A 144,179-nucleotide genomic window follows, 5' to 3' on the forward strand; every position below is an offset into this window, starting at 1 on the left:
TGTCCTATTGCAACAGGCCCTGCTAAAAAGTTTGTCCCCATCTTTCCTGTAGGCCCCCTTTAAGTACTCAAAGGCTGCAATAAGGTGTCTCCGGAGCCTTCTCTTCTCCAGGCTGAACAACCCCAACCCTCTCAGCCTGTCTTCATAAGAGAGGTGCTCCAGCCCTCTCACCACTTTTGTGGCCCCTCCTCTGGACCCATTCCGACAAGTCCCAACGTCAGGGATTCACAGGATCCTCTCCCCAAAACAGATTCTGTGCTCTCCTCTTTTATTTTGACCACCTTTAGGAGAGTGTTAGCTCCAAAAGCTGGATTTCAAATTGGCGAGTGACAAGGGTCAAGATAGAGCTCTCTGAGCAACTCTCCAATGGGGACAACCGTGACAGGAGGACCCGACACCCCTCAGAGCACAGCAGCCATTAACAGCAGTTCCCAAGGAGCCATGGCAGGGGAACAGCAAACGCTGCTCCTGAAACCGAATGCATCAATGTCAGTGTCGTCCTTGCTTGCTCAGATGCGTAGCTTTCAGCTGGGATATTTATTATTAATTATTATTACATTTATTTATTTAAGTGTGCTTTGCATAGATAGACACATTGTCAGTCACCAAGGACTTAATATCTAAATTAGTTAGGACAAACAAACACAAGATGAAACAACACTGTAGCAAAGAGTGTGTGAGGGGATTACTAATGAAGAGAGAAAGAGAGAGGTAATTGTTTGAAGTGGTGGGTTATTTAAGTGAGGCTTTAAAGAAGAAGCCATGGATTTTAAATTAAGCCAATATGATCATTACAATAGTCTAGGCCGACCATTTTATATGATGCAAAAAAGCAGGCTGTGATGTCAAAATGGACATTCACTGAAATATTTCAACCTAGGTCCTGAATGCACCTCATAGGTGGGATTCAATTCCAAGTCTTAACACCTATTTCCCAAATATTATTTTTTTTGCTTCCTGATGAATGGAAAAAAAACATTCATAAAATGAGGACAAAGAGGTTTTCCTGATACAGGAGAAGAAGGGATGCAGGTAGTGAAGCACAGCAGGGAGAAGGGAGAAGGCAAGGGAATAAACAGAGAAAGAAGGGGATAGCCCAAATGGGCCATTCAGAGGGAATCAGAGTATGCACACTTGGGAGAGAAACATGCAAGTTGTTCCTAGGGTATATAGGCTTACAGGATTTTAGTGAGCTCACTATTAAAAGGGCTGGAGGTAGAAAGCCAGTTGCAGAATTAATAATATATGTTTAGAGTAGCTGAAAAGGATAATAACTGTATCAGCAAAGCACCACTAGATAAAGAGAGGAGGAATGAGTAGGGCATGAAGGCCAAATGAGATCTAAAATGTCTTTGGCTCTTTAATAAAGAAAGGCTTTTATCTGAGGTCTTTTTCATTTCTTTTGTCCAGATAGAACAGACCAGCAATTTATATCATTTATTAGATAAACCAGAATCCATTCTTCACTTGGTGACTAGAATATATGTTTGAATTCTTCCAAAAAAATTATAAAGCAGTAGAAGAGGAAAGTACACGGACTCCCAAGCTTTGAGGGTCACCTACTTCACCCTAGAGCATCATGTAGATATACCTGGCAAAAACAGCCGACAAAGAAATTACAGGGGAATAAAAGACTTTCCAAAGGTCATTTTCTTGGATCTATTACCTCTTAAGTGCATTCTTAAAAGATTTCTTACAATCCTGATCCTGCAGTCCCCTTTGGTGGCCATCTCAAACTGACGACCCTTAGTTTTCTTTATGTAATACCGAAGCTGTGCTTAAGCAGAGGTTCCCTAAAGTCCAAAATCACTCATAAACCACTGGGGTTTCAGGTTGCTTTATGTCAGAGTCTGCAGATGTTTCAGAGTGCGTGTGAGCTAAGTCTGGCCTGTGAAGGGATGCGTCCAGCTTAACAGTTTTCCTAGGCTTCAGAGAAGGTGCATTTAGGAACAGAAACCAAAGCTGGAAGCCCACAGGGCAAATATTTTCAGTGTCTGCCACTCTTTGTGGGATATTCCTCTGCTTTCAGAAGTACGATTCTTAAAATTGTCTTGTATGGCTTCATTTCAGCCTCTGAAGTGCAATTTTATAATAAAGAAATACTGTTACTGGGATCCAGTGTCATGGGAAACAAGATTCCCAGTTTAAAGGGCATACGCACACCTCCCTTTCCTGCTTGTAGCTACGTAGCTCACTTTTCCCCCTGCAAAGATGACTTGTGGTACCGACAGCAAATTCTGACATGGAAAAATGATGTTGGAGAAGCGTTTAATCTCTTTTCACCTGTTTTTTATGAACTCTAAGTCCTGAAAACAAGAACCATACCCATGTTACTAAATATCCCTACCAGCAATCCTATCTATGTACTACCGGCAAACCACTTCAGTGTGATTCCTTCAAGCGTATTTCTCCCATCCTTCAGTCTCAAGAGCCTGCCTAAGACACACGCTTATTCTTCTTTGTTAGATCTCATTCAAACCCATTTGAGACATTGCTCCCAGTTCCAGAACACCTTCCCAGGGCATTAGATATAAATTTCTCTCATATAGAATTAATATTCTTAATTATCTCCATCAAGAAAAAACAGAAATGTAAAAGAACCCACAAAAAGTGTTATTATAAGCATGCGCATTTGCAGGAAAATCCCAAGATTCACGGGACTTCTTTGTAATGGGGGAAAACAGTAGGAAGAAGGAAGTCTTTATCAACAATAGTAGACGGAGACTGTCCAAAAGCAGAGCCAAAAGCTGAAGATGCTGTTAGGTCATTTTCCAGGTAGGGTGTACAGGTAGACCTTAAATTTATGCCTTGAAAAAATATAATCAGAGAGAAATTCTCTGCTTGAGATCCGATGCCCAAAGAAAGGGTTCCTATTTGTAGAGTTTACAGAATGTCTGAGTAGAAGTGTCCTCTGTAGCTCTTCCTATCCCGATCTCATGTTACCTCCAGCATAAAAATACGACCATAATATTGACAACAGAACCCAGTGATCTGCTTTGCAAGCATTACATGCCAGTGGACTAATGGCCCTTCAGTTCTTCTTTTAGCCTCTATCTGCTGTTCCCATGCTTCCCACTTCCTCATCTCAGTGTTGGGATGTCACATCTTCCTAAAAAGAGGAGTATTTTCTGTCCTGTTTTCACCTCAGCAGGACCAGCTCTACCCTCTGATCTAGAGATCATGAAGGGCAGGCTGTGGACCTTGGCAAACAAGGCCTGCTAGAAGCTTGTGGACTCAAGGAATTCACTCTGCCTCAATAAAGGACTGTATGGTGCCACATGGATGCACCCCCTTAATTCGGGACCTGCCTGGGGTCTCTATCACTTACCTGAAGCATGGTTTAGTCCCTGGCCTGCCATGAAGCACAAGAACCTGGAGTGGGATGCTATCTGAAAGGAAGGTTTGAAAGATAATAGCCACACTCATTCTCAAATGTATTTCCTCCACTCATGAAGAAAATACAGAAAACCTATAGACAACTAAATAACTTATTTTTGAAAAAACTATTAGATATCACTAAATAAGGCATAGATCACTGTTTTCCAATGTATTATTTTTAAATAACAGTCAAATGTGAGCCTCTAAATGCATTAAAAAGCTTAATTTTACATAACTGGACCCCATTTTGATGTGTGTGTCCCCCACTTTTAACTATAGATTGTGCATACGCTTCTTACCTTGTATGACCAGTATCTGTAGAGTAACTGCTTTTTCAAGGTATCTGTGCTGTATCCATGCACATTAGGCAAATAGAAACGGACCACACAGAAAAATAATGGATTTAAAAACTAGATCATAAAAGCAGGAGTTCACATTTCTAAAACTGAGCAGCCCTAAACCTGCCTGAGTGCACGCTTAGCTTGGAGCACAAGTATGAGTCAGTGGGTCCTGGTGACTACATCGATACTGGTGAGTAAAGTGGACCGGGACCAGTCCTCTGGTCTTGACACCAATAATCACTGCACGGCACATATCAGTACAGCTTAACTCTCTTCCTCGTAAACCACAGGCTGTTATGGTTAAACCCTGATAATCTCTGACTAGGGGAGTACTTGGTGTCCTGGGCCGATGCCCTGCCAAGGACTATGCTGACCATTTAACTGCATGCAGCCCCCTAGACTAGCGCTTAGGCCTCTACCCTAGCCTTATTCCATTTTCTAAAATAAGCTATAAACTACAGTAATGTAGTAGTATAGACACGACCACAGAAATTATGCAAGTTCTCAAATGCAATGGTGGGTGTGCAAACACATGGAGTTGTTCGCAATAGATCTTACAGACCTCTGCAGGCAACTGGAAGAACCCCATGTATTGCCACAGAGGTGGTTTAAGCAATTATTTCTGTCTTGTTTCTGTGCTTGATAGTGGTTAGGTCTGTTTTCAGAATAAAAAATGCATTCTCCTGAATATTTAATTTTTTAATTTATTTTCATGTATGTAATTAATTTTAGATGCCTCTTTACTTACATGTAACTAAAGGGAAAAAAAAAAGATATGAATTTCTGAATAAACTTACAAGACCTATTGTTTTAGTTTGAAAAACAAGGGAGTCTGAAATAGACTGATTAATTAAAAAAATTTAATAAAAGTGAGAAAGTCCAAACAGGAATAACGGAGTTTTTCTGACAATCTCAACTTCCAATAAATCTATTTTTAATGAGACAAAAAGTTAGGAAAAGAAAGCACACCAAGAAAGAGACTTAGGACCATTCTGCTAAGAAATTTGATTCCAACGCTGAAACTGTCTTCTTCTCAGACAAAAATCTGCAGAAGGGTTACAGAAATAAATGAACTATAGCCAAAACGAGAGTTCTATAGTCAGTACCACAGTACCACCTTGTGGAGAAATAAAAACGGCCTCAGTAATGACTTCCACTGAACAGTTTCAGGAAATACCCATCATATAAACATAAAATTCTAACTAAGACAAATGAAACAGACTCAGGTACCAGCAACGTATGCGCTGCATGATTTCTCCCAGTGTCAAATTACTTTTTTTGAAGAATCCATGTTCCATTCAAAATCTTTCAGAAGTCTAATGTAAAAACTTCCTGGAAGAAAAATGTCTCCTTTTACATTTGCTTGCATTCCTTTCTTGACTTCCATTTGCTGCAAATTTATTTCTCTATTAACACTGAATCAAGAGAACAATTGCAGCAGACATGTCAAATTCCACCCCCATAAAATGCTTCATAAAATTAAAGGCTATGACACAAACAAACTAATGTCAGGATCTTTGAGACAACTTTTTTTTATTGCCTTTCTGAAACTGATGTAGAGATTAGAGACAGTAATATTCCTGAGTACCTTTGAAGAAATAAGGTTATCAAATCCTCAGATGCCCAAAGGGAACTATCACCTGCTTTTCTCCATTTCTTTCACATCATGAAAGAAATTTGTATGATTAAGTAATTGCTGGCTGTCAGAAGAAGCAGTCTCCCAGTCGTCATATTTTAAGAGCTCTACTAAATGTAATTTTCACGCTTTCAAATATAACTTCTTAGAGGCATCTCTGAATTTAATGCCCCTAATAAAGCAGAGCAACTAGTTCTTTCTTTCCTAAGTGGTTTGAGTGTTGGCCAAACCAACAGGCAGGCTTCCTGCTGCATTTTACCAACGGGCAGCACTCAACATCAGCTTTTCCTGACATTTTGGGGTATTTTTTGCTGGAGACCAAAGTTGGGGCAAATTAGAACAAACTGTGCCAGAGCATGTATAAGAGTCTTTAATACAATGTTGGGGGGGGGGGGGGGGGGGGGGAGAAGTATTCTTTTGGGAGATTTTTGGTTGGTTGGGTTTTATTTTTTTCCAATATAAAAATAAAGCTTAAACCTGGTTGCATTCATGCTTTGGAAAACTTCCCATTAATGGAAAAGGCACAGGACCAAATCCACAAAACAAAATTCTATTCAGGTTTACGTTTCACACAAAGCTAGTCTGTGAATTTAGATGTCTAGAGTTTGGGGGCTGATCCACCTGCAACTATAATCTACTGAGACTAACACCAGGTTGGTGTCAGATCCCGATGGTGGGATTCCTCTCACCTCACTTGAAGTAACCAGAAAGTAGGCAATCTCTCCAGTTGCCCATAAATACCTATCTAATGTCATCTTAGATTGCCCTGGACCTTCCTCTCATGACCTATGTCACATTTGCCAGCCCCATGCACAGGTCTCAGAAATCTTTGGGGGCCTCCAAAGTCTCTAGAAGGCAATGGGTGGGAAGATGAATCAAGCCCTATGTCTAATTATCACATAGGCTCAATCTACAGTCAGTAAAGAAGGAGACATCTCCAAACAATATTTCACTACATCCTAACATATATGTCTATGACAGATGCGAAGAAATACCCTCTGAAGATGCCTATCTCTTCTTACTGATCAAAGAGGCACCTGGAAACCAGATGTCTAACTTTCAGCTGATCACATTCTGCTGAGGTGAATCCGAAACCTAATGTACAACAGATTATAGACTTACTCCCTATTTTTGCATCCTGATAATACATTCCAGGTTGCACATTGTACATATGATTTGGATAATGCGATCTGAACTAATGTACATATTGTGCCATAAGCCGCAGAGGAAGGATACAAAACAGTCGGCTCAGGTCCCATCATTAGTGGTGGCAGTGAGTGTGGCCTTAATTAGCATATAAGTCACAGCAACTATGGTCGATTGCCAGGTAGTGTTCATATGCAGGAGCAATGCCTTTGCACCCACCTGCTCTTTTAGGAACCCATGCTCTGCAGACCCACTTTCCCTGCTCTCTTCCCAACATAGGCAGCACCTCTCATCTCCAAACACACATTCTAGTTGGCAGAAGGACTTAAAACCAATGCCTGCTGTGTGTCTCCCTTCCCCTGTGCTCTCCAGGTCCACAAACCAACACCTCAAAGTCATGGCCTCTCCCCCCAGTCCCCCTGGTTCAGTCCCCAGTTTCCATCAGGGTGGACCTGTCACACATGTTGGGAGTAGATATCATTACAAAGCGCAGAGCTATGGCTGCTGCCATCACACACCACATTTACCTTGAGTGCCTGCTGTGCCACTAGCCATATATGCTCAACGGTCTGGGAGGTCAAGAGACTTTCTCAGAGAAAAAATACGCAAGTCTCAAAGCTATCACTTCAGGCTGGTTATGAATCTAGACATCAGCTAGGTTTGGAGTTTTCTCCCCCAGTTATGAGATCTACGTATGTAATTTTTTTACAAAAGTTTGCATTTCTTCCTCTTCACAAGCAGGGGCCAACTGACACAGATTTAGATTTCCAAGAGGGCACAGGCCTCCAGGTCTCACCAAGGTAAATGAATTAGACAATGAAATGTTTTTGAGAATTCGATGTCTGACCCAGAGGGAAGGCAGTGGTATCTCTTTGCATTTCAGTGCAGGCTCTTCCTAGATGCAAGAAAAGAACAGCTGCAGAGCACCATGGAGCCACAGCAGTGGGGAAAGGGCTCTGCAGCTGCGCCTCCACTCCATCACACAACACGAGGCAGTACAAGCTTCTCAACTTGACAAATTAGCCGCTGATCTGAAACATTTGTGTGCTGTGTTATTTTCAGCCTTTTAATTGCTCATCTTTAACATTCTCATTAAGGACATTTTCAAGAAAATCAAATGAAATTCTGTGCTGGACTGATAAGGTGACCCACTTAGTGCATGAGGGAAAGGCTGTGGATATTGTTTACCTGGACTTTAGTAAAGCCTTTGACATCATTTCCTACAGCATTCTCCTGGAGAAACTGGCTGCCCATAGCATGGATGGGTGTACTCTTTGCTGGGTAAAAAAATGGCTGGAAAGCCAGGCCCAAAGACTTGTGGTAAATGGAGTTAAATCCAGTTGGCAGCTGGTCATCAGTGGTGTTCTCCAGGGCCGTTCTGTTTAATATCTTTATCAATGACTTGGATGAGGGGATCAAGTGCACCCTCAGTAAGTTCGCAAATGACACCAAGTTGGGTAGGAGTGTAGACCTGCTTGAGGGTAGGAAGGCCATACAGAGGAATCTGGACAGGCTGTATGGATGGGTTGAGGCCAATGGTATGAGGTTCAACAAGGCCAAGTGCCGGGTCCTGCACTTGGGTCACAACCCCATGCAGCACTACAGGCTTGGGGAAGAATAGCTGGAAAGCTGCCTGGTGGAAAAGGACCCGGAGGTGTTGGTCAACAGTCAGCTGAATATGAGCCAGCAGTGTGCACAGGTGGCGAAGAAGGCCAACAGCATCCTGGCCTGTATCAGGAATAGTGTGGCCTGCAGGACTAGGGAAGTGATTGTCCCCTTATACTCAGCACTGGTGATGCCCCACCTCAAATATCATGTTCGGGTTTGTGCCCTTCACTACAAGAAAGATATCGAGGTGCTGAAGCATGTCCAGAGAAGGGGAACAAAGCTGGTGAGGGGTCTAGAGCATAAGTCTTACAAGGAGTGGCTGAGGGAACTGGGGTTGTTTAGTCTGGAGAAAAGGAGGCTGAGGGGAGACCTTATCACTGTGTACAACTACCTGAAAGGAGGTTGTAGAGAGGTGGGGGTCGGTCTCTTCTCCCAAGTAACAAGCGATAGGACAAGAGGAAACAGCCTCAAGTTACACCAGGGAAGGTTTAGATTGGATATTATGAAAAAATTCTTCACAGAAAGGGTTATCAAACATTGGAACAGGCTGCCCAGGGGAGTGGTGGAATCACCATCCCTGGAGGTATTCAAAAGATGGGTAGACATGGCGCTTAGGGACATGGTTTAGTGATGGTTTTGACAATGTTAGGTTAACGGTTGGGCTTGATGATCTCAAAGGTCCCTTCCAACCTAGACAATTCTATGATTCTGTAACCAATAGGAGATGGAAGATAAGCAAGTATCACTGTTATGAGCCTTTCTTATCTAATAGTTCAGTCATTATGCAACAGATCACCATTCAAATTCTTCTTCTGCCTAAGGGGATTCAACCATTCATCAAACATTCATCTCCCAAAGAGGTGATTAAATATCAATTTTAGGGCATTATGAATTGAGTATTCTTCATCTTGTCTTGTTCCACTTTGTGAAAAATACCTAAAAATCAATCGAATTAGGGAGTAACAACACATTCTTTAGGCTCCTTCCCTTGCTCCAGTAAATGGCGAATAACATGGAGTTGAAGAGCATCAAGGGGAATGACCGAGAGCACTTCCCACATAAAACATTCACTGTCTTTGGGGCTGGATTCTCCCCTAGAAGATGGCAGCTGTAGGTTAAAATTCTCTAAAATTTTAAAGAAATTGAGCCTTGTTGCAGGGAGTAAATTTATGAACTACTAGGTATAAAAGAGAATAATGATTTTACACTCAGCACCTTGACCTTCACCAAGAAGAAATTCTCTCCAGTGTCATTAACATCTAACCTACTGGTCTGATACCAATAGATAGATACATTCGTGCTCACTGAAAAATGATATGCTTAGATGCTAGAACTTGTTGAGGTTATGACAAAAAGTAGGCCTTACCAAGTTAATTGGCTCAGCACTTCTATTACATTGATCTGGCTGTTGAAGTAATGGCTTATAGTAATGGCCTGAAGAACCATTGCCTTTATGAAACACTCAATTACTGACAGTGGTCAAGTACCACCTGACTGGAAATTTCTAGGGGTGACAGGAAAAATTCTGGTGATTTGTCACTTTCAGTTTTACTGTGACTTTTGCTCCTATCTGATCTCATTTAATTGGGAACATCGTAGGTCTTGTGCTCCCAGTAAATCAGAAGACAATGTCCATATTTCATTACCAAACAAGTGGTACAGTGATATAAACTGCTTACTTCTTTCTTCTGTGATTGTATTTGCTTTATTCTTCTACTGGTGTGAACATGTTATCTTGATTACAGATGATTTTGACTGACCATTTTTTAAGATATCTTCTAGAAAGATATACCAACCTAATGATGTATGGCAAAGCACGTTAACAAGTACCTCTTTAAAAGAGCCAGGTCTTTGTGATTTTTATTGCCCATTACAAAACAGTGACTTTCAGCATATTGCTTATATAACATGTGAATCAGACATCAATTAGAAATATGACTCTTTAGTGGCATCGTTGAGTCCTCCATGTGCATACACAGGCTGTTAGCCAAACACACATCCACAATCGACCAGAAGCCAGAGCCATGCACAAGGCACTCCTGCACACGGAACCAGGCTGGAGCTGCAGGTCTGTGTTTGGCATGCACATCGTTGGCTGTTGTGAACCACACAAGAATCAGGCTGCCTTCTGCAGAGATGTTTCTAGCCTGCTAGCATACTTCCTAGAAACATACAACAGCCCAGGTTGGAAGGGACCTCGAAAGATCATCTCATCCAACCTTGTGTGGGAAAGGGAGGCTAAATGAGATTATCTAGCACCGTGTCCAGTTGCATCTTGAAAACCTCCAATGATGAGGACTCCACCACACCTCTGGGGAGGTTGTTCCAGTCAATGATTGTTCTCACTGTAAAAAATTTCTTTCTCTTATCAAGCTGAAACCTCTCCCAGTACAACTTGTACCCGTTGCCCCTTGTCTTCTCCATGTGACTCTTTATGAAGAGAGAGCCTCCATCCTCTTTGTATCTGTCCTTCAAGCACTGGAATACTGCGACAAGGTCCTCTCCTGAGCCTTCTCCAAGGAGAAAAGACCTAATCTTTCAGACTTTCTTCATAGACCAGGTTCTCCATTTGACTTACAGCTCTACATGTTCCTTGTTTCTGTCAGATCTAGTGGTGTGAAACCAGAAACTAAGCACACAGAGCATCTATTTGTGTTTCTCATGTAAACAGCAGAATAGATCTTCTAGAATGGAAAGATTTTGAAAACAAGTTTCTCATCCCCATAAGCTTCAGTGGATGTGCACTCAGGCTACATTAGTCTTTAGCCATTACATGATGAAAGCCATGAACAGTCTCCCTGCCTATTTCCAGTCCACTGCTCCAGCGCTTTGTGGTACTCCACCGCTTGTGTCTTACATAAAACATATCAGGCTATCATCTCCCTTTTCTAATATTGCTTAAAAACCATACCTGCAAGAATTCCCTCCACTGGCTCTGATTCATGAGTGTGATGCTTCTCCAAGAAATAAGAAAATAAAAATCTCCCCTCCATCCAAACTTCACCTCGTACTTCAGAACAAGGCCTTACTCATGTACTTCTGTCAATATAATTTTTAGTTCATCTTGAGAACATAACAGTTCATTTCAACATATACTCAGCTAAAGAAAGACCATGATGAAAATTAATTATATTATTTACACTTTTAATAGCACTTGCTAGGCCAACATATGATTGGAAGAGACCTCCTTAGGTAATGAATACAGTACTCTGCTCTCACAGATAGTTATAACAAATAAATGATTTCACCGATCAGGCGCTATCTAGTGAAACGACTTTTGCCCTGATGGCAAGAAACCTTTTTCAGGTTTCCAATCTACATGCATTAACAGGATTCTTTGGCCAAAAGAAGTTTTCTTTTGCTTGAAATGAACTGTTATGTTCACCTTTCCATCAGTACTGTTGACCTCCGCAATATCTTTATCTTTCCAATCTCTTTAAAAGAGGCAACATATATCCTCTCTGTTTTTGTTTTGCAGGATTAAACACGTCAAGTTGTTTTATTTTCCCTTCTGTGGTAAGCCCTCTCTTATCTTGACCATCTTTGTAGCTATTCTCTGTAACTAGTTAGGTCTCAATTCATTTTTCTTGGAAAGCAGATAACCAACACTGTAAAGTCTTTCAGATGAGGTCTGCATAACCTTGTATTGGAGATATACAGGATATATAAGCTTGCACTTTTTTCTAGGTGCATTATCTACAAGAATCATAGTCTTCCTAAAACCAGTTAAAACATGCAAGTTGTATCCTTCTTCACCTCTTCCCAATCAGTTATAGGTTAACAAGATGTTATGAGTTCTCAAATTAATTCATGAACTTGCACTCTAATATTTTAAATATTAGCCACTTTATTTCCCTTGTCCTTGGAGTCATCTAATTTTTCCCTTTTGATATTCTTTTCCTCCTCTCCATTAACTATGCTGTCTAAACTTCTGTCACCAGAATCACTGTCACTCTCCTAATTCTCTTATCAACATCATTAATGAAATTATTAACAAGGTTGTTCTCAAAATCGAATCTTAAAAAAAAAAAAATCTATTAGTAACTTCATTCCAGTACTTCCCTTTTGATAGTCCCCATTGTCTTCTGACTACTCCCCTACCCTCCTTACCCACTTTCAGTCCTTTTAATGACTCTTATCATGTCCAACTTAATTAATAAATTCCCACAAGGCAATATATCAAATACAATCAAGACAGAATAGTTCTATCCATTCCCTTTGCCTAAAAATATCACAGAATTTATCAAAACTGATCTTTTGTTAATCTGAGATAATCTACCTTTGATTAAAAAGATATGACATTTCATTCCATTTACCTCCATGCTTTTTCATTATTCTCTCCTCCACATTTTATTTTAAAGCCTACTGAGAGCAGACCAACACAAACTTAGATGCCTGGATCAGTTTTTGCACCTTTGTAAACTTTGAGAGATGTGCAAAATAAGGTTCAGAAACAGTTGTGACCATTTGAGTTCCTGTAACATTCATACAATCATAGGATGGTTGGGGTTGGAAGGAACCTCAAAGATCATCAAGTTCCAACCCCCCTGCCACAGGCGAGGGCACGTTCCACTAGACCAGGTTCCTCAAAGCCCCATCCAACCTGGCCTTGAACACTTCCAGGGGTTGGGCCTCCACAACTTCCCTGGGCAACCTATTCCAGTGTCTTACCACCCTCACAGTAAAGAATCTATTTCTCATATCTAATCTCAATCTACCCTCTTTGAGAGAACTTTTTTCTTTTTGCCAAAGTGAATACAGTTCCCTGCATACAGTTGTGTTTGGTATTTAGCAAAGCAGCACATGCATTTATTTTGCAAGGCTTTTATTATATTTTTTTAATATATGTATTTTATTACAAATGATAAGGCACACTGCAACTGAAAGAATTCATAGCGTTTTAGAAGACGTTATGTAGTGTGGAAAGTCTTCCCAGAAAGAGAAAGAATAAGAAAGCATGAAGAGTGTCAGGGCTGCTATCTCAGTGTATTTGGCAGAAGACACCCTTGTGCTGCTTTGCAAGAGCTGGCAAACCGGTAATGGAAGACAGAATTGGTGAAATCATTGAGATTCACAGTGAAATCTGACACTCAAAATATTGCAACCTGCTCTTGGGAAATCTTAACACAAGAGCCAAAGGAGCTACATGAGAAGACTGGATTAGGCAACAACTCTGCCATGCTGAGCAACAGAAAACTTACAACACCATCATGGTGATTTGTAAGACATTTTCACTCTACCTGCATTGGAACAAAAAGTGGGCTTCTCTGGGGTACCTCCTAGCTGGGACCTGAATCCGTACGGCACATATCTTTCTTGGTGTGCTCCACACTACTGGTCACCAGAGGCCTGCTCTGGCCTCACACTTGCAAGGCAGTGCACAAGACAGTTCATGTGCTAGTTCTCGTCACCTAGTCATCCAGGCTAATTCCTCTCCTTTCAATTCCTGTACGTTTCCTATGAATAGCGTACATCCAGATACTTTGCAACACACAGACTGATAACTTGAAATCAGTTCTACAACTGGTGTCAAGGACTTTAATCACACAGGGTTGCCATGAACTGAAATGTCATAGTCATAACTTCATATTTACAAGACAATATTTAACAAGAAAAATATAGAGTCACTCTTGTTAGAAACCTGAACTATTCCTGTGCTTAGAGCTAGAAGGAACCTTTCTTGTTCTAGGTATGCCAGTTGTTGAGACCATCCACCACTGCTTTCTAGTATCATTCTTCCATTGCTTAAAATATTTTAACCAAATGGAAAAAAAAAAATGCGTATACTCAAAATATGACACAATTTGAAATCTTTTGAAAGAAGAAATCACTTGGCTTTTTTTTTAATTAATGAAAAATAATGCTTGTTTACTCTTCTTAAACTCCCACAACAGTTACATGGAGTAACTTTAAGGGAGCTGGACAGAAGGTAGCAAGGATAATATGTCTGCACATTTGTCTGTACTCAAGAAAACGTGCCCAAATTCTAAGCTCTAAGATTCTGTACATGTTGGATACATTTTAGCTAAGATATCCAGATGTTCGGGCTAAGTCTCAGGTCCATTAAGCTGGCCCTGTAGACTTACTTTACATTTTGCATAAGACCTACTGCCTAATCTCTTGAAAAAAACATAGCTCTTAAACCTGCTCCATGATAGGAGCTACAAACAGCTCGGCAACAGTTACCTCAGGTTTGAGCATTTGTGGATGCTCTGGCTGTGGTATCCTGAGACTTCCGACAATTTTTAAGTGGTCACCTTCCCAGCAGAAAAACCTCTTTCCAATGTTAGAGACAGGAGACTGAGATCCAGAACGGGGGCTTCCAAGGTTCTAGGTTTTTCTTCTAAACAGAAGAGCACCTTTTCTCCAAGATAAATACAGCTTGTGGAGGGTGCAGCTTTTCTTTTCCTTCACCCTTCAAATGTGTTTGTTGGATAAATATTTAAAATACTCTGTTTTGGGGACGTACAAGTTATACTCAGTCCCCAACACAGCTAATTACAACTGTCAGTCAAGAAAAAAAGAAGTAACATCAAAATTTCCACATCCTTAAAACCCCACCTGATCTTCACAACAGTGACATTTTGATAATGATGATGACTCTGCCTTCACAAAAGGAGAACTCATTATTTTTGAGATACATATTTCTACATCAATTTCTGAAAGGAAATTAATCTTACAAGCAACTGTAATTGAAATGCTCTCCTCTATGCTCCTATTCTCATCAACAACAAAAAAAAAGAAAGGTAACAGAAAAATTTCACCACTAAAATATAAAAGACGGCAACTGTCACTCATATATATCCACAAGAGAGGTCTGTGAAACATAACAAAAAGCAAAATATTCAGTTACTTTTACTAGAGATCACCAACTGCCACCTAAAGTACCATGACCCACCTGGCCATCTTTCAACAAAGCACTGATGTAGTTCACCTTCCCCAATGCATAGCATACGTGTCCAAAAAAAAGAAAACGAGAAGTTTTAAGTTCAGAATTCTACCTGACATGACACTCAAGATTGCAACTAGGTATCAAAAACAGCAGTGATAGATTTTTGCATGTCTTTTTTTTTCTTTCACAGCTGTTCCTTGGCTTCAGTTGACTTTATGTGTTGGCTGCCTTGAACCTCAGTCTTAAAGGTGTTTAGAGAACTGAAGCAGTTCACCCAGCACTATGAATTTACCTATGAAAACCTATGAGTCTGGTTTTGATCTGATCTGCATTCTCTGAATACCTTAGAAACCCATATTCTTCATCTTTCAAAAAACAATATATTGCACACTCAGCAGCTGAGACAGTAGTGGCTGCTTATACAACAGTGATACACTTTCCTTTAAGAAGTCGCCAGGTCCAGGTACACACATGGAACTTTGTGAGTCCATGTCACAGTACGATCAAGATGTGCACTAACATAACCTTGATGAAAACAAAAATCAAATACACCTCTGAGTATAAGCTGGTGCTAGATCCAAATCATCCAGAGACTACACACCTGGAGAGCACCAGGGTCAATATGAACATCCAAACCTATATATAACCTCTGAGAAACTAGAGGCTCCAAATAATCCCATTGCTGGATGAAGGACATATTAGCCAAATTTTGTGGTACCTGGAACCTTCCCACATCTAACAGAAGTCTCTTTAGATCACAGAATGGTTTGGGTTGGGAGGGACCTTAAAGATCATCTAGTTCCAACCCCCCTGCCACGGGCAGGGACACCTCCCACTAGACCTGGTTCCTCAAAGCCCCATCCAGCCTGGCCTTGAACACTTCCAGGGATGGGGCCTCCATAATTTCCCTGGGCAATTCGTTCCAGTGCCTCACCACCTTCACAGTAAATAATTTCTTCCTAATATCTCATCTAAATCTACCCTCTTCCAATTTAAAACCCCTCATCCTATCACTACATGCCCTTGTAAAAAGTCCCTCTCCAGCTTTCTTGTAGGCCCCCTTCAGATACTGGAAAGCTGCTATAAGGTCTTCCTGGAGTCTTCTCTTCCTCAGGCTGAACAACCCCAACTCTCTCAGCCTGTCTTTTAGAAGAGGTGCTCTAACCCTCTGCTCTGATCACCTTCCTGGCCCTCCTCCGGACCCACTCCAACAGGCCCATGTCCTTCTTATGTTGGAGGCTCCAGAGCTGGATGCAGTATTCCAGGTGGGGTCTCACGAATCTTTCTAGATCCTTCTAGATCAAATCATATCAGAAAATCAAAAAGCAACAGGAACTCAACACATTCAGGATATGAGTCCGCTCCCCACACGCACACAGATCATTTGTGCAATGTAATTGCACAGACCCAACCTGTTCTGGAGACTAGTTTCATCTTGCATGCAACACAGTCAACCGGTATGGGCATCGTGACTGCTTGTCTGGGATTTCTGGATTGCTAGGCATCTGGACAAATTACTACAGCTGACAGAAAAAGGCAAGAGGGGAGCAAACAACCCAAAATGATAGTCTGTCCTTGATCTTCTCTTTCCTAGCTAATTGCTTAAGCAGCTTTCTCAGGCTAGCTCTGTAAACCGGCTCTACCTCCCATTCTCAAGACTTCACTGTGAGGTACAGACATTCACTAGCATTTTAGCAGAGGAAGATCTAGGAAAGCTTACTAGATCTACTAAAATCACATACTATTAATAGCATTGTACAATAACATAACTTTTTATATATAGCCCTGAGGCTAAACATATCAAAACGAAGCACAGCTGTTTCGGCGAAACACCGAAGCTACATCCACTCATCCCAGCACTGATTTCACACTGTCCGTTGCCCTGAAGCCTCGGCATGGGCAATTTACCATCAAAACACTGATGCGTTGCAAGTCAAATCTGTTGGAAGAGCGGGCTGAGATTCCCATTAGCTGGGGACTGGCGAGGGAGCAGTTAAGGTATACGTTCATTCCCAAATCCTATTCCCTTATTGCTACATGTTTACATCATTTGCTTAATTACCCTCCGCTCCCCAGCTGCCTTCCTACACGCGCTTCCCCCTGAGAAAGAGCTACTCAAGAGCACACGCCAACGCTGTGTGTGCTTCTGCCTTCAGTGAAAACACGTCCCAAGACACACATCCCCCATACGTACACCTCCTTCCCTGGGGAAACACATACATATATATATACACACACACACACATTAGGAAAAGGCACTTTCAGCACTCCAGGCGCGCTGCCCTGCTCTCGCACGACGCTAACGCGGCCTCCTCAGCGCCGCCGGGTCCCTCTACCCCCCGCCGGCCTCCCGAGGTGCGCCGAGCCGGGCCGAGCCCGGCAGCTGCCCGCAGCCCGGGGAGACCCGCCTGCCTCCGCCCCTCCAGCCCCGGCCGAGACAGCGGCGTCCTTCCTGCTTCGGGGGCAGCCAGCGCTGCCCGCCGCTACCGGCGCTTCTCCGGCGGCCACTACCGCCCCGCCAGCGCCGGCGGAGGCGGCAGGAAGAGGAAGCGAGGCCGAGGCCGGGGCTGGGGCGGCGGCGGCGGCTGCTCCCCCTGGCGGAGGCGGGCGGTGGGGCGGGGCGGGGCGCGGCGGGGGCGGGGTCGCCGCCGCCGCCGCCGCCGCCAGGCCGTGGCCCCGCCGCGGCCGCCTGAGTAGCAGCCGCTGCCGGCGCGTTTTCCCTTCCCGCCCCCTCCCGCGGCGCTCCCTTCCCCGCCTCCCCGGCCGGGGCAGCAGGAAGCGGCTCTGATGTCAGCGGCGGCGGTGGCCGCGGCGCGGATCTGAGCGGCTCCCCCACCACCGCCGCGGCCCCCTCGCCCCGCTGTTTGCTGGGGCCGGCGGAGGCGGCCAGCTTCGGCCCCGGGGACGCCCCCTTCTCTCCGCCGGGGACGTGCGGCCCAGGCAGCTCCTGGGCTCCGCAAAGGCCGCGGCCTAGGGCAGCCGGCGCGGCGCTCCGCGGGGGTGCGGGAGGGCGCGGGATGCGGAGCGGCGGCGCCGCCGCCGCCGGCGTGGCCTCCTCCGCCCGCCGCCACTGAGGCCCGCGGCCGCTGCGGATGCGGCCTCGCCCCGCGCGGCGGCCCAGGCGGCGCCTCGGCGGGGCCCTCCCCGACCTGCGCCCGCGCGGAGGGCAGAAGCCGCCGCCGCGCCCCGCGTAGCCCCGGCCGCGGCCCAGGCCCCCGGCTGCCCGGCGCCCAGTCCTCCGCCCCCGGCCGGCCCTGGCCTCTCCTCCCCCAGGTGAAAGAGGAGGGATGTCCGCTGCCGCCTCCGCTGAAATGATTGAAACCCCCCCGGTCCTCAACTTCGAAGAAATAGACTACAAAGAGATCGAGGTGGAAGAGGTGAGCGAGGGCCCCGCCGCCGGGCGGCCTCCCCACACGCAACCTCCCTCAATCACCCCTCCCCGGTTCCCCGGGCGCGGCCTGCGGGACGGCGGGAGGGGAGAGCCGGGCCCCCGCCGCGGCGCCCGCCCTGACGCACCCCCCGAGGGGCCCCGGGGTTGCCCTCCCCGGCGCCGTCCCCCCGCTGGCGGGAGGAGCGGCGGGGGCTTCCTGGGTGCTGGGGGCTGTCGGGACACCCCCCGAGCGCACCTGCCTGGGGGAGGGGGTGGGGGTGTCCCTTCCCCTCTGGATGCTGCAGCGGTTGGCACCAGAGAACAAAGGCGGCGTGGCTGGAAGCGGGGGTGCCAGATGACTTCTCCCAAGCCTGGTGCTGGGTGCTGTACCGTGGGGTTTTGTTGAAGCGGGATAGATCTGTTCAGGACTTTAAAAGTTTCACCGTCCATTTTGCCACCCACTTTTGTACGGGTGGCAAACACAGTTGTCAAACGCTGTCACAAGAGGGAACTGTTAGTTCTGATGTTTCTTTTGGATCTCTATTTCTGTATGCTCCTGCTTTCTCCTTCTGCCCCCTAACTGAACCATTGTGTATATAATTATCATACCAGTGTTAATTATTTGCTACATTTACAGCTCTGTTAACTGTAAGGATGTACAGATATTTTTGTGTTATTTTTTCTTAACACAGGCTAGTGATGTTGCACTCCTGGATCTGTAACATTTCACTTGTGACCTGTGCATGCTACCCAGGAAATGACATTCAGTTATCATATAACATAGTTGGAAGCAAGTATTTCTTCTTCTTCTGTAGAAAGTTTCATAGTAAAATTATTGCCTTAAATTCTTTGAGGCTGGAATGGGATGGACAAAGTACAGGATTTCATATGTACCTTTCGTCTGTCTGGATTTCCTGCGAAAGTAGGATGGGTGTGATCTAGGATAGCTTACATGCTTTACTAAAGAGCTCAGTAGTATGTATATACCACAGTGTTGTTGAAGTCTCAGAAGCACACAAAAATATTGCTGCTGTTGGATACTTTTCTTCCTCCCCTGCTAGTGTCTCTACAGGAATGAAGTTGCTTCATGCAAATCCATGCTAAATTTGATGAGGCCTACTTGTAGAATCTGGACCTACCAGACACCCAAGACTGCTGAAACAATCTTTGTGCTTTTATTTGTAGATTAACATCTTTCCCTTTCAGTAATGTTTGCCCTCTTTTTCTTAAAAAAGTTTATGTGGAAGTGAATTTAGTTTTGTGTAGTAGCTTTCACAGATATGACAACCAGCATCTCAAGTTTTTAAAGTGGTTTGCTAGATAGTGGTTTGTTTGTAATTATTATGATGGACTTGTGTTGCCTGGGAGAGTTCACAGAACATAAAATCTGCAATATTTTCATAGAACACCTGGGCACTTTTTGCTGTTTTCAAGTATTGTTGTGATAACTTTAGCTTTTACCCTAGCAGACACTGGGAATTCTCAGAAGGTAATATATTCCAAAAGATTGCATTTTACCCTTTCTATGAATATGGCAATCATGAAGATTTTTGACTTTGTAACTCTAATAGGTCCTCTTCCCTTTATGCATTTAACTGTTCTGAAGTGAGAAAACTCTATGGTGTTTGGAAAATTGAAGTATTTTTGCATTGGATAATATACTGACATTTTTGCAACACTTGCTAATGGACAGGGATCAAATCACATGCTTTGGGAGAAATAGATTTTCTCACCCAGAGAAGAAAATAAAGTTGATAGGAACTTAACCATCATAAAAAGGTGCCCTGTGATGGCTCAAGAAGTGAGTAGCACACCTGATATGTTAAACATAGCACTTTGAATGAATAAAACGCTATACAAATCTTTAATCCTCATTACACCCTTGGGAAGGCTGTTACCAAGGATTGTATTGCTATTTTACATGTAGGAAGTATGGAGCTGCATAGTGTGTAATTGGTGTATTTAGAATTTATCATTCTAAGGTTTAGTGTTAGGAGCTTGTCTGTGTCCTACATACCTGCCTAGCACCCACTGAGAGAGGATTATGTGCGCGAAAATGTATGTGGAGACGATGCTTAAGCAGTAATTTGTGCTTTATTTAGTGTGATTGTTGCATTATCCTCAAAGTAGTATCTCTGTTGGAGATGAAAAAACTCACATGGTATAAATAAGGGAGCTCTGATAAAGTGTTCTCTTCATGAGAAAATCTGATGACAGCTGGTACAGCATTTTGAGTTACACTTGGTGTACCTGTCCTACCAGAAACTCTTTTAGGCAACAGGGATACCATAGTGCTGAACGGTCTAAACATCATTGCACGGAGAAAGAAATAAGAGCTACTTTACAATAAAACAGGTGAATTAGAGACCATAGTTAGGTTGGACCTTGCTTTTTTCAACTGTGAGTGTTCACCTCTTACTCATGATGCAGTTTCAGTGCAAATAGTCAACTTTGTAGTCATAACAAAACGTACATCATTACTAAGGATTTTCTGTGCTCTCACTTCAGGCTCTGAAGTTTTCAAGGATTTTTAAATGGCTGTAAGGGCTCAAAATGGACAGATTTTAATATGCTTGGCAAACTTCAGATGTTTCAAAATGGAGTGTCAACAGATCTACACTGGAAACTCAAATGAATGCTTGTATAATCATAGCTTTGCTGTTGTATTATCAAGGCTTGTTTTGTCAGCAGATAGCAGTCCCACTCTGCCACTGGTTTATTAATAGATATTGAAGTTCTGGAATACTTGCAGGCCCTGAGTCCTTGCTAATAAATGTGGGATCTATAAGTGCGCTTTCATTTAGATTTGGCTGAACTCTACTGGATAATATCAAGAATATACCACATTTTGTTTTAGCTACCATGCGCATGACTATAATCTAAGTGTACTGTAGTGTTACTGCCCACCAGTCAAACACGTCTCCAAGCTGCCTTTTCATTATTTGAAGTGTTTAGATTGAAGTAAAATGTAGAGATTACTATTCTAAATGAGTTGGAGTCAAATCAAAATTGATGTGACATAGTGGGAGCATCTTCAAAACTAGGAGAGGATAACCAACGCAAAAATTTGGATTCAACAGAAATGTTCCCTACTTTATCATGCACATTTCTGACTCTGAGAATTCCCTCTCTTAAGTTTTCAGGTATTAGATAGACAAATCATTAGAAACTGAATAAATAAAACTACAGAATTTATCTGAAAACTTAATATAATTGAAATCAAATTAACAATAAAAAGCCTAACAGCCCTATCCTAAAGTCTCATATTTAAATCTAGCCTAAATACTGCTGTATCTTCTTCCCAGAGGAGCTTTCCCATCTAACCCATGAACAGACTTTGATTTTGAGTTGTTCTGGCAACCTGCTCCCTGCCAGTCTTTCCTGAAAATCCCCCAGCCCTTCCTCCGTCATGTAACTCGATAACAGTCCCATACATGACCAAAAGGCAGACCTCTTCATCACAGGACGTATGTATGCCTTGGATCCCACAGACAAAAGCTGTGTGTCAGGTCGTGTATGCTGTTGCCCTTCCCAGTCTCTGTCTGATGTAGCCAGATTGAAAAACATTGCCATGTTTGTGTAGTTGCAAGTTGCTTTTGAACAGTCTGAAAGCATAAATTATTTTGGAAGCTGTTGTTTAACGCTCTGCTGATATAGTGTAGTATACGCTGAAGTTTATTTTCAGCAGTCTGTTTGGGCAACAGTAGCAAATTCTAAGGGGATTTAGGGTAATATTTTCTTAAAGATGAACAGGTAAGCTTTCTAAATATTTATTTTAGAAAACCTACTTAAGGTGCCAGCAACTAAGGAGCTACAATTTATGGCATGTTCACCTACCTTAGACATTTTTGAAACCGATGAATAATTTCATTAACTGCCTGAGAAGTGTGCTAAGAAGTGCATGTGTTCCTTGCAATTATGGAGTAGAGCAGTTCAGAGACAAGAGAATGAGGAATACAACGTGACAACTGGTTTTTACTCCCTTTTATAGTAGTTAATTTTTTTAAAGTTAATGAGATGAGGTAACTGATTATGTTTGTTACACTACAAGGTAAAGCAGGTTTGTGCAAACTACTGCTGAACATGGAATTGTTACTGCCTCCGTATGTAAAACTTCATTGTTTTTACGTCCTGGGAGATTGTGTCCAGTTGTAGAATACCCATTCTAAAAAAACTGCAAAATTGGAAGGTGTTTGGATGAAAGCTGCAGGTGTGACTTGAGATCTGAAAAATATTCTTGGATGTCTGATGTGAGTACCAAAGGCTTGACTCACAGGAGCCAAGGGTGGTAGTTAGAAATCCATTTGAAGTCAGTTGCATCTACAATTTCTCAGCCTTTTTCAGAAAGTCAGCCTTCAAGGTACAAAGTTGGGCAGCCAGAAGCGAAGGCAAAAAATGACTACATAGTAAAAACATAAGCCAGAATTTCTGTGATTTTACTTTAAATACATTCCTGATTTAATTGAAATCACTATTTTAATTTCGTTTAGTTATACCAGTGGAAGATTCCCTCCATTCATCTACATAAGAAAATAGCTGAAGTGTCAGCTGGAGTGTGAATTTATAACGGAAGTTACATAACACTGATTTCATGCGGATGAAATTTAGTGTGCAATAAGTGTTAGAAAATGGCTAATAAGCTACTTAAACTGTTAATGTAAGACTTTACACTTATTCTACACATGCAAATTTATTCAATGAATCAATTTGTGTCCTGTAAAATAAACTTATATTTTACTCTTGTAAAGAATGCGCGGGAAAGAAACCTCACAGGCTCTTCTATTCCAGTGATGAAAGCAAGATGCATATTTATGAGGTAATAAGAAAGTTCCAGGTGTAATGCAGCAGCTAAGGTCACAGCTGAGTGACAGCGTAACAGCTATCAGAAATTGGGGTGTGAGGATGGGGAGGAAGGAACCCGAAACAACAGAACAAGCTTCACGTGGCTCTTACTTGTTCCACCCAGTGGATTCTAGCAGTATTTTACTGACTGTAGAATGATTATGTGTTTTTCGAAGACAGTAATGTTAGACTGTGCTAGCCCAACAAGCCCAACTCATGTTGGAGTCCTTCACCCTGAGTGCCTCGTTACCCAGCATTTTGTGTCTAAAACTAGAATCGCCTGTTTGGGCTGCGGTAACAGAACAGATTGATTTATGCTAGAACATCAGACAAATGTTTTGTTAATGTTTTTAAATTACTGGTATTTAAAATGCTTTCAGTTCTTGAGACAGATCTGTAAAAGGCTATCAGTATGTAAAAGGCTGGAATGAAAGTACAACCTGATAAACTGTTATCTTTGCTTGAGATGCACGCATTTCTTAGAAGGACTGAGCTATCGAAATGCAAAGAGGGTTTGGTTGTGTGTTTAGAGCAAAGGAAGAATTTCTGGAAACACCCATAGTTTTAGGAACATATATGATGGTACTGTGATTCTTCATAAGCCTGTGCTGAAGGAGTTGAAAAGTGAATGATTCCCTAAAACAGAACTAAATTCAGATAGCCAAGTCACTAACTAATATCTGTACAGTGTTGTGTTGCTCTAACAGATGATGCCCTAAATATGGATCAACTGTATTAGTTTGTGTCAAGCTGAAGTTACGTATATTTAATAGGAAGTTGATTTTTAATAACTGATTATTTTTTTGGTTAAGAAATCTTTTTTCTTATGGTGTTTTGCATAACTTTAAATTGAAGTTGAAACTTGGAAACTAAATCTAAACTAAATTACTTAGTTTACTTAAAATTAGTGGGATTGCTTATGCGGGTGTTTTGGGGGACGTTGAGGTTTGGGTGTTTTTCATTGCTGTATGGATCCCAGAAAGGGAAAGCAACATTTAGAATTGGGTTGAGCACTAATACAAATAAACTTAACCAGTCAAAGTGCGTAGCTGTAAGATTGGCAGATCTGAACTCCTTCCTAAAAGTGCTGCCAGGGTATTGGCCACAGTCATTTGTGGCATGGGGCTGATTTGCTTCAACCTGCTTAATAAAGCATAGCACACACAGAGAAACCAAAGTTGGAATTTGAGACTGGTTAAATGAATGATAGAAAATGTAGGCATATATTTTTTTAGGGGCTGTAAGCTGTTGTTCGTGGCTTCTCTTGGCCATTCATTTTTTAATCTATGTGCTTTCCATGTGTTGATGTGTGAAAAACTGAAAATATTAGTATGCTTTATTGGTAGTGCTGGAACTCTGGTAGATAGAAAGAATAGAAGCAAATAAATTTTAAAATGTGTTTCTGTTTTTACAAAGCATTGTAGAACTCCCCTCTCGCCCCCTGCCCCCAGCATTGTGTCTGAAGCTTGAGAGATCCAAAAGTTCAGTTTGCATCAACCTTTCATTTGCAAATACGCCAGTAACCAAAGGGACATAGATAGTAAAGATAATTTAGAGACTGCTGTCTGTTTAGAAGCACAGGTTTCCTTGGTTTTGTGTTGTTTTGTTTTTTAACTGCTTGTCTTGCTTCCCAAAATTGTAAACAAATGTGTCATGTAGACACTGCAAATTATGAAGACATTTCTCCAAGGAATACTACATCTGCTAACCAGGGAGCTATTACATTTTATTGCTGTCTTATATATCCAGCAAGGTTTTTTTAGAAGGAAAAGCACTAGATATCCAGCATGCAGAGCTAACTAACATGGAAACTTCACAGACAGAAATGAAAACTTTGTGTCTTTATATTTTTGAGCAAATAGAAAACCTGTGCAGTGAATGCAAAGATGAAATTAATTCTTCCAAAGTTTTGATGTTTGATAGGGGTATAGGGTGCATCTGAATAAACAGCGACATTTTTCTTGTTTTACTGGGGGGGACATTATTGGTCATGCCCCTTAGGACAAAATACATCCTTTAGGCCTTAACATATCTGCAGTCTCTATTTCCTGCATGATTTCTAGTCTACATACTTACCAGTCAGTATCTTTGTTTATGTACAGCATTTGATACTATTTGTACGCAGAGGCAGAGGTGATGTTTTTTCCAGGGCTCTTCTATGGTTCATATTCTTTAAATAAGACTCTAAATGCATTATCTCGAAAACATGCAAATGGCACTACCTTTAGTCATGTCACTTTGCCACACAGTAAAATGTAACTTTTTACTGGTTTGAATTTTATAAGGAGAGTAATAAGTTCATAGAAACTTTTCAATCTTTAAAGCTCTTTAAGCATTTCTGCCAGTTTAAAATGCTTCTGTGTCACTGTATTAACCGAGTGATACTTGACAAACTTAATTCTATTCTGTGGAAAAGTAGAAGCCCTGGTTTTCTATTTCTAAACATGTCCTCTGCCCTGTATTTTCCTTTTTTCTCCTAGAAGCTATTTAGACGGCCAAAATCTTTTACCAAAATAATGTGTTTATTTTTAGATCATTTTCCAAACATACACAGTGCTACAACTGCTGTTTATTGATTTGTTGTGTCAATAGTTCCATTACCTGTGCTTCATATAATTCAGAATATGCACTACTGCCCAAACATATGGTGTGGCACCAACAGCAGGGGACAAGAAGGAATGAGCGTGAAGAAACTAAAGTTCAGGCAGTGCCTCCCTCCTGTGCTATTAAGTTACTTAGTTCCAGCACACGGTGTTGAAGGAAACTACATAGTGTTTAAACCGTTCTAACAAATTCTAAGACTCAATCCTTTAATGAATAAATTCAGTGGAAACTTACAGGAAGAAAATGGAATGTAAGTGGAATCCTCCACCACAAGCTCCATTCTGTTGATTGTGAAGGATGTTTTTACAATGAGTAAGATACTTTTTCCATATTAAGTAGGAAAGGCGTACTGGGCTTTTACATACGATAAACTTCAAGTTTGTATCAGATCTGTCATTGCTTCTGAGGGTTGTTCCTTTCATATGCTGTCCAAGAGGCTGAGCTGCTGTAACAGAGGATCAGCTCTTCTCTGTTTTCCCCTGTATCCTAGGTAAATATTCAGTGCATTCGTGTCCTCTTCTCAAGTTCAACCCTCTGCCTAAGCAGGCACCAAGTCACTGGTAAATTGTTATGAAACCTTGACTGCATAGTCATTTATCAAACTCTTTTCACCAACCGTAAAATGTATATATCTGATGGTCTCTCACAGCTCTCTATTATGTAATTATTATTTAGATTGCCTGGTAAACTCTTCCTGTTGATGCCTGACACTGATTTTTTTTTTTTTTTTGTACTTTTTTTTTTTCCCCCCAGTCATCAGCAGGACTTTATAAAGTGCATCTGGTTCTTGGAATTTATTCCAGTTTTCAACTAGAGCCCAAGTATTGTGACATTTGTGGCTCAATGTAAAACATCCCATTGGGTGATACACTCATTTATCTTAGTTTCTTCATTGAATAGAAATGTTATTTAAAAATATGGCAAAATTGAAAAATAATGGTTTCTCTGCTACGTGAACTGGAAATAAATGTACCAATTGGTACTTGGTATTAAACTTGCAAATACTCATGGATTTATCTTCAGGGGAACAGGATATAATTGTATTGGCTTACGGGCTGCATTTGACCATGTAGAATCAAATGCAAGAGATACCTGGGCTTTCTTTTTTTGTTCTACATGTGATTATATTTTTATATACATGCAAAAAGTAAATATAATTTGTATTAAAAAAAGTAGTATTTATTACATAGTCATAATATTAAAACTATATTCATAACACATAATTTGTACATATGGACATACACAAGTCTTTTCAGCAAGGAAAGATATGACTAGCCAAAAAAGTAACCCTGATCCATCACAAATTGTTGTAAATGATTCAGGCTAAGTAAAAAAAAAAAAAAAAAAAAAAAAAAGTCACATTGCTTCATTAAATTTTATCAGATGTATCTGAGACCAGTCTTTTAACTGACATATATGCACTGTTTTCAAATAGCAATTTTTTTTCTGTGACTGGATTAAATGTGACAGCCGTAGTCAATAACTGTGAAAGAGTGTGATAAAAGAGGTACATTGAGAAAAGGAGCCTTCTAAAAGGAGTCTCACTCAGCCTAGCACGATAAGGCCAATTGTATCCAGCTGGGAAAAATCATTACATGCACACCTTTTCCCTAAGTGGAAGGAAGAGTTCTTCCCAGTTACCTGACCAGTTTGGGTTTCTCCACATCACAGAGGAGCAGCAGACCTTGAATTGTTGCTGCCAGCGCAGTTAGTCCTGCCCGAGTTGTTCTGTGGCAGCCCTGTCTCCTTCAGTGTCTGTCCTTAGCACTTCTCAGGTGTGAGCAGGCTGCTATCTGAGTTCCACGTGCTCAGTAAATCGGGACTCCTGTGAGATGCAGACTCATGGCACAGACTAATGAGATTTTTCATAAATTGTAGGTCTGGTCATGCACTGTGCGTGGTGGGTAGAGGGATTGTAATGGACAGCTCTCTTGTGCCAGTAGAAGAAGGTAGAGGGCCTGCTAATCCCAGGAAATAAGACAATTTTATTCAAAACGTGGTCTGAGAGAGAAGAGGAAATACCAAGCGATACTATTTGGGACTTTAGGTCTTCTGGTGACTCACTGTTTCCAGTTTGTTTATATGTACTACTTTCGTAGGCTGCTTGACTATCATTTGTATGGCTTGGTGTTTCCAATCTCAGTGTGTGGAAGAAAATATTTGGTGTGTTTTGTATGAAGGGAAGAGTCAAGGCCCTATGCTGTAGCTGGGGGAAGAGGTTACAATCAACAGGTCCCTTTTTACACGGGGCAGATTGGGGCATGTTCTATGGATCTGCTGTGGAGACCTTGTGGTGGATTCAGTCTATGAACCACTGTTGTGGAGGGTGAGAAGCCAGGAGATCCTGGAATGCTAAGTGCATGCTGCAATGTAAAAGAGAAATTTGTGTGTATTAAGGAAACCAGAAGAGGAAAATGCCATTGGTCACCATTCCTGGGCAGCCATCCCTCATATCCATATGTAACCTTACAAAAATATTGAGCGTACTTCCCCTTTTCTCATCTTTCTTCTTTTTTTTAATTTATATTTTTCCCCTTTTCAAATTTGGCCCTTGATTGCAAACTTTCTCATATTCAGCGCGAAAGTTTAGCAGGCCATATCTACCCCATTCTCGGGAAATCAATTAGCTTCGCTATTTATTTATTGGAAAAGTATCTAGCGAGAACCTAACCCAAGCGTGTTTACACACGATAGTCAGTTTGCATTGACATGGAGTCTTGACAAGTACAGTCTGGTGCTTGTACATTCCTGGTTATCGAGTTGACTTCTCTGGGTCAGCACTCTTAATTTACATTCTGGATTATTACTCTATTGGGGGCCATCTCAAAAAGGAGGTAAAATTATTAAATACTACTTCCTCAAAGGGCGAGCATTCAGGCAGCAGGCAGTTTGCATTGTTTCGGCATGGAGAACGCGTGGTTATTCACTGATCTCCCACAAATCACACTTTTCTTTTAAGAAACCATTCTGTTAAGGAGTGAATTCACTAGCGAACCTATAAGAATCGGTGTACTGTTTTTTATAATATGCATGCAATATTATGTTTCAACATTTTGTGGATCCTTTAATTATGTTGCATGTCTAGATTTTAATTTTGAATATTCCTTCCTGCCCCTCCCCCCAAGAATATTTTCCCTTTTTTATTGGAGAAACTCATAAATAACTGTGTCCTTCCAGTGAAGAGCTTTGTAATTTTGAGAAGTGTGGGTTTCCATCCAAAATAAGTTCATGTTGTGTGCATTACTCATTTAAGGAAGATAGTAAAATTAAATTCTGCCATAATAAACTGCTGTGATAATCACATTTGTAAATGCTTCCACTCCGCTCTCTCCCTACTCCGCTTCCTTTCCGTTCTCTTCTTGTTCACCTCCCCAAAAAGTGTTTATTTCATTAGAAGCATCTGCTTTGTTCTTCAGGATACATATGATACTACTTGAAATCAAGAACTAAGACTGCGAGCACAGAATGTTGTTAAAACCAACAGTGAAGAAGAGCTGCTAGGGCCAAACAGAATCCGAGACCAGCCCACCAACACCCTGGTCCATTTCTCCCTCCCCAGCCCCATCCTTCTCATCCGCCCTGCCTTGTGTTTTTTGGAGTTGGAGGAGCTCTTGTCCCTTAGCTTCTTCTGTGCTCTTGTGCACCTTCCATTTCCTCCTCCTCTCCACCTTTCTTTTTGGGCATATGTGTAACAACTTGTTTGTGCTTTCCTGTGGCAGCTAGACTCACTGTTTTGGTGACTCTCTAGTTTCAACTTCTCATTCCATATGTGTGTTTTGTTGTTATTTCTGTATGTTGCCATTTTCTCCCTGAAGAAGGCACTTAAAAGAAGCAACATTTCCATTTACCATTGTTTATAACTCACTAGTAACTGAAAGTGACCTCACAGAAAAGGGACACTTCTCTCTGTCCTGCTTTCATTTTTGTGCTTAGTTTCAAAGAACTACTCCAAATAATGGTGGTGGCTGAGCTTCTACACAGCAAATGTTAAAGGATTCTTGAATTCTATACTATGCAGGAGCTGCTACTACTGCTTCTGTGAAGTTACAGTGAAGAGTTATGACTCTTCTCTGGTTTTGTATATTTTTAGGCAATGTTAATTCCAAATAAACTAGAAATTGGACTTCAACAAAAATAGAGAAAGCATAGTTTATACAGATGCTTTGCTTTATTTGGAGGACTCTCAGGAGAATTTACTCTTCTCACACTATTGAGGCATCTGTGAGAAAATTAAGGATAACTTTGAGCACATTGAACACCTCATCCAAACTTCAGCATAGTTTAGTGCAATTGTTTGCATATGCATTTAAATTTCAGAAGTTTTATTTGAGCCTAGAGCAGGGCCATGAAGATGATGAGAGGGCTGGAACACCTCTCAGGTTGAGAGAGTTGGGGCTGTTCAGCCTGGAGAAGAGAAGGCTCCGGGGAGACCTTATAGCAGCTTTCCAGTACCTGAAGGGGGCCGACAGGAAGGATGGGGAGGGACTCTTTATCAGGGAGTGTAGTGATAGGACAAGGGGTAACAGTTTTAAACTGAGAGTAGATTTCGATTAGACATTAGGAAGTAATTCTTTGCTGTGAGGGTGGTGAGACACTGGAACAGGTTGCCCAGGGAAGCTGTGGATGCCCCATCCCTGGAGGTGTTCAAGGCCAGGCTGGAGGGAGCAACCAGGTCTAGTGCCCTGCCCATAGCAGAGGGGTTGGAACTAGATGATCTTTAAGGTCCTTTCCAACCCAAACCATTCTATGAATTCCTGTTACTAGCAAGCATAAATGAATACAGCAGATAGATAAAATCTATAAAAATAAATTTGCCATCATTCCGCTAATTTTCTTCTGCGCAAATCTTGTTTGAAATAATTAAGATCATATTTTTCTGAAATACTGTTACTGCATGTTAAGAATGAAATGTTTTGTACGTGTGTTTTCCAGTTCTTCTGCAAATGATCTCTGGAAGCTAAGCACCAGTTATGCTTTGATGGTATAATATTAAATTGCTGCAGCAAAACTCGATTCTATGTCTTCAGTTTTTGAAGTTAAATTTCTTTTATGTTTGTGAAGTCCTGCACAGCAAATTAAGCCAATTCATATTTTAACTCAAGTGTTTCATATTATCTTCTTCTAGGTTGTTGGAAGAGGAGCCTTTGGTGTGGTCTGCAAGGCAAAATGGCGAGCTAAAGATGTAGCCATTAAACAAATAGAAAGTGAATCTGAAAGAAAAGCCTTCATTGTAGAGGTACAGTAAGTTTGCTGGAAAACGTGGGATTTGGTAGAGATTGTTTTCTTCAATTTGTGGGTGTATTTAGTGTACTAAAAACTGTATTACAAGGTAAATGCAGCCTGTGGTACCCAGTACAGGCCTGAACCCCTTGTTTTGCAGAACAGGACACCTGTCAGAGCATATTGCAGCTCCTTTAGTTCCCTTCCCATAGAAACTGGAAGGCAAAGAGGGGAGAGAGGAGGGCACACAGGTCGGGGAATTCCTGGATTCTGTTGCAGTGTGGAGTCAGGGTGCAGCTCAAATAGCCACCAAAATCCTGGAGCTGATTAACACTTCCAGGGTTTGCAGCGTAGGTTCTTAATACAAGCAGGTCCATACTTGAAACTGTTTCCCAGTTTTTTCAGCAGTTCTAATAATTTCGTTATTTTTTCTTACGTATAAAGTTTTCTTTTCTTACATATAAGTTTTCTTTATATTTTCTTTCTTACATATAAAGTTTTCGATGTTATTAATCTGAGACTGATTTAATACTGAGTAGATCTGATCAGTCTCTCACCGTTTTTGTGTTCAGAAGAGATCTGAGAAGATAAGCCCAGAAATACTTCAGTAATGACAGGGATAAAGGAGACCCTACACAGTGCAAGCATCAGTTGTGATACTCCATTCTGTTTTTTTAAAACTTCTGAAGCGTACAGAAAAAATCACACTAACTCCCTAGACAATGAACAGCATAAACTGCCTGAGAAGTCTTGTGTAAAGGGGAAAAAAAATCCTTCTTCCTTCTACTACCTACTGGTAAAGAAAAATTCAGGGCAAAATAGCCTGATTGTCAAGTAGTACAAGCAGCAGCTCTTGGAATTATGTCACATTAATGTTAAATTGGCTGGCTTATTTTATAGTTTTGTGGGGTTTGGTTATGGTTTTTCTTTTTTTCTTTTTTTTTTTTTTTTAAGAACAGTATTTTTCTGTATTGTGAATAAAGCAAATATGATTCAGATTGTTTATGAAGTCAGAAAATCATGATTCCAAAATTGGAGGCTCCAGGAAGAACACCGAACCTGTAGAGGTCATACTTGCACAGTGTTTATGACTTGAGTGATTTTACTACACCATGAAAAAAATGCTTTCTTTAAATTTAAGTTCTTTAGAATTTATTTTAAATATGGTTCCAGTTAGACACAAGCCTAATTACATAAATTAAAATGCAAACAGGGTTATCAGTCTTGTAATTCCTAAAATCACCATCTAGGGTTATGCAGAACTGTAATTGCTGGTTTGGTGTATGAATTATAGATGTGAAAATAAAACATTAGCCTTTTTTTCCCATGTTTTGAAATGAACTGTGATTTGTATTGCAGCTTCGACAACTGTCACGGGTAAACCATCCCAATATTGTCAAGTTATATGGGGCCTGTCTAAACCCAGTAAGTTATAGCTTTGTCAGTATGACAAAAGATGACTAGCTTAACATATGCAAGCATCAATGCGTAAAATATGTATTTTACATTCAAAATGTATATTTCATATATATTTTATATGTTTTAGCCATAATAAGGAAATATACAGATATGTAGGTTGGTTGATATTTTCAGGTTTTTGGTTTTTACTTTCCCCTGCTATGATAAATTCTTGCAAGAAAACGCCAAATGCTGTTTCAAACACCAATTATAATTCAGTTTGTCAGCATCTGGTGTATTACATATGCAGTGTCATTCATATCTACAGTCCTATTAATTTCAAATCGGCAATATGAAAAAGAAAATACATTAGCAACACATGATTCATAGCTTGTAAATCATTTCCTATTGTCATATATGCGATTTTCAGGATTTTGTTTCTTTCTCCCACAGCTGCTAACAGTCCCAAAAATTCTTAAAGCAGAAAACCAAGGACTGTGACAGGACAGATGTATTCTTAGCTAATTCTAGTTTGAGCCATTTAATTGGTTAAAATAATGCTTCATCCCTTTTTCCCTAGTACTAATGAAATTCTTTTGGCATGGTACTTAAATTTTTTTGTAAGCCACTGAAAAAAAAAAAAAGGTAAAGGCAAATGACCAGTTTGACGACAGGATTTGCTTTTCAAGATGGGGAGGGGCAGGTCATTCTCTCCTTTCCTAACTTACAGTGGGAGCTAAGTATAAAACTGATTTCTGTTTCATATATGTAAATATGTACTGTTCAAACTGACTCTACGTCATAGATAAATTTGGAGTTCCTCTCAAAGAACTTTCCTTTCAGTTTACAAAAGCTGTTTCCTGCCGCTGCATTTAAAACATCCCTATTTTTTGTCCCCTCCTCCCCCAAAGGTGTGTCTTGTTATGGAGTATGCTGAAGGAGGTTCTCTGTACAATGGTGAGTATCTTTTCAACATAGTGTCTTCCTGGAGCTGAAGTGCTAGTGTTACGGCAAACGTGATCTAAAATAAAAATTTGTTTCATATGTATGTCTCCATCCTTGGAGATATTCAGAAGCCACCTGGACACAGTCCTGGGCAACTGGCTGTAGGTGGCCTGCATGACAAATGTGTGTCATTTAAGGTTTTCCAGTGGAATACCTGAAAAGATTCTTCCTTAACTTGTAAATTCCCTGAGCATTTGTTTAACATAGACTTTACCAGGGATAGCTGAGAACAAGCAACACCTTCCGTATTGAATTTTAATGTGAGCAAATTATGAAAAATGTATTTAAAATGGAAAATATTTTGACATTTCCATTATTTTAACAGTCTACAGAAGGACATTTTCAGTTGCAGTGATGAGACATTGATAATTACTTAGATTTTGTAGAGCTTTCTGACTGGTATGTTGTTAACTCCATTGTATCTGTTGTAATATGCAATAAAGTTCTTTTTAGTTTGTGCCTTTGTCTTGCAGTGCTGCATGGTGCTGAACCTCTGCCTCATTATACTGCTGCACATGCCATGAGTTGGTGTTTACAGTGTTCCCAAGGAGTGGCGTATCTCCACAGTATGAAACCAAAGGCTCTAATCCACAGAGACCTGAAACCACCGAAGTAGGTTTACGGCTTGTGTTTTGTATTTTCTTACAATGGGAATTTAAGATCATTTATGATCATTTCATTGCATTTGAAAGAAATACCTTTAATTGATACTAACTTTATTGGATGGACTATATTCTAAATGAAAGCTGTGCATTTGAAACTTTAGTTACAGAATGATGGTGCATGGTACAGGAAATGGCCTGTACTCAGTTACTTTCTGTTAAACTGGAAAAACATCCTGCTCCTGCCCTGCATCGTGGAAGAGGATTTTGATAGGGATAGGGCTTCTAATCAGAAGCGTTTGAAATGGCCCAGTTTTACAATGGGTTGTGGTGTTAGGTGGGAGGGGTTGTTTGCTGGGTTTTAACATCATATTTAATCTGATATATTAGAGCTCGTTCCCCACATGACCGTCCTCCTCTATCCCTTCCTTCTGCCTGTTCCACTACCCCTGCCAGAATCTCCCATCACTTCCCACTGAAACAAAAATGAATAGTTTTCTGCCCAGTCAGTTTGTTGATCTGATTAATTTTGCAGCTTCAGATCTGGCTCCACAGATTAGGTGGCAACAGAGATTTGGGGTTCAGCAAGAACACCTGCTTTTAGTGGTAGCCATATTTTTTACTACCAGATAAAATTATAATGTGAATCCAAGCTTTAAATCTTGAATTCTTTCTTGTATCCCTAGTTTTGATTTAGAGAGCTGTTAGTGTGTAACTTTGAGTGCTTTCATTTAAATAGCTATGTTGACTGACGTTAATGGGGGTCTTGATCGTTCTTCTTTGGGTAAAATTGTTACAGCGCTTGTTTTTCGGCCTCTGGCATCTGAAAGACTAATTTTATCAATGTATGATTTGTGGTTTACTTTGGTTAAATATATTTATGTAAAATCTAGCATGTAGAAATACTGATAAATTACAATATAAATGCATTTTTAAATATTTCATATGTTCAGAATAGGCACAAGTGACCTTACTTATTTCTCAAATTATAAAGCTGAAGCACTGAGAAGCAGAGCCTTAGATACTCAACTGTATTAGAATAATAGTTGTTGGCATACAAAAAAAAAAAAAAATCAGTGGTTTATTTCCAGATGATTTCGTCCTACAATTTTAATTTGTTTGTGTTTGTTTGTTTGTTTGTTTTTACAGTTTGCTCTTGGTAGCTGGGGGGACAGTTCTAAAAATCTGTGATTTTGGTACAGCTTGTGATATTCAAACACACATGACCAACAATAAGGGAAGTGCTGCTTGGATGGCACCTGAGGTTTTTGAAGGTAACAATAATTTACAGTGTCAATATTATATGTTCCTTCTAGGGATGCAACCGTGAATGAACTTGGTATAGGAAAAAGAGCATAATATAATCTTACTTTTATTTCAATCAGTGTAATAAAGTTTGAGGTAACAGCTGAAAGAGTCTTGGTGAAAGTCAAACATTCATTTAAAAATCTGTGTGGTTGCTTATGCAGAGTTTCAAAGAGCAGCACTGAATTGTCTCTATCATGTTAGTATTAGTTAATTACATGAAGATGTGGAACCTTTATTTGTGTCATTGCTGAGGTTTACATAAGAAGTACCTTTAGACAGCAGCTGTTTCTTATTTTATAAGCAAGTAAAACATAGCCAGAGGGCTATTCCCTCAGGATTGTGCCATTTCCAAGATTCTTAAGTCATTTCAAACTCTTCTGACATTTAAATACGCTGTCATTACTTTCACTCCCTATTGTGATCAGCTTTTATCTTTAGAATTTCTCTGTGTTTCTAAATTGAACATAATTGCTTTCATTTTCAGTCCCCCACTTTCTTGTAACTCCATCTTTGTCTGCTTTTTGTGTAATCTAGAAATTTGATGTGCTTCCTCTTTCCTACATACTGAGGAACTTGTTATTAACAGTTAATTTAGTTAAGTAGGAAAACAAGCTATTTCTTGGAGTGTAGCTGGGGAAGACTGATGACACTTGATAATTAGATAGGTATAATTGCTGCATCATTATCAGAAATAATCCAGTCAATATTAGATTGCAAATTGAAAACCTTTTAGCGAGTCAGTACCTTATATTGTCATTGCGATTAGCAGAGTGGTCTGGAGAAGTCCTCTTCCTGCTTTAGGAAGCAAGCGTCCTGGTTTTGATAGATTTGGCAAGTGCCTGTGTGCAGCAGTGGTTTCCCAGATTCTGGATCCGAGAGGCCTCTCTTACTGTCCTTATTCCAGAGAGAAGTAGCAAATTATATATATCCATGTACGTTTTCAGGAGCCACCTATGGAGCTTTTGTTTTGAAGGTACCTTTTCTTCTGCATATTGCTTAGAGTACTCACCCGAGGATGATCTGTTTCATTCTGGTACCTAAAAATTTTCCATTCTGTCACTTTATACTGAGGCATCTACTCTCTTTCTTTAACTCTAGCTAGGAATGCTTCTTTTCTTAACATTGGCTTACTGTTAAAATTGTAGAAATAAGAGACAATTATTTCTTTTAGAAATAATCAATTGGACAGTCTGTGTTAAAGCTGCATTTTTGAGTGAAAAATCTTAATCGAAACCAGATTCTGAAGTAAGTATATTTATAGTAGGGATATACAGTGTATAGCCTAATTCCTCTGGTGTATGAATTCAGCAAGGCAGAACAAAGAAACCTTGCATTGCAAATTTATTGTTGGACAGCAGCAAAAGCCTTCAGTTTACAGTTGGTTTTATGCACTTTTGTCTGAAAGCATTTACTGATAATGACACAAATCTTTGTACAAGTACCAAGGAAGGAAAGGAATCTAGTAGCTTCTATGATGCAGCATATCAAGTTACTCTTTGAACAGTTATTAAACTACTAAAATTATCATGTCAAATGTCAAAATTGTTAAAAATTTGTTTGCTTATGCTACTGCATCAGAATTCAACAATAGATTAAATGCTAATCTTATTTTAGTACTATTCTGGTACTAACATTTTTTAATGAAATGATACAGAACACTCACTTCTTTTGGACTCCCAGTTTTTGGAATTAGTCCAAGACTTCTCAGCCACAAAACAGAATTTCCTTGCTCAAACAGGAGAATAACACTACTTCCCTGTCATAGGCTGTGTTTCAGAGAAGTGCTGTGGCTGCATAGATAAAAGGGACTGTTTTGCTTCCCTTTGCAGTCTGCCATTGTTAACAGATACATTTTTGTCCAGCACCTTTGAAAAAAAGCTGACTGATAAAGCTGACTTTGCTATTCCCCTTCAGTAACTTTTAAACTCATTAGCCACATTCAGCTACTTTGATACAGGTGCAAAGAATCATAGAATCATTTAGATTGGAAAAGAAGTTTAAGATCAACTCCAACCGTTAGCCTAGCATTGCCAAGTCCGCCACTAAACCATGCCCCGAAGCACCGCATCCACATCTTTTAAATACCTCCAGGGATGGTGACTCAACCACTTCGAGTTTTGGAGATGCCATGTTCTTCACAAGTTTTGTAAAATCAGGAGCTGGGAAAAGTCCAGATTAGTGCCTTCACTTAGGACTCGTGGTTTGTGCTGCAGACAGTCTCTCTCTCTGCCTTGCAAACTGGCTGGTCTGCAAGAACCAGCCTGAGAACATGGTGCTTTCCTTGCACAGTTTGTCAGAGATATGGGGGCAGAGGGAGATGGCTTATAGGTAAAGCCTTTTGCCATTGGATGCTGTATGACGTGTATCCACATGAAACTAGACTTCTTTAATTCCACTGTTTATGAAATGATTTGTCTCAATTATGCTTTTTGATTATTCATTAACAAAAAAACCTCTTGGCCACTCGATGCCAATTTTGACCCTAGTTTGAAGACAGATGAGCAAATCTCTATGATTTATATTCCCACATTTGTTATGTCATTAGCCATTCACACTTCTTTTTAGTATTTGCATGAGTTGTGGTTACAGAGCATACATTCTTTGTTTGCAGTCTCTGAACATTCATTATTCTGTATCACCTACGTGTCTTCTGCACCTTTAACAGGCATCTTAGAAATATTGAACTTATGGTCAAAAAACTTTAAATAATGACATGACAAAGAGTAAGAATAATAAAGAGGGAGGAAATAAGATGGTGAGGAATTGAGGAATCTGCTGATTTGTTCATATGGTAACTAGTTCTGCTAAAGACCTGCAATTAATAAAGACCAATGGACGTGACAGAGATGTTATTGGCTGGCATATTGTGACTAACATGGAAGAAGTGAGTTGCAGAAGAATATCTAGAGGAAACAAGCATAGGCAGTTAAATCCTGAATGCAAGAGATCTTTGAAACTGAATAAATTGAGTTTTATATTATATAAGAAAACTGATGCATTTTGTCATTCCAGGATGACTCCAAGTGAAAAGGATTGATTTCCAGAGAAAGGCGATCTTAACGATCCTACTGTCAAATGGTTTCAGACTTAAGTTAGCGTGAATCAGCCAGCTTTGGAAAACTGGTTTTTCTCTGCAAAACAAATGTGAAGTGAAAGGAAGCATATAGAGCTATTTCTCAGCTAAAACTGTACTTCTTTTTAATGTGTTATATAGAAAAGAGACAAATTATATTGATGGCTTTCTTCCAGGTAGCAATTACAGTGAAAAATGTGACGTTTTCAGTTGGGGTATTATTCTCTGGGAGGTAATCACCCGTAGGAAACCTTTTGATGAGATTGGTGGTCCAGCTTTCCGCATAATGTGGGCAGTTCACAATGGTGAGTTAAAAATACTTTATTGCATTTGAAGTTGTGTATTTGACCTTTAAATTTGCTAAACACTCTTAACTGTGCAGCTTTAAATTACTACTTTTTTCCATTTTCTACTTCATTAAATATGCATTTTTGTCATAAAGACTTAAAAGTTAGACACTGCCACTTTGTGTCAGTGTTGGTTTTGTGTTACTTGGCTGGTACAGTGCTTGCATTTTCTGCTACATGTAACTACCACATGAACAAACAAGGGGAAAAAGGCATGTTCTTTTTGGTTTGACACTCCATTTTAAAAGTGATCTGAATCATGTGCTACAAAAAAAAAAACCAACCCCTCTGTCTGGAGGAATGACAATTTTGTTAGCCAAGTTGTATGTCTTTTTTTTTTTTTTTTTCTTTTTTTCTTTTCTCTAATTGGGCATCTACATTAAACGTGTGAGTTGAAGTAACTTGACCTGTCTTTAGAAATGTTAGAAACTATCAAACTCCTGCAGAAGCATTAAGACTTAAGAATGTTACTTTCGTTTTCATCTGTTTGGGGGTTTTTTGTTCTGCTGTTTGAATTGGTTTACCTTTATATCTAGGTACCTGCAGTCAAGGAGCTGAACTCTACTGTGCTAGGTATTATGCAGAACAGATTCACAGGAGCTTAGAATACAAACAGGAGACAATGGTTGGATTCAAATGGACAAAAGAAAGCAGTGGTACAACATAGGTCAGAATAATAGACTGTAGTATCTTCATGCTAGTGGTGTAACTTAATTTTAACAGTGTGTTTTTAGGTACCACCGCAAAGCACATTTTTAAGAAGAATAAAGTAATGATAGTGAAGTAGTTCAGTGAATGTCTGCAAAGAGTTTCTGCCATTTGTGAAAGACAGCATCAAAGAAAGCACAAACTTGTTTGGAAGACGTAATTAACAAACAAGCAATGAAAGCGGGTACTCGGCCTGAGTGTCATTGCTTCAGTACTAAATGATAAAAGCTTAAGGTGAGCACAGGCATCCTGTTCAATGAAGAAGAGAAAGGGGCAGACAGTGATAGGAAGGATGAGCATGATAGTCATAATAATGCACAAAGATGGACGTTTGCAAATGGCATCTTTGAAAGAAGAAAGAGATTCTCCATTTCATTTTTTCAAGGACACAAGTCATTGAGATTAGGAGTGATGAGTGCCTTGCATAAAAGCATTAACTGTAAAAGTAAGCGTTAATGTAATAGTCATAAATCAGAAAGCCTTGGTAAGGTGTGGGGGTATCCTTTAGGGGAAGACAAATTCCCTATCTGTCCCTACTTTTGCTTTATAAACTTCTCTCTTTTTTCTTTTTTTTTCCCCTCTTCTTGTCCTTTTTAGGAAGGAAGTGTTAGTGCGCTTCATGTCACTTGAAACCACTGTGAGATGGTTCATGTATTACTTGTTATGGTTGATGTGTTTTTAAATACTTTCTGCTTTCTATGCAAAATGTCACTACATCTCCTGTATGAAACACAAATGGATGTCCATTAATTGTACTCATTGTTGAAATAGTAAAAAGAGTAGAAACTTGAACCAAAACCAGCTGAATAGTTATACAACAGTTGAAGTACATACATAACTAAAAATGCATATAGGCCATGAAAAATTCACCCAAAATCGTACAGCATTAGGAATCAAAGGCTGTTACTACTTGCTTCCTAGTTTGATCTAGGGCATTATTCTTCCGAAAGTGGAAGCATATTCATTAGCCACTGTAATATGTTGTGTTTAGTCAGTGAGTGAATTTATTCAAACCACTACTGAAGGAAAAATTTAATTTTCTTTCTACTTGTTTATCTGTAATGTAACTGGTCTGTAGTGCAAAGGAACTTTTTTGGACAGTTTTTTGCTGGTAAGGGAGGAAATTAAGTACAGGCCAGTTCTTTCAAACTACAATTAACTATACATTTTCCTGTACTTATTTAGCAAAATACTGGAGATATTTCAGTTGCTGTGAGTCATCTTATAGTCTGTTTAACAAATTAAGGGTTTTTTCTAATTTCAATTGTAGGTACTCGGCCACCACTGATCAAAAACTTACCTAAACCAATTGAGAGTTTAATGACCCGTTGTTGGTCCAAGGATCCCTCACAACGACCATCCATGGAGGAAATTGTTAAAATAATGACACACTTGATGCGGGTATAGAATTTTATTTTAGTATCTTAACCATTTCTTAAGTTGGGAAATTGGATTATAAAAGGTACGCCTTTTATCACACTCTGAAGGCGGGCTTGCATGTTTTCTCTCTCCTCTCTTTATAAAAAATAATTAAATTATTACAGTAGAGAAGGGAAATAATTCCTCTCCTTATGGGAGAGGTATACTAACTCATAACAAGTTTGGGGAAATTAATAAAAATAGTCGTAGATGTATTTTAATGTGTTCTTAAAAATAGTATTTATTTATCTTCGAAATAAATTATTATAAACATTATGGTTTATACATTTATATTTATAAATATAAAATATTTTATGAGTTACTATTTAAATAATTTTAAAACAATTGTTGATTACTTTTTTAATCAAATCATTGCTGTTTTTTTCACAGTACTTTCCTGGAGCTGATGAACCTCTACAGTATCCTTGCCAGTATTCAGATGAAGGCCAAAGCAACTCTGCCACTAGTACAGGTACAGTTGTATAAATAAGAGAAAAGAACAGCAACATGAAATGGTGCAGATGGATTATAAAGCATGTTCTCGTATTGATTTTTGAACTCAAATTGGGAAAGGTAACCTTTCCAAAAATCTTAAGCATTGGCAGGAATCTACTTTTTTTCTCGAGACCTCATACCACATCACATTCAGTATTCTCAGCCAAATGGTTTTGCCTAAGTGTGCCTTTAATGGAGAACAAGTATATAATAAAGCTGTCTCCAAATGTCTAGGTTTAAGGTCTTCTCCTTTTTTCCCCATAATATTGCTAGCAATTGGCACTCTTTCACTTATATGTAATGTTTAGGAGATGGCATTTTTCAGTTTTTGACTATTCTTGAAATGTGCACCTGCTTTCAGTTATGACTCCGCAATTCAAGCGTGTAGTTGTTTTATGTTAAGATGCAGTAAATACAGTAATCTAAGTTAAGTGCAAGGAAACCACTAGAAAGGTGAATGGAGCAAAATGTGGGCTAGGGCTTCAGGTAGTCTTGCCCTCAGAGAAATCATTTTAATAATAGAAAATAAAGATCATTCAGTCTTCTCGCTTTTTAGAACACAGTTTTCCCACTTCAGTTGTTTTTAATCTTAGGTGTCTTCACTTTCCACTGCTTGGTTAGTTTGTTTTCTGTCTCCAATCAAATTGCGGTTGTTTGGGATAAAGTTTCCTTGGCTACTTTGCAACTTAGTGACCTGTATATTACAAAATCTTTTCAGCTGTAGCATTGTACTGACTTTACTAGCTGCTCTCCACCCCTTAGCTCGTGATTTTAAGATAAGATTTATCACTTTAAACTGTCAATATGTAGTCTGTTATTTTTCAGGTATTTGTGCTCCTCTATGCTTAAATGATGGACTTTGTGAATGAGGTTGCTGGTTGTGTTGTTAATGTAACATCTACCCCAACAATTTCAGGGCAACCTAAAGATTGCCTATCATCATAGTACTTACTTGTGTATTCTGTATTTTTCACTGCTTTTACTTTTTACACTAGTGGATCTTTTGCAATCTTGCAGCTTGCCTTTCATTAAAAGTTTTTTTAAGTGTTGCTTTAAAGCAAAGTTAGGCTTCTCAGAATGTTCAAGGGAGGAGATGCGCTTCAGTATTTTTGGTGGAAATTCTCAAATGTTTTTCCTTGTTATTGATTTCTAGGTTCGTTCATGGACATCACTTCTACAAACACAAGTAACAAGAGTGATGCTAACATGGAACCAAGTGACTTCCAAGGAGCTTCTACCAATGACACTATTAAACGTTTAGAGTCAAAATTGGCGCAGCAAATGAAAAATGCAGCCAAGCAGCCGGTAAGCCAATGCCTACAATTTTGAACCATAAATGGACAAAGCTGAAAAAAAGTGTTGTAACTGCTACAAAACATTAGTGTCTTCTTTCAAAATTAGTACAAATTTGAAGCAAGTTAGTTAGAGGAAAAGAACATGAAAGAGAATAGAAAAATATTGAATCATTCCAAAAAGGTAAACTGGAAGGCTCTAATAAGATCTCCAATGAATTAAAAAATTAGTTTATTTTATGTAAAGGGATTCATTAGGTTAAAAGAAATTTATATTTGAAAATTGCTGCCTTAATTTAGAACCAAAATATTAGTGTCACATGAAAGGATTAAACATTTATGTGAATTTTGAAAATACTATGTTTTATTTCAAGTAGGATTTATAAGATTCTCTTGTGACAATATTGGCCTAATTCAATTTTTTTTTATCTGCATAAAATCAGATTCTTTTGAAAGTTACAGATATCTGGTTCTTGTATGCCAATAATAGCTAAGTTATTACCATTTATTGAATTATAAATTTTAAATCTTGTCACTTTTTAAATGCACATTATAGAAATATATTTTAACCTACATATGGTGCATATCATGGAGGGGCTTCTGCAGAAGTTTTTCTTTTTCTTTTTAAAAATGTGACTGTTGAAACAGGGTGATCCTGGCCGTTTGAGTTTACCCCCATCTCGTGGGAGCAGTGTGGAGAGCTTGTCAGATGTTCGCGCACGACCACAGTCAGCCCTTGTTTCAGGAGAAGCCAAAAGGATGAGTGCTGACATGTCTGAAATTGAAGCAAGAATAGCTTCCATCACAGGTAAAATTAAAGGATGTTTGGGGGATAGGCTAAGGAATTTAAAGGAAGGAAAGGAGGAAGGAAGATGTAAAACATGCATAGTCTTACAAAAGGTTAATAGCATTAGCCATATGAAAATCCTTTAACTTTTCATGTAGTCTTTATTGTCCTTTATTAATTGTGGGGAGAAAATGGCTTCATTTGCAGTTGAGTATTTTAATTAGGTACTTTTTCAGTTGTGGAAGAGATTACTTTTGTTTAATTAGATTTTTACCTTTTTAAAAAATCATTGAGACTTGTAAGTATCAGTCCTATTCCAAATGCATAACTTTCTCCTTTGCATCTGAAATAATGTTATTCCATCTCCACTAGCATAATTATTTCTAAAATAACATTTCCTTCAAGGTTATTCCTATAATATTTTGAAATTAAGATGTGGGTTTAAAGTTCAGCATGTTCTCAAATAAGTTTTAAAATCCACTTCGACATATTTCAGAAAGAGAAACAAATTTTAATCATTGGATTAACAAAGCATTGGTATCTTTTGTTTAAGAAAAAAAAAAAATGCTGCAGGTGTTTTGCCAGGTTTGCTTCAGGTAGCTATAAATTGTTGCGTCTAAACATTGAATCCTTGAGTGAATTGGAATTTATGTGTAAGTATAAATACATAATTTTATCGTGAAAGCTATCTTTATTCTTCCCAGAAGAGTGAATTAATAAAAATGTCTGTACTTAGCAAACACTTTCTTGTCTCTTTTCTTCATCAAAGATATTGTTTGTTAATCCATGCAAACTTCAAGTGTTGTTTCATATGTAAAGCTTTTTTTGTTATGGTATATAACCACAGATTTAAATAATCAGACAAAATTACTTTGATTAGTCCAGGGCTATTTAGCTGTTCTAGTATTTTTCTATCAATCTGAAAATTAGGATAATCAACTAGGTGTAATTAACAAGCAAATATGCATCATATTCTGGCTTTCTTGTGCACCATGAGTATTTTATTTTCGTTTGTCTTTGTATTATGATTACTACAGGATCTTGTTTTACTAAATATTGAAGCCTTATTTCAAGATTTGTCTTTTGTATTGTCAGTCTTTGACTGGATGATTGTGTAGCACATCTCACTCTGAATATCTCTAAAGGTTTCCTAACACAGAAGGCAGCTGTGTACTTACCTGATAATAACAACATGCTGGTTTTATTTTAAAATATGTCAGGACTCACTTTGGTCACTGACACTCTGAAGTCAATGTAAGTTTTTGACATTAGTGGAGATAACCTGGCCCTCCTTTGTGTGAGTTTTTAATTTTCCTGGTTTGTCTTCCTTACGTACATTGCTCTGAATAGCAATTATTATTTCAGAATATTCCAAGATTTTTTTTCTCGTTGTTATGACTATAGGGTTTCTTTTTCTTGAAACAAAAGTATGTATTGAACATACTAGTTCTTTTGTGGGTTTGGGGTTTTTTTTAAGAAATCAGTTCAGGCAGTAGTGACCTACAAGAAATCAGGTCAAACCCATCTGACCATAACTTTTTCAAAAATAACTGAAACAGCACTGTATTGGTTTTGCTTTGTTGGGGTTTTTTTTTGATCTTGTTAACTGTGTGACAGAAATAATATGCTGTAAACCTGAAAAAAAAAATGTGTGGCTGGGTGAGAATTGGGCTGTTGTTAAGAGTAAATCAGGTCAAGAATTATTTAATTTTCTTGTTCCATCTATCGCTAGATTAAGTGTAAGAGTAAATCACATAACGCACATCACCATTACTTATTAAGTTTGAGATGGCTACGTTACAGTGTTTTACCTTTGGGAGATACATTCAGAATTTTCTTTAAATGGGAACTATTTATCTTAAACTACGCAAGTAGGAAAATAAAAATAAAAAAATTAGGATTAGATTTTATTCCAAAGTATATAATATTTCTTGAACACTGTTCAAAAATGAAACAGTTGGTAGTGATATCCAGTTTGCAAGACAAAAAATCTTCACTAATAGAACAAAAAAAAGGAAGGCAGGAATGATAATCAAATGTAGTAAGAGTAAGCATTTTTTCAGAGGCAGATGAGATTTCCTTTAAAAGGATGTGATTTAAAGAAACAGAAGTACCCAACTATTAATCTTGTTTATAAAATAATTTGTACCCAATGCTAAAGAGAAAATGTTATTCTAAGTTCAGGCAATCAAGAATTTATTCTGAATATATAGGTGATCTGAAATAGTTTAGTTTGTTCTTTGTTTGGATAATTACATTTGGTTTTCCCTTCCTTACTGCCATGCTGCTTTCTGTGTTTGACTTTTGTGTTGCTAACGATAACTAATTACACAGTGTTGTAATGACGGCTAGTTCTGCATTTTTTGCTTTTTAACAGTTGCTTTACTATGTGTAAGCATGAGTGGAAGGCAATGCAGTTTATTCTGCATGACACATTTTTGCATGAACTATAGTTTAACCAAGTTTATAAAAAATGCAATATTAGGAATTTAATAATTTTGCTATTGCCATTTTAGTGTTTTGCATGTGTATTGTATATGTGTATTTTTTCAGCCTATTCCAAGCCTAAACGAGGCCATCGTAAAACTGCTTCATTTGGCAACATTCTGGATGTCCCTGAGATCATCATACCAGGTATCGCAGACCAGGTGAACGGGTCAATTGGTTAAGATGCCGGAATAATGATCAGACTGCTAAAAATACTTCTTGCTCCAGTTGCTCTAGGACAGAACTAGAAATTATCCCCATAATGTCTCTGTGAAGAGGAGCATGATATTTTAGGACAAGCTTACTTTTATCAGTAAAGGATTCAATCTTCTAGTTCGATTTTCCTTTTATTGTTAAAGGATTTTTTCCTTTATGGTCTTGACGTTAAGAGTTGTCTTACAGAGCAAAACTGTATATGCAGTCTTTTATTACAATACCTCATTTGGTGAAAAACGGACCTAAGTTGAAAAATTCCTATCTAAGTAACTATCTTGCCCTGATCTTTGTTGTGTTTGAGCACCCATTTTTAATCTAATCAAATATCAGTACAACAAAAAAATTACATTATGTACAGAACTTCAAATCCGTGTGATACTTGTGATTAAAAACAATTAACGCGTAATCTATGTAATTCTTATATTTGACTACACTTTTCTAGACTTAAAATGTGTCTGCATGAGGTATTTCTGTTGTGTTTAAATTAATGCAAACTAAAATTATTAGGAGAGGCTTCTGACAGGAAGAAAATCAGTATAATCAGGCACCATAGCTGGTAATTTCAGTTGGGACTTCAATGGATAATTCTCATCTATCCCAAATCTATATTTAGTTAGCAGCATATCATTTTCCTTTCCCATTCCTTTTTTTGCGATCAAAGTGGATTTCTCTCTTTCATTTCATACTTAAAGCCTAAAAATAAGTATAATCAATCCCCAAACTGTGATAGGTATACCATTAGCGGTATGCAAGTTACTTCAGAATGAGTTGTCAGAGGCCGGAGATGTAAGTAACGGTATCTACTGCTAATCCAGAGATCCGTTAAAGACTGTGGACCCCCTACTCTAAATTTGTGTCATTTGAGGAAGTTTCCTTGTAAATCTTGACATTGTTTGGTTACTTTAAAATTGAATGCAAAAGATAACTGTGTACAAAAGTTTCTTTCAAATAACTTTATTGAGGTTTACATATAAAAATACAGGCTGTCAAAAAGTAGATTCCAAAGAACAATAGCACTACCCATGAAAAGAAAACCTATTTGGCATTGAGGCTAACAAATCAGCAAGGAAGTTTACTAGTGTAGCTTTCCACTGTGATTTTTCGAATGGTCCTGGCCTGCCATGATGTAAATGAAACCCTGAGAGAGCAAGGAAAGAGAAGGTGAAGAGATCTGTCAAGTTTTGCAGCGTCAGCATGTGATGAGAGCCTGGTAAATAAGATCTAGAAGCTAACTGAGTGTCTGTGCACACTGTCTGCATGTAACAGCACTGAGGCTTCCAAGAATCCAAGAATGAAGTTTTTAGAGAATAATTTAAAAGTCAGTGAAATAGAATGCCATGTCGTTTGCACCAAATAGATTGTACAGGTCTATTACTTTTACTTATTTAGGCAGAGGAAGTCAATTAGATATTTTTCACCTGGACTATTTTAATTGAACTTGACAGCGTGGGAACTCCAAGGTGAATTTGGAATAGATATGAGAGAAATAGCAACCTGTAGAAATGAAAGAAAGTATAAGATTGGAGTAAGCACATTAAAGAATTTTCTGAAAATTTACTCTTAAGGTATTTAGGTCATAAATAAGGGATAATGAAATTCACTGTTAATACTTTATCAGAAGTGACTATTCGTAAAGAGGAGGATTAGAGTATCCCATAGGGTGAATTTTGTGACTCCGGAAAAAAAAATTAGAAATAGGGTAAAATCCAGGGTCATGCACTGTTGGTCATAAACTAGCAACAATTTCTTTTAATAAGATGACAAAGGACCAGAGTAGATACATGCAGATTAATCCCAGGGAGTATAAGCCACAAATGTAATGCAGTTGTGAAAAGCTATGTGAAATCTTAGGGTTCATTTTCAGGAAAGATAAGGAAGCACTAACAGTATTTTACTGGCCCTTGCCGAGGTTTAATCGTGAATTCAACATACTATTCCAGGCAGCCATATAAAAGCAACATACGTGCACTCTGAAATAATAGCAGGAAGAGCTACGAGGATGCTATGGAGAGTATAAAGAAGAATCTGAAATCATGGCTTTCTTAGCCTGTAAAATAAAAGCTGAGAAATTAATAATTATTTTCTATAGAACGAATCTACAGCCAAAGACTAGGATGAGAGAACTACTTAAGCTAAAAGACAGTATTGGCATGCAGGGAAAGAGATACAAATTGTCTACAAATAAAAGTTTTGTATATTAAAAGTTTTCTAGTTGTCAGAATAGTTTTCCTGTAAGGATCACAAAGCCAGAAAAAGGTACATTAATCGTTACATGATAAGGATGTGACCATCTGCCCAGTAAAATTATATCCCTCTGTATACTAAAGCAGTTATTCAAAAGTACCTTGCTCAAGTTACTCTTTTAAAGACAATGTAACGGGACCTATTTCTTACCTTTTTCCTTTCCTTACTCTCTCAACAGAAGGCTTTCAGTTCTGGCCTCTTACCACTCTTTTCCTCTTCTTAGTTACACTTCCAAGACCCCCCAAAGTGGCACCTCCGTCTCGATCCCACGCCATTACATTCCTTAGCACTTCTGCCCCGTACCCAGCTCCTCCGAACTTCCCTGGGCACGTCCGTCGGTGGGGCGAGCAGCCCGTCTCCGTCCTCGGGGCAGCGCGGGTGCTGACCTGCTCTGCGCGGCTGCCTGAAGTTCTGCTGAGCACATGGTAAAGCAGCTGCTTCCCGGAGAGGGGAGGCACCACGCAGGCACGTTACCATGAGTCAGCTGCTTTGGGGCAGGGCTATTTTTGAATTATGAGTACTACAGCTGCTATCATTGGGGGTTTTCGTAATGTCTTGCCTCTGCTGCTTTTCATCCACGAACTGATTATGCTACCGAGGTGGTAAAATACAAATTTTTATCAGTTGAAGGCAAAATGCTGGCAGAAGTGGAAGCTCTTAATATATATCTGCTCTTATTTCTACATAAGTTTAAATAAGGGTGAATAGAACTTTTTCATGTAAGGTGCTATTTTGTGTTACTAGCTTACAAAAACTTAGAAACTGAAAAGTGGATGAACTGATTCCTTTTTTGTGTAACAACTTGGCAAATGAGTTTTCTGTGGTGGTATCCTGCAACCAGATAGTCAAGTGAAGTATCAATTTTTTTTTTTTTCCATTTATACTATATATAACATATAGTACAGATAATAAGCACCGACATTTTATTTATGTTTATGTATGAAAACAAAAACCCTAGTAAGTACAAAAAGCTTAAGTAGCTATATGTTTAAAGAAACAAACAAAAAAAAAATCTAAGTATAGTTTTTAATGTGATCAAGAAAAATAATCAGAACACCCTTTCAATACAAACCAGCATCTAGCAAATAAACCTTCAAGTACAGCCTTTTCTTCACTGGCAACGTTAGACATCTCATGCATATAGCGTAAGTGCATTTGGCTTTGTAATTTTGTAATCTGAAACTGTGCTACAGCGTTAAGATTTTTGTAGCATTGACACTGCATACATGATTACTCAGGATAGACACATTTGGTTGAGTGTCTTTAGAAAGTGGATAGGAATTATAGATGCTTTAGGTCTGTAATTTTTCCATCTACTTTTAAAACCAATATAAGCCAGAAATCCCACCCTTGTCACCCCGCATCACTTCATTCTTCTGGAGTACAGACCAATGTTTTAACGTCTTTAAAATGTCTTCTAGCACTGTGATGCTCACTGATCAGCCTGCACTGTGAGAGAGGTCTGGGTCTAGTAAGTGTGTAAGGAAGAGAGACTGCTGTATGCAAGTAAGAAAGTGTAAAAGGAGACGCAAGTATGTGCTAAAGGGCAGGGAGAAGAGTTCATAGCTGGTCTGGATATTTGAGGGGGCGGGGGTGGTGGTGATCAAAAGCCTTAATAAGATGTAGAACTTGTTTTTGCTGAAGTATGTGTGGCAGCACATGACGAAAGTTTCCTGTTCCTTTAATATGTCATTTTAGAAAATAAACAACAGTATGTGAAACTTTTTTTTTTTTAAGGTCAGGAAGTATGTTTGTGAGGTTTGATTATTTTTTTTAAATCCTAGAATCCTGTAAACCACTGAAATCCTGATGTAGTGCATCAAGTTCCTGTATATTAACTTCTGTGCATTTACAAATCTCTTAGTTTTTATAATGAGAAAAAAATAGTTTTAAATGGATGTAGAGGTAAGAACAAGATCAAAACTGTAAGAGGAAAGCATAGAGAAATAGCAGTGATCATTTCAAAAAGAGATTATATGCCGTATACTATATTTTTCTATTGAAATTTGTCTTGAATCTGGAGCAATAAGTATTTGTTGATTTGTAGTCTGTTTCTGCTTTGTCTAAGCTACTTGCCAGATGTCTGCAGTAGTTACACTAATTAAAATGGCATTGCCTGGTAGAGCTTGCTCTTCCCTCATGCTACTAACTTGAAGATATTTCATTTAAAGGTGTTCACTTATTACAACACAGTAGTTTTGGCCCCTCTTTCTCCCCCAAAGGCGTTTTCTTTTCTTTCTTGCACCCCACCCTGATTATTTTAACATTTTGGCAGCCATGTTCTAATATTTCAGCAACACATGTGCCGGGTTCTTTAAATTCACAAATGTTGCTAATCTGAAATGAGAATTTCAGATATTTTTGCAAGCCTATTTCAGCTGAGCTAATTTTACAACAGTGCTGTTGAATGAAATGTGCACATAATTTTGTATCGGTCGTGGGTGGATCACCCATATCTTGAATATTGAGATGAGCTGTGTCAGCCAGATGAAGTATCCACAGCACAGAATTCTATGAAATGTATAATCGGGTTTGTTAAATGATTAGGTAGTGAAAAAGTTCACTGCAAATGAACAAGTTCAGAAATTTTGATGAAGATTTGTCATTCACACGGTCTCTAATATTGAAGTATTAAGTATAATGTAGCCATTGTTGCTTAGGTATGTATATACTTTCCCTGAATTTCAGAAGCAAAAGATCAAGACCACAGAAAAGTTGCAATTCAAATTCGTTTGTAGTCAGAGCAAAGAATATGTTCCCATTCTAGAATCCTTCTTGATTTTCTTATACGCTTTTTTTCTCATAGTACTTTTTATAAATTTTAGACTACAAAATGTCATGACAAAGTGGTAAAGTGACATTGACAAGTTTGTATTGCTGTATTGTGATAGTGTGTTCCTACATGTCATAGTACCTACATTTAAAAATTTGAAGACTGATAGCATTAAATGTATTGATTACTATTAAATAGTCTTACAGTTTTGTAGTAACTGTTGCAAATCAAACCACCTGTCAAGACAGGCTGTGGAGTCATATGGAAATGACACCGAAAGAGAAGTATCTAAAAGGTTAAAAATGTGACGGCTGCCTGTTGCAGGGCTCTGAGCGCGCTGGGCTGGCTGTTGGGCGCAGGGCCGGTGGGCGAGGGGCTGCGGCGGCTGCGGGACGTGTTTCGGATGCTCCCCTCCAGTCGAAAAGTTGCGTAACGCGGAGCGAAGAGCAAGAATTTTGAGCATTGTCAGCTGTTACGCGGGACGTTTTGGTGTTTCCTTTTGGACAGCTGACCTGCTCTCCAGAGACAATATAAACAATCGCCGTAATAAAAATCAAAGTAGGCAGGGAGATTCCGTTGCATAATCTCCTTTTATTTTTAAGGAGACTTCGTTTCCTGGAAATGCCTTTGATTGCGTGTCAGTGTTAAAATTTAAACTGTTTTATGTAGCTGTCACTGGTGGATAATTGCTAACAGGTGGAAGGAGAAGAGGAAAAGATTACAGCATTGTGCTCAGTAGGTTGATGGGGAGATGCGATTTAGCTGAACCGTCCCCTTTTCACACTTCTCAGAGCATGAGAATAGGACATAGTTTCGGTCATCTGAAGGAGACAAAGGCTAGAAGAAGCGCTCTCGCTTCTTAATTTTTGCGAGGGGAGCGGCAGGCGGGCAGAAGTCCTTGCTGTGTTCCTTGAGGACGCCAAAGAGCAACAGGTTAAAGCTGGCAGCCTGTTATCTTCGCGGTCTAGCTTTTAGAAATCCCCATAACGTAACGCACTTGAAATAGATGTCGTCATCAGCTCCTGCCCCGAGTACTAAGCCTGATCAAATACATGTGACAGAAGATGGTGGAGTAGAGTGCAGCAGCTATTCATGTGGTAGGAGTGGTTATTGTATTAGGGTATACTTTTTGTTGACAGGCCAGCATGTTTTGAGTTAAAATTCTGCAGCTGTCTCTCTCTCCCCCTCTCTCACTTTCTCTCTGTGGATTTGTACAAATTCCAAGCTCCTCTGCAACAGTTGCACCCTTCTTATTTTGTTCTGAATAGATTTCACTCCTTTGTTTTTGTTTTGTTTTTTTCCCAGCAGGAAACGGACAGCAGAGGCGCAGATCCATTCAAGATCTTAGTGTTGCTGGGACAGAGTCCAGTCAGGTAACGTCTTTCTCGTCTCATCTTTGTGTTTCAGTAAAGTCAACACCGAATCGGTACAGGGAAACTGGTCTGGAAATCTTCACCTTTGATGCTTTCGTAGAAGTGATGTGGAAGCTTGTGTCGTTTGTATCGCATTTAAATGAGATTCCATGAGGGTAATCTATGAATGAGCTCTAGATGAGAAGTGTTTTCTGTATAGCTCATGCAGCATTTATCGTTCTTATGTACACATAGTTTTTGTGTACCACTTAATTTGGCCGAGGGAAGATGTTATGCAGGAAAGCCTTTTCACCTCTCTATATGTAGAAAACAATAGTAATTACTACTTGTGATTGTCTGAAGCAATTATACATGCATTAGGCTCACTTTTTGCATAAAAATAAAAAACGTGCATCAGTATTATAAGTGTATTTAGTATCAGTCTCTGAACCCTGAATAGTAACTTACAGTAGTATCTCTCCATTTCTTGTGAAAGGTTTACAGGAGGGTGCTGTCACAAAGAATTGTTTCAAAAATACTATTTCAATAAAATATTTTATAACATAACTTCTTATCTGGTATTGTAAGTGCCATGGTAACAGACACAGTGATATGCTACATAAAATTGAAATTAAACTAAGAATCTGTTAGATGTGACAAGTACGGCAAATGCTTCATTCCGACGTGTGTGTTCGTATTTTTAATTGCATCGTTGTCTGTTTCAGTAATTCACAGAGGTTATTTGATTATTAGTGTGAATTGGCAATTTTGAGATCCCTGCTATTATTTAGATGTAGGAAACTGGAGGCTAGCATATTTCTCAGGTTAATCAGGTTTCCATATTAAACAACCTACTGCAGTAATCTAAAATAGGTGGTAATTTTGGGAGTGTGTAGTTATCAGGGAGGTCAATATTTGGTCCTTCTTTAATTCCATGGTGTGTGATAGCCACAGAAACCTCATCAATCCCCCAGGTATTATTAGTAGAATTTACTATGTACATCTATCAGAAAATAACAAATTAATCTTAAAGACATTTTACTGTCTCCAGATAACACAAGTCTGTTAGGAAGAAACGAATCTGCAAAATTTAGTGAAGAAATAGATTAGCCTATTCAGTTAATTGTAGGGCTAAAATTATGCAAGACTTGGGGAAAAAAAGTTAAGGGCCCGTACATCAGTTACACCAAATTGCACTGACTGATGTATGAATATATTTAATTATAGCTTTTTTTATTTAAAATTTTTCATTCTCTTCATTTTAATGAATGGTCAATATTTAAAAGTATAACATTTCAGCATTTACTTCATATCTTAATAACTATTATAATAATCTTTCTTTGAAAGCTGTTCAACTGCTTGTATGGGTGTTCTAGCTAAACCATCCTTGTGACCAGGAGGATACAGAAGTCTTTTTTGTTTACCTCACCAGTTTCTGATGACTGTCTGTAGAAGTACCAGAATCACATTTTACTTTCTTGCTTATTGGAAATCTAAGTGGAAGAATTATAATTCTCTGCTGCTATCTTGCACTTTTTGGAAACGTTATGATAAAATCTGGAAAACATAGTATTTTAACAGGCATGAAAAATGCACTGTGGAAGAAATTTTTGCACTGTCCATATAAATGAATAATGAATTTTCTTCCCGTTTTTGATGTGAGAAGCGATTGAAAGGTCTGCTGAAACTAATGGTAACTTTTGACACACATATGTTTGTATATTTAAAAAAAAAAACTCAGAAAGCGATGAAGAAAGCAATCACAATGTAATTATGGCAAAAGACTTAAGATTACTCTTTATGGGTTTCTGTAGCTCTGGACCTCACTGTCTTGAATTTTTATTAAAAATTTTGAGCTGTTATCCGTACAAGCAATCTGCCTGCCAAAGCAGAAAAAAAACATCTGTAACTAGCATAGCTCTGGTCAGTTTATGATACCTCCCCTTATGCACTATACCATATATAGGTTATCCTTTCTAATGTGAAAATCCCCTTCCCCCGCCTCTCTTCATTGCAAACATCCTTCTTCCCCACATTCCATTCTCTCTTACACCCACCCTGCGGCGCAGCCTTCTTCACCGAGCCGCCACGGCACTGCGTGCCTCCACTCCCACACCCAGCCCTTGTAAGTCCTTATCCCACTCAAAATTGAAGGATTGCCACGGTGCTGCCTTTTTTTTTTTTTTTTTTAAGTGTTTGACTGGCACACTAAAACTGATCAGAAATCTTTTTATTAAACATGTTTTTCTTGAAAATTGCCGCCATGTCAACAGAAAACGATTGTTATGACTTTTTTTAATCATGTTTTTCCAATTCAGAATGGCATTTTTGTTAGGGTGGAGAAAAGCACTGGACTTGATGATAATAATAAATACCCCAAAGTTTGAGATGCCTACCTGAAAGGGTAGACAAGACTCTCTTCTCCCTGCTTAACTGCTGGTCTGTTTTAGTTGGACCTTCTTGTATTTTTTATGATTGTATATTTTATTTCTGTGTACTGTTAGAAGAGTTTTTTTGTGCGGTTTGTATGGCCGATAATTACTATTTTTGTGTTGTGAAGACACTTAAGGCATTTTCCAGTATCGCTCTTGCTGATGTTATCAACAGCAGACAATAATAGTGCTGTGCAGATGATTTTACTACTCTACTGACCCTTTTACATCAGCAGTTTAGATAGGAGAATATGCTAAGCCAAAAGTTTTCCGTCATTGGATCAGTTGTTGGAGTGGTTTGGTGTTGAGAACATGTGTTTAGTCCAATTTTTCAGATTTCTCTAGTGCCTGGTGACCTTAGACTGGACCATACTCCGAGTGACATGAGCAGCACTGATGCAACCCTCTTTCTACGGCCAAATGCGGCATTTTCATTTGTTTCCATCCATATACTGTGATGCTCTATTCATTTTTCCACATGCATTTTTTTTTTTTTGCACCGAGTTGTTTCTTCTGCCTTTCCATTTCCCTGTACATGCATTTTAAAATATGTATTGTGCCATCTGTCCAGCACTACTGCTCTTGCCTAAACACCTTTGTACCACAAAAACAGATGTGCAGGCTCTGATCTGCAGCTGTAAAAACTTTCAGGGGCTTGAAGGAACACAGGGAACCTGCTACTTACACTGGATAGAGTCTTTACAGAATTTGGTATTTTAAACAGATACTGAGAAACATGTTTGGCATAATCATTCAAGAACTGCAGGTTGTTATCAGTTGCCTAATAAGGTATCCATGTCCTTGCCTGTGTGTCTTTTATTGCGTTGGTTGTTTTGGTACATCATCTTTCACAGTGCTAATGTAATATCAAAACTACCTCTTTTAAACCTTTTTTTTTTTTTTTTTTTTTTAAATAACTGTTGCTGGGCCTTCGTAGCTCTTGAAGTTTACTTTGAAGTGGAAAAAAATTAATATATTAAAGAAAACCATTTGCTGTATTGAGCAGTCGGGGAGCAAGGTCAGAATGTACGTGCCCACACGCATGCAAGCTAAGTGTGATAATTTGAGGGATCTGATATTACACAGTTGAATCATTCTGTCCATGAGATTGTGAAATTTGTCACAGATACACATTATTTTTTTTCTCCCATTTCACAGTGAGATAAAATCCACAGATGAGGAAACAGGGCTAGTAATGATGACTTCTTTAAATTGGGTTGACCATTTAAATCAGACTTGAGGGGGACATTATTCCTTGGAGCATGCCAGCTTTTCAAGACTGCAAGTCTTTGAGACACGGAAGCTAAGAAGCTAACAATGCCGTGTGGGTTTGGCCACCTGGCAAAGATGATTTGAGAGTAACCTGATAACAAGTCTGTTGCATGTACTGAGCTACCTGGAGGAACCAAGGATGAAAGGATACCTGTGAGAGGGTAGCAGAAATTGATGGCTGAAGAACAGTCACTGGCTTACCTCTCAGAGGGGCTGGTGTCCAGGAGGCCTAAAGCATCTCACTCAATACTCAAACGCTGTAATCTAACAGGTGTTCAGTTTTGGGAACTTCCCTTGGGCTTTGCAACGCCTTTTAGACATGCTTCAGATAAGAATCCCTCATTTCTAACTCTAGCAATTTTTTCTAAAGAATGTTATCAAGGAAATGCGGGTTTTTCCTGTTTTCCTGATAGATCAAAACAATCTGGTACAGCAAGCAACCTAGTACAGCATTGAGAAGTTGCTGTAGCTAGAGTACTTCTCAGGTGCCCTTTGCTGTCAGCTGTAGATGCTCAACAAATCTCTCTTTGTTTAAAGGACTTACACGCTGTGAAAAGTGCTTGCTCCGTCTTCTGACCTTTCACAGCAGCAAAGTGTATTTATCATTCATGTCTGAGGACGCTGGCAGTACGCAGTACACTGGGCAACTTAACGTTGCTTAATGTCAACAAAGATTCCAACACAAAAGCTTGTTCAAAGTGTCTGGTGCCATCATCCTGAGAATACCATCCATTGGATTATTTCTACAATAGTTTATTGCCATGTTTCTGGCTACTAACACAAAACACTAAATGGTTAATAAAAAATACAGGAAATACAGGAGAAATGTAGTGCAGTTGAAATGATGGATATTTCAGTGTATAGAATCTTGTTACTCTTTGTATTGTTACTTGACTGAAATCTTGACTTTTAAAAATTTAATTAAGGTAGGATATTTGGAAATTAGAGTCATAAAGAAATACAGCTTCCAGGTAATGTATATTTAACTGCTTCTTTTGAAAAATAGGGACATTTAATTAGTCATTTCATGATGAATACATCATATTGAAAATAGTTGTATTTTAATAACATCTTTTCTTTTTACTTCATTTTCTTCCTGTGAAACTCGCTGAGGTTTAGTCTTAAGTCCTTTACTGAGTTAATTTTATGTCAGTGAGGGGGTATATGAAATACAACCATATCTATTGTACATAATAATTCTGAAAAAGAAGCTCAGTAGAATACTGAAGTCTGTATTATGTTTGTGTGCTTTGGTAAACAAAAGGATTGGAGAAGTCAAGCTGTATATAAAGAAACTTCCTACAGAATTTTGTTTAAGTTCTTAATTTGCTTTGTGAGAGAGAATGTACTCATTTTCTAATTGCTTTGCTTTGATTGATTGATCCTTTTTGATTAAACACTTTTTTCATGTTTTCTGAAGATGAATCACATAACCTCTGAGTTAACATAAGAACCATAAGAAAATTGTAGATTAATACACCACAGTCTAGTGCAGTTACTAAGATGCGTTCCTTTAGCTGAATGTGGTTCCACTCAGTGATTAAACATTGGAAGCAAACTTTACTTCTTCCTTATGTTATGGAGCTGCTAGATTTCACTGAATGGTGATGTGAAAATTACTAGACATAGTGTTGCGCTTTTATATAAAAGATCTTGAACGCATTGTTCAGCACTGCTTTTTATTATGCTGAATAGCCAAATTACATACATTTCTCTTTATACGGTAAGGATGGAGTAGAAATGGAGATGAAATTATCCCTGCAATGCATGTAAAGTTTATCAAACTATCTGGAGGGCTTTCAGGGCAAAAGCTTGAGGAGGAGAGTATTTGGGAGGATTATAAGTTCAGATTGCTTCACGTTTATTTTCCTTTTTAATAATGTTTTTTTAAATGAACCTTCAGAAAATCTTCTGTAAACTTTTCTTGTCATTTTATTTTGTTTTCTTTTATAATTTCAGGAGAGTAGAAACAGCAGTAGATCATCTAGTCCTAGTGTGAGAATGATCACTACCTCGGGACCAACCTCTGAAAAGCCAACTCGGAATCCATGGACACCTGATGATGCAGGTAATCCTTTGTTCATTAGTTTACTTTTTGCCTGTAAAACATGTAAAATATTTATTTGCTTAAGGTGTGGGGTGTGTGCCTAGACGTTAAAAAAATTAGGCAGTGAAAGTCACAGTCTGTTTTAGTTCTGCTTAAATTAAATCGTTACATTACTGCGTTGTTTTGCACACTGGCTTTAAGAACTTTTTTATAAAGACTATATTAAGTTACATAAACTTGTAAACGTTTTGCTTGTAAGAAAGTACCGCGCATATGCAGTGATAGTAGTATTTCATACAGATCTTTTAGCACCAGTTTTTGACTGTAGTGTGGTTTGGGGGAATTAGGGGAATAGACACTTTAGAGCATTTTAGTCTTGTGCATTTGTATTATAATGCACAGTTTAAAGCTTTCATTGCTCTGACTTCTGGAATGAAATGCTTGTAGGTGAGTATCCGCTGGAATATGTTAATTCTATTTTTTAGCCGTGTTGTAATTTTGCTTACGCAGAATGTACCCGTGCACAAAATCTTACTGTTTTAAAATGAACTAACGTAAGTGTATCTGCAGAAGTGTTGTAAATACTTGTACTGTAACATCACTGTTCTTTTGTTATGAAATAGGATTAAGAATGAACATAATTTAATAGTTTAATTCAATTTTAAAAGTCATAATGCACTCCATTATGAAAAGAACCAGTACTGGACTGTGTGAAAACAAGGAATCCCCACAAATTCCTTTTTAGAATATAAACAAGAATTACATTTTTGTTACCAAAATGTACGTGTTGAATCTTAAACTTAGTCTCAAGCTGGTACCTCATAGTGCCTCAAATTCTTAAACCTTTTTCTTGTGATCTGTTTCATCTTTGGCTGATCAGAATCTTTCATTCTTCTTGTAACCAACTGCAAAGTGGAAACTCACATGTGGACTGACTCTTGCACAAACATACATATATGCACACTTGTATTTTACCCAATATAAGGTGATTATGTAGGATGTGTACTTTTTTTTTTTTCCCCCCTGTTTTAGTGGGAGGGCAACATACTCTTAATATTTTGCTTCTGTGCTTTTTTTTCGTTCTGTCCATTGTCACTTTGCCTGATGACAGTCTGCACCTTGTCACTCATAATTTCCCAAAGCCTTTGCCCACTGCCACAGCCCACCCTGTGCCCTCTTTTGTGTGGTGTGGGTCCTGAGTTGCTTTAGGCAGCGGGCACTTACAGGAATTGCCACCTCACACAGAAGCAAGCTCTTACCCAATCAGTAGTTCATTGGGAACTGAAAGTTGCTGGTTATATACCAGTGCAAAGGCAGTTTGTCCTAAGTCTCTGGCCTTGAATGCAGCGCAGCACTAAAGCTAAAAATCTGGCCCGCAGAAATCCCTCACCTTATACTCAGGTAAATACAGAATATACCACATGTATGTTTTTTCTTCTTAGGTTTATGCAGTTCATGAACAAAAATTGTTTTAATTTCTAAAGATAAATAATTTCAGTTTCCTGTAAAAGAGGGTATGTTTTTAAGGTAATGAGGAAAAATGATAAAATGAGGACACAGATGAATCTGGTCAATCACAGGAGAAGTTACAGTTCTGTGACACAGTGATGAAATGCTCAGGAATGTAATCTGAAGTGTTTTGCATGTATTGTTGTATTTGAAACATTGCAATAATTCCTTTGCTTTAGCAGTATTCCATATATGGCAATAGTCTAATGTAGGAAAGGACTTTTTATATTGTTCTCATTTATACTGTGGTGATTAAGTCTCTGGTTTTAGGGTTGTCTTCTTTTTCTTTTTTTTTTTTTTTTTTTTTTTTACCACCTTCCAGTTTCCTTACAAGCATACACTTAACCACTTTTTCTCCATTCCCACTCTCTTATTTCTGTTTCCTTTTGAAGCTGCTCTTGGAGATAGCATAGTCTTTGAGGGCAACACCTTAGTTTCTCTACCACGACTACTCTGTGGCAGGTGCTTTTGGGGTATGGGTAAGCAGCCCCTTTTTTTTCCCACCTACCCTCCTCCATATAATCCTCTAGTAGCAATAATGCAGCTATAAAATCAGTAGTTTCTCCATGTGTCTTTACTCCTATGTCTCTTAAAGCTTAACAGTTACCTTGTGATCCCCAGATTGTGGGCTACCAAAAGATAGGATCCATAAGCATTCAGAAACATGTTAATCTGGAATGAAAGCACTAGAGAAATCCAGAGTAACTGCAGTTGTAAGAAGAGAGCAGCCAGGCCCAGGAGACAGATTGGTTATTGGGTTCCTTGCAAAGTATCTCTGCAGAGCAAAGAAGATTCCCTAGAGCATGTTGTGAGGAAGATACTTACAGACCTCACTGGGAGTAGGTTTCAAAACTGAGCAGGAGGCTGTGCTTATTTTATTTTGGCCCAGCTGGTTTGCACAGCTTCTAATTTTAAAATCATTAGATGCATGGGCTGGCTGATCCTTCATAAACAAGAATGAAATGGCAATTTTTTTATAAACAGAGAACATAACTGCAAACTGTATAAAAAGAGTACTTTTTAAATCTGTATGCTGTTACATGGCTTCTAGAAGTGTAGGATGATAACCTTAATCTTTATTTCTTCTTGGTGTGATAGACCATACTTTTGAAGTTCTTAACTTTATCAGAAAAACAAAATGATTCATCTGCCTTGGGATTGGAACGCTGCTATTTCCATTTGCCTTTCCACATTCAGATTGTGTATTGTGAAATTATTTAGTATTCTTGTTTTTGTCCTATAAGACTAGAATTAACTCTGAAAATACATTAGAATTTTCTTGGTGTTGTTACAGAGACCAATGGGTCAGATAACTCCATCCCAATGGCATATCTTACATTAGATCATCAGTTACAGGTAATAAATATAAGCTTTATTGGATACTTTATCATGCATTTCGTTCTAATGTGTTAATTTGGGGCTGCAAAATATAGTGCCGCATATCTACCTGCGTTTGTATTCTGTCTAACTTTTGACCAAGGCTAAAAAAATATGTTATGTAATCCGAGATTGGTTGACTGAGATTTGATCAAGCTATTAAAAACAGGCCCTGGGAAACATGATCCTTAAAACCAAATGTAAGCTGAGTTTGACTGTCAAAATAAGACATTATTTGCTTGAGTGTTACTGAATTAAATTGTTGTATTCACTTTATTTGTTGGGGTTGGGGGTTAAACACTACCCTGATTTTTGTTCCTTGTCACAAAGACAGTATCAGATTAATAGCTGCAGATTTGAGGTTTGAGTCAACTTTGACATCAGTGCAGTAACATTTTCCAGGGCATGGTTTAACGCTTATTTTTAAAACCTTACTGGTTTTTAAAAGACGTTATAAATACTGCAGAGACATTCTAACACACTGTATAATAAGATATCAGTTCATTAGTTTTTAACATGTCTGATTTATTTTCAGCCTCTCGCACCATGCCCAAACTCCAAAGAATCTATGGCTGTGTTTGAACAGCACTGCAAAATGGCACAAGAATATATGAAAGTTCAGACAGAAATTGCATTGCTGTTGCAGAGGAAGTAAGTGAAACATGTTTAACCTTTTCTGTTCTTCTGTACGCTTCTTTTACCCTAGGTCTATTGTCTGTGACTGTTATTTCTGCCTTTATGAAGTAACATTTTATGAGGCATAATTATTTTCCAGACTTAATCTCAAAAACACTGAACTGCTCAATATAGGTGAGAGATTCGGAGCAGGTTATTGAAAGTTTTAATCGATCTCAAGACTCTTCTTCTGGACAAGTCCCACTTTAAAGTGTGTAGCACACCTGTGTATGTAGCGTAGTTGTAATGTTTGTTTGTATCATCTCAAATGAAAGACCTGGACTTTTGAGGAACCTTGGAATTTTATTTCACACGCTGTCCACTAAAAGGTTTCAAATTGTAATATGTAGTTAATCATTTTTATAATGCATTATAGAATTTTGAGTATATATCACTTATTCATTTTGCAGTTAGTTTTTATCTTACATATCTGACTTTGTCATTCATCGCATTGTCTTAACCGTCTTACCAACACACATCTTGTATTTTTCTACCAGGGGTTTAGGACCTGATACTTAAAAGCCATTATGTACCTTCTTATCCTTGTGCACTAGAAGTAATCTCTTTCCTCTTATATCGTGTACAAATATAAGGGAAGCAACTGTATGTATTGTTGGATTAGGGCCAAAGTTATTGCTGATTCAGAACTTTGGTTTGCAGTACGTTCTGTTGTGTTCTGCTTCTCCTCATTGCTGTTTCCTGACACTGGGGAGCACTTCTGAGAGGTCATTATATACTCCCATGCTAGACCAAGGAACCAGCTTGTTACCCGCCACTGTCTGAGCCACTGCAGGCAAGCGGTTGTTAATGAGGAGTTTGCCTTGTTGTTTGGGGAATAGCTAATGAGAAAAATGTGTGTATAAACCTCTTGCACGTTAGAAATAGCATACAAAGCGAGGGAAAAAGCTACTGCAAGATCAACTTTCTATCATCTATTCGCTTTCGGCTTAGCATCCTGAGAACATTTTTTATTTTTTTTTTTCCAAATGCAACTAGTTATTTGAGACTTTGTGAGGAGATACTGAAGCTAGCATGAAGGTCTTCATTTTGGTTTTATTTCTGTTGTCCCAAAGGGTCAATAAATTATATAAAAATGTCTTTCTGATTTACAACTGTTAATTCTGTACCTTTAGATTCCTAATTTATTTTTTTTTCTGGAAGGTCTGCATATACATTTCTCCCAAACTGTTTTTTCTTAGACAGAACAACAAATAGTATTGTGATTATTTAATGCTGGGTAAGGTAGTTATTAGTTCAACCTTTACAGAATAATTAAGTTTTCTTTAACTGTAATTATAAACCATATGGCAACAATTAATTAACATGAACGGTCTCCTCTACTATTTTGTTGCTAAAATATTACTGGCAGCTTGCCTTCTTGTCACCTCATAAACAAATAATAAAACAAACTGCTACATCAGTTTTGCAGGATAACTAATAGCAAGTTTATCAGTGTGTTTGTTCCTCTAAAATTGTTGCTAAAAAACATATTGAACACTTATGGCGTAAATTAAGTGAAATGACAGTTACAAAAACAATTTGCTTGATTCTGCTTTTCCACTGCTTAAGAAGTCAAAATCCAAATAGAAAACAGCGCTTCGCTAAAAAGTTAACAAAATTATTGCAATTTTGCTTTTGAAGTTGCATTTTTGAATTTTTAAGTGTACATATTGTTAAGCAAAATTAGAGTTGAATATATTTCTGAAATTCTGTGTGGATCCTTAGATGTTTTTCTGTGACCTGTAGAATTACGCCTGAAAGTCATTATATAAAGGACAATTTGGGGGATTGAGGCTATGGCTTGCGACTATTTTAAAGTTTAAATGTGGATTTGATTTGGAAGAGATTTTTTTCCCAGGCTACAGTAAAGAATGTGATTTTATTTTTTTTCTTTTGGTCAACATTTTTCTTTTTTTTTCCCCCACAAAATATCACCAGCCATCAGTTCAGACAAATAATCAAATGCTGATTTGAAATATGTGAAGTCATCTACACACAAATAGAAGTAGATTATAAATGACAATTACTTTCTTTTTTTTATTTTAGACAAGAACTAATAGCAGAACTGGACCAGGATGAAAAAGACCAGCAAAACACATCCCGTCTGGTACAAGAACATAAAAAGCTGTTGGATGAAAACAAAAGTCTCTCAACTTACTATCAGCAATGCAAAAAACAATTAGAGGTCATCAGAAATCAGCAACAGAAACGGCCAGGCACATCATGATTTCCTGGGACCTTTCAAATGAAAAATATGCACAGAAAAGACTGGGGTTTTTTTATTATTATTATTATTATTATCCCTTATTATGACAACTCATGAGTGTTAGCTTCTTGGTGTGATCTGTATTTGTCTGCTACACTTAAGATCATTTATTTTTCTTTTTCCTATGGTGGACATCCATCCAGTTCAACAGGTTAATCGAATAAGGTGAGAAAACAGTGACTTGAATTAACCAACAGCCCTCAGTTTAAAGCAAGAACAGTGGCTGTATGCATGCTCCTTGTGTGAAGGCTAGCCTAACAAGTGTTAAAGTGGCTGCTCAATTGTAAGATCTTGGGTTTAGTTTTTGGTGTTACCTCGATAAGAGCAAAACAAAATCTTTCCTGTTTAAGAATGGTTTTGTTCCAGTGTCTCATCTCAAACTATTAATATGACAATTTTTTTCAGGACTTAAACATGTACCAAGCTGCAGAGGTGATGCTGGCTGACCAGAGTAATTCATGATGCGTTAGTGATGCCTCTTACCTGTAGACATAGTGTATTTTTTCCACATGCAGAATGGTAGGCAAACTGATGCCAGCATCTTTGGTTCAGTGCTTTGATAGCCCTGCATTTTGACTAATACGTTTCTTGTAATCTTGCATTCATAAAATATTTGAAGTAAAAGGCTGTATTTTCTTTACTTTCTTGGGGGGAATGACATGCAGTTTCATCTAGTTACTGGGCAAAAGTTATGCAGGTGATTCGCTGGGCAAAGCAGGTCCCTTGTATAAAAGAAGGAAAGAATCAAAAATGTGCGAAAGTGTGTTTTAAACCTTTAAAGCTTTTGTCCCTGTAGCATCTTTGGAAGGAAATTCAGAAAGCAAATTAATACAGAATTTCAAATACTTACCCCCATCGTACCCCTTCTTGGATTACTTTTTTTTTTTTCTTACAACTTATTTGCTAAGAAGCATTTACCATAAATGTAAATAAGTTTGTTTTGGATAGGGAGAGAAGGGTTTGGGGAAATGAATTTATTTAAAATAGCAAATTATGAAATGGAGTTGAGTATGCAAATAGCGGAAGCTATTAAGAAAATGAGAGAAATGGCTTAGATCTCCATCAGGAATCTCAGTTATTCCACTCATTCGAACATAGTTCAAAGGAAGTCCATCACAGAATGCCTGCTGCCTTTGCGACTGAAGAATTGCATTTAATGAACTCAAGCAGAATATGTAATGATCAGTGTCATTATTTACCATTATTACATGGGAGAAAATGACTACTTGTTTACATTGCAGATTGATTATTTGGATTATGAATTATCTTTTAACTGGTACAAAAATGAGGCGCTTCTAGATATAATGAGAAATTATTCCTCGCATAAGCTCTTGGCATACTCAGTTGTGGGCAGGGTTTTAAGAACACCCTTTTGCAAAAGGAAACTAGAAAATTGAAGTTCAGCTGCTGAGCCCTCAAAATATAAGAGAATTAATCTGAAATTTGACTTATGCCTATTTCAAATGAATAATTATTCATAAAAGACCATGAGCAGAACTTGGAAAAACATTAAGGGTAAAAACCTCACGGTAGCTTCTGTCTCCCTTCCTGCCTACCTGGTAACAGACACTAATACTATTGTACTTATCTGTGAACAACAAAGGTGACGAACAGTTTGCTGAACAGTGTCATCCTGTCCTCAAACTCAATCTATTGTTGGCAAACCTTTGGGAGTTAGAAACCCTTCCCTCATTTTATTTAAATAAAGGAAGGGTTATCATTCCCAAAACCTTAGCAGATAATTTGATTAGTTAGCTGAAACTGATATTGGGATCAACTTAAGGGCACACATATTTATAGCAAAATGTAATTGGCAGAGAAAATAACTGTAGTATTAGGAATAGCACAAGTTATCCAGAGCATTGCTGTTCGCATACATCTGTCCATCTACCAAAATGGACACACTGGGTCATCAGCAGCTTGATTAACGTTGCTGAAGCCCGAAGTAGAGCAGCATAAATACAAATGCTCAACTTCAGATGCATGGTTGATTATTACATACACAAAATCATTTCCCAGGAGACTTTTTACAGTTTGCCTCATCATAAAAGACACATGCTTAAGGTAAATCAATATTGTACGTGAAAAGTCACTTTATGGCAAAGTCTGAATCATGAAAGTGAACGCAATGCTAACTTAATGGTACATAATACAAAAGTCTGTTATAACGGTCGCTTATGACTTTTCAGGGTTTACATTAAAAAGGGTCTCAGATGGTACAATAAGTACTATGCTTCCCTGCACTGTTGAACTCTGCTCCATTCAATAGTTAGGTTATATTGCTCTTGTAACTTAAAAAGGGAATTTGGAGTTTGACCTTTTGCCTTCAAATTGCCCCTTTCTTAATTCCACCAAAAATTTAAAAAGTATTTGCCCAGATTTCTCAGTGAAGTGTTCTGTGTGGCAAAATCTGTGTGTCATAAAAAAAAAACTGTAAGGGTAGGATATAGCAGTTTGGGCTAAGATGAGTTTAACAGCTTAAATTTCAGTGACTTTTGTTATTTTCATAAGGCTCTTGTTTTAACGTTGTTTACAAATGTACTTTTATTTTTCTGTTAAACTATCTGGAGTGTTCAGGAGTTTTTTCATGTACTCTTTTGTCCAGTTAAAGCTGTTCCTCTGATAACGGAGGTGAAACATCTAGTTTTGTCTGGGCACTGCCTTCTCAGAAAAGGTAACAGGCTCTGCTTTTTGTTACAGTATGTGTTCTGTAAGATATTGTGTAATTGAAAGTATACTTCTGTACACTGTGCAGTTCTGCCAAAAATGCTTTTTTTAGGCTTTTTGGTTTTTTTTCTGATGAGAAGTTGAAGATTGTAATTCAAAACTTGTACATAAAATGGTGAATGATTTCATATGATTCAGGAATGAGCAGTGTGGCTTTCTGCTACAGGGTTTTCTTGCGTTGTCAGGAATCTAATTAATAAAAGCTGAGAGACTTCCACAAACATGTAGTAATGCCCCAACGCGTGCCAGGGCATCCTTGATCTCCAATGGAATCCCACGCGGGGTGGGGGATAATCATCATGCAGTTGTTCCCACCGCCAAAAGAAAATTCTTCTGCTATTAGCTCTTCCCTTCCTGTGTGCAGAAGCAGAGGGCAGGATGAATAGTCCTGCTCATAACTGAGTATCAAGATATTTTGAGAATGCCACGACTTTCAGACGGATGTTCCACGAAAAGATGAGCGCTCATCTTTCGTTGTTCCGTTCGGACAAATTCCATTCCTGGGAACTTCTCTATTTTGTTCATAATGGATTTTACTACTTGAAAGTTTCCATTGCCGTACCACAGACAGAGACAACCCCTTAACTGTCTCCTTGCCTGTGAGGAACACAAAATCGTGCTTCAGATTGGTTCTGAGCTGCTTTGAACAACTCAGCCGTTTCAGGTGCCCTGCTCAAACCTGGAGGAAAGTTTGAAAGGATAAGGGTGAAAAAAACGTGAGGCATAGTCGACCCCTCAAAATACGGATTTCCCTGTGGTGAACTAGTTGAAGAGGAGGATCTTAAAAAAGTAAGCCTTGTGTACGTGTACACGCAGATGTATACACGTTGTTGTGTACATATGTGTATAGGTGTAGAGAGCCGCATATATCAAATTAGAATTGGTAGATGTCTTTATTTCCAAAATCTGAGCTTTCTGCAGTTAGCTCTTACTTACTTTAAAGATGTCACTAGAGGAGTGGTGCTCTAAGCCTGTGAGGATCGAGTTCTTTAGAGACGGATAAGTACAGGTGTGCGCATGTGTGTGTGCATCGGTTATTTTCTGTGCCCGTGTAACCCTTTTCTGCTTCTTGCAGGGACAGTTCAGCTCTCCCACCGCACTTGGAGAGATTTGCTGCAAATGTTTTGACTTTGAACCTACATCCTGACTCTGGTTGTGGAGGGGTACTTCATGAATGAGCAAAACTGAGTTTAGACCAAATACTTTAATTTTTTTAATTATTAATAAAATGCAGTCTTAAAATACTTGCAGAGCACTGGTCGTCCTAGGGCTTTAACCTAAACAAGCGTTAATGACAAAAAAAGGGTTTTATTCATAGCTGTGTGCTTTACACTAAGTAGCTAAAAATTTGAGGTAACTCCAAAGGAGAAAGTAGGCTTGTGTTCACATAATTGCACACGCTTTGTCAGTACACCCCTTCTACCTTGGATAAAAGCAGCCCAGCTACTCTTGTGCTTGGGAACCGTTGCCTTTTATGGATGGAAAGAGAGGCGCAGATCGTGGCATTACAAGAAGTTAAAAGCATATCCAACCTTGTGAAGCAAAAGGCAGCGGGAGAGGGGAGACCTGGCAGCGGGTGGAACAGAGCTCCTGCCTCCTTGGTAGGGAGACCACAGCTCTTTGCCGGTGCTGGGGGATGTAGGGGGGTGACACTGTGCACCCCGACTGTGGCTCCCTAGCGGCACGCAGACTGCAGCTGTGAGTTTCAGCTTCCCTCGGACCTCTGTCCCTGTCCTTGAGCAGTGGGTCCTCCCTGTGTAAATATGGATCCGCTAGCGCTGACCTGCAGACTGGTGGAAATGCAATGGTCTTCCCTTTTTCCCTGCCACGCTTTTCCCTCCCCCTGGTGTTGAAGGGGAGAGGCTGTGGAGCAGCTGCATGTAGGCTGCTCTTCTGTGGTATTTGGGCAGAGGACCAAGGAGTGACTTGCATTCATATAACCTGTGGGCTCAGCACGTGGGATGGGACAAGATTTTTAGCTTATAGCAGAAAATTAAAAAAAAAAAAAAAATTCCTAGTTGTGGGAGACTTGAAGACCATATGATGAGGTGGATATGTCTAAGAGCTCCATCTGGGTGTGCTCCTCTGCTTTCTCATGAGGAGCAGCAAGGTGGACTTCGCCTGCTGGGCCTCCGTTGAGCAACGTGCAAGGCCACTGTGGCTGTCCTGGTAGTTTCTGTAGTGTGAAAAGAGGGGTGACCAAAAAGCTGCTTAAGAAAAGGAGGAGAGGTGTTTGCACTCAGCCTTTTAAGCAGCATTGGTGGTGTCAACACAGCATATGTTTAAGGCTACTCAGACTCCTTCCCAAAAACGGGCAAAGTTACAAAGATTAGGCTAAGAGAGAGAACAAATTGTCCTATCATCTGAGCATGTCCATATTTGCCAAGCTGCTGCTGCAGAAGTGTTCCTGTGAACGTCTTTGTTCTCGAAGGCCCCAGAAGAGCCTGCCTTTGCCCCACACCAGAGGGCTCCTCAGCCGTCTCCAAAAAGTTAAACCTGGTATGTGCAAATCAGACTCTTATTAAAGTTTCTTACATCATCGTTAGCAACGCGGCTAGAGCATAGCCGGGAATTGTTCGTGAGGTAGGAGGTGAAGCTAATTTAGCTTGTCCTCTGAGGACTGCCGGGCACAAACTGCTTCTGTCAGTAAAGTGCTCGGGTAGGACCGAAGGGGCAGGAGCGGCACAGGGGGCCGTTTTGGTCAGTGCAGCTGTGGTTTACATCAGAGCCCAGTGCAGTGGCTGACTGGTGGCAGTCCTGCTGGTGACAGCCGTGCTGCTGGTTCTCATTAGAGGTCTTCAGCCACTGCTCCAGGTGTCCTTGAGTGCTGGCAGACACCGCAGCTGTAGCCAAGTGTGAGGTTCAGGGTGATCTTACGCTCATTAAAAACACTAGGTACCAGGGGATGGCTGAGGAAGGATTTATTTGGTTTGGGGAAAAAAAAAAAACAACAACAAAAAAATTGTGAGTGAGGGTCATTGAGCACATTGTATCCTATGTCTCTGGATCGTGGAAACACACTGGTAGCTTTGGCACAAGCCCTCCTCTGAGGGCACTACCAAAGGAACCACGTGGTGAAACAAGTGGCGTGGTGGCTTTCATGGTTGCCTTCCTGAGTGCTCTGACTTGAAAGCGCAGACCCTGAAAGGAAAAAAGAGGAAAGAGCCCTACCGACACAGCTGGGGGTCTGAGTTGGGCTGGCTTATTGTTTACGTTGCATATTATGGCTTGTCCCCCAAAAAAGTGCTGTAGGTCAAACTGAGTTTTCAATCTCAGCTGCTTCAATTCTATGATTTTAGGACCACGTAACCTGCACCTCCTGGGTAAATCCTCAGCCTTCACTGGCTTTGAGCAGGTACAGCTGAAAGGGCTGTTCCTTTCCAAGAGTGGCAGGAGCCAGTGTACCCATTGTGAGGGCCACCAGCACCAGCAACTTCTTTTCTCCAAGTCAGTGACTTGAGCGAGATAGAGGGGCAGATAAATTTTCCCCTCTATAATGCATAACTTTTTATCTCACTATTTGTGGAGCGGGACCTCAGGTTAAGAACTTGATCTCTTTCTAATATAATCCTATTGTGATAAGTCATGAAAGGGATGAACATTAAGAGTCTAAATTGGTTTTAATGGTCTGAGAGCTTTGATTTAGGGGATTTTTTTCCTTCCCTGGCACCCAGTCTCTAACAGGCGCTAGAAGAGGAGCTAGCTGATATGACCAGTTGCACACAGCTTTTCTGTATTCTATTCAGCTCCTACAAATTTAGTCTCTGCCAACGGGGCTCATGTACAGAGATTAGAGAGACAGAGATGATTCTTGCTAAAGAAAGTCATAAAATCTAATTACAAAGAAGATGGCTCTAGAGAAGTTTAGCCTTTACTTGATTTATTTGGGAGCAGATTTTGTAACGGTGAAGTGAGTCATTTTCATAATATCTTTAGTAGAGAGAACATCAGTCTAATGGCAGGTGTTGATGTTACAAGTTTTTAAGCAGCCCTGTGTCTTCATTTGCCCGAGTGGTTACTTGTAGTCTGGGTATTGAAGTTGCTGGGGGAAGGCAGAGCTTTGGGTTCAGAGAAAGTGAACCTGTAAAGTCCCTTCCTGAAATCAAACAAAATACTGACATCCCAAAAATTTGCAAGAAAAACGAGGGAGAATGCCAGTGAGGAGAATGAATTTGCAGTCAATTTGGCATGTTAATCCTGATGTCTGAAACTGTCTGGTCAGGGAAGGGGGCATGGTGTTCCTAAAAATTTGAGTTTTCCAACTCTCAGTCTGAGAGATTGTTACTCTTCCAGCAAACCGTGCCTGCCTGAGACCCTTTTGCTGTCACGACTACAGACGGTATCATGCAACTACCCGCTCGTTGCAAGGCTCTTTAGCAAATACTGGACTCCCAAGACAGTACAGTCCTTGATCGGTAACAGCGCGCGCAGGGGTAGGAAGAAGGTATGTTCTTCCACATTTCCCAGGAAAGTCTCACTATTATCACAGCAGCAGCAGCTGCAATGGCAGAGCTTCTTACAAAGGGTTTATAGCGACAAGCAACTTGCTGCTTAACGCTTCTTCATTTAAATTGGCTTCTTGCACCAAAAGACAGCATTTATTGTAATTACTTATCCCCCCCCCAAAGAAAACATATTAGAATCAATTAAAAGGTAATCTATAAATTAATATTTAAGACATCTGAAGTTTAGATTACTCATTAAAACAAAAGAGCCATCCATGCTGGCAGTGTAATATAAAATTATCTCCAGTAGCTGTCTGTCAGCTGGTGCTGCCAGGTCCCAAGAGCCCTTTTTGCTTTCAGGATGAATGAGCTGAATGTTTTAAAAAGTGCTTAAAAGAAGCTTAAAAATGCTGACTGATTATGTTCTGGTTCAGTGTCTCTCCTGCTGCGTAATGGACAAGTGTGCAGTAGCTCCGAAATACGCTTTAAATACAGAAGCGTTCAGGCGAGGCATTTGTTCATCTGCATTCAAACCACCCCAGCAGCACTCTGCGCTGTGATTTTTGCAGGATCATCACAACAGATTTCTCAAGTCTCAATGCTATCAACTCCATCGTCTGCGCTTGCAGTCCAGCCTGAGCGTGTCAAGAGAAGGAAAGTGGGCACCTCCACGAGCCAGTCAAAAACTGAACGCAACGCCAGTGTTACTGCAGTCGGTTGCATAAAAATTTTGCTGTACAGTACGGCAATGAATCACAGGCTGTGCGGTTCACTTATTAACTTGGCATAAATACAAATCCCTTAAGAATCAGATGATGAACACTAAGCACTTTGAGCTCTCCTGAACCTTTATGATCCGGCGTCTGGTATTTATTTGGACTAATGTTCCCCATGGTATCTGCTCAGACCTAATCGTTGCTGTGTGAGTGATGATAATGCACTAATGTCGGTTCCCCTTTCTTTCGGGCACAGCAGAGTTCAAAAAGTTTCAACGTGATTATAAGTAAGCCCTGACTCTGGGGATCTTTCCTGTTTTGTTCTGAAGAGAGGAGGAAGAGAAAACTACAGGGTTTTCTTTATTTTCAAGAGCTGAGTGTGCTTGTCAGGGTTTGGAAAGCCTCCCCAGTGTATCGGCTAGGGCAGCAGCGAATGGAAGAAGTTGCTGTTGCTGTGAGCTTGAGGATACACAGCCTTCTCTGTAACAAGGGTCAGGGTTATAGAGGGATGATGCTGTCTCTACTCAGCATATTCTTCCCATACTGACCATTTTCTCAGAGCTCGGCCTCGGAGCAGGTAACTGGAAGGGTAGCAGAAGTATTCACAAAGACGCTTTCTCCCACTTGCTTTGCAACCAAGAGAGGTGTGTTCCTCCACAGTAAGTCGAGCTGTGAGCTTGAATTTAGGCTCCTGAAGTGGTTGATGCAGAACATATATTTCTGCCTCACGAGTCAGCGTCCCCATAGGCTACATAGGTGTATCTGGGAGAGATTACTCTCAGATGCCTGAAGTTTAGCACTTGCGAATACCTCAGTAACTCCCCATTTGTCAGCATCTGCCAACGAGGAAAACCAGAGATGATACCTACGCCCATTTTGAGCCATCTGTTGGGTTTGTGCTGTTGAAAAGCCAAGGATATATTTGACCTGCAGTTTTCAGTGTAAGAGTGCGTAGCATAACTTGCCCTGTTATTTGGACCAAGGCTAATGCTTGACATTATAATAATCAGGTTTATCCAATTATCCCCGGAATTAGTAGTACCAAGAGCAGCACCGGCCATGTGTGTGTCTGCAGACAGGCTGCAGGAGGACCTGGGATACAAAGAGAAGTCTTGTAGCCACCACAACTTTTCACCTCAAAGAGCAGCAGGGGTGTTAAGTTATGGCAGTAGTTTTGCAAGGTGAACGGCTATAATCCAGGCTAACGTCGCCCATTCGCTCTCTGTTTGCCACCCAGCAGGAAAATTAATGGCATGAGTCATTGTCAACTCCTACTAAATAAACCAGTGACCTAGAGATGAAAGGCTCTGTATCCAAATTGTTTTCATTAATTGCACTGTGGGGCAAGGATAGATTTAATTTCAAGGACAGGAATATTAACCTCAATTCCTTTCCTTAATTGAGTGTGGAGAAACAAGCGGCATAAGCAAGGGAAGCAAAGAACAAGGACATGGGTCATTAGCACTGTCATCTGGTCTCACAGGCAGCAGCGTCTTGTAAAAAATGTCATTGCAGCAACCAGGAGGCAAAAGCTTATTTGGCAACGTACAGAGTAATAAGAAAATTTACAGCAGTGATTGGATTTTCACCGGTATTTAGATGCATATGTCTCAGCACAGGCTTATAATGGTAAACCAGTAACTGGAGCCCATATTGCAACAATTCACAGGGTAAAAACGCCAGTGAAATCCTGCAGAACGGTCTCCTCCGTGGACGGTGCTTGCCCCATGGGAAGCCTGTGTGGGAAAAAGATGTAGTCATTTGGCCTACTTTTATTACTGACATAAAACACTTGCAGAGTATTTCTTATCCAAAGGCTTCAAATCACTTTCCAAAAGCATGATTACAGCGAAACAGAGGCCCGAGGTAGTGTAGCTGACCTTCCAGAAGGTCCATACCTGATTTGGATATAAAGTTCGAGTTTCCTGCCGGTCCATCCAGTAACACATCTGGTGGGCTCCAATGATTCTGTCCCTGAATCAGCTGAGCAGCAACAATTCAGGAAAGGTTTCCGTGTATCTAGCTTGGCTAGAAAGAGTCCATCCTTTTTGTTAGCAAGTTTTTTCATTTTTTTTACTGCTGTTTGCAGCTAAGTTGATCAGACTGATACAAGTGGAAGTAAACCAACTACAAACCAGGTCAGCTGTCGTTGCGAAAGTGGGATAGCAATGAATGAATGGGTGCATCTCTTGGATACGCATAACAGGGTGATGAAATTACATCTTAATATGAGATAATGTGTCTCCTATGCATAAAAGGCTTTAATAAAAGACCATGAGTTTTAGGCTTGCTACAAACTAGCTGACTGCTTAATCTTGCTCAGGGTCGTAACTATGAATGCAATAAAACAATCCCGGAGACAACTTTATGGTAAGGCTCTAAAAAACTGTATATTTCAGAGAGACAGTAAAATATTCCAAAACAAACACATCGTTACTTGTTAAAAATTCTGTAAAAGCATTTAAAAATTATGGTATCTTTTTTTGTTGTTGTTGAATTAAGTGGTTGACAGAGATCTGTTTATGTTACACACTTCAAGATCTTCCTTACAAGTGACTGTGCTTAATTATATTAAAATGCTGTGGGGTTAGGAAAGAATGTGCCTAAAGCTGTATCTCCACATGCAGTGCTCATAAGAAGCAAGAATTTCTCACCAAGCTCAGATTCTTTCTTTTTTACTATTTAGAGCACAGGAAATGCAAGATCATCCTCCTTTTACAAATCCAGCAGTGACTGCAAAGCCGTAAATAAAAATACATTACTTTGTTGTGACATCAGTGAAAGGGCAAACAAAACTTAAATAATGCACGTTTCACTTATATCTGGAGAAAACCTTTAAGGCTCTACAAAATAATACATTTTGCCAGTCTCTTGACTTAGCACAGTTACTCGTGGCTCCCTGGAGGCCCATCATTTTGAGAGAACTGTGGCCTACTTGGCTTGCGAAACCAGGCCAAACCCTCTTTGCTGTAAAAAAAAAAAAAAAAAAAAAAAAAAAAAAAAAAATTAACGCCAGAATTTCTTGCAACGATCCAGAAAATACGGCTGAATTCAGGAGGGTACAGCCAAAACCCAGCACGCCACCGAATGGCACTGCGATCCGTGTCTGCCCTCGGTGTACCATTGCTGCGTTAGTGAGGATCTGACCTGTCGCCTCTTGCTGGGAGAGTCGCCTTTTGGGGTTTTGCAGACATTTCTCTACATGCTTAGCTTGGGGTGCTGTTACCCCCCCTGGGGACTCTCGCCCAGCCCCAGCCAGGGAGCCAGACAAGGCCAACACCAGTCCAGCAGAGCGTGCCCGAGTTCTGTGCCACCAATACCCTAAATCATGATTAAAATGATCAGTCAATTTTTTTTGATCAATGGCCTCTTCATGCCCAGCCCAGTTTGGGCTTTTTTCCCCATATTCTTCTTCACTGAAGTTTAGGCTGGTACAGAGGTCTTACACTGTCATCCTCTACTGTTTTAAGACTGGACGTGTGCACAGATGGGTTTTAAAGTACCGAATTATCAACCTTATTTGCCATTATATAGAAATAAATATAAAGAAATAAATACATGATAGACGCAAATTAGCCTCTAAATTGAAGCAAAGCGAAAAAGAAAAATGTGTTATTCCTCTCTTTATTGTGCATACTAGTAGACAAAAGCAATATATTTTCACTATGCAGGTGGTAATAAATACATGTAGTTTTTCAGCAGAATTTCTCGGTGTCAGTGTTGCAGTAGCCAAGGCACTACATTTAACGCTGGCTCTGCAAGAAATCACAATAAATTTGAAAAAGTTAATTAAGCAATACTGAGACTGCCAGCAGGGGCTAAATCACGTCATGCTATAACCTGGGTTTCCTGGAGGTGAGAGAGACTTCTGCTGAAAGAGGGCTGAGCAGCAGGAGAAAGCTTTATTTTTTTTGAGCTATATTTCTCACAAAGCCCTTCAAACCGTGATGCTATGCTCCATAACTGCGACGAGACCCTGAATAAAGACGTGGCAACAGAAAAATGGTGCCAAACAGCCCTCATAATCCCTTTTGTGGAAGGCAGTTTTTCCCTTGCATTACCATGTCAGAGCACAGAGGACTTCATACTTACTAAGACGTTTTGTTTTGCAATTTCCCACAGAGCAGTGAATTTTGTACTACTGAAAGCTGTGATTATGCAAAAAATATGGTGTTTTGGTTGTTTTTTTTTTTCCCCTTGCCCCTTGAGGAATATCACTGCTTTTGAAGAAGTGGCTCTGCTCTGCAGAGAGAACTCGGCAGGCCTGCTAACTTAAAAATTTGATTGCCAATGAGCGAGTCTTCAGTCGAGCGCACATTTCATTTCAATGCGGTGGCCTGGGAACGTTCCCGAGCTAATTAAAATGCACTAAGTAGTCAGCTGGTGGTGCTGAAAGCTGCTTTACAGCTTGGAAATGGGAATTGCAGTGGTTTCCTCCTTCTGGTCTGGAATTGTTGGCAAGGAACGTCACATGGAGCCTGTTCAACGCACAAAGCCTCTCCAACGGGCGCAAAATGGTTTTGTGTCTGAAATTAGACACTGTTAATAATTTAAGAGCGAAGAAAATGTGTGCTTGGGTAGAGGATGGGCTTTGCAGCTACTACAAAGGGTCTACTTAAAACTCACGCTGACCTCGATAACAGCTGGACAGGCTCGGACACAAAAAAGAAGTTGGACTATAGCAATTAAGAAGAAGTGACCTTAGAAATACCTGAAATTAGCCTTTTTTTATTTTTAATAAACACCTTGGGTGTTACTTTTGCTTTAGGATTTTCCACGTTAAAAACAAACAAACAAAAAAACCAACACAGTACCGAAGTCCCCCAGGTTAATTACTAGAGTAGCTTTTGAAATGACTCAAGCGGCCAAAGGATGCTTGCAGCATTTGCGGCTGCCACCAAAGAGCAGAAGGACAAGTGCGGGGCTCTGCTGCTCCGGGTGGCGACTGCCGCGGGTGAGCCCTGGCGTAAGCCTCGTACCCTTAGCGGCTTCTTATCTTTAACCCCGAAAGGATTCAAAAAGTGCTTGTTGGAGTCCAACTTCTTCTCCAGCAGCAGGCAGACCTCTTTTGAAGGTAGAAGTGTGGCGCTTGCACCGCTCTCATCCTCCTACCCGGCGTAAAAGATGCAGACAAATCACTTAGAGATGAGGCATCTCTGCGTTTAACTACATGCTCCCTCTGACTATGTATTTTTTGCAGCAGCGCAACTTTTCTAAACATACCGGTGATTTACCTGAGCGTGACGGAAAGGAAAAACAAGGTGTGTTTTTGCATTTCCTTCTGCCAAATGACCATGCAGTCTCACAGTCCCCTACGGAAACTGGAGGGGTGGAAAAGCGAATTTTCCTCTTCACATTGCAGTTTAAAGTATACGGAAACTATTTTGGTGGGTCTGCAGTCTGTATCTTATTTAAAATTAAAATTGTCCATTGAGTAGCTTTCCACTTACTCTAGCAGAGCTCTGGTGATTTACATCAGTTAAGAGTCAGCTCATCATTTCCTTTAAAGCTACTTATATCATTCTGTGGTTATGAGCACTCTACAGAGCACTGAAGCTGCATTTTTAAAGAGAAGAAACCCTCAACAAGCTCTCTGTTGCAAACACAAGTTTGAAGCGATATTTCATGGTGAAAACATGGTTAATTTTCTTCTTCCACAGATTTTAGTGAGGCTCAGCGCTATTTTAGATATAATAATCTGTTTAATAAAACGGAAATATTTCATCCTGTTGGTCTCTGTGTCAATATTTGTACTTTCTATTACGGTTCACAAAAAATCATTATCACAAGCCGTTTTATTTAAACTCAGCATGTAAAACATGGCTTTCCTGAAGCTCTGATGTACTATCAATTTTTTAATAAGCATGAAGTTTACAACTTAGCTAAAGGTTATCATCCATAATATATACATCTGCTTGTGTTTTCCCGAAAGCCATGCATTTTGACCTTTTTACTATACAAAAGACTACACTGTTTCTGTGTCTGTACAAACTACGATGAGACTGTGGTTTTCCTCTTGATTCTGCACTGCTCGCTTTACATGATCTTGAATAAAAAAAAAAATAAAATGTTAAGTTGCAGCAGGTTTACGCCGGAAAATAAATACAAACACCACCGCACTCTCTTGAACACCATCATTATAATGTGAAACTTTCTATTAAACCCAATTCTGGGCACTGTCAGACTGTAACACAGAATAAACTCCTGAGGACAATGGTCCTTTTGGGAATGATTCGATTTTTCTTGCAAATGAGGCCATTTCTAATGACATAACACTTTCTCAAAAGAGCCAGATGATTTGGGTATGTGAGCTGCACGCTCAGAAGGGTGTTTGGCACCTTGAAACCTGGGTTTCCACTGAAGTCAATGGGACTCAGCTTCCAAAAAGATTGAGCTGCTTTTGAAGATGAGCACTAGTTGGCCAAATCATTTTGATCCGGCATAACAGCCCTGTAAAAAAACATCAGCTCCTTTGGCACATATCAACAAGGCCAAGGCCACATTATTTTTAGTCCTTCTGTAGTCACTGGCACCCCTGAAACTGAAGCCCCTGGACTTGGGGTGACACAAGCCACAGAAATTTGGCACCTATCCTTCCAGATACAAAAATGGGCTTTGCTAGAGAGTGGTCCAGCAATCCCACAGCCAGGCACTGGGGAATGGGGCCCATTCACCATCAGTGGCTGAAGGAATGACTCTTCCAAATGCATACATTTTTTTTAGTGGGACAAAGGCTCTTAAATCATTGGGTATAGGTAAAAATTTTAGCCTTCTCCTACCAGAATTACAATTTCAAAGACACACAGAGGAGTTTTGTGTTTGTAGTGAAACCCCAGAGCTGTTGCATTTTAGTATTTGGGGGTATTTTTGCCCCCCCCCCCTTCCTGCCCCATCCCTATTATTCGTGACATGAGGAGGAACCTCCCCCATTGGGAAGGAAATTTTCTGGATTGATGTTCAGTGCTGTGACACCTTGGAGTTAGGTTTTGGATGTGGTCAGCTGAGATGGTGTTTCTCTGGTTTACTCCTAAAGACGTAGCTGAGGCTTTGTGGGAGAACCCTTTCTGTTCCTTCCATGAACCTGTACTGAAGCAGCTAGGAAACATTAAGCAATCCATTATTTTAAAAGAAAGGTTGTTTAAACCAGAATGCCTGGAAGCACCTTAACTCTAGACAACTGGAAATCATTTTCTAAAACCTCTTATTCAGTAAGAATCATTTAATTCTTTGAAATGTAGGCCATTTTCAAGTCATTTTCTACAACAAATGGGACCAGCTCAATCTGTTCTTCACATTTTAGTAATTTAAAAGGACATAACTGAATTTTATTTTAATGGTAATTGCAAACTCATGCAGAAAATGTAAATGCACACTTCCCGATTAGCTTGCAGCATAAACCATGGCTTCTATTAATGTATTCCAATTTGTAATTCTTTGCACAGTATGAGATTTGAAAGCTGTGATTAAAATTAATTAGGTTAAGTAAAGTTTATCCCCCCTGAGCACTGCTATTTGAAGAAAGAAATAGTAAAACACTAGCTACATCTGGCACCGCAGGAGGCTAAAGCATCACAAGGAGTAGCAGCATTGCTTTTTAAGGAGAGTCGCATGCTGCTTTTTTGGCATACCTTAAGCACCACGTATTCTTTTCTACAAGCTAATTGGGAGCTGTTAAGTTACTCTTTGTCTCTTGTAAATGCTCTGGAGCTACAACATCTGTATGAGCATCTGATGAACCAATCTTTGTAATACAGGGGATGTCACCAATTTGCCAGTGGCATCATGGGTCTCCATGCGTCTCCCAAGTTCAAAAGGCGACAGAAGTGTTGTCGTGAGGGAGTTCTTGGAGTTTTTGCTTGCTAGTTTACTTGGTTGTGTTTGGGCCAAATTATTTTTAAAGGATTTTTTTCCAAAGAGGGAGTATTTGGATAAAAAGAAGTATAAGTGTTGGGAACATTGAGCTTGCTGGGATGGAAAGGCCTTTTTGAAAGAAAAGGCAGTCATGCTCTGACCTCCCCTCTCTGAGCCAGACACCAGGACACTAGCTGGAAACACTGTGTGACATGCCTGTGTGCTGCATTTTACACTCTGCGATTTCTGTCACTCCAGAGGTTGCAGCCAATACCGCAAAACCTGGTCTTTTGCCATTCTCTGTTCCTTCAGAGCAACTAATTGGCTAATTGAGCAATTCTTTATCAGGTGAAGCCTTTTGCAATCAGCATCTGCCACAGCCAAACTCTTGTGTTAGTTACTGGGTATTGAATACGCTCAACCCAATAACCAGGTTTGTACTGGAAGCAGGAAGGTATTTTTGGAGGCTGATGCCATTTGGTGACCCAAGACAAAGCCTTCATGCCTCTCTGATGAAGACAGGCTGTTCCCATCAGGGGAGGGTAAGGGCACTGTGCCAGATGATAGTTCTTGAAATTGTTTTGCCTTGCTGGTGAGTGCTCTGTTTGCCTTCTCTTCCAGATGGATATCACCATGAGCTGCCCCCAGCGGAGCCCTCCCCGCTCCCATGGGCCGTGCTTCCGTGCCTGGAGCCCCTCTGTCCTTGTGGAGTTATTGGGATGCACCTCAGAAATTCAGTCAGATGGGAGAGTGAGGAATGATAGGAGATGCGGTCTGGGCAGGAAGAACGAAGCATCCTGGCAGGGAATGAAGCACGATGGGCTTTGCCCGCAGCACTCACCAGACACCCCCGCAGATTGCAGAGGGGCACATCACATCATAGGGATGGCCTCCAAGTTAAGCCAGTTCAAAACTGGATGAAACTTTTAGAGGAATTCAAAAACTGAAATCTAAGGCCCACTCCAGGTCAGCAGTGAAGTCTGAGAGGGAGTTTTCACATAACTCTTTCTGACACTGTCATGGCGTCTGATTAGGAGAGAAACAGAAATTAGTTTTGGTGGTGTTACCCTTGCTCTAGTCCAATATTAACAAGCACAGCAATACATAGGTTGCAGTGCCTTTCTCACCTGAACAGCTGCACTCTCTCACCTCACATTTCGTTGCCTGAAGTCAGGCTCTGCACACAAAGCTCGGTCTCGGCGGAAGCGTGAGGCCGAGCTGCCACGCATGGCAGAGGAACCCCCCACAGGCTGGCCCCCATGGCAAAACTGCTTGTTTCTATTTCTTTGTCACGAGAGTTGAAAAAGAAGGAATGGGAAATCCTATTAAAGTGAAAATGTGTTACACTGCCTCCCTGATAGTAATTTCTGAACAAGAATTTCTTACTCTCTATGGTATTTCTGGATTAGAAGGAAAGACTGAAGAATGTACAGTCATATGATCCTTTCGCTGTGCGGCTGCCCGAGCCAGTAAAAGCACTGCCATTGGGGTGGTAAACAAAAGGGACTGAAAAAAAATAAGAAGACTTTGCAGTACTGTGCAAATCCGCGGGCTTCACAAGGTGATTCATGTTTTCTCAGGCTCAGGAGGAAGATCTGCAATCCCTGGGTCTATTATCCTTTTAACTCAGGCCAGGGAGTTACACCCAGTAATTTCTGTTGCAGGCTTGTGATTTACCTGAGCTATGGCCGTGTGCTTTAGCAAAACGTCAGGGAGAACAGAGGGAGTATCGTTAGACTTGATACGACAGTAAATCACAGAATCATAGAATAATAAGGGTTGGAAGGGACCTCTGGAGATCATCTAGTCCAACCCCCCCGCCGGAGCAGGGTCACCTACAGCAGGTTGCACAGGATGGCGTCCAGGCAGTTTTTGAGTGTCTCCAGAGTCAGAAACTCCACAGCCTCTCTGGGCAGTCTGTTCCAGTGTTCTGCCACCCTCAAAGTAAAGAAGTTCCTCCTCATGTTTGGATGGAACTTCCTATGTTCAAGTTTGCGCCCATTACCTCTTACCTCTTGTCCTATCACTGGGAACCACTGAAAAAAGACTGGTCCCATCCTCCTGGCACCCTTCCTTTAAGTATTTATAAGCATTGATAAGATCCTCCCTCAGTCTTCTCTTCTCCAGACTAAAAAAAAACAAGTCCCTCAGCCTTTCCTCATACGAAAGATGTTCCAGTCCCCTGATCATCTTCGTAGCCCTTTGCTGGACCCTCTCCAGCAGTTCCCTGTCCTTCTTGAACCGGGGAGCCCAGAACTGGACACACAAATCCTTGCTGAGATAACAGCAGGAAGCTCCAGAGCCCAAGGGACACGGTGCTTCCGAGCTGGGTGTGCCAGGAGGGCTGGTGAGGCAGCAGCAGGAGACTGCAGCTGGCGGGGGTCTGCCATGCCTGGTTTGAAGGACATCCATCCCACCAGGCATTGAAGGTCTCATTGCACCATCCTTTCCTTGGGGCCGCCATCGGGACCAGAGCAGGTCTGAATCTTGCATTCAGTCAACAGCAAGGAAAAGACCCTGCATAAACCAGAAGCCGCTTACCTTGCTAGGTACAAAGTTCTTCTCATATTTTTAAATCTCACAGTCAATCCCCCTCCTTCCAGCTGCCCCTTTTCCTCCCTCCCCTCTCTCCTCGGCACAGCACTGACATCACGACTGCTCTCCTCTTCCTGCCCTTCTGTGCTCCTCACCCCCCCTGCGGCGTACACAAGCCGAGCAGCACGGGTTTGCTTGTTTGTTGAAGGAGTCTGAGAGCAGTGGGAGGAAAAGACATGATAATTAAGGAAAAAGTAGACAAATAGGACACGCTGGCTGGCAGTACTGGCAGCGGGTAGGTGAGTGGGAGTGGGAGCAGTGTTTGATGAAGGATAATGGTGGGAAAAGGAGAAGCGGCACATTTACTTGGGGCTTCAGCAGCTGTGAAACATTCACAGGTGAGCAAAAAGTGAAGGCCACAGCATGGGACTTTGGTAAGAGGGGGTGTCCACTCCCCAACATTCGTTCACCCATTCATAGCCCGTTTTAGGGAGCAACGGCCAGTCTGAGCCATTACAAACGTTTCCCAGCCCTTCCAGCCTGTCTTTGATGAATGCTTAGAGAAACAGGGCATAGATGCTGAGATCTTTCTGCTGGCAAAGTGTCCTGGGCTTGGGTGAGCAGCTGGGGTTTCCCTTGAGCTGGAAGTTGCAACATAAATCATCATGTTTCATGAACCATCATAGGTACTGAAGTGCAAAATGAAACCAACTGCGAAGCATCTTGAAAAATGAGATCTTCCTATACCACACTTACCCTAGAGGGCTCCCTTTTGCCATGTACCTTAGGGAGACAGCGTGTCATCGAGAATTAGGTAGAAAGGGCTTGTGAGATTAATTTTCTCCATAGTGTAATATTGTTGCAACAATTATACCTCTTCATAGGTTTGCCCAACCTGTTTCAACTAAGCTTCCTCTCTTTCCCTACAGAGGTGACAACAACCTAGTGGACCACTCTGCAATCAGTATTTATCAAGCTAGGAGTCGTTAGGACAAGTCTGGCCGCTTGCCCTCTGAGTATGGGACAACCAGCCCATTCTCCCCACAGCTCACGCAAAGGCGCTTGGCATGAACTGATCGGGCTCCTGGAAAGTCGTTTTGCTGAGTACTGAAGTGGAAAACAGGCAGTGATGGAACCGGCACGGAATTACCATCAAAAGTACACAGAAAATTGTGAGAGGAGCTGTGCCTCACAGATTCTGGTGGGAGATTGTTGTAAGTGACAGGTTTCCAACTTGGAGGGCCCATTCATGCACTGCCAGGGCAGAGCCGGTGTTACAGAGCTGCTTCACGAGTCGCTGAGATGGCCACTGACCTGCTGCCTCATCCAGGGCTCTTACATGGGTTTTCACTGCGAGCACTTTAAAATTAGTTTAGTTTTTTTGTTGTTGTTGTTCCTTTATGCCTGCATGCCCTATTTGGGGGGAAAGATGATCATCCAAATAATAGACCTGAAGAAAGGACGCGATCAGCTGCCATACGGTAGCAGTATAACCTCTCACTGACCTGCATGGTGGCACGGTCCCAAAGCACTGGATTAGTGAGGTTACTCTGCACGTGGGGCTTTGCATACGGAGAGGCTAATATGTTTCTGCTGGCCTGGCAAAAATTCGTAACAAATCTGCAATGCTGCTTCAAAGATCCCCATAAACAATTCAGTGCTCTCGTTAGTGTCTACACCCTGCAAATGTTTAAACCACAAGAAACCACAAACCACAAGAAACCTGCGAACTGAATAAACAGCTGCTGCTCCAAACTCAAAATCAAATTTACAAGATTCTGCTAATAGACGGGCATTTGCATTGCAAAAGCAGATTTCATATTACCAATATCTATGTCACAATTAGACTATAGCTAAGCTTTTAGGTGTTTAAATGAATTCATGATAATATACTCAAGAAAATTATCGCTTCCATAAAAAAAAAAGAAAGTTCTAAAATGTCAAAAGATAAAGTGGTACAGGATGTGGATGTATTAACATCTCGGGTAAATGGGACTCATTAGCTACAATATTTCATACATTACAGTGTAAGGTATGCACATAAGTAAAAACTCCCTTGGGTTTTTGTAGCGCGTGAGCTCTCCAGGTCTTCCCCCTTGTTGTTGCCTGAATTGTTTTAACGCAGCAATTCAGTACATAAATCTAGCTGTCCTCGTGCTGAAGAAAACACCACCCTTAGAGCTCTGGCCCTTGAACTTGCTTTTGTTACTGCGTACAGTGCAAGCAGAGAGGATCAGCCACCGAGGGCACATCCAGCCCGTCCCTGAGAGCGGCTGGTGGGGGATGCTTATGCCATGTCATAAGCAGAGTAGGTATGAGGTGATGCTCCTCTCCCAGTTGCTCCTCTCACCTCGCAGTTACCTAGGGCTTGGGGATCTGCGAAGATAGCATGAAGGGTCTGAAGCTCCTTGATGGGTCTTCCTGCCATGAGTTTATCTCGGTGCTTCCCCAAATCTGTTACAACTTTCCGATAGGCATGGCAAGGATGGGCAGGTCTCACGGGAGGTGTACGGTGATGCCGGTTCAGCTGCTGGGGCCCATCCCTCTCTTGCTGAGAGGGAAGGACCAGAGTACTGTTCAGTGAGGACTTCTTGCCGATGAGTCGTTTATCATAACAGTTTTGATCACGCTGATTACAGCTACCTTAGTAAATAAAATGGGCCTGAGACTGTTTTTTAGCTCTGACACCCACCTGGTCACACCATCCGGGTAACCCCATCCAGCTGCTGTGGCGTGTTAAGAGTAGTCCAAAGCTATGTCTTGGCGTTGATGAGGAAGTGCTAGTGTGCCAGGACCTTGTTAATTAACTGTACGGACAACAACCTGTCACTGCTCAGGCCCTTTCCCTTGGCCTGTTTGTAGCAGAAGCACGGCTGTTGTGTCTGAACTTCACAGAAGAAGAGGCCATAGTCCCCAGAATAACGTTAGTCAAAGCTGTGCTTGTGACTAAAGGAAAGAGTGGGTCAAACGGAAGAGTTAGGTCACAGCAGAGCTCACTGTTTTTCTCAGCAAAACCTGCTGGCCTCTGCAGGAAGGAATGTGGTGGAGGAAGAGATAGGCAAAGGCCAAAACGGGTGAAAAGGAGCTGAAATTCCTAGCGTAGGACTCAACGAAGGTGGAGAGACCAGCTAGTGCAATGGCAGATGAAAAGAGAGGAGCGATCTGCACTGGAAAAACTCAGCATCACACTAAGATTTCCATCGGTAGTGTCCACAGCACGGGAAGGAGAGATACATAGCTCGGGAGCGAGGAGCAAAGATGCTAGAATCTGCAAGCAGTGAGAAAATGGGCTGGAGGATCTCATGAGGAGCCAGCGGCGTGTAGACATGGATGGGCTGGAGGTCGGAGGACAGGTGGCGCGATTGAAGCAGGAGGAGCTGGGGTCACTGGTGAAGCCATGAGAAGAGGACGGGAAAGCTTCTAGGGGAGGCAAGGCCAGCAGACAGCCAAGAGGAGCAATGGGAACGTTTCTCCTCCATGTCAGGTGGCTGTGGGTGAAGGAAAGGAATAGGAGTCAGGCAGCAGGGATGCGCTTTCTCTGGCACAGCCTTGCAGCTGCCACCAGCACTGTCCTCCCTCTTTTTTCTTGCTGTCTTGTGGGAAAGTGCTCTCCTGCCAGTTCAGTCTCTCGAGGGGAAGAGCGTTTACTGGGTCATTTTATCAGCAACCTGGCTGTCAATGTGCCCCTTTGGGGTACTCACTGGCAGAAGAAGGCATGTCCCATCTCTCAGCAAATGCCCTGATGCTGTCCCACCAGGTGAGCACCAGCCAGCACGAAGTGAGGCACGGCCAGGGGCCGGCTCGCTTGCCCTTTGGTAAACCTGCACGTGTGCATTGTACTTTTGCTGAACTATTAAGAGTTCACATGAAATGGGAATTTGGATCCAAGCTGCCTCCAGATTTGTCAATCTGAACCACCCTAAATTTTTGCCTTTTCAAATTCATTTTTCTATAATTCTGAAATAAAATGAAGACCTGAGTCCAGAACTTCACCTATTTATAAGATGCTCTAACCCCATATTCACCCTAAAGTCTGGGACTCCCCAAACTTCGATGTTGAACTTTGCGTTGATGCATTAGACAATACGCTAAGAAAAACAAAATAATAAAAAAAAAGGGTATGCACAGGAAAAATGTTACTGGAAAGTCAATTTTGGACAAAAATGATGAACAACTGGTGTTGCAAGTGTCTCCTGGTCATACGCTCGCAGCCGTGTTGGGGAGGAGAGCTCCATAAACACAATAGCCACTAGGTGCCACTATAAGCACAGCCTTATATTTAGAATTAAGATTTTTTTAATTAAAAAAAACCAACACAGTGAATGGTCAAGGTTCGCTAATTTTAAAACAGCCCTTTCCGTTATAGTCTATTTTCCTTGTACAGGCAAGTCATGTTTTAGAATTGTGTTTTTCCTCAGCAAACTTTGTGTTACCTGTCTCCATGTATGATCACCATCCTCGCACACGACATATAAAAATGTACTTGTGTGTAAATGTGAGTATACCTTTGTGTTTTGCCTTTGCTGGGCCATCCTCCTCACAAGCAGCAAAAGTAGAAATTGGCGTTCTCTCATATGTCTTTCAGAAGCACTTTTCTCGCCTCCGTCAGGGAGACATTCATGTGTCACCTCGGGCAGAGGAGTGTATTGCAGTATCAGCAATGTACTTTGCTGTGTAGCATCGTCAGCCACGCGCTCCTGTGCACACTGACCCCATTTCCTACGTGGCAGGAAAGGACCATGGCTTAATCTGCTTTCACCCTGCAGCCCAAACCAGCTCTGCCCATTGCAAAATTGGGAACGGCCCAGGACCCTGAAGGAGCCTTTACAGCATGAAGAGTCGCTGAGCTGCGGAGAGAAGTGGGACAGGGCAGCGCACAGGCACTACACCAAGACCCCATCACATCCCAGCCGTTCCTCAGTGCCCCCAGCACTCTGCAGGGCTGTAGGAGAGGAGCAACCCCATCCCAGGGCTCTGCTGTGCCTCTCTCCACAAGAAGGGGACTATTCTGCACCCCAGGGGCCTCAGGCTACCAAGGCACCATCCAGGTGCCCTCTCCAGGCTTCGGCAGCGTCTCACCCACAGAGGAGGCTGGACGCCCGCCCTCGACCCCAGCGTGCCGAGCAGTTGCATCCAATGCTTGCGGCACGCAGGCTGTTTGATTAACCTTCCTCCCCCCACCTTGCCCAGGCAGCCAGTGAAAATAACACGGGTTGTGAAGGAGAAAGCCTTACCCCACCCACACATGACTCAACCCAAAACCCTCTAAGCCTGCAGCAGCGGTCAGTGTGCTAATCTTCAGTGTGGCTCAGCCGGCTTGGCGCGTGCGTATGTGGGTCACGACCATTGTAGGCCAAGCTACCACTGGAAGTGACCGTGAGGAAAGTAAGTTTTTCTTACTAGCTGCCGGGGTCGCAAAGTGGGGCCTGAAAATTGAGCAACTGTTTCTCAGCTTTCCGTTAGCCATCTAATAGACATCTCAGACACATCTATTTTAAGATAAGACTTCCACATCGTCACAGATGTGGAGGTTTCCACCATAATTACCCATGCATGGACAAATGAATGTAGGTCTTGGGCAAAATGCTTCATTTTTTGAATTCCAGCACAGTTTCAGATGTTGACTGAGAAGCCCAGTGGAAACTGCTGCTACTCCCTGATCACCCACATCATGTTCTAGAGCTGGTTTTGAAAAGTACAGAGGGTATCTACACTATTTGGTTAAGAACCAGTTATAAATACTGAAGATTTTGGTGGTTTCCACATTCAATAACAATTTCAGTTGAATGCAGTGGGTGGCAGTTTGAGTTAGACTAATGAAATGTACCATCGTTACTGGTGTTGTACCTCCAGTTTGTTACCACGTCAGAGCTAACACAAAAAGCATGTTTTTCTCCTCATCATCTTCCAGTTATTTTTAAAATGGAAAGCAATGTCTTAAAAATGAGACAGTTAAAACTTTTCTATTTTTACCTGCACAACTGAATACTCTAAATTCAGAGCTCTTTCCCAAAGGGCATTAATAAAAATTGATAAATTCACAAGTAGATGGGGAGAACACTTGTTGGGCAGACATACAAAAAAAATGGGAAAAAGTATCAATTCTCATGTGAGTCCTTCCCCTTGGGTTGGTGCAGAGACGGATGATCCTCATCTCATTCGCACTAGGGTTGGTGGCCTGCTTTACCGTCTAGAGATGTGCTAGCAAGTAGTCCCAAACCTTCCCAAGCCATTTGCAAATGCTTCTAAGTGGAGCAGCTATCTCTATTAAAGCAAGGAAAACAAAGTGTCTTTCCCATACACTCCTGGGATGCTCTCTATTTTGGCCCGTATTCAGGAAGGCAATTAAATATGTGCTAACTCTATGCTCATGAATAGTCACATTGAAATTTAAGGAATTACACATGCCTAAGTGCTTTCTTGAATGAAGCCCAAAGTTTGTATCCCAAAGAGAGCTAGAAACACTGTGGCTGAAAGCCACACACCGCTCTGAGGGCCACGTCAAGGGAGCTACAATTCAGCACAATCTCCCAGGAGGGTGAGGGGACTAAGGGAAGAGAGTCTGGATTTGTGCATGTTGCAAAAGAAAACCCACCTTTTTCCATTTGTAGGCACTGCCCTACCCCTCTAGGGAAAGTATGTAGTGGGGTTTTTTTCATTCCCTGTTTCCCCTTCCCAAACCTGGTAGAATTGAAATAATCCCTGGTGCTCACTGTTTTGCAAAGTTCACCTATAGGATCCATCCAGTCCCCAGCCTCGATGCTGTGGAGTATGCGTGAGGACGATACAAAGAGACCCAGGGGATGTCTGCAAACAAGGGGCAGGAATTTGGTTGGAGTACTACCTACCCCCATGGTCTCCGCAAAGGCAGGTAACTCCCCGTCTCATTTTCCCCACCTAATGAGAGTAACTGCCCAGGAGTAGTTCATGGTAAAACTCCCTTAAAGGTATTTACTTGGAGTCTGTGCTTACACCAAGATTCATTGTGTCCCCTCTTGGTAGCAAAGCTTCTGTCAAAACAGAGAATCTTTCTTAATTGGCTACAACAAGATACAGTAATTTAGAGTATCTTCTGCCAAATGAGTGCCACCATGAAGACTAAGTTGTCTACCACGTTAAGCTCCAATCTTGCACACGTTGATGCAGTCCGGCAGCTTGTGTGTGCCTGGTTTGGGCTGAATTAGTCAATAATCTGAGAGGAATGGGTTTGGCTAGGTCTCAAATGTAGCCTGATGGTAATATTAGGTGACTTCCAGTTGCTTCACTTTTTGTTAGATGTTCTGATACCTCCTGCATTGTGCAAAATACGGCAGAATGTCATTTAGCACAAAAGATCGGTTTTTCCCTGCCGAGTCATTTGTGGACATGCTCTACCAGGAGTTGATGAATGATAATGTCACTGTGAAGGGACACTTGGGTGACAGTTGATAATCCACATATCATTCCCTTGGCAGCTGTTCGGGGAAGAGGCATGGAAATCAGCACACACCCTCCACAGGCGCCGGCGGCTGGTTCACCTACCTGCCGCAGATGTTTTGTGTCGCCTCGGACAACGCACCCAGCCTCCCAGCACCTCACGAACCTTTCTTTTTCTCCATTCTTGGTCCTTTTTATTCTTTCCATCTGCACTCTCCACTACATCTTGTACATAAGGAGAAGGCCTAGTACCATCAGGCTCCACTTTTGGGTGGAGACCAGCCACTCTGCCCAGCAGAAGAGGTCACACAGAGAAGTAAGAGGCTTCAGACAAACCTTTCTCTTCAGCTCCAGCAATTGCTGCCCTTAATTTGCCAGTTTGATAACGGTGACTTTCAAGTTAAGCTGCAAAGTTACAGGAAAAAAAGAGGAAATTGTCTTAACTCTTAAGATTGGTTTAAAACATTATGTATTGCATTATCAATATTCTTTTTGTTGGGTATGTGTCCTTTTTAAAAGCAAAGACTTTTGGTTTCTGTTATGCAGAAAAGCGTTTCATGTAGTGTCTTTCAGTTTCAGTTTAGCTGATGAGTGTGAAAGGAGCACTTTCTACATTTGGACCCGTTCATTCACAGTTAAGAAAGCAGTTGGGAGTGGAAGAAGCAGCAAAGCTCATTTCCTCTTCCAGCCTGTGACTAGAAACAGGAGGGCAAGGTCAAGACACACTGATGAAGGATGTGGGTGAGATTTTCCAAACTTCAACTCAAGCAGGTAGCGTTCCCACTTCGTACAACCGTCACTGATTTCCAGTGAAACACCACAGAGCGCTCATCTGTATCTTTAAGAATTTATGTGTCTTTGAATACCTACTTTACAGTGACCAGAAACAGCCTGTCTGATCATTAACTGCAGTTGCTACTTCCCTTATTTAATACGTCCGTTATATTTAAGTACAAGACTTGTTTTGATGCCTCGTCTATTCAACCTTCCCCACAAAACACCAAGCGCATTTAAAGCAGTTGGGGTTTTTATTAATAGCAAATGATGGTAAAAGATGTCATTTGTGTACTTTTAATTGACTTTCCACTTCCACCCATCAACTGATTGACACAAATCATGGAAAAATTAGTTCTCACACAGTGAGTAAGAAATGTTGTGATTTACTGTTCCCTGATACAACACTTGTGTGTCTATACAAACAGCCTTGCTCATGAACAGAGAAGACAGAAGATGTTTTCCCTCCTCAATCAACTGGTCCTGTGCCCGAGGATCAGAAAGGGGCTCCTGGCTACCTGCCACCAACTGCAGCATCCCCTTTATGACCTGTCTCTCCAACACAGACCACCCACCTTCCAAAGTTGTTTTGTCAGATCACCAGCAAGAATAAAAATCATTTCCTGGGCCCCTCTGCAAAAGCCCCAAGTGGGGTTTCGCTACCAAATCAAAAGCATCGCTGTAAATGTTGTCTGGAGACTTTGCCGAGCTATGATTTGTCCTTTGCAGAAGTTCCCAAGTTATGACCTGATCTGTAACCTAAAACTGGTTTCCATGAGAAATATTTTCAGTTTGTTTGCTCATCGAGGTCAGAAGAAAGTGGTCTGGCACAAACATCTTGTACATTTTACCAACCTCAATTTTTATGTATAGCAAGCACTCCTGTGAAATTGATTGATTACAGTTGGCCGATGAGCGGTATTTCTACCAAACAGTGAGATCACCTTGCTAGCGTGGAGACTGTTTTGGAGGAGGCTGCTGTTTTAAGTTTGCTTGAGGTGTGCCCACAAGTCTGTTTATTCTCATGTATCTTATGTGGTCAGGGTGGTGGTGCTGGAGTTTTTCATTGCTGAGCAATTTCTTCTAGTTTATTAAATGAATTTAGTTTCAAATGGAGTACTGGGTTTTCGTTTGTGGTGCTGCTTTTCCTGTTACTGTTGTTGTGGTTTACCGTCCACATTGGGGTGTTCAAAAACTGCTCTTCAAACTTCACCGAGCTTGTTTTGTGATTTGTGTTTTTACAGTTCTGAGCGTTTCTTAATCTCAGGGTGCTGAGCGTGGGCTGGGACTCCCTCCAAGAGGGATTATGGTATATACTGTGCTGGGGCAGCACTGGAGCCTTGTGACTTCAGCCGGGCGCATTTCGAGTCCTCATTGGGCCAGGAGCTGAGAGGATGTAGGCTGCCATCCAGGCAGGGTTTACGACAGCAGTAAGGCCTTCTTTAACGTACAGATACTGGTAAGGAGTTGTATTTCCAGATTGGCTTCTTCCCTCTATCTAGCAGTGCATTTTAATCACTAGAGCAACTCACTGGGGGGGGGGGGGGGGGGGGGGGAAGGGGGAAAGAGCAATAGCATATTATTTTCCAGGCTCAAGCAATGATTTAGAGGATGATGTTGAGCAAGATTTGGTACTGGTTTTCCTATTTGTGAGACAGAGATATTAAGATTAATCACAGTGGGCTAGTCCCTCAAGGATGTCATGAAGGTTAACTCCTATTCAAAAGTAGCTCTGAGCTAATCAAAGAAAAGGTGCTACCCACACGCACGTAGTGGGAGGCCTGGCATTTCTCTACCCAGCTAATGCGACAACATTTGAGATCGTGACTCTGGTTCCCAAACATGAGCAATAAGGGATTTTGGTTGGGGCGGTAGGAGTGACACAACCCGAGGATGCATCCTTGGGCTCTTGGGAAAGGGATAACCGAGGGCACCATCTGCACAGCCCCTCAATGGCCAGCAGATCAGGATCTTCCCATTTTTGTGTGCATATTTACATCAGCGCACATTTCTTTGGGCTTCAGACGGGTACAGTTTAAACAGCACAAGAAGCACAGGAAACAGAAAGATGCCCCCCTTCCCTTTGTCAGCAGCTCTGCATCACTTGTTGTCTGGAAAGGGCAATATATCTGCCTATATAGGGCTGCTTAGTAGGTATCTGCAGTCATAAAATGGTCTGCTCAAGTGCTGTCACCTCAAGACTGGGTCTGAGCCTCCCTCGGAGGTGTACAGCACCTTTTGTTGAGGGTTTCCCAAGTGAGGTGTAGCACCGTGGGGTCACCACAGCTGTGGAAGAAGGCAGAAGGAAAAGCTGCTGCAAGCCAGCAGCAAACGCCTCCGGTTGTGTCCTCCACCTTACTATCATCTCACGTCATTCACATTGGTCCTCTATGCTTCCAGCCCTGTGTGATGCCAGTAATCCCATGGCCACCCATATGTCTTTAGTTCCCCTTCATCGCCACTCATCCCAAAACCCAATTGTTTCTTGCTTGCTTTAGGACTGATTCATCACAGCTGTCTGCAGTGACTCCTTTTGCCCGGCCTCCCAACCTCTACCACCGTATCAGCTGCTGCTCACCCCAATCACGTCCCAGACAGCTTTCCAGCATCCTCCCACTCTTAAAGACCATTACGAAAAGTGGCTGACTCCCAAGCTGACTTCTCATTTGTTTTTAATAGAGCTGGTGCATTCCCCGTGCGATGTCTTTTGTGTGTGTCATCATCATCACCATCATTATTTCCAATATTCAAAAGCCTTTAAGGCTCTTTGTTTTAAGACAAAACAATTTTGCCATTTAACAATGGGAGGCAGAACCCTGCCGGTTTTCTCAGGTTGAGTTTTGGTGCAAAATAAAGATTGGAAACCACCAGCCTAACCAGTTCTTAATCCTATGGTAATCTGCAATATGTTCCAGTCCTCAGTGGTCCTTATCATTAGAAAATGTTTCTAATAGCTAACATAAATCTTCTTTGCTGCAAGTTAAGCTTGTTACTTGTTATGCTATTGCCAGCAGATATGGACAACCCTTTATTATATCTCCTTTGCAGCTACCTTTTACATATTTGAAGGCTGTTGTCTTGTCTTCTCTTTCGCAAACTAGACACAGTCTCATCTTTCAATTTTTCCCCTGAGCCCACATTTTCTAGACCTCTGCTCACTCTCGTTGCTTTTGTCTGAGCTTTCTCCAGCACATTATTAGGGCAGCTAAATATATCACTGCTCTTCTTTGAGATTCAAATCGGCCTTTATGCTATGAATTATCCCGAGAGCTCCCATAGGCTTGGTTACCAGCCTATTCACCTAAATCCTCTGCTAAACCACCACTTTCTAGAATAAAGCCCCCATTCCTGTAGGTAAGCTGCCTTTATCTATCCCTAGCTTCATGGTCTTTCATTTGGCTGTCAAAATGTACGCTGTTTAACTGACCTTCCTTTAACAAGTAATCCAGATCAATTTTTCTAGCTGACCTATCCCTAATGCTTCTTCACCAGTTTTTTTGTTATCTCTAGATCTTCCACCAGGACCAGAAAGGAAACCTGTGGGACCCTGAGAGGAACATCCCCCCAGGATGACAAGTTCTCATTTACAGGCAACATTTCATCCATTCATTATGGACTCTTTTAAGTTTGCACTACTCATTAATTTTCACAGCATCATGCGTAGTGAAGTCACATATCTTACAAACTCCTAAATGTGTTGTGTCATCACATGTACCCTTACCAAATCTGAGATCTGCTCAGGAAGCAAGAGCAAATTTGCGATCTGGAAGGAACGCCCAGCTTTTGTAGGGAGTGATGGAGAGTTCAAGAAACCGAAGGTGGTGTGTTGCTTGGAAAAGAAAGAAAAAAATAGAGGCAGGAAATCTGTTAGACATGAGGAGTGTATCTGTGCTTATTTCATAAAGATATGAATTAAGGACTGGAACCAACTATTACTCTAAATTGATTGCATCTGGTAAGCATTAACTGAGTACACATTTCTGAACTGTTTGCTGCTTTTTTGATCCCACTGGGTAGTCAGCTTCTGATATTTCCACTGAACCGTGTTTAATCATGTTTAGCAATATTTTAGTGATAAGAGTTGGTGGTATTATAGCTCCACTTCCAGTCTTTGATGCATATGATTATATTACCTCCTTCTTCAGCGAATGCAAAAATCTGGTAACTTGTACTGTTGACGTCTGAGGAAGTCAAGGCTGTTATTGTTTCAGTGTTCAGCATGCTGCCGCTGCATCGCTTTGATCCATGGCCTTACGTGGCTTTTTAAAGCGGAGGAGGGTGGAGGGAGAAGGGTTACTGGGCTTGTAAACATTTCTATTACATCAGATTAGTTTCCCTGCCATGTACAATCTGCTGGTGTGACTCAGACTTTCACATTTTATAAAGTCAGCTATGTCTACAGGGACTACAACCATTCTGAGAAATTCTAGATAAATGTGAATTAGTTTTATTCTTATCTTATTACACAATGTACAATTGTACAAAAAAATGCCCTTTTGTTGACTTTCAGTGCAGATGTGCAACCACTGGCAGATAACGAGAACAACATGTTCCCTGCCTCACCACCTCCTCTATTCTTTGGCTGTGAGTCTTAACCCAGGTTTAGGATCAACCGATGCTCATTCATGGTGTTCTCAGCTGCTCTCCACCCACCTCTCCATTTATTTATTTTTTTTATTGAGGCTGCACCACAGTGATCTGAGATGGCTGCCACTAAATAGTTGGGCTCATGTTTCTTAGAGCAGATCATTCAACCATTTTTACCCTGGGGAATAGGGCATGCTTTTTCACAGTCATAAGAGCTGGGCAAGACAATTTATTTTTGCCCTTGTGTTGGTTTAGGGCACCGTCAGTAGCACGGAAAAAAGGATAGTCACTACCAGCAAAAATGTTGATGTCTCATATGAAATAATCTGGGGGACCACAGATAACATTTTCCCTTCAGGATTTTCTGGGCAGGATTTTCAAACACTCCGCTTCATGGCAGCCAAAGGTTGCAATTGCTTTGTTATCATCTCCCAAATGTTTTCTTGCCAAATGTTTCCACAGTTGTCTGCTATTCAAATAATGTCTTACCAATGCAGTGGTCATTTTGAACGTGCTGGGGAACGAGCATGGTTCATGGGCTATTTTCAGAGATCTTAAGCAATAGCTGTGATTTCTTCAGCACTGGGACACACCAAAGAGTGTTTTTCTTTTTGGATGTCCTACCTCACATGGGCACATCACCATTTCTCGCATTCCTGGCAATGCTAAATAGGACCCACTCGCTAGCCCCAGTCAGAGGGAGTAACTGCCAGATCCTTGAAGAAAATATGATGGTGATTCTGTGGGAGGCCCCAGGTACTCCCCCAGGGCCCTGCAATGCATCGGTCCTGCTCCACAGCATGGACTCAAAGTCAAAACCAATGTTTTTGAAAAGTGCAAGGTAGGACTCATGGACAAATAAAGGCAGTGAGTGAAAAAAAAAAATAATCAGGAGATGGGCAACGATCCTTACAAGCCCCTCGCATAGTGGACTCTGTGTCATTCTGTAATTGCCAGTCCAGCCACTAAAAATCCCGCGCAGACAAGAAACTATTCAAGGCATTCACTAGATCGGCCATCACAGTGGGCTGGAGCCCAAAGATTTCTGCGAGTGTCATTGCCACACACGTCAGGGTTGAGGCTGGTCTCCTGTGGGAATGGGATACAGGACTAGAGTACAAATCGAGCAAGAAACTGCGTGGTTCAAGGGTAGTGAGGATCTAGTCTCCTTCCATTGCCTGACCTTCGTCAGAGAGCTTTTAGGTCTGTCTTTCTTCACCATCACGCACTTGGGGCCAGTTTTGAACGCGGAAGCCTTTTGCAGCACAACCCAGTCCACAGCCTCCCCTTTCTTCAGGCAAAGGTGGACCTCGGCAGCTGGTCGGAGGTGAGCTGAGCGCTGCTCGTCCTTCAGCCAGTGAAGCCCTCTCACCAGGGTGCAGTGAGCCGGTGGACTGTGGGAGAGGTCAGGATGCTTTTGTCACTCAGAGTCGTCTGTCAGTGCAGGATGTGAGCCTAAATATCCCCTATTTGTGGAAAAGCATTTTTCTTATTAACCAACCTGTATTTGACAGGGTTTTTACTGAAACAACAGCCTCCCCCAGGGCAGGTAAATGTGACTGTGGCAGCAGTTAGCGTTCCCCGGGGCCTTCCTGCATCTAGGATGCAATTAGATACATTTGTCTGCAAATGCTTTAAATATTTCAGCTGGTATGCCATTAAGGAATAAGAAAAGGTTTTATGTTAAGAGAGACTCAGAGCGCTGCAAGGCAGCCAATATCACAGACAAGGCATAAGAATGATTTGGGATAGATAATGGTTGTGAGTAATGTTATAAATGATCTCATAGACTTCTTTTTTTCCTGTGAAGTAAATGACCTTCCTTCTTCCACTTAGGGAGCCATGTGGCCATTACAGTGTGAAAAATGTCTCTCTCTCAGCCAGGACTGCTCAGTACATTTTTACTGAGGTCCACTGGATAATTTTAATTACATTTGTGCATTTTCACTCGGCTCTTTAATATGGTCTTACCAGGTCCTCCTCCCCTCCAAGACATGGGGAGGACAGCAAGGGACAAGGGTTCTCTGGCAGGGATGCAGGAGGCTTCATACATCTAGGTCCTTTCTGATGTGTGAAACATCAGTTACACAGCCCACATCTCACCATTACCTTTTTGACGCCGGATTCAGCGCTAGCGCTCTCATTGACAGCAGCAGGAAGATTTACTCATATTGCAGCTGGGTTTGTAAGCACTAATGAGAACCACGGCATAACATGATGAGACATTACACCTCTGTAACAGAAAAAAAAAATAATAAAAATCCCTATTTCAAAGATCTGATGGGCAATAAGACGTGCATACAACATGCATGGGAGGATGCAGGCGGTGGCATTCTTTTGTGAGCGGGAGGCCCCGAGCAAGAATGAGAGACTCGGAGCACTGACGTGATGCTACCAAGTGGGTTATTGGTGGGCATTGCACAGCATCAGCAGTTGGCTCAGGCTTCCTCCACACCTCTCCAGGGTGAGTTTTTGCAGGTGCCACGTCTTCCACCCCTGCTGCTGCAGACATAGCCGCGAAGCTGTAATGTGGCAGTTCTAATTTGAGATGTGCCTAGAGGCAGGGCTGCCCCAAGATCCCACCTTTGCTCTCTTTTTCTGTGTTAATGCAGTGACAAATAAGCTCCATTTGGAAAAGAAACCCACTTGGGACCCACTTAAAAGCTTTCCTTTCCTCCTTATTTGGTAAAATTTTCCTCCTTTCCATCTCTGTGGCATGTGCAAGTGATGTGAAGAGAAAATAATAGTACCTTCATTATGCCTTTGTTTTCATAAGATTTTTGCACAGGAGATCTTATGAAAGGAGGCCTTATGCCCTGATCAGCTTTTATTATTCTGGATGTCTAGTAATGGGTGAATAGCATGAGAAAGTATTACATACTTGTTATAAGTCTAAGCATTTGTAATCGTGTATTCAAAATTGTTAGACATTGTATCTAAAAGTCCAACCGAGACATCTGTAGGAAGCGCAAAACCCCCACAAAAATATTTCAGTGATATAAATTATTCAAATCATTATTAATCTCACCCACTCTACTAGTCAAAGTCTATCTGAAGGATTCCTGCATGGGATAAGATTCATCACACAAGGCAACAATTCCGCAACTTCTTTTGAATCCCAAATTGTTATATTTACCACAAAAACTTTTTTTCAGAGTCTTCTCTGTGAGATGTGCTTCAACCTAAAATGTCAGTTAAAACACTCCATCAAGACCTGATGCCCCGCCTCCTTTTCCATTCAGGATTTATTCTGGCAAAGCTCCCCTCAACTCAAGTAGAGACACCACCACTCTGAACAAAAGCTTCACAGTTTGACTCAATAAACTTGTCATCTTCGCATAAAGAAATGGGTAAAAATGCAAACAAGCCATTGTCCCCACGTGTCACGTAGCTTATAGGAAGGACGCCTCACTCAGCCTTTAAGTGAGCTGCCGGACCAGCGCTGGCAGTGATCGGTGCTGCTAAGTTTAAACCTTTAGTCATGGCAGTCCTACAGTGACCCTCGGTTCACTCTGCTTTGACCATCTGTGGTGGCCACACAGGGGAAATGACAACCCAGCTCAAGCTTGCAAGTCCTGATGCATTTCTGGCGCTCACACCGACGCTCTGGTCTCCCACCCTGCCCCATCTCGTGGCGTGGTGGGAGCCTACATAGGTACGTCCACCCTGAGTGCTGGAAACCTGCCAGCAGCTATCCCACAAGCCCCCGTCACTGTTTTCTGGCCTTTCTGCCAGAACATAACAATTTACTTTCCACCACTTCCTCTCCTTTCCATTGATAAGGTCTGACAGCGCTAGAAAATGGGCTGCTTACTGACGCATGGTGAGGGTGGCTCTGGTGCCAGACTATAAGATGTAATTAAGATATGGGCAGGTGACTCCCATATGGTGCGGGCTGACCGGTTATGTGGAGAGACCTTATGCTAGACTAGTAAATTGTCACGTCATATTTCCAGGGAGACTGGATGGTGCATTCATGCCATATCAGTGTACACTCTGTGCTGCATTTGGCAGAATATTTCTTTCAAGTTTATCGCTGTTTTTCAGAACCTGTAGACCAAAATACCTAACATAACTCATCTACACTCTTCTCAACATCGTCAAATATTAGTGCCTAAAATTCATGGGCATTCAGGGTGAAAGATCGCCTGGATTTGAGGCAGATGTTATTGTGCAATAAAATGTTCATGTTCAGACTTGAAAAAGACAATGATTTAGTGTAGTATTGATTTTTTAAGGAGAGGGAGAATTGCGATTGGTGATTGGAGTTAGTCCAGCTTAGAGATGAGGCAAAGCAAATGAGAAGATTCATCTACTTATGTTAGGTACTTAGTTTCCCTTACTTAGATAATTACTCATCTGCCATTGTAGAAAACCTCTACAAACACAAATGCAATGTCTCTGTAAGGTAGGGAAGCATTGTTACCTCCCATTATGCTCACAGCAGAGGCCCCAGGAGGTTGAGGCGGTGCCCACACAGTTTAGTGAGATCACTGCTGAAGGCCACCACCACAGTACAAGCCCTGAGGACGCTCCAGCTGCCATCAGACCAGGGGTATGGTTGACCAAACGACCTGCCTCAAAGGGTCATTTTCACTCTCGCCCCATAACTGATATGCCCACGCTTCTTACACCCTCTGATCCCAACCCCTGGAGGTGCAGACATGTCAGGTGTCCAACCCCCTGCAGCCTTCACCTTCTCACCGAGCCTGGTGCTGTGGTAGGCTCCACTCATGTTGCTATCGAACACAGAGGGCCACAGCCAGGCTGCTCTTCTCTGTACCAGGAGCTCCGAAAATCTCTAGAGGCTGCTTCCACCAAGCTCAGACCGATTAAATTCAGGGCAGCTACCATGAATCTAAGTTGCTTTTTGCACAGATGAGATGTAAGACAGTGAGTGAACTAAGAGTTTGCCCAATCAAAATAACAAGCAGATGTTGTAAAGGGCAAAAAAAAATTTGCAATTGTCAAATGCAAAAACTTCTGTTCTTAAATGCAAGAAAATTGTAATGGTTTCCTGCAGACAGGCTACTGGCAAGGACTAAACCTCAAAAGTAGCCCACATTTAACAGCTTTGTGCCATTAGCGACTAAAAATGAAATAAAACTTTTACAAAAGTTCCAGACTTCCTCACTGGGGAATCCACAGATATAGAGGTATTTCCATATCGCTTTTTTATTTGGACCAGCTCAGATTAAGCATAGACCACACACTGAAAGACTGGTCACTCTCTATTACAACAGTCATCTGGAATCCCATCAGATTAAATGTGCCCAGACCACAGCTGGTTTATGGCTGGAATACTGCAGAAAAAAAGAAAGCATAAAAATGTAATGTGGTCAAAACCTTAAAAATACATAAGAAACATAGTCTGCCTTTTTAGCACTTACTTGGGGTCTGCAGAAGTGCAACAAATAAAAAATTAGAGCCACTAGCCCTTTCTGACTTACTGTGTCAGGCCTCAAATCCAGATTATGAGCTATCCATCCATCTTCTTGGTAAAGTGGATCTGTTACTATCATCTATAAAAGAACAGAGTGAGGACATTTTTCCCTACTGAAAGAAAATCAAAGGGCTGGAAAATCCAGAAAATAACCTGATGGTCTTCCCTTGGGTCCTGTTCTTATTTTGCATGCTGTCCTTTACCAACCTGGCAAACCACTGCCAGCTCACTTGCCTGGCTCTGAGGTCAATGTCCCACAGACAGGGCTACCTAGACAGAGCCCTCAGGCTCACAGTGGTGAGACCAGCCTGGATAACTCCTCTCTGATGCACTGAAGAGGTGTGGTGGGCAACTGTGACTATGCATTCATGGCCCCACACAAAGAGGTGGAGAGCTAAGATCTGGCAGTTCTTGCTGCCAGGTGTCCACAGGATTGCCTGGGTTGCTACTCCTCAGGATCTTCCTGAGCGCATTAACGGTCCAGGTGCAGCCCACTGCTTAAGTATTTGACTTTCAGGAGACCTCCGCCAAATGAAACTCCGTCCTGGCCTTCTCAACAACAACCACAATGTCATTTACTCTGTCCAGTCTGCCTGAGATTTGCAAGACAGTCAGAAGCCATCTCGATCCTGACAAGCAGGTCACCAAGCCAAGGCATAAGCTTGGCTCCAGCTGTTGGAGGTCTCTGCTGGGGTATTGGTGTGGCTGTGTCAGAAGGCTACAGATGTGCCAGCTGGGCCACTCACCCCTCCCAGGTCTATCCGCAGGGTGCTGTGTGGAGCACCTCACATCTGTAGCAGAATTGCCTCCCCACATCATTACTTCATTCCTGGGGCTGTTCCCATCCCTAACCTGGTAGTAGGCTTTCCTCAGTTCTTCCCTTTTTCTGTGGCACTGGTTTAGCATGAATTTACCCATAACCTCAGTTGCTGTCAGCAGCAATCTCCATGCAGTGGTGGCTGTTGCAGGTGGCTTTTCCAAAGCAGGAATCCTATACTTTCTCTTTCAGAATGGAAAGGAGGATACAGGACTCCAGCCAGGCCATATACCAGGATACATCTTCTGTCTGTGCCTTGGTGGTTCTGTGGTGGCAAACTGCAAGAAGCTGCATGAGGATCTGATCAATCTTGTCACACAGTTTTCTCATGGCTTCATGGCTGTGCGCAGGAGGACTCAGAGCAAACTCCAGAGAGGGTGTTGTGGAGCACTATCCATCTTCCCAAGAGTGCATTCTGTGGAGGGCAACATAAGGCCAAGTTTCTTATAGGTTTCAGCCCTAGATGCTAGTGCACGCTGCTTTGACAGCTGGGCACCTGGGCAATGGAGAAAACTGGCCTTGGATGTTCCAGCAGGGGCACTGTTTGTTAGATACTGTTTTACCTAAAGACCATGTTGAAGATAGCTCAGGCAACAAGCAGCAGAGCAGGGTGTTGGAATTCAGGTCTCCAAATGCAGCTATCGACCTCCTCATCTGGCCGTCTTCATCACTGCTGTATCCCCTTACGCAGACGCCCATGCACAAAACAACCCCTATTTAAAACAGAGCAAAGCAACATTTTTCTTATCACCTACCAGGCTTTGTAACATACCATATTATTTTCCTTCCAAGCGTAACAAAACTCTGTGGCCAGATTTATCGGCACACCAATAACACTCTTTATTCAGTGCAGGTGAGAGAACAAAGTGGTGCCCCCCTGCCTGCCCTCGAGGACCTTACGCGGTGCCTACACAAACATTAGCAATATGTGTAGCCGTTGCACTGTGCGCTTACAGGGTGGAAGTGTCAATCTGATCTCCTGAAAGGGTATTTTTCATGATGCCTCATGACATAATAGTCTCGTAGCATCTTTAATTTAAAACAAAAGCTCCTGCTGAGGACTGCTCTTACAGTCTTAGCGACCTGAAGAAATCAAGCGGGGAGACGGCATGCAGACAGCAATGCCTTAGAGGATGCCGCTCACGGCTCTTTCATGGCTTGTTTGATGGAAATGCAAAAAAGGACGCAATCAAGATCAGCATCGGTTGTGCTGTGTGTCGCCCAAATACACCAAGAGATACATTGCAGGCCTGAAAATCTGTAGGCATATTTAACTAGCTGCTTTTGATCTGTGTAGCATCTTGAGGTAACAGCAACTCTGACTTGACAGGTAGAGCAGAAGCTGAAGAAGCCAGAGGCCAGGTCTGCACAGTGTTATCCGTGCACACGTGCACTACTGACACTATTAAAACAAGGTATTGTCAAAGAAAAACTTGATCTGATTCACCAAATCGTAGCTCTGTCCATGCACTGCACCCATTCTGGGCGTACTTTTAGCTGGAGTTTGGCTGTTTTCCTGAGCTGATACTCAAAATCCTCAGTCCACTCTTTGCACATATGTACATATAAGGAGTCAGGTACATGGTCACCACAACCATTTATGTTGCGGAGGCATCTGAGCCACCAGCCAGCTACCGAGAAATATTCAGGAGAGCTGTACATCTTGAAGCCCGTTTCCCTCCGGAGCCCGGGTGCTTTGCACCTCTCGTGCAGGAATGGACTTGGGCTATGGTGCAGCTATGCAGAGGCTTCAGTAGCAATATGGGGACAAGGCAACCCTACCCCATCTCCCACCCTCACACCACAGCAAGCCCTTTCCTCATCTGTGTCAACCCAACTGTTCGTAGATGCTGTCTGCTTCTAGACCTAGGACCCCCCAAAACACGTATTTGCTCCATTCTTTCAAACAGAAGAGGTGCTGATCTACTTTACAGGGTGGACCCCCAAGCAGCTCTGTCAGCACAGCTGAGGGGAAGGAGCCCTGCAGGGGGAAAAAAACGGCTGAAGGTGAGGTGGAGGTTCCTGAAGTTGGCATTGACACCAGCACTGGGATATCTGAAAAGCTCAGCCTCAAGAGCAACAGGTAGCGGCACCGCTACCTGCTCTAATTCTCCTTCTCTCCACCCTGGTGCTATTGCAGGCCAGCAAGAGTACCAGGGTGGAGAGAAGGAGAATTAGAGCATACCAAGAGAGAAAAGAGACCATTAGCTGCCCAAGAATGCTGGTTTTAGGTAGTAACTGCCATTGCTTTTCCTCTCTTTATTCTATTTCTCTGAAATGAATAATTTAGAAAATTAATAGATTAAAAATTAATATATGCCATTGCAGAATGTGCATGAAGACACATTGCTAGAGATTATCCTTTCCCCATTCATACCGCGGGCCCAAAGCTGACCCTACCCCGCTAGACTCAAATGTTTTTATTTTTCCTTTGTGCGTTTTGGATCCAATAGCTCAAGGGGAACTGAACAAAGCTGGGAAATGAAATTACCAGCATGCAAACAAGACAGATCATGACTGTGACATTTTTACAGTAAAAAAATGAAAAATAAAAGCACAGAGAAAAGAAGGACTGACTGAAAGGGTATGTGACGAATTTCCCCTTGAGAACCTGTTTCTGTGTCTTTGGGGATTAATTTAGTCAAGGAGGGGACTCTCGATATATTATAAACGCCTGCTGTTTCAACTGCAAGGTACTCTAAGCAACACAAAACCTTAAAAATACACAAAACCTTAAAAATACACAAAGCACAGGCATAAGCCCAAGAGAGATGGCCAGGAAGTAGTATGTCCCATGTTCAACATCCAGTATCTGGTAGAAAAGTTTCTATTCAGTTTACAGCAGTTAAAAAAAAATGTACTTTTATTAGAAAAAGGGAAAATAAAATATTTCATGGTAAGCCACAAGTTAATGACCATTTGCAAGGAAGAGCTGTACAGTCGCCAGGGAGGCAAGTTTTGTGATCCAGCCTTCGGGTTTGAGACAAGTTCAAAGTTTAGTAGAATCAATGCAACACTTAATTTTTCCAAGGTAAACCAAATGAATACCCATCAGTGCTTTATCTATTTTTACACTCTTAGGATTCACATCATGGTATTTTCTGAGCTGCTACTGTGTGTGAACTTTTATAGGAACTTTCATTATTATCTGCCTGATACGGATGTGAAATGTTTTGGTCAGGAGAGGCTAAAGTCTGATACAATACACTCAAAATTTTCCATGGTGCAGGCTGGCTTTTCTCTAGGTTGGTCAGCTCTTTTTGTTTCAAATCTGTGTAAATTGCTTGTGATTTCTTCACCTTGGGTTCACTCTCTGCTTTTCTCCTCACCCGTTTCTCCTCTATTCTCATTCCTTACCTCCTCCTTCCACTTGTCTTTTATTTCCACTTGGATTGTGCCTTCCCAACTGGACATACAACCTTACAAAAGAACCCCCCCAAAACCAAAACACAAATCACACAAACAGCGTGCAATTAGTCTTGTATTTGCTGCCATCACATTATTTGCTGTGCTCGAACATTACATCCTATTTCTGCCCGGGTCCAGAGCTAGCCAAAGACATTCTGGCAGCTGGGGCCACCCTACTCCCTTTTTTTTAAACATTGCTTTGCGTCCCCTCTCCTCCCCTGCCACAAGCAACAAGCATCCAGGCTGGAGAGACACAGGGCAATGGGGCCCTCCGCGGGCTGGGGAGCAGGTCCTCTCCTCCCTACGGCCCTCAGGCATCACAACTGCCCCAATGAGTTTCTTCCCCCAGACGGAGAAATGCAGCAGCAGCAGCTAAATCAGGGAAGGAGAAGGCTCTGTAAAGATGGGGAAGGTCACTGTCCCACAGCAGGGGACAGCCTCTGCCTGCATTTCCCTGTCACAGGTCTTCCCCTGGTACCTTTTGAGGGGCTTGGACCTCTCCAGCACAGAGAGGCTGGGGCTCTGCAGCAGTGCTGCACCAGGAGAGAAACTGGGGCTTTTCCCCTCCTCAGCTCTTTCTGAAAAAACAGGATGCTGGGAACATGCGCTTGCACCCAGGGCTCATCCCAGGACATTTGATCCCCTCATCCTCAACCCCAGGGAGGCTATGGTCCCACAGGAGACCTCACAGGCACTACCACCCAGGCAACATCAGGAGCCAGAAGGGCCACAGCATATTCACCTCCTCCTGGCATCCTTCTTCTTAGTGGCATCCAGGGCAAGGTCTCCAGCCTACCCCTTGCTGCGGCCTAGCTTTGCCTGTCTGTCTGTTTGTCCAGCAGGAACCAGCTGCTAGTTTTCCAGTGTTTGGCACACCCAGGTTCTGGTTCTGCTGGCCCTTTAATGGCTGCTCTAACAAATCTTTTTATTAATAATTATTACGGTTGACTTACATTGTCCCCCTCCACAAGCTGGCCTTGCAGAGCAGTCGCTTGCACGCCTCGTCCCCTGACACAGCTGCATTTTCCATGGTGTGCCTGATGTGCGTGTAATTCATGGCTCAGCTGGGATTTCTGTGGCATAAATAGCATTACACCATTATAAAATGACAACAGATGCCAGAGCTGTTATCCATCGAAGTGGAGCCCGAGAGTGCAACTTCTACCAGACTAGCAACAATTAGGTTTGCAAGTGTAACCAGATCCTATTGTTCATCCCAGCTCTGTTTGGGCATCTGTAACAACTGGTTATGTTGTAAGACCACGATGGCTTCCAAGTAAGAAATCACAGTGTTCTCATTATGTGCTGAGTGTTCATCACATCAGATCCATTTCTCAGCATTTAATGTTAATTACTAGCTTGGTTTTATATTAGCTGAGAGCTAAATGATGTAGTACTGCAGAAAACTATTAAGATCTGCGTCACATAGGCAAACATAACCATCCACTTCCAGAATGTGAAATGGATAATGAGTGGGTATAAAGGAGTTCTCAGAAACCCCAGCTGAACGCATTCAAGAGCAGTGCTTCCTCTTTAATGGGCTCTCTGCCAGAATGACACATCACTCTGCCTCACTGAAGTCATTTATAAACTGTCCTTCACAACACTCTTTTTCTCTCCTGCGTGTGCTGCTTCTCCTCTTGGGGATAGTCGCAGAGGGAGGATGCACCTGATGGTAAAACGCTGCACTGTTCAGAATAGTAAAGCTCTCGGAGAAAGCCAGGACCTGACTCTCCTCAGGACTAAGCCTAGAGGAAAAGGGAGGGCAGGGCGATGCAAAAAGCAGAGCTGCACAGAAGGAGTTGGCCACCCACCAAATTCCCAGTTCTTTGAGGCTGACTTGGGTTTTCCACTCGAAAGCGCTGCCTTGGTTTCAGACTGTAATGCAATATCTGAAAGCATCCTGTGTAGTTCCCCGCATTCCTGGAGAAAGCCAGGCCGGAGCTGGAGGTTGAAGTAAAGGTCTGCGAGGTTTACACAGCACTCCCCCGGAGGGACGGTGCTGAGGTGTATCAAAGAGAGTGTTTCAAGGGAGGGAAAGGAGCTTCTTAAAATCTCTGTGTACCTTCCCCTCCCTTCCTCTCCTTCTGCCCAAGCACGCTCCCATACAATGAGTCACTGGTGGTTGTCACAGACTTGGGATCCCCCCCGTACTATTCAGCACACAAGAACACAGTCCTTGCTTACAACACAAACAGGAAAAAATAGACCCAGAGACAGAGACACAAGAAAGCCCAGGACAATTTTAGCCGTCCTGTGGGTCCAACAAACTACTGACAAGATTTGGGACTGCAGTGTTCAAAGGAGAGTCTTTCTGAAAACAGGGGCTGGAAGAAAGGGAGAGAGCGTTGCACATTTTTAATGAGGAGTTCCTCCCAAGCCCGAGGAGAAAATAGCAGAGGTGCTTGCTTGTGGCTGACGAAGGTGGAAGTCAGCCTCCTGACAGTGAACGAAGTTTTATGGGCAGGGTGGGGATAGGCTCTAACAGAGCTTGCAAGTGAAGAGAAATTATTTCTGCCTGGTATCACAAAGAGACGGGAGCCAGCACAGGGATGTGATCATCACAGAGAGAAAGGAGCCAGCAAAGAAAAAAAGCGATGATGGAGCAGTCCAAGTGATGGGCTAAGGAAATGACCACTGCAGCAAAGCTCCTGCCGCAATAAAAACGTTAAGATGCTGGATGCTAAGAAGCTACGCAGACAGCCAGGAAAGGTTATTTGTAGATGGAGTATGAACAAGAAATCTGCAAGGCATAAACTTGGCAGGTTTATTTAAAGAGAAAATACTAATTACTTAGGTCATCAGAAAAAAAACCAAAGTGCTTCCACGAATATCTGAAAATCCTTATGCCAGAAGGACTGTTATGCCGTTCCTCAGGAAAGAGGAGTCAGCTTTTCTTTTTGGGTAACTTGCCCCGCAATTACCTGATTCACCAAAGCAATTGCTTTGTCCACTGTCAGCTATTTATGCAACTACTTATACATGGACCTACATATGTTCTGTACTTACAGTCTAGATGTGAAACTGCAGACTCGCATTGAAAGCACAGGCAGGACTGTAGCACGCCAAAATATTCCTAAGCAGACAATTTCTAGGTAAAATCCTTTAGCAGAATTTTAAACAATTTCCCTGCCTTTAACCAGTTCCTTGCTATGAGATACAGCACCGAATATTGAATTTACGCTACAGCAGATCTGGCAGCAGAGTTTAAAGTGCTGGGAGTTACAAGGGAAGCATAGCTGCTCAGCGGCCGGCTTTATAGAGAAACCGTGCGTTTATTCTTTCTTGCTCCAGTTTCTTGGGCTTTAGGGGGGCTTCCCTTTTGTCCCTTTGAACATCCAGTGCTTCTGCTTAGATGCACTAGAGCCCCTCTTACTTCAAAACCATTGTTGGGAATTTCTACAATTGCAGCCTTCTCCTACAGTTGGAGGAAAGGACGGCTTCTGACAATGAACTTCACATACGTGTGGACAAAAAATGCATTGTGTGGCTTGCCACTTGCCTTTGTTTCCCTGTTTTGCAGAATTTGCTTCTCTCATCAACCTGCCGAGGGCTGCCAGGGACTAATATTGCCCGCGTGGTGTTGAATTCATCAGTCAAATGCTGAGCTTAGGACAGAGAACGTTTTCCTTTACAATTAAAATGAGCTGCTAACCGGGGAAAGCTAAGGCTGTCAGCCCCAAGGAAATTTAACTTGTCCAGTAATCTCCCCCCTGTTTCAAGATGTTGTGATCTCTGCAAAAAGACACTACAAATTTTGTTGCTATAGCCCTTTCGGTGATTCATCTAAATCCTATTGAATTACTTGAGTTATTTCATTTTCATCTTTAGCAGCAGACGTAGGCCTGAACACTCTTGTAAACTGAAAACAAATGTAGGTTAAATACCCAGCAGGGATTTCTCTACTACCCTAAAAGCTACTTAACGCTTACTCTCCTCCTAGAAGCACCAACAGACTCCTCCTTGTTAGGAAAAAAAAAAATCACTAGGACCACAGATGAACTTGCAAGGATTACTATGGGGTAAAAAAAAAAATACAACAGCAGTGGAGGATAAAGAGGAAAGCATACAGAGAAAGAAAACTTAAGTCACAGGTTCATAAAAATATCTGCTGTTCAGGCACGCTATTTTTTTTGCAAACTTGTGCTAACACTAAGAGCTCTCACATAAGCATCCAGTTGCAGCAACCCACGGGACCAACCAGATTTGCTAACAGCAAAAGTAAAATTGCCTGGAACTACTGTCATGCTTTGAGGTGGAGGTGGCAGCCACTGCAGAGGTTTGGTGTCGCTCTCAGGTACCACCGAGTCTAAAGGAAGCAGGTTTTTTTGCAGCCCTCCATCCCCACTAAAAAGTGCCACCTCCTTTGTGCAGCGCAACTGTTTCGCAAGCATTGCTTCGCCCATCTCACGACCATGTTTTGTCTTTAAAAGATTGGCAAATTACAGGGCAGGAGGAAATTTCACTCAAGTACTGAAGTGCCAGGGTTGAAAGAAAGAAAATTTTTATTTTTTTTTAATAAATTATGTACATCTTGTGAATATGTGTTGAATATAGATTTGGGCCACCATTTGGGGCAGGCAGACATACTCTATGGGGTATCCCGCCAAGCATGCTCTCACAGGACATGGTATCATAGGTGAACCCATTGCAGCTTTCTCCTCCTGATTTAACACTGGAAAATTCATGTTGTTGGAGACTTCTTCCATGCATCTCCAGGGCCAGATGAAGTAATTTTGCCAAAAACTGGGAGGAATCAGCTGGGTGTGGGGGAGCTGGGGGTGGGGGCTGTTCCAGTGGTGCATCACTTGCAATAGGAGTTTTAGAAAGAGCAGTGAAAGGGCTGACTAGGGGCACGCAGTTCCTTGTGGCATAGGGGTCTCTTTCGGGCCACCGCAGTACCTCCATGTGCCCCCTGGCAGGGGCTGTCAGGGCTGCAGGGAGGTCTCTGGCCAGGGCAGAGCAGAAGAACTGCCCGGCTGTTGAAACAGTCCATGACGCTGAGCTGCTACGCGCACTCCTCATTTCTCACATAGGTTGACGCTTCTTAAGAAGAAAAATTATTACAGTGAGAGGAGTCAAGTAAACTTAAGGAAACCTAATTTTCTCATGGGTTACCTCGGTTTAGATGTACCTGAACCCCTTGCAACATCCACACAGAAATCAAAATGTAACGTAGTTAGTGAATTGCAATCTGCTCTTCACAAAACCACTGGAAAGTGCAGATGCCTGATTGCGCTGTGTGCTCAGCGTGATGTGGGGCTATCATGGAAAGACATTACCCATACTTTATTTGCAAGGGACCATTATTTTCATTATCGCTGTATCACATGCTAGTGTTGTTACCATTAAATGTCTATTAGCGACAATGTCTGTTATTAACTTCTGGTTTTAGAAGTTTATAGCTTGGCAACCATGGCAGTATTTGCAAGGGTGTTAAGGTTGACTTATAAAACTCTCAGCCTGGAAGCGTACTGATTTCCTAAATTCTGTGTTTTAGCATTGCCAACATTGTACTTTGAAAAATATTATAAAGTGGCTTAATTTAAGCAAAGATGGTTTTTACCTTTTAGGATTTCTGTTCCATCCTTTCATCACCGTCGATGGCTTCAAGGTTTCAAGATACCTGGATGACATGGGAAGGGAAGGTATTCACAAATGCCAGTTTTGCCTCCTCCCTGGGCTGACTTCAGAGGCTAGTTTCCCTAGGGCCTGTCTGCAGTCAGTGGAGAAAGAAAGGCAACTCCAGAAGGCAATTCGGGGGACCTTAACAGACTTCAGATCTGGAGTGTCTTCTGGAGCTCTTGCACTCCCACAGCTGGAGCCAAGGGACACGGGATTTCTAACTGAGGCATCTTTAATGGTATCACCCTCCCTCTTGGTATGGTAAAGCCTGGGAGAGAAGCAGAGGGAGAAAATGTGCTCTTCTTTCTGGTCTGAGGGAAAGAGTAGCTCTGCCCACTGGGCTGGATGATTTATTTCCACAGGCTGTACCCCTCACGGTGCCTCCTGTGGCAACATAACCGGACACAAACTTGAACCTAGAAGAAACAGGCTCCTGAGGAACAGCATCTTTCTTGTGAAAAAGGGTTGGTTTCTCTCACATAAGTGAGGTCCTCAGATTTCATGGCACGGGACACATCGTGCAAAAGCGGCTCTGCTCTCCGCTGAGCGATGCTCCTGGAGAGCTGGTGGGAGGCCAAGCAGCGGCTGAGCCAACAGGCTCAAATCTTTCAGGGTCGTCCTGGACGCTGTGGGTCAGCTCAGTTTGCTGGGTTGCAAGTGAAAAGGAGCATAACCCAAGTATACATCTCCTCAGCTGCCGGGGCAGTGAAGCAGCCCCTCATAGCTGAAATTAATATATGGGGCAGAGTTTGTGCTGGAAAATGAAAGAGAAAGGGAGAGAAAGGAAAAGCCACTCCAGCGGAGAGAAAGTTGATAATGGAGTTCATAATTAGGAGAAAGGATGTCAAACCTCTCAAGGCTCTTTGACTGTAAGTCACTAACCTGGAACACCTTAAAGAAGAGTGAGTGGGGGTGTTCAGCAGAGACAGATGCCCCCAATTACTAATTATCCATGCTTAAAAGAAAACGGCTTAAAATTTGCTGCCTTACAGATTTCACTGGTAGGGTTACTTGTCAAAGGAAGTACATATGCATAGTACTAATGTTAGCAATGAGTGGGATTTACAAATGACATTTATCTCCAACATTCAAAGAATAATAGCTGAGGGAGTGAAGGGCTAAGGAGTGCTTGTTTGGCTATTTCATTACTCCGGTATTGCCAGAAACTGGCGTACTTTATCTATGGCTTTTGCATTCTGAACTGTGACAAATTAGTCAAAAGACAAAAATTTAGAGAGAGAGAGAAAGCGTGCTATATATAAATACGTGTGTGTGTATGTGTTCTAGCAAAAACTGAAAGCATTTTCCCCAATTCCCCCTGAATCATCACAGTGATCTCTTTTAGTCTGGCTAAAAATATGAACATGGTATCATCAACTATGACCAAAAGGTAGCAGTATCAAAGATGCTGCGTTCTCTCAAGCAGCCATAAAAAACCCCAACAGGATTATAACAGCATTTGGATGGGAAGAAGTGCTGGACGGTGAGCTGAGGTATTAGCAGACTGCTAAAATATTCCTGGACGTGCCTGGCCCCCTGAGGAGCTTCTTTTGGGGTTCACGCTTTATTAGAGAGCAGAAACTCCAGCCCCTGGTCACGGTGCCACAGAGAAGCAACCTCCCTCAGTTCTGCTCCTCTGACCTACTTAGTTGGGTTTCGGTTGCTATTTTCATGCGAAGTATTTGAAATCAGCCTCATCATTACAGCAAAGAGCATTATCTCTCGCTGTTTTCCATCTAGCCCCAAGAATAACTCTGATGTCAGCGGGGAGCTCTCTCTCTGGCAGCCGTCTCCTCGCTGCCAGCTTGTCAGATAAAAGGTCAGCTGGCTCTGCCGGCTCCTTAGACAGACCTAGCGTATGTGTGGTCCTCTGCTCACACCCAACCACCCTGAGCAAAGCAGCCCCAGGAGAAGCCAGCTCCGGCTCCCCGCTTCCAAGATCCCGTTCAGTTGCGAACCTGCCCTCAATTATACCAGCCAGCTGCATCCTTCAAAAAGACATATTGCAGCTGAGGTGGTGCCAGTGCCTCACGGTGCAGCCGTTCCTCCTCCGCAGCAAACGTCCCAAACTGGGGCTATAGGAAGGGGTGGCGCATCCCCCATCCTCATGCCAGGGTTTTCCCAGCAAGCAGCTTGCGGGTGGCTTCCACGTCCGTCCTGCTGCAGGACTGACGGGCAGGGAGGGGAATAAGGCAAAAAGCTGGGACCCAAAGTGCTGACTGCTGGCCTTTGGGCATGTAGAGGGAGCACAGGCTCTTGTTGGCCTCACCAGTAAAAGCTGGGATATTTTGTCAGTCCCAAGCAATTTGTCCTCCAGCTGCAATACAGCCTCGAGCTCCTTACATTAAATCACTACTCTAGCAAGAATAGAAAAAAATCACAGGGTGATCAAGCGTAGCCCCCCCAGGAATTCAGCCCTGAAACACACAGTCCCTAAGCAAACCTCATTCATATCGTTAACCACAATGGCCATTTTGCCTGAGGAAAGACAGAGTTAGGACTTCAGAGTTTGGCCCAAATCCTAGACTATATAAATAGATTTCTATGAATCAAAGCTCCATTATGTAAGACATAAAAATAAGAGAACAAATGAGAGGAAAAATAAGCTGAACTTCAGAGTCTGCAGTGAAGCATCAGCTTAAGAGTTTGGGCACTGAGTCAAGACACAGATCTTTTTTCTTTTCTTCTTTTTTTTTTCCCCCAGTTTGCCTGCTTTGCTTTAAAAATGACTCATCCACTCGCTCCCCCTTTCACCAGCGCTTTCCATGTTGTTTCAGACATGTCTGTACATTTTAAAGCTCAACGGGACCATCAAAACTGCCTGTTTACCGACTGCGCATCTACATTTGCACATCCAAATTAGAGGGAGGGGAAAGGGATGCGTACAAACAAAAAATGCCTCAAACACATCGCCAAGGTTAAAAGAACCGTGGTGCGAGGCACGCTGCAGTTTACAATGAATTGAAATGTGACTAAAGGCAGCATGTGACAGCCGTCTATATTTAGCGGTGGCTTTTGCTTTTACACTCTTTGAGATACCCTGTCAGAAAAGCAACTATGTTTGTGCATCTCAGCAGAAGAATGAGCCCCTGAAGGTGTAGGAAATCTCCGACAATGGTTTGTATACATTCCAGTGGTCGCTGGGGCATTTGTTTATACACGTCGCAGGCTCGCCTCTCTCCCCACCTCTGGCACATTCTCAGCCGCTCTTTGCTTTGACCAGGGAGTATTTTTAGCTGATGTAGCACGGTCTTTTCACCATCGGATCTCCTTGTCACACCTTTTCCACCAGCCATTAAAAGAGAAGGCTTGAGAGCAAACCACAGTGCCCCTCGTAGAAGTGGTGTGGTTATCATCCTCGTAAGAGATCAGATACATACTGCTTTTGCTTTTTTTTCTTTTCTGAATTTATGGTTTTTTGCATAGTCAAATGAGTGAGGAGCGTATGTTTTGTACAAGGTAAGTTCATGTTGAGCATAAATTGGTCGGAAGTGTTTTCTTTGGTTCAGAGAGATTCCGTTAGTCATACCTGTACCTTTCCAGCAGCAAAAAAAAAAAAAAAAAAAGGAACTATATATTTTTGAAAAAAAAAAAATCACCTTGAAATGTTGTTCTTTTGGGGGAGGGAGATTCTTTTTTTCCTTCTTTTACTGCAGCTTTTCTCTACTGTTTGGTAAATAAAAGCATTTCTTATATGCACTTGTGCTATATGCATCCTTTTAGGTTTATAAATAGTTACGGAAAATGATACTTTCTTTCACAGTCCCCTTTCTAGTCTGTTTAAAGCCTTGCCTGACTGCTTTTAAAGAGGGCTTAGAGACATTTAGATAACATGGTGATGCATGCATATAAGAACTTGAACAGCACTAATAGTCTAGCTGGGATAAGCATTAGAGCATTCCCAGTATTCCAGATTTCCATAAAGAACATAAATTAACCTCCCAGCTATTTATATGCAGTACCGGCTACAATGGCCTTTTATTTCATTCCTTTTTTCTTTCTCCCCATTTGCTAAATCAATATTCAGCCGACATTCTGGGGATGGCATCCATTTTTTTTGCAACAGGCTGCACAAGCACAATGGATGTTGCATAAGTTTACTGGGAAACAGTCACCCAAACGTCTCACTGCAGCCCATTGCTGCTCCGTACGGGCCTCTCCACTGGGAGATTTGCAAAACAAAAGTAAGTCTTGTTTTACAAGAAGCTCTACATATTGTCATCCCCAACTAGGATGACAATATATCTGCCATTGAACCCGTGTCAGCCCTGAGACTACACAACAGTAATTGTAGAAAGATTTCTTTGCATAGGCCAGGAAGGGGATAAAACCCTCATCCTCCAGACCTTGAAGAGATTCTTGGTCCACAGCCCAGCTCTAGACCTATACTCTGTGTTTCCAGGTTTTGGACAGTATTTTGTGTGCTACCATAGTAACTGATGCTCACATATCTGCTAGCAGATGGCCGTTCCAGGAAGGAGGCCTGAAAATGTCTGTGTAACAATCTTTGCATCCCTTGGACCTTTCAGAAAAACTCTACCTTCCAGCCTTCTCTTCCTGATGTTTCAGACATCGCTGGTTGGCTTGTGGCTTCATGAAGTTAAAGACAGGGCAAGCAGGGAGCTGCCCTATCAGTAAGACCGACAGCTGTACCAGAAAAATCAACAGCAACTTTTTAAAAAGCCTAGAACATGCAAACACATGGAAAAATACAATGTCATGGAGAAGAGTCATAATGGTTGTTGTGCAGGGAAGCCGTATCTCACAGATCTACTGGAGTTTTCTAAAGGAGGTAATGAGCATGTAGGTGTAGCTCATTTGGTTGATAAACTGGGAGTGGATTTTCAACAAAATTTTACAATATCCCTTACCAAGGGCTCTTAAAGATACTAAACTTCTCTCACGGATTAGAGTTAAAGGAAACAAAGAGGAGGAATAAACTTTGAGGTCCTGTGGAGATCTGTTCTGCTTCTGTGTTGTTAAGCATATTTGCTAACAACCTAGAAAAGGCAACAGAGAGTGAGCTGATGAGGTTTATTGATGATACTGAGCCACTGAACTTGTAAAAATGAATGATGACTGCGCAAAATCTCAGTTCGGTGCCAAGGTACAAAGCAACAGGGCCACAAGACATCAGACGAAGTTAGGTGTCTATGAACACAACATCTATGCATACAGGGAAAAGCAACCCTAACTTCAGAGACAAAGTGGTGGGTTTCGAGCTAGCTGTTACCCCTCAGAAAAGTAATCCTGCCATTACAACGGCCTTTTCTATGAACACGTTAGCTCGGGCTTTAGCAGCACCAAAAGAGCAAATGGCATCTCAGGAACTATTAGGAAAGGAACAGACACCAAAAGTCCTTGTTACTCCCATACCTTGAACCCTCTGTGGAGTTCCAGTCCTTCCATCCACCTTTAAAAAAAAGTGATACACTTACAAAAAGGACAGCCAGGCAACACAAGTGACTAAAACTATGGGAAAAAAAAAAGATTCAAGAAGCAAGCAAACAACCTGGGACTCTTTCACCCAGAGAGAGATACTGAGCAGGGAGATGATAGGCATCTAGGAAACCTGGAATGGCATGGAAGAGTTGGGTAAGGAATAATTATTCACTCTTCCCATACGATGGGAAGTACACAGCATCGAATTTTGAACCAGCCAGGTGGTAGTTTCAAAGCGAAGGTGGCACTTTTTCACAAAACAAAGGTTATACTGAGGAATTAATTAATTACAGCCACAGAATGCTGTAAATCCCGAAAGTTTGCATGGGTTCCAAAAAGCAATGAGATGAAATCATAGGAAAAGACCATCCTGAGCTATATTATGCACAAAGTTGCCACCTCCGGCTCAGGAAGTTTCTAGGTGAGGGATTGTTAGAAGCTGGGAATATACCTGTATCACCATCACCCCAAAACCATTTTCCTATCCACTGTCAGTCACTGTTAGAGACTGGGTGCTGAGCTAGTTGAGGCTTCAGTCTGGGTAGTCAAAGTCCTCTGATACTGCATCATTTGAGGCACTGATCTCAGGCAGTGCTAAATGTGAAGTAACTCAGTGTTTTTCACCGTAACCTAATCCTCATCAGCTGCTTCAGATTTACCATAAATTTGTAAGAGCCCACACACGGTTATGGTACCACTCCATCCCGCCTTGGCATTGTGTGCCCTTTTACTTTGAACTTAAAAGGGCAATTCACAGAACACATAAAGGGAAGCAAAATACTGAGTCTTAGGCTTTTGCAAACCCTTTGTACCTTATTCTTTTTTCCATGTTGTTTTCTTCTTCCTTATTCTACCTGAAATGTTAGCAGTGATGTTTGCTTTATAGAGAAAATGAAGATAGGCTGATCCGATAACCTCCCCCATCCATCAGCTGTCTTTAGCAGGAAATGACCGCCATTTGGTTTGAGCTTTTCTAGTGGAATAAGGAAGGGTCAGACTCTGAAAATTGGATTCACCCTACGTTGTACCTCACTTAAATACTAGTCACATTGCAATCACTGTCGCTGCTTAGAGGATTAAAAATTATAAGGCTAATGAGAATAAGAATCTGCCCCTAATGTACCGAGTCCCTCTTTAAGAGTCCTATTTGGTTCATCTTACTCCAGCTGCTGCCCCATTAAAGCCTTAAAGAGAACTCATAAATATAAAAATACCCAAGAGCATGGCAGAGAATCCTGCCCTGAATAATTGTACTGAAATGTTCTAAAAGGAACTTAATTTCCTTCTCGATAGCCTCAGTAATACTTTGAAAAGAGAAGAATGAAGGTGAGGACATGCATTACATTCTATAGAGGTACAGAAAGAAACCTTTTTGCAGTGAATACGTCAGGGGAATATGTCTAAAAGGGCTTATATCTGTGAAAATATGACCTCTGATTTTGCCAAGGTCAGTAAAACCTACTGTGATTTGCTTTGTAAGTGTCGGTCACACAAGTTAAAGCTGCCTTAAGGCAACTTTAATTTCTCTACCCAAATGCAACAAGACGTGTTGTTTCTGAAAGGTTTGCAAAATCCTCCTCTTTGTGGAGGAGCAAGATTATCTGGTCCAACATTTGTTTATGATTATTTATGGATCCAAAACAGGTCAGTTCTTTACTATAAATTCATACAGCATGGCAGATCAAAAAGCCATTAAAGCTGTTAATCTAAGATGAAATAGGCTTCTTAATTTCAGTTTCCTGGCTCACGCTGTTCACGGGTGGGTGCTGTTCTTCTCCTAGCCTCTATGGCGATATGTGCCAGGAGATCCTCATATCACACCGGCCTGTGGTGCCATTTGTTGAGAGAATCTGTTATAATTCTGGGTTACGTGATTTGCTGAATATTTCTTGGGTAAAAGCTGAGAAGAGGGGATGGGTCTTGCACTCTGCCCTGAATGCCTTTATATGGCCACTCAGAGGCTGTCACTGCACCCCATAATAGCCATTTTTGGAGACAGAGATGGGCATATGGGGTCACACCATTACCCATTCCTTCAAACATTCCTGGTCCTTAGTGAGAGAAAAATGAGCTCCCAACATCCACTGTACTCGTGTTCACATGGGATTTCTTTATTGTGTTAGGAATAGGAGGATTTCCATAGAAGGTTAAAGCATTTTGTGTCCTGCCTGAGACTGGCCAATTCTAGATGTTTCTGAGAAAGGTGCCAGGATCTTATTAAGTAGTTGTGGAGTAGCGAGATCTCCAAAACAGTTTCCAATTTACCTGCACCGGGAAAAGAAAGTGGCTTATCACCTGCAATGTGAGTATTTACCTCCTCAGATTTTCCAGTTATCCTACACAAAATAACAATAAATATTCTAATTAACTTTTCACTTTGAGGGTGGTAAGGCACTGGAACAGGTTGCCCAGATAAGTTGTTGAGGCCCCATCCCTGGAGGTGTTCAAGGCCAGGCTGGACATGGCCTTGGGCAACCTGGTCTAGTGGGAGGTGTTCAAGCCCACGGCAGGGGGGTTGGAACTCAGTGATCTTCATGGTCCCTTCCAACCTGAACCATTCTATGATTCTATGATTCTTTTATTGACATAAATGCCTAAATGCCTAATAGTGCCTTTACTTTCTTCATATCTTGTGGCAATGAACTTGACAGATTGTTGAAAAAGTATTTGCTATTTACTGGAAATGGTTACCTTTCAGTTTCACTTCATTTTTAATTCAGACCCTGCTATATGCATTGCTTGTTGCCATAGGATGCTCCTCTCTGTCCCCTTTTATTGACCTCCTGTCTAACTGAGCAAGCCCAGGCTTTTTGTCAACTTTCCATTGAGAAGTCTCCCATCACTTCAGTTGTTTTATCACCAGGTTTCTCTATCCTCTCTAGAAAGACTGGCCTACCACTAAAGCGAGCATACCTTGCATCACAGGCCTTATAATGCCTTGGCAGGTGTAAACGGTATCCTCTCGCTCATTTTTTAATTGTCCAAAGCATCTTGCTGTTTTTCCTAATAGCTATGGCATATTGTGTGGTGCCTTGATGTTGCTGTTTACAAAGATAGTCACAAATCCTTCTGGTTCTTTTGGAAAATCCCAGTTTGGGCTAGAGCTGTACAGCACTCGGTGACCTGAGCACCCAACCCAGCTCTCCCCCAGTGATGGGCCATGGAGGTGGCTGAGCTGCAGTCAGGTAGGGTCACTGCTGCCAGGAGGTGATGATCTGCTTCATCCTCCCAACACCTCTACATCCCAGTCATGCAGTTGCACTGATTCCCGTCCTGCAGCACTGGTGCTTTTTGGAACTCACACTGAGCTGAAGCAGCTCATGAAACCAGAGAAAAAACAACCTCAGAAGCAAAGGACATTTTCTGATGGATCGAGTAGCTGGATCAGCTCCGTAGTCAGACTGACAAGCAATGCAATGGGTGTCAGAGAGAGGGTGAGAGTCCTGGACATCAGTAGCAGCAAATGAAGGAGGAAGGAGAGGGGAGAAGAGGAAGAAATGGCATCTGTCAGCAGCACCAAGCTGATAGAGGACTTCCAGGGAGGAGACAGGAAAAGGGTTGTGATGGGGCATTTGTTTCAAAATACAGGTATCTGAGCATTGGCAAAAGTGCATGCCTACAGCTCCAAAGCCAGAAATACTATATAAACTACCTGACCCCTAAAAACTAAGGACGTAGAGAAGGGAAGTTCACCTCTCCATACAGCTGCCAAGCAAGCACCCCAGCAGACCCAAGTCTCCAGAAGTGTTACACCACCGTTGCCAGCAGCACTGTTTCCCTCCCGCCATCTCACTCCACCTTGTTAAATCTCTTTGTTGCTCTTCACAGCCCTCTCTTGAGTCATGGACCAGTGACGGGTTGTGTACAGCTTTGTGGCCGCAGTGGTTTCCCCTCCTTTCCAGACTGACATATTTCAAACACTTGCTCTAGATAAGGTGTTTAGAGCTTCTCCTTGTTAGCACTTAGCCACACTGAGAATTGCCAGCCTACTTCTGCCCTGTGCTTCTCAGACATCAAAAACGACTCCCTTCTTCCTGTGACTGTTTGCTCTATTAACTTTTTGTTAGGGACTTTGTCAAAGGCTTCCTGAAAGCACAGGTACTCACGCTCACTCTAGAACAACCTTGGCCATGCCTCTAAGATCTTTGTGGAGCTGTAATGTCTTCTTTTTGCTTTAAACTCCGGCTTTCTCCTGTGAGTTTCCTTTATATTCAGATGAAGAAGCGATGCAAAATATCACAGGAGGGAAAAGGTGCACAGCAGAAAGAGATGAGATATGGAGTATGATTATGCAGGAATCCTGTGCAACTAGAATTGTAGGAAAGTCATCTCATCTCCTGCGAAGGAATGTCTCCTGCTGATGGGTGCAACCCTTTCCCAGTGACTGTGAAAATCTTGATAAGGAAAGTGATGAGACACTCGGCGCAGCTAGAGCTCTAAGACTTGGGTTTGCCCTCCCACGCATTTTGGGTGGGCAGGCAAACCACAGACTGTCATCTGTGAAGTCAGAAAGCATCGGGTACATTTAATTACTACATTAGCGCTTGCTAACACTTTCAATGCCAAGAACTGGTTATGGAGGGTTTGGGGTTGTTGTTGTTTGCGCTTTGTTTTTACCACGACATAACTATTGGGGTTGGAGCTCACACATCTGAGAGCTCGAGTCAGCGCATTAATAGGCACTTACTGCAATAAACAGGTCAGGAAATAGTTGTGGCCAAGCAAAGAGCTGAATGGCTTTGGCTTATTCTCATATTTTTCTTCTCATTGTTTCTTATTCTGTTTTTCCCCCCTCACAAGGTTTTCTCTTTGGCAGTTTTCTGTTTCCAACTATCTTATTTGTTCTGAAGAAGAAGAAAATAATGTAAATAAAGGATCTTTTCAGTAAAAAAAGGTCTTTCAGCCCTTGAGAGTTAGGTACCACAAAAATCCCCTCTGAGAATCCGTGCCCGACAGATCATTTTAACAGGACCTGTGGGCTGCTCACTGCACAGCCCATTCATCAGCAGTGCCCAGATGTCTGGCCACAGCCTCATCATCCATCCCATGGCCTAATCACCCAAAGGAGCAGGATAAATCCAGTGGTGACAACAGCAGCCAACTTCTGACACCGCCACCCCTTTCCCATGGGTGCACAGCCCTGGCACGGCCGCAGGGTATCACTTCACGGCAGGAGAGCGGGAAGGGGTTCCAACATCCCAGGGAGACAAGGCAGCTTCTTGCCACCCCAAATTATCTTACTCACCCCACTGCCTGGTTGCTCATCCGGGGAAGCAACCGGTCCAGGTCCAGCTGTATGAGCTGCTCTGGGAGCCACTGGCTCCTGAAGCCCTTCCCCTGGGACACACATGGTCTGAGTGGGATGTGCAGAGCATGCTCAGCACCTCCAGGAGTTCGCCAGGGCAGACCAGAGGCATCACGCCTGCCGTGACAATAAGCCATGTGTCCTAGCTACCTAAAAAGTTTGAGCGCTGCTGCTTCACACAAGAAAGGGAAATTATAATTGCATTTGGCAGTTTCCCTGAGAATGCAAACTGAGGCATCCAGAAGGGGTACACAGCTGTTCCGATGTGATCTGGTTAAATATTTGGGTAGGCAAATACCTGAATCAAAACGAGCTTTGTGACAGATTTGGGATCTTGCAGTTATTTTTCCATACTTGGGATATCCTAAATGAGTCAGTCCATGCAAAGTCACTGTTGTTTAATGCTAGGGGACCGGTGACAAAAAAAAACCCAGTTGAGAGCTCTTCTGTTAGTCAGCATTTCCTTCCTGATCCCATGACAGGAACCGAGGTACGTGTGTACCAGAGCTGTTCTTCACCCTCCCCGTGCACACTTGTCTCCTGCTTACCAGGGGAGACGAGAGCCTTCATGCCACACGTAAATGTGCTGCAACCCTGCCGTCTGCCCCGGGGCCATGGAAATGTCCTGACACTATACATCTTCTCAAAATGTGCACAGGCTTGCAGAATCCATTTTGTCTTTTCTACCTCCGCTCTAAACTTAGTGTTGAATCAGAGGCTGAAGGATTGCAGTGTTCGGTGTTCAAAGCAAGATTAAAACAGTACATGGGTCAAAATGAGAAGATTATTTTCTTTTCCTTTTCCCTTCCCCCCCTCCCAGTGATCCCCCTTTACCAAACTAATAACTTTGGTTTAGGGCCTTTTTTGTTCTCTTTTATTTAACCATCAACTTCTGCCATCCGTGTCCTTGTCAAGCACAAATTGACTGAACTCATGCATCAGAGCACCATGGGTTTGCTCCATAGGGAGTTACTATGCCTGATGTAATCACACTGTTGTTTTCATTCAGCTTATACCTGAGATATTAAGCAGGTTTTGGTCAGTGTGAACACATCTGCTCACTGAACCTCGAGTAGCTTTTGGTACACGGGTATCCTTTATAGGACTTAAGCTTCTACACATACAGCAAGATAAATGAGTATAACCACATCCTAAATCAATCCAGAGAGATTTGCACTGATAAAATTAAACTAGTGGAGGTGTGGGTGTGGACAAACTCCCCAACTTCTAGCAACCGCCTTTCTGCAGGGTTAAGATCCTTATTCATACGTACCATTTTCTAGAAAGAAGGAGAGTGGTTGCTCCAGGGAGCACTTTGTGGGCACCATTGGGTTACGCTTCACCGAGTTTGGCCGTCTCACCAGCTCTTCTGAGCTCTTAGCCACAAGCACGTAGCAACAGCGACCAACAGGACCAAGGACCATGTAGACTCTGACCGAGGAGATCGTGCTACAGGGTAGGGAAAGTGTGCAAGGGCCAGGGTGCATCAGCAGCTGCAGACTGGTTCGCCCACCACATGGTGCTGTCAGCTGGGCTAACTGTGTCACCTCCGCACTCCTGTCGTGCTTGACTCACTCACCCCACTTCAGTACGTCATCTTCTAGTACATTATCACAGTAGGAGCTCTTTTCTACACAGCATCACAGAGCAAAAAATGAAGAGAAACACGAAAATACAGAAAGCCCATGCTTTTTCAACATTGACCTCATCAAAAAGACCATTCATAAAAACTCCCGTCCCAAATAGCAGTGCGACTCTTCAATAACTTTCTGTTCTGTGCAAATTCTCAAGCACCGTCAGGCTCCAAAAATGCCTTGGTCCTAACCTGGCCCGACCTCCTGGGGCGCTGTCTAGGACAGTATCTGGAAGTGCCAGAAAGTGACCTGCAATGGGGACCACTAAACGACAGAGGCATCAAACACACAACCCTTTGGAGTAAGTGGGTCGAAAACCAGGAGGGAGAGACCTGACGCCACCAACGAGGTGTTCTCACTCCTGCTGATTGGAGTGAAGTTACTTGGGGCTCCACGTGCCAGGCATGTCACCCACGTTGCTGAGAGAAAATAGTAGATAATAAAACCTAAAATCTGTGAAACACACACAGCAGATGTTTTTCCTTGCAAATCACACTGGAGCATTCAGGAAGGCAGGTGAGTGCCTGCTTATCATCTAATATTTATACGCATTTTATTCTTATTCTTATCTTCCTCGCAGGGTATCAAGCTCTCAGAAGGATTTTGGTTAAATCATTTCATGAATGGGAATAATCAAACTGGTCTTTTTCTTTGCTGAAGCTTTTCCCAGCTCACTATAAGCTAGGTTCAGTACTGAACTGCTACCTCTTCCTTTTACATTTAACCTCGCTGTCACTCCAGTTTTACCATTGTGGGTCTCAAATTCACTCACATAGAAGCCAACTGCGGACCGGTTGTTGTGTAATGTACCTTGATTTTATTATTTAATCTTCTTTTCATCTTGCTCATGTACAATATATATGGCTACATATATTCACAGCGGTTATGAAATATCAGATCCCTCCCTCTGCTCCCCAGGAAGGGAAAGAGAACAGAAAGGGGAGATTTCATCTCTATCCCCTGGTATCGTGCTCTGAATGTTATTCACTGTGCTAATAACTGTATCAGCATGTTTATAAGCTGATGTGCTTTTAATTGTTTCACTCACTCTCTCATACACATGAAGTAAGCACTCTAATGGGTTCTGTACCTTACATCCTCTATTTTATTGCTAATGGTATCTCCAGTAATATAAAATGACGGATGAGTGCAGTCCGAGAAAAGCGGAAAAATCAATGCGCGTCCAGACTCCGTATGAGAGCGGGCGAGGAGCTGGGGCTGCCAGGCGCTGCAGTCTCTCCAGGGCCGGACGATGAGAGCCAGGAGGTGAGCGAGGAAGGGCACATTGGGAAAAAAACCTTCGGTGCGTGCGGGCAGCAGGGAGCATGGCGGGGAGGCAGCAGCCCGGGCGCCTCTGCCCCACCAGCCCACCTCCTGTTTGTAAAGAAGGTGGCTCCAGCCACGCTCGATGGACAGAGGCGCACGCAGGGCGGCTGCCAAACGCGTGGGCATCGGGTGTTCCCTTCCAGCTGCGAGCACGGTGCTCACACCACAGCTGGGGTCACCCACAATTCGGGCAGCACACGGGTGGAGTTACCAAAGCAACTGGGAGAGCTGGGTGATCTTCTTCCCGGGTTCTCCCTGGCATGAGATCCAAGGGGCCCTGAGCAACAAGAGAAGCAATGGCAAGCTCTTCCCTTGATCCAGAAAGAGAGGTGTCAGGGTGGGCAGGGGCAGACCCGCATGTGCTTGCACAACTGTGCCCCCAAACATGTGACGGTGTCAGAGGGTGTCAAGCGCAACAGCAGAGCAGCTCTCCGTGTCTTGTGAGGAACACCTGACAGCCCTCCGCGTGGCTAGAGGAGCGTCACACATTCCCCGGGAACACAACATCCCCGTGTCTCATACAGCCATCAGCCAGCGACGGTGTTAATAATGCACAGGGGCAGCCACTTGCCATTTCCAATTCTCTAGACATCTCTGTTTTCCCTACAGGAAAATACAGCTTGATCTTTGGCCATGAAAAAAAAAAAAAAAAAAACCAAAAAAAACCCCAAACCAACCCTGTATAAAAATCAAGAAGATTTATACTCCTTTTTTTTAAAGCAACAGGAACACAGAAGTCTAATAGATACCAATAAATTATAATGCATTTAGGGAAAGGAACCCAAAGGTAAGGAGAAGTATTGTTTGTTTTAAAACAAGACCCTTCACGTCAAGGCTGTAGCCTGGAGTGGGTGTCATACTGCCAAGTTATAGGAGCCTGTAATGGAAATGCTGACAGACCTTCAGCACCACCGCAGTCAGTCGCTCTATAAATAACCTTTGCAAACGCTTGGCATGTGAGAAGTGCTCAAGTAGCCACTTGACAGAATCTGGCAATTCGACCAAGCATTATTTCAGAAAACAATCATGGATAAGATCTGTTTGTCTGTGTACTCACTCCTGCAGGTGCTTTGGGTGCTTATCCCACCTATTCTCTGGTGCCAGATAGGATGCATTAAGGATGCTGTTCTGGCAGGTACAATGCTGCTTCCCAAACAAAGCTGTAATATGACCTACTTTGCTCAGTCTAGTACTATTCAATAATAAGTGGCCTCTATTGGGTTTCTACATGTAGACAACATCAAACACGTTTCACTGAAGCATTTAGATATTGATTTTACTCAGCCTGGGAACTTCAAAGTGGGTTCCTTCCATGTCATCTTGAAAACGCATCCTCTTGCTCCCATGCCATAGATTCTCTGTTAGTGCATGTGCGTGCAGGCTCCCCCAGCTGCTGGTCATCCCTCTGCTATTTGTTTCTAAATTAAGGTCAACTGCGGTCCCTTTAAAGGTCCCTTTATTCCCCTAATGGCAATAACTACTGTGTATAGCAATGTAGGAGCTGTCTCCGCTGCTTGGCTTCCCTACTGTCACCCACCCGTGCCTCAAAATGTGTTTTTTTAACCAGATTGCAAAATAAAGCACTGGTCCCAAACAGGAGCACTGGCGACACTGGAAGAAAGTTTAAAATTTGTGAGCCTGTTTCTATAGCTTCAGGGAGGGTTTCGAATTTTCATCATGTGTTTGTTCATCCCATCCTGTGTTTTGGGGCTTTGTCTCTGGCTAACAGCTTCATGGAGATTTTTGCTGTTCTCTACTTATAGGGGTCACGTTGTTGGTTTCTTTTTCCCTCTGTTTTCTTGGGTTTGGGAGAAGATGTCTGCCAATGAGGTAGAGAACCACATGCAACAGACATTTTGTTAAGAGCTAACCAGAATTTGAGAAAGGGACATGAGATGCACTTTCAGTAGGGAGGTTAAATGCTGTGCCTGAGCCAGGCTTCCAAGGACTTCTTTTTCCTAGAGTTCTCCCAGTAATTCCAGGTGTGGAGAAAGTGTCCTCTTCCTGTCCCAATTTGTTGCATTATCTTTCTGCACATCGTTACATTGCTGGCACAGTTCAATCCAAAGCCAGTTGCACCCTGAGTCAGCCTCACGCAGAAAGTGGCTCAGGGCCTTTGGCCTTGGCATGCGGATGTTTAAGCAGGCTGTCCTGAACCTTGCTTAATCCTGCAGCCGGAGAGGCCACTGACATCAGAGAGATCCACGAAATGGAGCCCTACCCAGGTGTGGGCCATGTTCTTGCCATGCATTTGGGCCAAAAAAAATGTCGTTGCCCACCCAGAGTCAAGAGGCGTTGGTGTCCTCTGCACTCTGCCAGAGGACCACAGACAGGCGTCCCCCCTCCTGATCTACAGGCCAATGCAGGTGCTCATTTGAAACTTCCATATGTCTCATCCACAGATCCACCCTTCAAAGTTGAGTGTGTGGTACATGATCAGAAAAATGAGCAAGTAAATGTTCTTTTTTAGGGTCTCTTTTGATAGAGATTCTTCATGTAATATATTATCGTGGTGCCCTGGACATGATGTTGTTATTATTCTGCCTAGACTAGCATCACTAGGTCAAACAAAAGTTATTTTCTTGTAGAAAATAATGAGTTCAGAGTGCCACGGCAAATGAAAATCAAGAAGCACCTGAAGCAAAGGAGCAGCAACACTCTGCTGCAGGAGGTCAGCTCTCTTTCCAACACGACTCTTTTGCTTCTTCATTGGCACAAATGAGTGTTCTTGACTTAGTGCCGTTCCTGATTGTTCAGTAATCTTTCCTTCTAAAAATTTAGGGCAGATCATTTATATTCACAACAATTATTTCCTGTGAATATTCTTTATTGAAACACAGAAGCTGGTGTGATACCCCGGTAATACTCGAGGATGTTTGAACCCAAGCAAGACTAATCACGTGGGGCACCCCATGAGGAAAGCGTTTCATCTGGGAAGCACAGTGAAGGCAAACAGTGGCGGTGCCCGTCACCTTTGCAGCACCTGGAGTTCCGGGCACTTGCCTCGGCTTTCTGGGAAAAAGCTGCCTGGGGCTCCGGTCTTTGCACAGACACTGCTTTGGGTATTTCCATGCTTTGGTATTGCCCAACGCCACCCGCTCAGTCAGCACTGCAGAGCACACATGTCTTCACCAGGACTTTGATGACAGCAGATGGTTAATCAGCAAATAGTGCCAAAGGCAGAAAGGATGGGGTTGTTGTTTTAAGTCTGTATCCTTACAGTGATGGGGGATGTTAGAGCACTTTCTACATATATTACCAAAAAAAAATAAATGAGACCACAGGTCAATCAAGACAATTTGATTCTGCCCAAGTCAAAAGCTTCGGCTATTACATTTCTTTATGCATCACATCTGCTGATTAAGAATTGCACGTTTCTTTCAAAGGAGCACATGCGATCCACTGTGGTTTAAAGAAAGAAGGTGGAGGAAACCCTGACAGAGAATAAAGATGAGATACAAAACCTGTAGTAAAGGAATGCCTCAGTGGAGATCGCTTTTCTGCATCCTTCCTGCTTTCCCTGGAGCTAAGCACGGTGCTGCACTTAACTCGGGACCAGATCCTGCTCATTTTTTCAAGGCCCGTCATCTTCAGTTTCACTCTTTGCATACAGCAATTGGGATTCTGTCCTACACGTTAAAATAAGGATATTAGCAAGCAGAGAGATTCCCTTCCCAAGCCGTGAGATAAAGTGATGGAGTCGGTGCGCTTTATGAATGCTTAAAAGAGAACGTGCAGTGTCTGGAAAACACTAAACTGACCTGTGGGGTTTGAGATCTGCCTATAAAGTTCCCATTTAGACGAGATGCTGCCAGAGTGGGTAAGCCAAAATACACCCTTCCTAAGTGTCTGCTAATAACCTTAATGCAGTGCAAAGGCATGGAGAGGCACCAAAAGGGATTTAAAAGTAGAGAGAGCAGGAAGGGCAGGAACGTCGCTCCACATATAAAATCCCCCACTCTGAATCACGCAGAGGTGCTGAGGTAGGTAGGGACCTTTGGACGTCATCTTGTCCAAATCTCAAAATGAAACACTCAAATTTGCATGTTCACATGTATTCAAGATGGCACTTATGGACGCAGACGTCACATCACTATCATTAGACCAAAAACCTCTGGAGAAGCAAAAGCACTGTCAGGAAAAGAGGAGGCTGGAGTCATAGGATGAGATCTGCAAACATGCCTGAGGGTGGCGGCGCACCCGGGGCGAAATCTCCTCGTGACTCAGTGCTGCGTGACTTAGCGGTACAGATCAGTAGGAAACGTAGCCCCAAGGCAGAAACCCGCTTTCCCCACAGGCTGCACACAGAGGATGAAAAGCCTGACAGTGGCGAGGCAAAGGACCCTGAAGACAGCTACATCCTTTGCTCCCTTTGGGATTCTCGCCTGGAGCGGGCTGCCTAAACTTGCCCAGGCGTTTCTTACAGGAGTCAAAGAGTTCTCCTGCTCTGTCCCAGCTCTGTGCACCCATTAGCCCACAGACAGAGCAGTGGCTGGGGAGAGCAGCTGTGCTCGCAGCTCCACACATCTGATGGGAGTAGATTATGAGTCCAGGACACCCACCATGTTCACAGGCCGCCCTCGCTGCCAAGCTATGACCACTTCGGATGAGTCAACCTCCTCCATTAAGGACAATCCAGTTGTTATGGCCCATACGCTGTTGTGGGAGGTGGTGTTCCATGGGATGCAAGCACTCAAAGCGGTTTCCCCAAATGAGCAGTACAAGAGTGAAGCTCGGGCTTTGCGTGTTCTGGGCAAATATTCTAAATGCTCAGGTGAGATATGAACTTACAAGCAGTATTGCTCTGAGGGTTTCATCTGTACTGTTTACAAAAGCCATCAAGGCAGCAGCTTCTTTTGCCAGGGCTGGTGGGAATTTGGTACTGTTCTCCCTCAGGGGGGTTGAGAAATCCCACCCAGAAAAACAGAACGCGCCCAAACGTCCTGCTGAAGCCAAGAGATGACAGCGGAGGGGGAGACATGAACAAGGATCTTCCCAAGGACTTGGAGCGCCCTAATTGCCACCATTATCTACTCAGGGTGTCTCAGTAGCAGTCGGGGTGGGAGGGGAGCAGCAAAAAAGTGCATTTGGCTGGGCTAGCCCCTTTCCTCCAGGCAGCACAGCCAAGCTTTGAAAAGACAGAGAACAAAAGGCTGACTGGCAAGCAGGGGAAGAAAGTGCTGGAAAGGAATTTGTTTCTACAGGAAGCTCAATGGCTTGTTGTAAAACAGACTGCAGTTCTGTTGTTTCCATGTTAAACCCTAGAAAGGGGCACCTCCAGCAAGCCGCGGATTTTCTGGTGCAAAAACAGTGGAGGTTCGAAAAGGACGAAAGGCAACCTGAGCTTCCCAGCTGGATCGGTAGTAAAAAATAATAACCGAGAGCAAGGTTTTTTTCCCCTCCCCCCTTCCAGAAATTCTCTGGTTTCATCTTTTTGAGTCTTAAACATTCATTTAATCCCAGGCTTGCCTTTAAGAAAAAAAAAATATGTGTAGAAGGCCTTCTACACCCCAAATCTATAGCAACACTTCCAATTTTCATTACCAGAAATAGCAAAAGGAAATGAAAAGCAGGTGTGGGAAGGCTTTTCTGAATGATGCCAGGGCTGTGCTTTAACCTTTACTGGAGGGAAATACACATGTGTGCATGCCAGGCTGTTGCCTTATTGCATAGTTCCCTTACAGCCACAAAAAAATGACAAAAGCAACCAAATACTCTCAAGTTCTTCTAAGCATGTTTGCTGACAGCCTGTGCCACCGAAATATTTTACTGACCTTTGACAAAGACAGTAAATATGGTTTGCTAGGCTGTAGGGAGGAAAAAAATCAGGGCATTGGGGATCTCAGAATTAAACAAAATGGTAACATGAAAACAACTTTGGAGACCAGTGGGAAGAAAAATAGGCCTCTCATCTCTCTCTCAATCACGCCACGTCCTTCCTGCTTTTTGCATACATTAGTGGTACTTTCTCTGAGTTACTTGAGACGGCTTTGGTTTGATCCTGCCAGATGCTGAGCGACAAGCCACTGCCAGGCTCAGCAGCTTGCAGCGATCGAGCTGAGATTAGTCCCAGATTACCCCGGTGCAGCCTGCGAAAGCCAGTCATTCTGTTTTTCATTTCTGTGGCAAAACTGCGAGATCCTGGAATTTGTTCTTTCTCCTCCTCTATACCATTCAACGAGGCAGGAATGAATGCCCCGGAGCGAGCTGTACACTGCCAACTCAAGCCTTTAAAATGAACACAAAAATCACAGCCCAGCCCGAACAGGGAAATGTAAGCCTGAACCCGGCCTCAGCGACAGCGGCTGCGGGAAAGGCCCCCTGAGGCGACTCCAGCGCTGTAATAACCTACGTAAACAGGGACGGTGTATTTTTTTTATCCTCCGCCTTGCTTCAGTGGAAAGGGGCGGAAAAATAATTCACTTGCGTACACAGTCATTTAGGCCCAGTCATGATTCCTTTAGAGCCCGTGCCAATGGATTTTAGTCATTCTCTGGCAAAGATTTCTCTTTTAACCACAAACACTGAATAGTTACTGGGTGAGTCACCACCTTGAGTAATCTAATTCCTTGACCAGTACATGCTTGCTTCCTGCACTGCAGAGTGTCTTTCTTCACTCAGATATTTCAACGTGTGCCTTTCCTGCAGGATTTTTCTTTCCTGCAGTGCAGCAGAGCTGGGAGTCCAGAGGAGACCAGAGGAGACCAGAAGAGTCCAGAGGAGGCCAGCTCCTGGGGCAACTCCCGCTACCGTTCCCTGGCCACCTCAAGGCTGGCAAAAGCACCATAGCCCATTGGCCTCCTCAAATCCAACACGTGCTGTCCTTGGGGGAGCAGCAAGCTCAGGGTTAGGAGGTCATTTTTCAGACAGCGAGCCTTTGCTCAGCAAGTCTGGTCATATCTGGAGGCACAATGTTGGCTATGCAGCTTCACCAGCAAATTGTAAAACAGCCAAACCTGCAACACTAGCCTTGCACCAGTCTCCCGGTCAGCCCTTTGGACAAGAGCAGTCAGTGCCCACGGGCTGCTCGGACTGACTTTAGGAAAGGAACGCTAATAACAACCGCAAGCAGCATGGGACGATGTCAGAGCAAACCACCCCAAGCCCCAACCGTACCTGCTTTTGCAAGGGGGGTGGGCTGCTTTCCCTGTCTCGCGTACTGGCATTGCGAGAATATCTACTGCTAAAAAAACCACGGAGTTTAGAAATGCTAGAGAAGAAAGATATTTTTTTTCCCCTTCAGAAGATGTAATGTTTCAGGAGCACTTAAACGCTCGAGGATTAAATTGTGGTGAGTGTTCACAAGACACCTTTTGAAGAATGTTATTAAAATCTTTCAGAGCCCCTTCTTTCATGATTGCAGCTTTCTGTTTCATTTCCTATTTATGGGGGACTGTGCTTTCCTCGGGGCATCTTCTGGCCACTACTTACTGCAAGCTCCTTCTCTTCAGGGGAGGAACAGAAAAGAGAGGCAGCGAGGGGGGAGGATTAAATTATACACTGATATTTTCAAGCCAAGAAAAGCAGACTATAATAAAAGTACTCTAATATAAATTTATGATCCCGGTAGAAAAATGTCTCAGAGTAAGGTGTCTTTGTGCATTTATGTATACATGAGTACTGCTGAAAAACATAGCAGATCTAACTGGGGCTATATCTGATAGCCTATATGTCTGCTAGGAACATTAGGTCCTCTCCTGACCTAATCTATATGCATACCTATACTCAAAACACATGCACAACCCTTGAACAGGGGAAGAAAAAGTGTTTTACACAAATTATCCAAAGAGATGATCAAACCTGAACTTGGTGGCTGAGCAAAAAGATTGTTATTCTTAACACCTGTATTAATGCTTTTTTAAATAGTTGTACCACATTCCTTGTATGTATTAATCTGAGTTTTTAATATTTCTCTTTTCTTTTTTAAAACTTGGTATCAATTATCTGGCCACCTCAGCACTAGAGAACATCATCTGTAAAACACAGGTCATTTGTATAACAAACTGTTTAACAGTTATTTTAATTTAGAAAAGGTATTTTTTCATTACATATAGAATACAAACATCATCAAAACACAGAAATAATAGAAGAAAGCAGAGCTGTTCAGAAACAGCCCTGAGGAACCCAGTTAGCTGAGCCAGCTCTGTCCACAACACACTGGTCAACGATGCAAATGGTATTTGGTACCAATTCCAACAGTTGGGGCTAAACATTTCCATATTTGATGTGACACTGTCATAACTTGTCCTTGCCTCTGCTCTCATGGTCCTTCTGTTGCCTGATTTTTTCCTTTACAACCACAGAAGCATGCCAAGTCAGACTGGAAAGGACAGGAAGACATCACCTGCTCCAGTTGTTCTCAACCTTTCTTGATCTGTGGGCCTGGAAAATCTTCCCTGTGACAGAAGGGTCCACTTCTGAGGTTAAGTAGGTGTCATGGGTGAACTTGGGTTGCTTTTGAGCATAACCTGACCTCACACATAAGTCAAACCGTTCACCAAAATGAGTGGTCCTCCACCTCATCATCATCTCTATGAGTTACTCATGTCCTCTTTCATATGGGGCCAAGGTCCTCCAGTACAGGAGCTGAACCAGAAGGCAGCAAGTCACCTTGTCTTCTGGGGTTAGTTTCCCGCTGGCTCTCTGCCCCAGACAGGTCACTGCAGGGACAGGTCAGCAAACCACTCTTGGCAGTGGTGTGGGGATCCATGGGACCACAAAGCCAGGGGCAGAGGTAGCGGGACATTTTAAAGGTATTGGCTGCATTAGCTTAGTTGTACCATAAAACTGAGCCTTGGCTGGGTGGCATGGATGGCCCCCAGGCCAGTCTGTGAAAACCACTGTGCCCCCTGGTCTGAATCAGGCAGGTCCGTGCTTTGCCAGTGGTTGTCAAACCTTCTTTTTTTTTTTTTTTTTTAAACTTCTTCCCAGAAAGTTTATCATCACTTAGCAGCTATCTTGGTTTAGCTCCTTAAAATTCCTTATAATACAAATAATTTTGTCCCATATATAAATCTCATGTAGCCTAAATAATCTGAGAAAGATAAGGCCAAAAAACTTAAATTAAAACTCAGGACTCTCAGCCACAGGCCCAATACAGGAGAAATACTGATTTCCCCCAATGCCTGTGGCCACCACTGTAGAAACGAAGCAATCAGGGGGGTAATGCCCACATGTGCCCAGCAGCAAACCTCTGCCCCTGCCGCACAGCCCCAAGTTATGGACCTGGCTCTCAACCCTTCGTCCCACCCGAGAGCCTGGTCCCTCCTCGCCCTGCCTCCATCACAGCTACGCTCAGTCTCAGGCGTGGGGCTCAGCCTCCTCCTTTCCAAAGCCAGAAACGGTCGTATCGCCATACACTTTCTGACAGTAATGGGATAAAGACACATCATTCAGAAAGGCAACTGATCTCATCCTAAAGACACGAAGCAATGTCAAGCCCACCACCATTATGGTAAGCTATTTCAATATTCATTTACCACCACAGCTAGGAAACTGGTTTTATTTCAAGGTTGAATTCATTTAACTTCAGCTTACAGATATTGGATCTTGTTACACTTTTATACATGACATTAAAACATTGCCCTGGATCTCTTTTCTCTGTGTAAATATCTATAAACACAGATCAAGTCACCTCTCAGCCCCCATAAGCCTTATTTTTGGGATTTGCCTTCCAGCCGTTGGGTCATTTTTGTAGCTCTCCTTTGAATTCTCTGCAGTATTTCACATCTTTCTTGAAGCATGAAAATGAGAAGTGGACAAAGTATTGTAATAGCAGTCATTAATTCAAAATCACTTTCCTTCTTTTACTTCATATTCCCTTATTATACATCTGTGGGTTGCATTGGCCAATTTCTCCCACGGCATTGCGTTAAGTGCTTGTGGTTGGGTAATTATTTGCTATGACCCCTGTGTCCTTCTGCTCAGTACGGCTTTCCAAGAAAGTGCTCCTCATTCTGCGCAAGTTTTTCAATCAAAAGATAATGCGGTATTAAGTCAAATGGCTTTGAGAAGTATAAGCGTATATGTCGATGCAGATCTGCGGGCCAGTAATCCTCTCAAAAAAGGGCAACAGGTTTGTGTGATGAGACATGCCATCCCTGAAACCATATTGACGTCTGCTATAATTTCAGATGTGACTAGAGCTTAGTTCATTGTTTGTAGAGTCCTGAATTCACTGTTCTATTATTTTGACCAAGATCTTAATCAAGGTCTTACACTTCCCTGAATCACACTGCTCACTCCTTGCCTAAGCATCTGAGCTTTTTCAGGCTCTGCACACCCTGACTCACTCCTTTCAGCCTCTTGGCTATGCATAATCTGAACAGGCTGATTTGAAAATTGTCATCTTTAGCAGATACTGCTTCATGCACTTTTTTTCTGTACATGAGAGGTTTCCACTTATGGCCATATCTTCATCTGAGCTGGGCGTATCCTCCCGCTCCACCCCACCTACAGCACAAAAATCTCTTCGAAAATGTCCGCCTTCTCGAGATCCTATTTACGCATCCACCAATTGCAAGCAGCAGTGGACCCTTACCTGACCTATGAATTTTTTATTCATAATACCTTCTTATTGCCTTTAGCCATTTAATCCCAAGCTATGTGAGTGATTCCTTTAGCTCTCTACATCACTGTGCATTATTTACAGTTGTTAGCTTCACTGTCCTTCCTTTCTTTCAGCCTGGAAATATTTCCAGCAGCACAACTTCCCCGTGTGACTGCAGGACCAAGGCTGAGGGACGCCAGTAGGATTGCATGGAACAATGCTCAGTTTGAGGTAATGCTTCCCCCATTACAAATCTGGAAAAGGTTTGAGTTTTTGGAAAACTTTCCCTTTTGAAGTTCCAAATATACGTGAGGGATGTTGCTACTTTCTTTACAAGGTCAATGAAACCAGGCTGCTTTCACTGGCGCAGGGGCAGCTGCCAATTTTTAGGTCAGTGATGATCTCATCTTCGTCAAGCAGAATGAGAAAGGGTATGCGGAGTTGTCATGCGTTCTACTGATACCCGCGTGGCTACTGCAGCATGGAGGTCAATACTAATTTAATCTGCTTTTGTGACTGCAGTGAAGCCAAGGCACTTCTGCATTAAGAAATCATTCGTCATTTCTGGAAACTCAGGAAATGTTGCTACTGGCCAGAGGAGTCTAGCCGGTGAGTCCCGGGAGAAAGGTGCACATGATAATGCACTTTTACTGCACATTATATAGAAAGATTAAGAGCACATAAGATTAGATGCACTTTAATAAATGCTCACCAACACCTCTTTAATTCACCACTTGAAAGTGGAAGCTATAACCTTTCAGAGAGCCTGGTCATGATCTGTCATGGTCTAAAAAGTAGCAATGTCCTTAATGGACAGTGCCTTAGGTGAAACTAATGTCACCAGTGTAGATCACCACCAAACAGACCAGTCTGGGATGCCCCACGTGAGTGTCCTTTATTATTGTGATGATGCCCTTCACATCTGGAAAGTAGAAAACTGATGCGGAATCTACCTGTGTCTCCAAGAGCCACATGCACCACCAGTCCCTCTGGGCTGGCATCGCAGAGACGACCGTCTGCATCATCTGTCTTGAGTGGGACCAGCCGATAAGTCCTTACGGGCTTTTCTGAGGTTTGGCCCATTAGAAACCAGCAGCATTTCTCGGTTTCCTACTCCACCACCCTGCGTGTCCTCTCTTCCAGTTGGTTCTTGCAGGTTCTTCGTTCAGATGTCTGATTCAGCACCTGGTGGTGATTCGATACTTCCAGACGTGATGATAACATTCTGGTTCTTCTGCTTCTGGTGATGACAACTTGCCAGCCTCTTGCTTTGTTTCTCATGTTCCCTGGGCAACTTAACTCCACTGCCAAAGCTTGGAAGATTTGCCATAATACCGGCCAGATCGAGGAAACTTGTCAGAAACGCTTTCTTATTTCTGGCCTTTCAGAAGATGGTCAGCTTTTTCTTAGGGCGTTTAACTTCCTTCTGCAGAAGGCCTGGTAGCTTCCACTTCAAGGGAACCACAGGTAAGAAGCAAATATGATATGTGGTAGAGGTCAAAAGAACAGTTAATGCTCTTCCCATCCTGATCACTGCATTTGTAGAAAAAAGCTCTTAAAGTCCCAGAGAAAAAAACTCCTGTATGAGGTGTCTGTTCAAACTTTACCTTTTTCAAGAGTTACTGGTTCAAATAAACACTTCTACTTTTCTAGTAGAAGTGCTTCCACTGCTAAAAGTGGAAGTTATAAAAGTTATACAAAAAGTCTTAGTGGTGTTTGACGATATAGAGCAAGAAATTGATACTATTAAAAAAAAAAAAAGTTTTAAAAAGGATTAAAAAATAATTATAATAAGGATTAAGAAAAGAAATAGCAGAATATTTTTTCTTTCTTTTTTCATTCAATGATTAATTCTCCAGAAAAAAAAAAAAATCAGACAAAAGATATTTATACTGCCTATAAGCTTAGCTATGAAAAATATGTCTGCCTTATTTTTATGGTATTTCAGCTTTTGTTCTGTGGCTTTTAGTTTATTTTTTTAACTACAAATACAAGCTTTCTATTGTTGTTTTGTTCCTTGTGGGTGAATAAGGGAACTTTAAATGTACTTATGTCATTACAATCCACACACCAAAATAATATTAGAGAACTGACAAAGTTGCGTCTTCGACTGTACAATAACTGGAAACCGCTGTGCATCAGTGCAGTAATAGGGCCCGGTTCCGCTACGATTCAAGTCGACGGGATTTTCGCTATTGACTTTTATGAGAGTGGGGTCAGATTATATATTGCAGGGAATTAAACACCCGACAGGTTTTGTTTTTTCTTTAAGGGCTAATTCTTCACACCAGATTGCTGGGAGCTGCCATGGAAATGGAGAATGAGCTGCTTCAACATTTCCTGGCAGTGCCGTGGTTTTGATCTGGATTACAAAGGATCGCTGAACATGATCAGACCTGGTGGCTTTGCAAACCAGCCCCAGAGTGGCTGTGAGCATATTTTGCCCCACATCCCACCCACTTTCGGTCCACGCAGCTGCCTCGCAAATAGCTTGCCCTTGGCCTGTTTGGATGCACCTGGGAGCATCCTAACCCACGGAGCAAGCTGGGGCAAGCGTGGTCCCTGCAGCTGCTGCAGAAAGCACACCTTGAACCCAGGCAGGGGCTGCACTTACAGACTTGCCGTGTGGAAAACAGTCAAGTCTGCTCTCGGGGCTGGTGTTGGTGTAGTCAATATTCTCTCTAGAGATTTCTGGGGACCTCTCAATGCTCTCCGTGACCCAGTTCGGTCCCTGTTGCACCACTGTTTGCCCGTAGCGTTACCCTGGTGTAGGTGGAAAGAAAAACACGTCGCCTGCCAGGTACAGCTGTGGGAAAGGGATAGGTCCTCCCTGCTCTGAGAGGAGCATGCCCGCATACTCTTAGGAGAAGCTGTAAGGAGGAGAACAGAGCTGGGGTATGCAGAAATTAAGGGCTAAAGCTGCAGCTAGCACAGATCAGCCACGCTCTAGGGATGTTAGTGATGCTATCCTCGCTTGTGCCAGCCGAGGATCTGGCTTCCAGCATCCTTCTTGGCCATCAGAAAGGCACAAAACGCAATGTAGCCATGAGCAAAAGAAGAATAACAAAGCACTTTGCTGGCAGCAAGGGTTAGAGAGCTGCACTTTGCTAGCAGCAAGGGTTAGAGAGCTGTATCGGTTCCTTCAATCACTGCCGGAGTCCCTGCTGCTGGCCTCATCACCTGCCTGTTTCAGGCAATCCCTTCTCTAGGCTGCCTTAGCCATCTGGTAAGATTACAAACAGAACAAAGCAGCAGCAGCAGAGGAGGAGAAGGAGTTGGGGTGGGGGGAATCGTTCACCCCGCCTCCCCCCTACGCCTCCTTTTCATCCTCTGAATGTGTAAATCCTGGCTGTGGCCTGGCTCCTAACAAACTGTGTGTGCAGAGGTAGCCAAGGCCATTTGATTCAGCTCTATTGGAAATCTGATTTCTCGTTGGTCTTACACAAAGGTCTATTAATTAGGGCTGATAGAGCTTAGTAAAAAATCTGCTTGGCTAGCAAGGGCACTCTCTCGCTCGCTCGCGCTTTTCTTAGATCTTGCCAAGATCTCAAAAATAGAGGGAGCTTAATTACAGTCAGTGGATTAATCTCCAAGGGAAAGAAATTGTAATTAGCTCTTTGAAATGTGCCACTTTTTCTTCTGGGCTTTCACAGTTTGTCAGTGTGTCTGTCTGTCCTTCTGTAGGACTGGAACAAAGGTAATTCTACACAGCTTTTATGCTCATTTTTCATCCCAAGCCAGAGGTGCAAATGGCATCCCAACTTCATAAACATTTCCAGTTATCTTGAAGAGACTGTTGTTTCCTTGGTTTCTCTCTTAAATCCTGCTCGATGCTTCCCGCGGGGATATTCTCTTCAGCTGCAGTCACTAGTGGTCCTGCGGCCAAGGCTGTGGAAGTCTTCTGGTCTCTCTTTGAACTTGTACCATTTCAGTTCTCCACTTCATCAGAGTAACAAGGAAAACTTGGATTTCGACTCCCATTTTGAGCTGTTCATGTAATGGCATGAGCCCATCAGTGATCAATGGGAAGTGCCTTGTAGTCTGTCATTTATGTTCATGTTCAAGTAGGTTTGAAGGTGAACGGGAGTGTTGGGGAGAAAATCTAAAGCCAGAACAAGGCATTGCAAGAGATTGCAGTGAATTCCCATTTCTCACACACGGGAATTAGGCACAGGTTTAAAAATCACCTTGATAAATGAGAATGTGTCCAGCAAAGACACACCAAGCACTCTGATTTATAACAGTCATTGAATGCAGTCGTGTCCCTGATACACAGCGCCTTTGCTGTTGAGTTTGCATATATGCAAGCTAATTTTCCAGAGATGTACATTGGGGTACATCCCATATTGGCAGGCAAAATCAAGCTCTTTATGTGTATACACTGGCAGCGTATCAAGGAGAAGAATAAAAAGAGGAAATGAAATACTGTCCTATGGGGGAGCGAGTATGGAGGGAGCCTTCAAGATGTATATCCCTTAATCCTTCTGCCTAGTACATCATCATTCCTCAGCAGTGCAGTAAAGCTATCCCTTCATTAAGACGCTCAGTCCTAGGGAAGGTGACCCAAACTCCCCTTCCATCCATTTGAATCTTGCTCTGACAGCCAGTGACTTGTTAATTATTAATATGAAATATTTGATGGTACATAGAGCAGCTGAACCTGGTTTAATGTATGCTCAGGGCGACTCTCTGAAGCTGAAATCAACCATTCTGATGCTTTGGATTTTTCTACTGAAGTTTTGCCTTTTGCTTCCTCTTTTACTTCTCTGTCTTTCTTTCTTGTGCCTTTGTGCCTTCATGCTGAGTGTCTTCTTTCATCTCAGCAATGAACTTACAGGTCTGCATGTCAATTCTATTCCTTTACTTACTGATCAGGCTTAATGGAAAAATATGAAACAGGATACAAGCCCTGGTTTTGCCCAATCCCCAGAAACTCTATTTCTTTCTTCCATCTGAAATGGTTAGTCTGTCCAGTGGTACGCACTTTGAAACACTGCTCGTGTCTGCGTACCCCTGGAGTTTGAGCTGCAGTATTAGCTTCAACTGTAAGTGAAATCACATCACCCAGAGTTAAACATGTGCTACATGTGGTAAATACAGGCTTTGGAAGACTTATCTTCTGGCTTAGGGCACGCTTTTAGGATGCAAATCTCCTCTTTAGAATTATTTGCTTGCCATGAGATTATGATTTGCTACCTGCGTGCTTTATCGACACATACATTACGGAGGTCAGAACCACCCGCCCGCCTTGGGTGTAGCCACGGTTACTTACAGAATCTGTTGCTTTATCAAAAATAGAGGGATATCATCTGTTTGGCTCCCATGCAAGCTCTTTAGCACTGATTTTTCAAAAGCATTTTCCCATCTTGGCTCAGGCACCCCCTTCACCCTTTTGTTCATGCAGCATCTCCTGTGTTAACCAAGAGAGTCCACTTTAGTTAACCCCACCCCCATTTGCAGCTTCCTATTTTTGTTCACCTTCTTGCGTTTTGCCCTTTTGAGAGCCATGAGCCGTGATAATACTTGAGGGCTGTGCCAATGCGGTCCAAAATCCAAGCTTAGCCCTTGAGAAAATCCCCCTCCTGACTGGCAGGAGCGAGCCCCAAAGCACCCCTGTTGTTATAGCTCTCTGAACATGAGAGTCAGCTCAGTTAAAGCCTCTTTGGAAACCTGGCCAGGAGGCCATTCAGCCAAACGTAAACACCACGGCTATTTCCAGACAGTCCTAATACCAAGCACGGCAAAGACATTGGAATTTGGTAACGTCTGATCATCTGCTCTTTCTTGTTTACGGTACCGCTTGTACTCATTTTATGATCACCAGCATATACACGTTAGCTGTATGCTTATTATCTATGTCCATCCCTCTCTAGGGATAGATGTGAGCACGTATTTAACCGATATACCATTGTATGCTGTAATTCTAACTCATGTTAGGGACCCAGCAAAAGCAACAAGCCCCAGTCCTTGTTGCTCCTCTGCCCATCCAGCAGTCACACTGAACGATGAACGTTGTTTTTCCTGAGGAATCTCTTTAAGCAGCATCACAAACCAGCAGCATTTGCACGGCAGAGGCCACCTTTGTCCTACTTCGCACAAAGTAAGACTCAGCATCTGCGTGCAAATGCAGAAGGGGAGGTGATTTGGAAAGTATTTTGGAAGAGTTTAGAAAGCAGGATTGAGATTTTATTATTATTATTATTGGAAATCTGAACATTTTCTATCACATTAACTGACTTTACAGCAATTTATTTTGCTGCTATCATAAAGGGAGGTAATGAACCATGAAGTTTCTTCAGGAAATTGTCAGCATCTGCCTGCAAATAATTTTCAACCACATGTGAGCCACGAAGGAAGAACACAGTGATTCAAAGAAAACTGCTTGTCCTCATCCTAAAGGAAAACCAGCCAGTGTCACTGGTGTTTGACACATTTGGGAGAAGGGTCTGTTTTAAAGACATGTCACTGGTATGTAACAATGGAAAATGTAGATGCACGTTAGTCATCTCACAGATAAGATTAACTCCTTTGAAAGCATATGTTTCCGCAGATGGATAATCGTAGTGAAAGAATAATCAATAAAACAAGAAGAAATTCAACAACCTGCTTTTTATTCTCTTAGGGATCTCACTTTTTAAAACAATTATCTCTCCGTTATCTGTGACACATCCTTTGTTCCTCACAGTAGGTGCCTAACACTAAATCAAAACCGAAACCCATATCTAATCAAAGATAATAGGAAATTTGAAAGATTTCCTTATCAGTTCCAAACACATACAGCATCACGTAGTAGTTATCTAGGATTAGGAAGCTTTCTGGGCGTGATTCACTGATAGCATTTACTTCATATCTCTGTAGCTTTGGTGACAAACATGGTATTGAAGAATAAAGCAACATCCTCAGGTTGTGATACACTGGAAATCTATGGGAAATGGATTCTCCATGCCTTGTGCCTTGTGTGGTCATTTATGCAAGTGCAAGGGGAATATAAAATGCAACCAGCTATACGTGAAGTGCTTTATTCTCGCTATTCGTGGATGTAATTGACTGTGCAAAGTACCCGGCAGTGAAAAGTCAAGCTCATGTATGTTTTAATCTATAAAAGTTTCCCAGTGATAGAAAAGTTGTACGTTTCCTCTATTCAAGCTTTTATTTTATGCTGTTAGGACATCTATCGTTCCCTCTCTTGGGTCTTTTCTCCATTGAAGTAATAAGAAAAAAGGGGGGTTAATCTTTCTTTTTTTTTTTTCCTTTACTGACATTATATCATTAAAAGTATCTCAGACCTTGTTACGACTTCACACAAAACACTGGTCATTGACGTTTCTCTGACTATGAGAAAGCCAGTGTTTGTCTTCATACCGGGTTCACTGGCCAGAGGAATGACTCGCTAAACTCATCACAAGCAGTGAGTTAGAATTCATTGATTTCCTCATTTTCCCCTGTGCTCATCCCTTTAACGGCTGAGCGTTTCATAACTTCTGAATGGATTTATCTCTGAAGTAGATCAGTAAGGTAAAGAAATTTTATTTACTTCCATTTTACTGGCGAAGAACTGAGGCAATGGGAGATTAAGTGACTTGTCACAGGTCACAACGGAATCCAATAATGCATCCAGGAACAAAAGCCAGACCTCTTTAGTATCAGACCAGTGCCTTAGTCACAAGAACATCTTTCTTCTCCTTCTCCCTTAATAACCTCTAACTCATTTCTTCCACAGATTCCGTATCTTGCAGCAGTCTGTGTCTCTCTTCACAGCTTGCTTGCTTTTACCGTAATCCCATCAAACTCTCCATCTTTACGGTGCCTTCAAAACCATTTCATATTTATTTCTGATATCAATACAAACAAACGATCACAGTACTCTCAACGTAGCGTTATAGCCAACCCGGCATGAAACAGATGGAAGAAATAAGATGAGGTGATGATATGCCACTCTAACAATACTGAGAAGACAATATATTGCTAACAACACTCCCAGTCTGCTGCTTCTCTACTGTGCGTGAAAAAAAGCTTTGTTAACAGAAATCATAGCTAGTTATTTACCAGTATGATGGTTAAGGTTTGCTTTTACTTGGTTTTCAGCTGGGAGAAGGACATGTAGCAATTACTCCTGGAGTACGTATCTGTAGCATAAAAATAGCAGCAATACCTGCCTTCAGTTGTGCGCTGTAGCAGTGCTTCCTTCGCTGGGAAGGAGAAGGAGAGCTTGTGGCGCTTAAGTCAGACAAAGAGGAGAAACACAGTATTTTGGATATGGCTTTACAGATGCTTATCCCATCTTCTACTCTCACTGCAAAACCTAATAAAGCATAGCAGCCAACAGGGTAAACAGATGGTGTCCATCGGGATATCTGGGGTCAGCAACAGTCTCCGTTACAGTCACATAACACCTCCTGAAGTCAATGGGACAGGGTCTCCAGTGGGCTGCAAAGTAATTTCTCTGGTGTGTGGCTGGTACAAATCATTCCCATTTCAGACGTCTTACGACCACTTTGCACCGGTATCAGTGAGTAAGCAATACAAAAAGCCATGAAGGCTCACTGCACAGGCAAAGTTTCACTAAGTTTCAAATCAACTGAGGATAACTTTGTGTGCTGATGTTCTAGCCTGCACCTGTAACTTGTCCCTCAATGGAAAATATTTCAGTGTTTGACCCCTAAAAAGCATCAAAGATAGTTTTATTCAGCTCCCTCAGCCCTACTCATGTACTTCCAGTGGGGCAAGGAGTGGAGTAAGAAAATCTCTAGGACTTGCAGAAGTGATGTATAGGCCAACTCCATCAGCCACTTTCATCCAGACCTGGCACCCAGCAGGAATCAACTCAGGGTGTGGGACAGAAAGACAAACTGCTGGAACTACTGAACCTTCAGCTTTTTGCAGCTGGCAGGAGGATTCTCGGGGACCACCACATACCAGAGCAAACTCATTTTCTCCAACCTTTTTCAAAGTCTGGCTTGACAGAAAACCAGCCCAGAATCAGCAGTGGCAGCCTCAGTGTGGATGAGCGTCCATGCAGCTCTGCAGCCACAGCTGCATCCCGTGGCAGCGGAGGGCCCTTTGCACGGTGCCACTGAAGGAGCGGCTGCTGCTATGTCACTGCTCGTGGACGCTATGTCAAAATCCATTGGAGAAAACCTCGGTCTTTGACTCTGAAGAAGGTATTTCTGGAGAATATGACTATTCTCGTTTATTAATCAGAGTGAGGAAAGATGGATGTGTTATCCAACTAGTCTGGTAACATCTATAACACGCTGTTTTCAGGAAGTGCCTTAGGGTTTTAGCAGAAAAGTCTAGAAACCATAAGAAAAAAAATTCCCAGATAATTAGAAACACCAGCATCGGGAGTGATGGCTTTCTCTCGTTATGCTATAAAACAGAGAAACTCGCCTTTACATGAATTTCCAGTAACCTCTGTTTTTCTTAGTCTTTTATACACGCTGTCCTCATAATATTTT

General features: G+C 42.1%; 1 protein-coding gene across 1 annotated transcript; it reads left to right on the top strand.

The window, feature by feature from the left end:
* The first annotated feature begins 18,203 nt into the window (after window positions 1-18,203).
* On the top strand, window positions 18,204-66,976 carry MAP3K7 (mitogen-activated protein kinase kinase kinase 7). The gene is made up of 17 exons (XM_082481301.1): window positions 18,204-18,378; window positions 30,943-31,053; window positions 32,397-32,462; window positions 33,347-33,392; window positions 33,914-34,052; window positions 35,192-35,316; window positions 38,600-38,728; window positions 40,749-40,879; window positions 41,288-41,369; window positions 42,546-42,697; window positions 43,333-43,492; window positions 46,025-46,105; window positions 52,497-52,564; window positions 58,207-58,315; window positions 61,098-61,159; window positions 61,716-61,831; window positions 63,902-66,976. Exons 1-17 carry the CDS (start codon window positions 18,289-18,291, stop codon window positions 64,080-64,082), a joined length of 1,848 nt encoding a protein of 615 aa, XP_082337427.1. The 5' UTR covers window positions 18,204-18,288; the 3' UTR covers window positions 64,083-66,976.
* The last annotated feature ends 77,203 nt before the right edge of the window (window positions 66,977-144,179 follow it).

This window comes from Vanellus vanellus (genome assembly GCF_965231255.1).
Source record: "Vanellus vanellus genome assembly, chromosome: 3".
Classification (NCBI taxonomy): Eukaryota; Metazoa; Chordata; class Aves; order Charadriiformes; family Charadriidae; genus Vanellus; species Vanellus vanellus.

Coding starts and splice junctions, on each gene's coding strand:
- MAP3K7 (XM_082481301.1), top strand. CDS start 18,289: ATGTCCGCTGCCGCCTCCGCTGAAATGATTGAAACCCCCCCGGTCCTC. Junction 34,053..35,191: donor AGAGACCTGAAACCACCGAA/GTAGGTTTACGG, acceptor TTGTTTTTACAG/TTTGCTCTTGGTAGCTGGGG. Junction 42,698..43,332: donor AAAATGCAGCCAAGCAGCCG/GTAAGCCAATGC, acceptor CTGTTGAAACAG/GGTGATCCTGGCCGTTTGAG.